The sequence below is a fragment of the Balearica regulorum genome, chromosome 7, assembly GCF_011004875.1.
Source record: "Balearica regulorum gibbericeps isolate bBalReg1 chromosome 7, bBalReg1.pri, whole genome shotgun sequence".
Classification (NCBI taxonomy): Eukaryota; Metazoa; Chordata; class Aves; order Gruiformes; family Gruidae; genus Balearica; species Balearica regulorum.
The window spans coordinates 19,288,096-19,406,542 of NC_046190.1; the positions used below are offsets into that span (position 1 = coordinate 19,288,096).

At 38.6% G+C, this 118,447-nt stretch overlaps 2 protein-coding genes and 1 long non-coding RNA gene across 12 annotated transcripts; 2 read left to right on the forward strand and 1 right to left on the reverse strand.

Moving 5' to 3' along the window:
* Positions 1-22,381: 22,381 nt before the first annotated feature.
* Positions 22,382-60,979, reverse strand: KIF20B (kinesin family member 20B). Of its 10 annotated transcripts, none has more exons than XM_075758290.1 (34): positions 60,893-60,979; positions 58,290-58,446; positions 57,527-57,613; positions 57,284-57,400; positions 56,948-57,086; positions 55,247-55,431; positions 53,459-53,507; positions 52,597-52,791; positions 51,018-51,129; positions 50,491-50,562; positions 49,873-50,019; positions 47,893-48,055; positions 46,594-46,851; positions 45,692-45,831; positions 44,943-45,093; positions 43,742-44,009; positions 43,086-43,147; positions 42,762-42,881; positions 40,994-41,159; positions 35,870-37,082; positions 35,099-35,237; positions 33,926-34,048; positions 33,376-33,436; positions 32,648-32,773; positions 32,251-32,381; positions 31,108-31,263; positions 30,215-30,391; positions 29,460-29,627; positions 27,478-27,600; positions 26,815-27,018; positions 26,528-26,605; positions 25,630-25,777; positions 23,953-24,095; positions 22,383-22,630 (listed from the first exon to the last, which is right to left on the reverse strand). In XM_075758290.1, the coding sequence occupies exons 2-34, from the start codon at positions 58,443-58,445 to the stop codon at positions 22,553-22,555; spliced, it is 5,655 nt and encodes a 1,884-aa protein (XP_075614405.1). In that variant the 5' UTR covers position 58,446; positions 60,893-60,979; the 3' UTR covers positions 22,383-22,552. The 10 variants fall into 10 exon arrangements, with proteins under 10 accessions (XP_075614401.1, XP_075614405.1, XP_075614398.1 ...); XM_075758283.1 differs by having other exon boundaries at positions 26,522-26,605; XM_075758282.1 differs by having other exon boundaries at positions 43,733-44,009.
* Positions 60,980-61,113: 134 nt separating this feature from the next.
* LOC142602605 (uncharacterized) lies at positions 61,114-70,112 on the forward strand. The gene is made up of 4 exons (XR_012836352.1): positions 61,114-61,374; positions 62,368-62,489; positions 66,090-66,268; positions 70,017-70,112. It is a non-coding gene; the product is annotated as an uncharacterized LOC142602605 (long non-coding RNA).
* Positions 70,113-70,358: 246 nt separating this feature from the next.
* On the forward strand, positions 70,359-109,338 carry PANK1 (pantothenate kinase 1). Its single transcript, XM_075758307.1, is given in 10 exon segments — positions 70,359-70,478; positions 75,129-75,241; positions 78,121-78,168; positions 89,860-90,212; positions 99,048-99,195; positions 99,198-99,300; positions 101,604-101,780; positions 102,182-102,305; positions 107,081-107,206; positions 107,853-109,338. Coding segments are annotated over 10 exon segments (1,302 nt in total). The 5' UTR covers positions 70,359-70,428; the 3' UTR covers positions 107,913-109,338.
* Positions 109,339-118,447: the final 9,109 nt, after the last annotated feature.

Below are 118,447 nucleotides of genomic sequence, written 5' to 3' on the forward strand. Positions count from 1 at the left end.
AACATCTAGCATGAGACTAAGGAAGAGAGTTTTACCTTCAGCAGCGGTATAAACAACATTGTGCTTTCCTGAATTAAATAATCTTTAAATGTTCTTCCAAACTTGCTGAAGCATTTAATTCATGATGGCAAGATTATAGTATAGATATGTATAGCAAGATTTTGTAGTTACTTTTCATGTCATTATTTCTAATGTAAGCCATTATTTGAGCTATCATATAGTTTAATGGGTTTTGAAGCCCATTTACTGAATTTTAAAAAAAAAAGCTATATAGCTATCTTATTACTAAGATATTGTTTATTCAAGTATTATCAATTGCAGTGATAAGATTCGTATGATTTACTATGTAGCGACTTTCATCAGTGTGGATTATCTGATAAGGAATGAGATCATCCTGCAGTCTTTTACTCTCTCCTCTGTCTGGCTGCCTACTTCCATAGAACCTGTGGAGACAGAACAATTTTGACATCTCTGTCTATCTTCTAAGCCTGGCTGAAATGGGCCAATGGAATCAATAGTTAAGATGTGGATACACTCACATAGTACAGTTGTATAAAGTCATATCTCTTCAGGAAACCAAGAAAAAGCACTCACCAGCTGCTGTATCAGGTTGCAGATGTCATAACTTATCTACAGGTGATCTTTGCCATGACTGCATCCCAGAAAAGCTGTGGGTAAGTCCTGCAGGACCAGAGCAATCCATCTTCTAAAAATGGGGATGGTAAATCTACTCACCAGGCAAATGGATGCAACTGCCACAGTCACCATGTGCCCATCTGCTGAACATTTGGGCTCCTGGGCTGCCCTCCAATCCACCAGACACATGTTTTTGTTTTGAGCCTAAAGAAAGTTCAGGAGTGGTCCCTGACAGGATGCTCTAGATGTACTGCCAAGGTACAATGCTTTTTTAGATGTCACAAGAAACGCACAGATCTAGATACATTGACTTGCAAATATGGGATCTTTCCACACTTCAGCTTACTTTGTCTACTGAAGAAAACAAGAAGGATTTTATTATTTCTTAGGCAGGCATCAACATATTTTATTCTGTTTATTCCTTCTGATGAAAACATTGTTAACATATTTTTGATTCAAAAGGCAAACTAAGCTCTCAGGCAAAGAGAGAGAGAAAGAACATGAAAAGAGAAAGTGTAAGTTGTAATTTCCACGTTCAGGAAATTTCAGCAATTTGAGGCATCTCTGGAGTTGTCTGGATGGACTTGTTGGAAGGTCTTTCTTCCTCTCTGTCAGTGTATCCAGATGTTGTCTTGCAGTACTCCCCACTCACAACCCCACTACCTCCTGCAAGCAGATACTCAGGCACAAATCACATTGTAAGTAGCAGCAGCACGGAGTCTGAAACATTTTGTTTTGGCATCTAATTAAATCAAAAGCTGAAGGCTCATCCCCAGAGGTGAGAGGGTCTTGAATGAACTCACAACTGTAAACCTAATTTTTAAAAAAATTTACTTCACTGTTAATGAAAGCCACCTGGCAATGGCAATTAATAATTATTGATATATATTGGTGGTAAATAAGGGATAGAATAACCATCTTATAACCTGGAAAAACATGACTTTGCCCTATTCTTGGTGGCACTTACTACGAAACTCCCTTTAGGATATCTTTTTCTTCCCTCTCTGTACCTTTATATAAAAACAAGCCCCCCCCCCCCCCCAAAAAAACACCCCAAAAACTTTGTTTTTAGTCTTGCAGTTTGTTTAGGGAGAGGTAGAAAGATATAGGATGTTTCAGTGCAGTCCTCTTGTAATTTGGCAATCTCTGCAAGCATTGCTGACCCACTTAAGCCCTTTCAAGAACAGATAGCATTTTGTGAAGCATTACAATCCATTATATGTGTTTCAGAAAAACATGTAACAAAGAAAAAAAATTTAAAACAAAAAAAATCTCAATGGCATCTGAAGCCAGAGAAAGAAGCACTAAATGAAAGTGGGAAATTTACTAGAACCTTATTAAAAAGTCTCAGCTCTTTTTCTCTTTATGGAAGAGAATCATACCGATATATTGTACTCAATTAAACCTTTTTTCAGCCTCTTATAAAGAAAACCCTTTCATAGCTGCCCAAAAACTTCTCGAAGGAAGTCAGGATCAGTTGAGATAAGGGAATGTGAACATTTCCATCCATGTTTTTCACCATTCCCCAGAATACTAAAGCCTGGTTCTCCCTTGGATTACCTAGTAAAATAGTTCTGGACTGGTTCTTACTCGCCCTTGCAACAAAGAGCTAACAGGGTGCTCCAATAGTCCCTACGGCTCTGACCAGCCTGCCCTGGGACCTGCTCCCACCCTGTGCTGTGGGATGCACCCTGCCCCGGCATCCCTGGGATCCCCCTTGGCTCCCCGGCCCTTGCTGCACCCTGACAGAGCCAGCGGGGAGAGAAGAGAAAACCACCGTGCTGTTCTGGAAAAGAAAATGCTAATGAAAGTGGAAGGGTCCATAAACTTATTACCATGCCTTCTCTTGCACCAGGCACAACACAAATCAGACGGCTTTCACTCTGCAGAAACACAGCCAGTTCTGTGTCTTCAGTTTAATTTGCATCAGTTTCCATAGGTGTCTCACCAGACAATGTATGTGCCTATAGCGACCCCCAAGAGCAGCAAAGCCGCAAGGACAGCTGGCATTGCTTTTCTAACTTCAACATTCCTGTCCCCAGCCATCCTTTAGATGACTTTTCACACTGATTTTGAGATATGTTTAATGATACAAAGCTCCTGCTCTAACAACATCATGAAGTGATAGGGCATTTCCCCTAGGTTCATCTCTGCCAGACTAATTGTGGTGATGTTTTAAATGGGAAAAGACACAAATTGATAGAAAAAGTTACTAGGTGCTGAAATTGGTAAATGTTACTGTCAAAGAATATATTTGCTGTGCAATTGGTAAGTTACCTGCTGAGTGAAAAGAACTAGGAGTATCTCTAGCCCTGCCAATTTCATACCAAAAGTAGAAAGCAATGTTAAACAGGGGCCCTTCAAAAAGCAGAGTATTGACAAAGGAGCTGCATTGGATACCTGCATGTTGACCTCTGTCACAGACATTTCAAACCATTGAACACAGGCAACCGCTATACTTATATTCTTCTTGTGATTCATAGCAATGGTCTACATGACCTGCACACTACCCTAGCCACCAGCTGTGGGTGGCTGTCCATCTGCCTGTTCCTTCCCCACCACTCCCAGTGACCATTTGAACCATCCTTGCAAAGTAGAAAAAAAGTCAATCACACAAACTGAGAAAAGAATGGTAATTTGTGCTTGTTTATTCCAGAATCGATAAACTCATAAATTATCTTAGCTGATCCTATGTTGATCTTCAAGGTGTTTTCCCCAATTCAGATTCCACATTGTCATCACATTAATAACCATATTATTCCTGCAACATTAGTGCAGATTCATCAAGATACTCTCCATGAGTGTTCAGCTCAGTTAAAAATCACTCTGCATATTCACTTGCTTAAGCTCAAGCAAGTATCTGGCTGAATCAAGACCTAAATGGAAAAAACAGAGTGATCTTCAGAATTGGCTTAGGCATAACAGAAACAAGCTAGAAGAAATAAGATGGAGGAAGACAATTAGATCTTCTTCCTTTGCCTAAGAAATGTAAAGCTATTTACAATTAAGAGCCACAAATCTCTTGAAATAAATTTGTTTGAAAAGTTATGTGAATTGCAGATTTCCTTAAATAAGGAAGACTTTATACAGACAGTTTATAATATAGTCATTGACACAGAGATAAACGGATTTACATGAGAAATAAACTCTTTTAGTAGCACTTGCCAAAACTACTGGGGTTTATTGTAAAATTAAGTCCCTATGAACGTTATACTTGGTTATACCTTGACTGCAGCAGGGAACAGATGTCTGCCATCTTTCTGGTTGTGAGAACAGAAACCTCTGAAACCATTGTTATCTACCAGGTAATAGCTGCTATTTCAGACACATCCAAAGACATCCTTCATTCAAACTACAATTCAGAGAAATCTTAATATAAATGTATATTACTATATTACTATATTAATATATTAATATAAATATAAACCACCCAATGCTTATTGTTCTTGTTAAGGAAGTTAAGCCTGTGTTTTCTAGCCAAAATAAAATATACAAATAATAGCTGTATACCATGGCAATTTATACCAGTTTCTGATTTGTATGAGAATGATCCAAAAGCAGAGAGCAGAAATTTGAATGAGGCAGAGAAGACATGCATGGAAAGTGTTGCTGCTTAGAAGCTGTGAAGAGTTCAGGACAGATGGATGCTGAATAATTATATAATCAAGGATTAAGAGTTAGAAGAGCTGCTTTACTGCTCAAACCTCTGCTGTTAATTCAAACTGTCTCCCCACATAGACACTTCAAATGCAGACTGGGAAGGAAGGTCAAGGCCCTTTACAACAAGACCTATAAGCTAGAAACAGCAGAATGATAGAAAAGGCTATAACTGCTTATTTATACAGTATACTCTTGTTCCAATAAACCAAATAGCTTTATTTTCTTCATCACTTATTCCCAGCACTCATGTTTCTTGTGTTGCTTTTTCCATCTTTCATGGTTGAAGAAAACAAGTTCTTTGAATGGCTTAAACTGATTTCAGCTCTTTGGAACTGGCCACTGATATTCAACACTGTGTCCAAACCTGGTCACTCTAGAGCTAACTTCAGCCATGCTTTTCTGCATGTTGATGAGGCTCCTTTTCAAACTGAGCTGCAAATTCCTGAGCAGGACCATTTCTAGTTATTTTCACGTACAGAATATCTTCTGTGGGCTTATATCTCCTCTTGTGGAGCGCCTGAGATGTCATCACATGCTGCCCTGTGGTGATACTCCAAATAACAGGAACACAGCTACCAACAGCCTTTGCTTAAAGCCACTCTGCCATTTGCCTGCTTCAGGTTTGAAGGGAACCAAGGCCAGAAGGATTCATATGGAGATCAGACTGACTGGTCCCTTCTTAGTCTCACATTTCTTTGAAACTGCTTAGAAGAGGTCAGCATATTTAACTGAATCCACTAAGCTGTGTTGGGCTAAAACACCTCTTCCAGAAAGGCCTGAGGACATCAAGCAGTGAGTTTACCTGTTCCTGGAGTGATATGCTAGAAATGCTTAAGCCTTCTAAGTCTAAAAAGTGATGCCTAGTTTCCCATTTGAATTGCCTTGGTCTCTGCACTCCCAAATATTGATTCAGGTCTTGCACTTTTCATTAAACTTAACATATTGGTGTCTGATACGCAACCCTGCAAAGGTACTCAGAGGCACTATATTGCAGAAGCATTCCTCCCTTCTGTTAAGTCTGACCTTGCATGCGTTGGTGCTAGGTGCTGAACTTTGCGTTTGTTTGCATTTAAAACACATTTCAGCTGAATGGGCTCAGCTTAGCTCTGTGATTTACCTCTCAACATAACTTAACAACCTGAAACTCTGTAAAAGATTTCCTATACCTTTGTCTGTTGTTTATAAAAAACACTGAGTTGTATCAGACCCAGCACTAGCCTACAGTTCCATTGAAAATACTACTGTTTAAGGATGATTTGCCACTGACAACCACTTTTGGGGATCTGCCAATCCATACACCATTCATCCTTGACTTTGCTACACCTTTTTTGTTGGTTGGTTGGGGTTGGGTTTTTTTGTTTTGTTTTAGGTTTGATTTTGTTGGGGGTTTTTTTTGGTTGGGGTTTTGTTTTTTTTTTTTTGTGAAGTGACACAGTGAAGTCCCTGAATACTTAGAAATTTCTGGGATGCCTTTGAGAAACATTACTGACTAGCATCTCTAGCTCTGTTTACAGTCCATAAGAGAAAGCTGCCTTATCAGGATGTTCTTTCATATAAAAGTGTGTGGGTGTATTATAATGTTGCAAAATGCATAAACGAGGGGCACCTATAAACTCCGGCATTAAAACATTCAGCAACTAAGCCTGGCTGCCACCTGAACTGCCGCTTAGGACTGAAATTATCCTGCAAGTCCCACAGGCACTTTAACAGAGGACTTTTTCACCTGACGATGATTTCATTTTTGTGACAAAGGAAAACTAATCAGTACACGAGGATACAATTGAATTTCTGTGCCTAACACACTGGCGCAAAAATCAGAAGTTAACCACCCCAGTCAGCGAGGATTGCCCAAGCACGGTGAGATCAGGCTGCCCTGGGAGACGTTAGACTTTGACGAAATGAGATACTGAGCGTGGGAACCCAGGGCTGGAGCATTGGCTGTAGGAGCGATGTCACGTTGCTCCGTACAGTGTGATACAATGATGTGCTCCAACATCCACGTTTGAGACACAGTTTGGGAGACTCGCAACTGTAAAGAGAAACTGTTGGGCTGATCAGAGACTGAATTCAGATGCATTTTTTCCTCTACTAGAAGAGCCTGCTTTGCAATCATATATCAGATGATGTCAGATATAAGGTGCAGACTGCTTCTGTAAATTGCCATGTTCCCCCATATTTGACAGATTATAGTGTTAAGAAGTATAACGCTAATTGGCTTACGTTACAGATATTCCCCCAAGAGCTGATAATTCCTCAGTGTTCAGGATGGAGCCAGAACGTAACAGCCTTCTGCACCCTCAGCCCCACTCAGGCCTTCAGTGGAAGAAGGCACATCCCCTCCTTGCATGGAAAGGTGTGAGCAGCACTCAGGACGACAGCCGTTTTGGGCATTTCCTCGTTGACAGGAGTCGTTGTGCAGACTTTCTGTGCCCTTCAGAGAAAGATACACAGCAACAGGCTAAAATCCTCAAAAGATCACTGCAGAAAATAGAGAACAAAACCAATAGAATGTCTTCTGCAAATGCAAAAGCACTCAAGGGACTGGTTGAAGAAGGAGCAACAAAACTGATTTCACATTGTGCAGAAAAATCATGCACTGTTCATGCCTTCAAACAGCCATTCTTTTCTATAAAAAGTCTGTCCACTGTTCCCTGCATTTGTGTTTGGTTTGAATTGTACTTTGCCTGTTTAAATGGAACATGAGGGAAATTTCACTTAATTCTCTGATCCCCGTGTCCAGCAGCACCAAGACCCTCTCAGAGGTAGAGACAACACTGACAGGAAAAATACAATTTGCAATAGGGCACCTTGGAGTGAATGAAAGATTTTTTCCCTTTCCCTGCACATGTACATGTATCACACTGACCAGACGTTCAAGACTCCTTTGGAACCAGTTTTACCAAACACTCCGTAGGACAGCGTCCATAGTTCTGACATTAAGGCCAGCCAAAGTCGTCAGAGGAACATCGTAGCAGCATTCACCTTCTCTCTCCTGCAGGAGACTCGCTGCTTCTGTGGCAGGTTCAACTCTAATTATTTTCCAGAAAAAAAAAAAAAACCAACAGTTGTACCTAGAATTGTTGACATAAGGCTAACTTAGTTCCAGAATTCTCAAATTCAGTAGTAAACAGTGAAATACCATAAAATGGGAATTAGATGTTACCCCCAAAAAAATTAAGTTTGGAAAAAATCTATAATTCTCAGACTCTTAAAGTAAATAATAACAGATAGTTACACCCTCTTTCTAATCATTTACACCTGATTTTGAGTTCTGGCTGCTTCTTCCTATCCTCCATGACATAGACAGATATTCTCCTGAAGATCCAATTATACTATATAGTGTAGCATCTATAATTAAATGAAAGGAACCTTGATCTGTGCTCCGTGACACTGGGTTGTTTGAAAGATTTGTGAGTAATTGGCTTAACTGAGAACAGCTGTAAAATTATGCTAACAAATCAGACAAAGCAAAGATTTGGCTACCATAATCGAATTTGCATTTTAAAAGTCTTTTTCATCCCCAAATGCACATGCATGTACACTTTAGTTTATTTATCTTTTTTTTTTTTATACTGAAACATCCTGAAAGGTAAAAAGGAGTTCCATAAAATTTGAATTTAAAGAAAATTCCAATAAATCTTACCCATAAACTGCCTCAGATTAACTCCTTTTGACACATCAACCTTTTCCAAGAATCTTTTCTTCCACTCATTCATGGAAATCGGGACAGCAAACTCTGTGAAGGAGAAAGTTTAGCTGACAGTTGGGACTCTCCTAGATTTTTCAAAGATAGCCTCATGTGTTTTTTCCAGGAATTTTAATTAACACAGTTAAAATAAATCCAAATACTGCCAAAGATAACAAATGCTATACTACACTACAATTTTATGTATTTTTTTAATCAAAGATAGATTTTGTCCTATGGTTTTTGTAAGTTTTCTAAGAGAAAGATGTTTACCAAGATGCACACCTCAGCACATATCAGATTGTAAGGGAATTCAAGCCAAAAAAATGCTTCGTACATAAATTGTGTGAAGACAGAGTTAAAGTAAGCTGAAAATCCTTTATCGGTACAGGGCTTTGCATCATAATTCTATTTGTCTATCAGTTAATGCAAGCTTCTAAAAGGAAGATCAAATGGGCTGAGATGAAGGTAGAGCCATATGATCTCTTCTGGAGTATTTTTTGCTTGCAGAGTTAAGCTAAGTGACCAAGGTCCGCATAAGGGACGGTTGTTAGATCCACGTGAGCCCTTAATTTAGCATAGTTCCGTGAGCACTAACATATTTGCCTTTTAAGTCCTCAGCTCAAGTAAACCAGCAACCATCAGCATCTGGGTAGAATGGACATTCCTTGGTTTACCTCAGAGTAGGGCCATAGTAAGGCACTTCAGCTGTCCTTTCCACCACTCCAGCTACCTGTTGGTACAACCAAGGAGAAGCAAAGCCTGTAAGCAGGTAGAAAAGGGGTATACCTATCCCATCCCCAAACACTGTAATAGAGCCACCACTCAGCCAAGTGTTATCAGGCAGTGCCAGCAGGAGCTTCTTCGCTTTGTTTACGCTTTCAACATACTCTAACTAAAGCAAAAACTGCATTGGAAGGAAAGGCTTCTCTTTGCAGAGTTTAATGCAATTTCTCCCTCCTCCTGCACAGTTGTGTAGAAGGCAGCTCCAGGAAACAGCTCTTGATTTATGGCCAGTATAAATCAAAGAAGGGGCCACCGATGGGCTGCACACAACCTAATTTGTCTGGGATCCCCAAAAGAGTTTGCTAAACACTAGAAGATTAGCAGTTCTCACTTACCCGAGGGACAAGAACGTGCCTTCAGCGCTGATAAATATTCAGAGACTATCAGCTGCTGACTGCTTGCTGTGTTTCCACAGAACTGCGCAGATTAAATCCATAGGGGGTCTGAGAGGGACACAAGCTTAAGCTATATAAATTCTGAGATTTCAGTGTGCTGCAGGGACTGAGCAAGCCACAAGTTTAAGAATTATGGAAGACTTCTCCCCAAAACAGAGTTATGAAGAGCAGTACAAATGCTTCATTCTCACAACAAACTGCCTGAAGAATATTCAGAGGTATCCTTTACCACAAATCTACAGTTTTTATTTCTTCAGTTACATTTCTATGTATACAGTGTTTCTATAGACTTACCAATACATATCAATGTTTTCTGAAGAATGTAAGACCAGATGCTGTTGTCTACCTCCACCTCTGACACAGTGTTAAAGGGTATCAGCTGTTCCGAGTAAACTGGGAGCACATTAGCTCTTCAGAAACATTAACTTTATTAACTATTTCAACACTGAGCACTTTTTTTAGCAACCAGTTAGAATTCTTGTCCATAATTCCCACCCTCCTCCCATAATCCCTGAGACACCAAGGGCACAACTAGTCATTGACCACCAAAAAATTAGCAGTGAACATTTTTGTTGCCTTTTTTTACACAAAACTGTAACTGAAATCCTAGTTTGAGTTAATTCACATATCTAGATAGAGACATACAGGCAGAAAAATAAACCCAGAGCTGAATACTAGGCTTAGCCTGACAAAAAAGCAAAAGGACATGGATAGTTGGCAGATCATACAATAACTTTCCATGGCAAGGTTGTTTCCACTATCTTTCAATATACTCAGTGCATGCTAAGAAAAGGCTGGTAACACTGCAGAGGGGGGTGTTAGTTTTCACAGAAAACATGACTAGTACAGGGTAATCCCCACATTCCTCTTCCACTCTGGCTTTTTCATCCTCTTTATGTTTCATACTATTTTCTTCCTCACGAGACTAGACAAATTTGCCTAGATGCACCTCTACTGCTGACTGTAATTGTGAAACTTCAGCTGTCATTTAGAAGCAGAGCTCAGTACTGATGGACAGGAGGAGACACCTTCTTCCCTGCACTCCTGGCTGTGCCCCTCTGTGCTCTTATGTCACCTGTGGGGCCCTGTCACCAGCTGATCCTGCTCACTAAATCAGCAGAAACCCACATCTCATGCAACAACGCCCACAGCAGATTATTAGCTGAGACATCTTGAGTCCCAGGTGTGACAAATCAAGAATTGCTTTGTAGGAGCACACTGCAGCTGCAGAAACATCCACAGTGAGCTTGCTCTATGTTCTGTGTTTGAAAGCAGAGACATGCAGTTTGTAATACTGCTCCATTGCTCATCTTCAGCTGAAGCTGTTCACTGAGGTGGAATCTTGTGGACCAAAACTTTGATGTTAGTAAGACAAGTGATCAGAACTGTAGTAGAATAACCTTGCTCCATCCTAGAAGAGTCCAGTGACAGCATTTGCTGAGAACTGATCTTTTTTTCTAGTGAAAAAATATACCTTAAGCTTTATCTGCTAATATGGGGAAACTACAGCTTGCAACAATTCTCTTTTATTCTCTCTATGGAGTAAAATTATGCTTTAGTTTATACAAAGTAAAAATTCACCTCTTGATCAAGAGAATTTTCATATTCATTTATAGATTTTATTTACTGTTATGTATCCCTGGAGAGCCTGGAATCTCATAGCTAAAACCAGATGAAAGTGACTTACTTAGCTTTTTCCATACAAGCACATAAATCTCATTCCATGAAGCAAATGTTTATCTCTAGAGAAAACACATTTAAATTTCCCCTGAGATTACAAAAGCTCCACTAAAGCAAGAAGCTATTCTATCACATCCAAAATGACACGTAAGCCCATCCCAGTCCCCTGTGAAGTGGTGAATGCTTCTCACGCCCTCTGAGTTTGGCCAGTGTCCCTCTTGCATCACAGGGCAAGACATTGCCTTAGAGCCGAGACCCCTGCTCAGCCCTTTCTAGCCCACAGGGTCGAACAAGGGATTACAGTGCACTGGGAAGGAAGATGCTGGCAGTCACCTCCAAATCAATTACCAGCATGCCAGGTCTCCAGCAAGAGCCAGTAACAAGCTACTGACAGCTACCAGCATTAAATATTTACGTCAGCCATGATTTCTGAAGTCTGGGCTGAAAAAGAGCACAGGGCACTGTTCCTCAGCACAGCTGAGCTGATGGCCAAGCTCAAGGCCCCACGGACCGCTCCTCCAGGGCTCTGCACCCAGCCGCATCCTCCCGCTCCTCTGTGCTCCTGCTGCAGCTGTTGTCCACCCACTCACTGCACCGATCCCCCTTCCTCAAGACACAAAAATATCGATTTGCATTGTTCCTGGAGTGGTTTTCTGCAGCTCCCCACATGGTCTGTTGGGTGCTGGTACCAGCACTAGAAATGGGAGCAAGAAGAGGGACAGCAGGGACACAGGACTTCTGTGTCTGACAGCAACAGGTCGCTAGATCAGCTCACCTTCATCAGTGAATCCTATCCTCTGGCATGGCCAAGCAAAGCAACCATGAAGCATGCCTTAGATGGGCAGAGGAGTTGTGCCCCTTTCTCACCCAAGGACATGTTATTCAGCTACTAAAGAACAACAGATGACACGTGGCCAGTGAAGAGACATTTGCACCTCTGAGAAAAGAAGAAATGCCTAGTCTAAGAACAGCCAAAGCATCTTGGGTTAAAAAACCCACAAAAAAACCAAGTTGCAAGTAGAATGAGGGCCCCACAACACTTCAAAAGGGGAAAGGTTAATACATTTTTCTGATTTACTTATGAGTAGATCAGGCCCATCTTTTCTATTTTAAAATGTTTTTTACATCTTACCTTAACTTTCGTTCAGTTAAGAATAACTTTAATGTAACTAAATAACAAGAAGCCATTCCCCAGCCATGGATCTGGTAGATGTATAAAGTGGCCACAACAAGGCATGAAAGCTCTAAGTTCTCATGCAGAACAAGGGTTACAGAGGAGTTGTCACTTATTAGACTAACTCGTACAGAGAAAAGAATTAGACAAGCCTTTAGATATGTAAGCCCTTCTTGATCTTATAAGGACAATTGCACCCTTAAACCATCATGGCTACCGCAAATCCTGTATGTTCTATGGTATACATGCTATATATATATATACACATGCCATGATATAGCATGGAAGATTAAAAAAAAAATTGCTATATGAAGCAGTAACTAAAAAGTGGGGCCTGAGTCTGTGTGGGCACAAGCTTGTCTGATCTTTCCAGAAATATCTCTCAGTCTAAAAAATATCTCAAAGATATTACCTGTTTACAGAATCTTGTTCTGCGTGTGTCTTTGGTCCTTCATAGCTACAGAAAAATATCTTAAGTTTTATCACAGGCTCCAGATCCCCCAGGACATACCAGCCCGTGAAGACCTGAACTAAGTGGACCTGGTGTGTGATGGTGACTAGGAGAGATACGTGTTGCTCCAAATGGGGATAACCAAAGGAGAGAGCACAGGGAACGAGCAGAGCTCTAGAAACCATCACCTTTCAAGAAAGGCCAAAAGCCTGAGAACATGAAAGGCCATCTTCAAATACATAAAAGTAGTTATAAAAGGTTTACTTCCTAGGAGGACAGAACAAGGAATAACGAACTGATATTGCAACAGGGACATTTAGAGGGCAGGGAAATCTAAGGGTAAAGAAGATGAGCTCTTAGGACTAGATTTACTAGAAAGGTCTGGACTCCCATCATGGAGGGCTTTGATACTCCATGGGACTTCCATCTGTGATGGATGCAGCAGAGCAAACTGATTCTTGGAAAACTCATCCAGTCTCTTATTCCTATCACTTTTTGTTTTATTTTACTTTTAATTCTACATGCTGTCATTCTTCAGGCCATTTTGACTCCACTCACTAATCCTTTCCCTAATTTTTCATGGTGATAACCCACCATGATTTTCCCTTAATTTTCTGTTGTTAAGTTTACTGAAACACTCAAAATACAAAAAACACATGAAAGTTATTTGAAGTCAGAAAGATCAAAACAAATGTAAAATGTTTATGCCTAGAAATTTTCTGAAGTTTGTGTTGTTTGAAAAGGGAAAAATAAATTTCAGAGATATGCAATGTAGGACATTTTCTGAAGATTGTTTCCTGCAGGGGTTGACTGCAGCTACTGTCGAAGTTAAAAAATCAGCTCTGTCCTTTCCAGAGGTGTGCTATTCTTTTGTTGTATCCATCTAACAAAGATCACACCTACCTGAATAGCCTGCAGACACTGCAGGCTATTACAGGAAAATTACATCATTGACTGTAAAAAGTCTTTTTGCTCATGGGAACAGATAATATCACCTCAGATTTTTAGCCTCAAGTATCTACCTTTCCTACTTTCATGGGTAAATTCACAGCTTTCAGGTAATGGTTTTGACAGAATACAGATCAGACTGGGGAGAAGTAGGAATTCAGCTTTCTGCCATGCTAGTTTTTGTTCTCACTGGCCACTGAAGGAGCTCCATGAGGTGTCCCTGATCCTGTTAGCTCTGACACCATAACTGTGAGCAAGAGAAGGTTGACACTAAATTGTTGAGACAGAGTTGTAGAACTGCTTTTGTCAAAAAGTTTGTGCTGTCCACTAACGGCAGGAGGCTAGAAACGTGGCAGGGGCTTGGGTTTTTTTATTTATTTTTAATTCATTTGTTTTTCATCCCTGCATTGTTTGGAGTGCTACAAAACAGAACTGCAGACACTAAGCATCCATTGATGAATAAGTAGTGCTAACAGTTTCACCAGGTCCCTGTTTAAATAAAAATCAACTTGTCAGCATTTGCCTGTCAATGAATCTCTGATAATGCCAGCAAGTAATTCAGTACTTTAGGAGGTTTTCTTTGATCAGTGTCCATGTAATGGTAACTTTTTGGTGTTTTGGCAGACTCTTACTTTCCATTCAGAACTCAGAGGTTATACACCTCCTGAAGTATTTGCTTCTGAATACAGTTCCTCATGAAGCCACAGTGCTCAATTCTGCTTTCAGGCAAATTTCCATGGAAGTCAAGACAATCACGTACAATTGCATTTAAGGACACGGTTTGGCACACTGTAGTTAACATGGCAGTCAGGACAGCTTGAATAATATCACAACTAGTATAGACATTTATTTATCACACAGACACTTTGTTCCAATTTGATTTACAAATTAAATCACTTTCCAAGTTGGGATAGGACACTAACAAAAAAAGGGTGTAGGTTCCCAACATAATGACGTAGTCTCCTCTTTCTGCATTAGTCCTTCACACGCATATCTTTGAATTGTGGTGTTGGAAAGCAAAGCTGTGAGGTATGAAGAAATAATTCCATTATCTAAAATTTTAGAATTGGTACATTCTCATATCAGTATTCTCTGCAATTCTAGCGTGCTAGTAAAAACCATGAAAAGTAACATCACATTAAACGCTGAGAGGCTGGCGTAGCTGGGAGCAAGCGCAGGCAACTTCATTCCACCTACAACTGGGCAACAGGGAGCTCGGAGACTTTGCAGAAATGACAAGCCAGCAAGTTTATCTTTTCCACAGCTGATTGCTACATGATGCCCATGGCCTGGTGCCAGATGACAACACTGTAGCATGCAGGAGGGTTACAGAGAGAGAGGAGCCAGCAGTCTAGTTTGCTAGGAACATCTAGTAGGAAGAGCTCAGTACCGAAAAGAAGTTGTGTAGTGAAAACATCTCTCTTGCAAAGCCTCAGCTCAGATGGAACCCACTGACAACATGATATCTTAAACAAATTTTCAATAACTTTGTAAGATACCCGAATAAGTCAGAGCAGTTAAATGTCAGAGGTTGTCAAACTGATAAAACTGCTATGTTAAATGTTTCAACTAAAAAAAAATGTGAAGCAACTTATTTTCCCTGCCTGTTATGCATTATGAAAAGGCACAGAAATAAGTCTGAGACTCACCAAACTAAGTGACATTTTATAAAAGGTCAATTTTGTAGCAGCAAAGCACAAGATCAGTAAATACACTATTGCCTTTTTTTGTACAGTGAAAGCTAGCAAATTAGACTGTTCTTATTATAAAAATGCTATTTAAAAAAATAGTGCTTCTGTGATGTAATTGTGTATTATGTTTGACACAGATGAAAGCTGTGATGATGCCTTTGCCTCTAATGTCACATGGTCAATAACTTGCAGATTTCTGGAACGGAAACATTTGCTCAAATAATTTGCAGATTGCAGTTAATCAGTTAGCTTCACACCAATCATTTCAAGCTGTAGTGTTTCATTTTGCAACCTAGTTCTGAGGCGCCCTGCTGCCTACTGGAAGCATTTGCCCAGGTCTCATTAATACTGAAGGAGGTAACAGTTTTTATCCAATTGGATTCTTTATTTACGTTAATATCAATTCTTTTTGCTTTCCAATGCTACTCTAAAACCCAAACCAAAATCAGTAATAGTGATAGATGTAGTGCATACATTGGCCTGTGGAGTAAGACATTGCATGCATCCCCTTAGAGTAAGTCAAATAAAACTTTTAAAACTGATTTCTGCCAAAGTTCAAACAGTGTTATCTTGTAACTGTTACATGTGGAACAGGTTTAAAAATGGCAAGGACAATTATCTCAAACACATCCGCTTCTATAAATTCCTTGTTTAGGTATTGTGTAGGAGCTGCCTGTCTCCTGGGAGACACAAACGTTGCATTCCTCTTGTGGTGGGTACTAACCTCCACATTGGCATCCACATGCAGATGTGTCTGGCTAACGCCAAGCAGTTAAGCTTCCAAAGTTCAAGTTTTTAATGAGCTAATTAAGTATAAACACATAATTTCTGTGATTTTTTTTTTTTTTTTTACCAATCATTTTCTCCAGAACACAAACCTGGATATCACAAGTCTACAAGCAAGGAAAAAGCTTATTTGTACAGCAACAAATACTGTGGCTCTGTCTTCTTCAGAAAATAAACCTATTCTATTATAAACATTCTATTGCCAGCTGCTTTTAAGGCAATTCACTCCTGTGAAACACTCAAGTACTCACTCATGTCAGCTTCCTTCTGCGTTTCTATTCTTCGAGCAATTGAATCCATAAGAGATTGCATGGGGACATATTGCCAGGCAAGAACATTTCAACTGGCTCATCTGACGACACCCAAAGTGTTAAAGGTCACTGAGGGGAGGATAAGTACTTGGAATTTTGCACAGAACCTGTGCAGTCGTTTTTACTGTTGCTCTGAGGCATTAGCACATCAGAGCAAAGATAGTATTTAAAGGCTATTGACCACAGATTACAAGCCCAGAATATCTAAATCTTCCTTGCTTAGTCATGCATAGCTAGATAGCTTTCTCCAAACATACAGTTAGAATTATCCACTTTATAGGAGGTCTCCAAGATGCAGTATACCTGCTCATAAGGTGCAATACTTTAAGGAGCTCTAAAGTAGACATGCTGTTTAATGTATTGAGGTATTTTATCTATGCATGCTGCCTCTCCTTTATCCACAGGGGGTTTTTTAGCCAGAATTTTCTATTCTCTCCAATCTGACATGAAACAGCACTGACACATCACATTAGCAATTCATCTATGACTAAAAGGATTCCTTTTTAAAAGCAAGACAGACTTTAAGCAGTTGGAAATGAACTGAGAGAGGCACAAACTCTTTCACCCAATTTTTCTAGTTATTTAATGAATTGAAAAAGCTGGTCTTTCAGTTAAACTCTAAAAAACTGTCTTTGTTCCCAGGTAAGAGTGTCAGAATTCGTCTTTCAGCAGTAGCAGTTTGAGAGTACATGGAGTCTTCAGTGTACAGCAGGAGAGCTACAAATGGCATTTTTATGTTATAAAAGAAGCCAAAGCTTGCTCTAAGATCCCTTATTCTCATAGATCATTCAAAAAACAAAACAGTGTTATAGCACAACTATGTAGTCTGACTTTATCCATCAATACAAAGACCTATAAATATGAAATCCAGCAACTTTGGAAACAAACCCTTAACAAATCTGATCTCGTACTTTTTCTTAAGCCTTGGAGGACCTCTAGTTCTGCCTAAAGAATTTTGCAATGCAAGTATCCTTTATTTTGTTAAAATTAAACTATATAAACTCTTATGAAATGTCAGTGTGCAGCAAAGGATGAACAGGTTACAGTAGATGTCAGTGCCTATAAACCAATACTTCACCTCAGAATTCCAACCCAAGAAACAAAATCCTGTATGACAGGGCTACATGCCGAACACTTGCGTGCATGGGTAGTGTCATGGGAGCAGGAAAAAAAGATCCTGAGAACTAGGAACTTGCCAAGAGAATATAGTCCAGCAAGGCCCTGTTCTGAGCTTTATGAAACTCGGTGGAATGGGGTGAAGAGTGGGTTAGTTTAAAACCGAGACAGACATTTCTGCCTCCCTGCACCTCCTGGCTGAAATGCTGTGTCGAGACCCGCGATACCGAGCAGTGTCTCGGCGCCATCTCCTGGGGGTTTTGCTGCTGTAGGCGAGACACTCGCATTAACGGGCTTTGCAGACACCCAAGTAGGCATGTTTTATTAAAGTATTTGTATTTTTCTCCTCTCACAGCACTAATCAAGTTTCAAGAACGTTCAAGTACTTTCATTATCTACAGAAAGCTATCCTATCGCTGAAAAAAATCACCCCAAAAATATTCTGCTCCCTTTTCTCACTTTTACTCCAGAAACACCCTCACTTCATGAACTGCCTGATCAAATGATGCCACTGTTCCTCCTTGTTTTCTTTTATTAAAGAGAAAAGCTATGTAAAGTAGTGTCCTCATATTTTCCTTCCAGAAGCCTTCATTGTGTCTGTCATTGGAGTGCCATGAGGATGACAAGAGAAAAAAAATGTTCACCCCAAATGAGCTGAAGTTAAGCAAGGAATAGTCTTTTCAAGATGAAGCTTAACCATTGGAAAAGTTGGGGCAGCTTGATACAAGTATAGCATAGGCTATTTTCTAGGAATTATCCCTCACAGCATGACATGCTGAGAAGGAACCATTCAAAGGCAATGGTGTTGCTGTACAAGGCACTTGGCAGAATTCAGGTGTTACACCAGAAATAGAATCTTTTCCTGCTATGGAAGAGTTTCCTTCCTTATGTGGGAAAACAAAACACCAAAGAAGCGAGGCCAAGTCTTAAAAGTATGTTATTAAAGTTATAAGGATATAAGCTTATTCTCTTGGGGAAAGGAAACTTCATTTTAAGTATCAGAAGTTTTCAATGCATAGAAGAGATTGATACTGAAGTAGGTTGTCATATTTCAGATAGTTTCTGAAACTAGATTTACTCAAATTTTGGGGGGGGGGGGGGGAGAAAAAAAACAAAACAGTGGAAGTCACTGTTGCTACCCCAGGAGACTTTCCTTTGTGGAATTTGAGTTCTCTTAGGATATCAGCACTGCATGACCCAATTTCATATATAGAAGCTCTTATTCCCCCTCTTCAGCCAATGACATGCATCACACCATTGTTGGGGTACACCTTCCTACAGTCAAGTCAGTCCTGAAGAGAACAAAGAAAGTTTAAGTATTACCAGGTGTCTTCTCCATGTCAAAATATAGACCAAATCTCCACTAAGTGGTGCTTATCTTGGTCTTTGCTAGATAAAGAATTGAGCTCTCCTCTGTTAATGGACTAAATCTGTTCTCTTTGCTCTGCAAGCTAATTGATGAATCTTACACTGAGGTAAGAATAAAATAAAGAGAGGAGGCATATTCATACTCAGTTTTTAATTAGTTACAGTATTTATGAGGAAGAGTCAGAAAGCAAAAGGGAAAGTGATGTCCAAACATTTTGCTTCACTCTCCAGAGTAGCTGAAAGGACAATAGCCTCAGTCTTGACTGGGGGTGGGGTGGGGGGTGGTGGTAGAGGACGTATTTCCCATTACTTCCAAAAAACTGGAAGTGAACATCTTCATATATGACAATATCAACCCCCCTGCTTTCTTGGATTATCCCCCCCCCCCCCCCCCTTCTTGTCTCACCCATGTTTTTCCTGCTCAGGAAATAATTGATAATCCTGACAGAGAAAGGAGGTACACAAAGTATGACCCATTTTCTAGGCTACCAATGTATAGGATCAAATGCCAAGAGCTGTAGGAAGTACAGAAATCACAATCCCTTGACCAAAGCAAAGGGAGCATGCTTTATTTCTGTATGTATTAAAAATTTGTAACCGTGGAGTTTGATCACCAATCCTGCACCTATGAAGGAAGTGAAATCAGTGCAGTTCTTGCAATTGCAAAAGCAACCCTAGGGACAAAAAACAAGAATAAGTGAAATACAAAAAGGTTTTGTGCCTGTACATACAGATGTACAGGTTATATGCTCAGATTATAATGAAAACGCTCATTCCAATGACTTCCAGGAAAAAACCCACCAGGTTTTCATATAACCTCCAGATAGCTCAGCAAAACTTGATAAAATTTTAGTAAATACAAAAAATTGGCAATACAGATAGTACAGTAGCATTCCTGAGTGTCATAGTAGCTTGACTAAGTTGAGAGATTCTACTTCCCAGTTACTTGCACAGATAACTAAACTAGAATTTACCAGAGTAATTGAAATAAACTCTGTTAAATCTTTTATCACTTGTCATTTACCCATGAAACCAGAAAGAAGTTTAAGTTATTTGTTATGTTTGATAGGGAGAAGAACAAACACTATCAATCAGCGATTTCAGAGATGTCAAATGGCTGAAGATATTTCTATTACTTTCCACACATTTGAATCAATAAAGAAATCATACATGCAACAATCAAGTAATTCAGCATTCTTTCAATCCTGCATTTACCTTGCAAATGTTTTTTGGTTAAATAAGAGCTATAAGGCCATTTGATGATTTAATGATAAGCAATCAAACTGTCATTCAAGGCAACACGATGGCATATGAATTTCACTGCAGGCAAGTGCAAGGTCATACACAATAGAAGCAACAATCCAGCTAAACAGGCACATGCTGATGGGTTCTAAAATTAACTGAAACTGTTCAGAAAAAACAAGAAGTTAAGGGTCAAGATGAACAGCTGCCTGAGAACATCTGCTAAAAATGGAAAACACAGACATAATGAAAGACAAAGAATAAATATTCCAAGTACTGTCCCATTGTTTAAGACTGTTAGGTGACTTCACCTTGTATATTTACTGTCTTCAGCTATGAGACTTCTGTAAAACAAACAACTTGCACCTACGTGAGGTAAGAATCTTCACTGCTGTGCTCTTCTGCAGCCCTGAAAGAGATCAGTCCAGATATCTAGACCACAGATAGAAGAAAATAGAAGATCTGGGTAAAGACAAAAAGAGCTCAAAGTGTAAAATCCTACTTGTGAAGAGATATTGAGTGACATTGCATTTATTTTTTATTTAGAATCTGACTATCACCAGGATTTTACATTTTTCTATTAGAATGGAAAGAGGGAAGAAAGAAGATGGCAATACCAAGCACGATCTAATGAAAAGGAAATCTAAGTTCTTATTTCACAGACAGAAGATGAAGACAAAAAGTTGAAGCAATGGAAGAGCTGAATGACTTGTGAATCAGGCTCACTTTGTCACTTTCAAGTTGGCAAGAACAAAACATCAATCAGTCTTTGTTAAGGACAAAGAAGACTATTGGGGTACAAACCTGTTTTACAGCTGGAAAATTAGAGAAGCAAATTAGTTTGAGAATCTGATCTTACAAGTCAGTATCTACAGAATTGAACTGTCCTTTATCCTTATGAAAAGACATTCCATGCTCAGACAAGCTACTGGAGAACAGTAGAGAAAACCATATCAGAGTTTGTTGCCACTAAACAGACTCAACAACATTGTCATCCACATTAACTTTTATGTGACTATAGCTTAAAAGGAAAACTACCTTTGCTAAAGAAATTACTAATGACCATTTTTTACATTGATTTGCATTTTTAAAGGTAACATTTGTTACAGCTAAACTGCAACAAGTCACTTTTTTCTTTCAAGAAAAACAATTTTAATCTCATGTTTGATTGAAGAAAAAAAATCAGATTGACTCATTGACACAAACAAGAGACAATACAGAACAGCAGTCCAAGAAAACAATCAATCAAAAAATGCTTAGAACTTAAATCATGGAATCATTCCTGAAGGACAGTAAGGCTGCAGCTGTACTATCAAAAAGGAGTAGCACTTATCTGGCTGTATGAGCAAACTATTACTACCTCTACAGACCAACTGGTTGTTGCTGATGAACCAGTATGGCTTGGAGAAGGGGGAAAAAAAACCCACCTCAGACTGGATGTTGAAAGAGAACTTCTGAAAAATTTTGTGGTCAGGCCAATACCAAACCTCAAAAGGCAATCTTATAAAGAAGATACTCTTCTTATGGTACTAAACACTATGTATGTGCAAAACAGATTCATAAGGAACTCTTTGAACAGAAAGATACCATAGAATCATAGATATGAACGTGAAGTAGACCAGAATGCAGTAATAATTGTTTTTACTTGGACTATTGGATTATTTCAATGTTGTATGGTTGGCAGTCATTCAAGAAAATGAACATAAGGAAGTTGCATGAGCAAGAAGTTAGAGTAAATGATCACTTACTGGGATTGTCCTACTTCATACATGTCAAAAGCAGGTCTTTGTCAAAGTAATCTCAGCTCTTTCTGAAAGACAACCAGTAACTGTTTTTCAAACACCACAATATCTTATGAAATACAGTCATTGTCTGCAGCTTAAGTAAATGTTACATTGATGAAACCAAGTATTTTAAATGCTTATTTAGTCATTGATTATAAGCTGAAACCTTAGTATATAAGAAGTAGCTGTTCTAGTTGAGCAGAACTGGTGGATGGTTAGAATAAAGTGTCAAATGTCTATAAGAGTGGGTCACTTCTAATAGCAGGTTATAGATATTTATTTATGGCTATTGTAATCCCCAAAGAACATTATGCTTATAAATTACCTAATTTAGAAGAGTAAATAGAAGACAGTTAAAACCACACAAGTGATGAAAAACATCATATTTCTCCACACAGTGCCAACTCCTTAATTTTGTACCTACACAGAATTTTTTTTTTTTAAATCTTTTTTTAAGAATTTGAAGATATACATACAAGTTTAACTTGTACTCACTTTTTCCCCCACTCAAAGTTATGGTAGGTGTGGTAGGTATACTGGCCACCTGAAATAAAAGCAACTGAAACCATTCTGCACAGGCATAGTTCTGACTGCACAACGGGTAAATTATAAATACTTCCATAGACACCATTCCCCAAAAAAAGATTCAGACACAAACTTTCTTGAACAGTATTTCAGCTTTAATGGAGTCATAACTGGAAACCATCAGAACAATTAAATACATCTATATACAAACTTCAAAGCATGACTAATTATCTATTACTTCCTATATACAATCAGCTGAAATAACACAATGGAAATATGCCCTTACAAGGCAATACAAACATGCTTTTGCAAGATTATTTAGCAGTTTTTGATCGTAGCCGTCGCTTGATGATTAGGTGATCACTTTCCTTCTCTCTTTGTTCTATAAAGATCTGAAAAAGATGGATTTCAAGAGTTACTCAGCATTTCTTCACAGACAAATGACATGCACTTCTAGAAACGTGCAACCAATAACATGTTTTTTTCCAGAAGCTGTTTTCAGAATGAAATTTGCCTGTTATCTTCCAGTCAGAAGTCTCCAGGATAGAGACACCATTTTAGTGCATCGTAATAAGTAACAAACACCAGGAATATATGAAGTTCTGGTTTTGCTGAAACAAATACCAAAGTCTAAAGAAAAATGTGGTCTGAAAGCAGCTCTCACTTCTAATGTCTCCTGCTCATTTAGTGAAACAGGAAGTGTTCAGAAAGTATATTTTTAGCTTGAATTCCTTTAGCTTTCTCTGACTTTCCCAATGTTCAGTCTTTCACTTTTCCTTTCACTTCCAAGCTTCTTAGCTTCTTGTGGTCTGCATTTCTGTCATTTTCTTCATCCTCCTATGCACAGGATTTTGGTTTCTGCCTCATCCATTCACAGAATTTACAGAAAATGCAATAGGATATCTCAGAATGGGCAAACACTCACCATAGCAAAGGCAAGAAAGGACTGAACAGAAGAGATGTACTTCCAACAGAGCATGAATGCGCTCAGCACTGTAGTTACTCTCAAAACCGTAAAGTTGTATTTCAGAAACAATACATCAAGCCCTGGCCTGTAAGTTCTTTACAGGCTTGGCTTAGGGCAGGACAATTGATGAACACCCAGAAGGCTATCTAAACTGTGCTTTGAAAACGATGGATGTATATGCATCCTAAAGTAACCCAAATATCAGTGGACATAAGTGGAATCAGAAATTACCTTAGGTAATTACCTTAGCCCTGCAAAGTTAATTGTACATGCAGACCTTTATTATTAGTGTTTCAATCATGCTATTCCAAATCTATGGATCCCTTAATGGTCTTTATTTCTAGCCTCCCTTTATGTTACACTGAAATGAACACCAACTGTGGGAAAAACAAATTAAGGCTCAACTCCTCTAAGTAGAGGAAAAAGTAATCCTCCACATACCACAACAAAGATATCTATGAATCCAAATGTAAAGATATCTCCATGATTGCTGTATAATCTATACAGTAAGTCGGCAGTCAAACACAGAGAAGATAAGTGAGAAAATGGAGAAAATTAAGTAAAACAGCAGGAAGAAAAGACCAAAAGGAATGGTTAGGTAGAATCAAGAAATAAGTTGGTACTTTCAAACCTTTTCTGCAACTTAATTAGACCTTCAGGTTTGTTCTGTCCTCTTAATATCTTATTTTAAGCCAAGATTACAGAAATACATTACAGTGAACAGAACAGTAACCTGTAATCACTTACTGAAGAAGCAGGGATATCTAGAGGGGAAGAAATGTCAGTTGAATACAGCTTTCTCGTAGCTCGTTTTGGCTTGAGCTCATTTTCTTTGATACTTTCTGGTTCTGCAGATTTGGGAGAGCTTATTGTTGCAATCAGCTTCTTTGCTAGAAGAAAAATTTTATCATAAATCAAGGTCATATTGGTTTTGTGAGCCTCAAAATTAAGGAATAAAGCAAGCACTATTAAAAACAGTTTAAAAATGAAGCAGATGTAGTCTGAAATTTAAATGTAAAAATTCAGAAGTGGTATTTGACTACCACAGTTTCCTATAGCTGGAAATAAGTTTCCTATAGCTTCAGATGCAAAATCTTAAAAGGACACATTTAAATAGCACATCAGAAATCAATAACGATTCAGGTTTCACTGGAAGTTAAACACATAAACAGGAGTTGAACAACAGGCTTAACTTCTTTGTGCTGACAGGAGCACAAGGTAGAGTCAGTTTTCTCTATATACTTGTATAGCTTTATCAAATTACTATTAGCTCTATAAAGAGATGAGTGTATGCGTATGTATGAGCTACAAGGAAAAAAGAAATCCCGAACATTACTAAGTTTTGCAAAAGAGGAAAAAAGACACAGGACATGGTAATAAGGGTTACAAACCGGAACTCATTTGCTCAAATTAAGTATTTTCAGGGTGAAATTTGAAGTAGTCTGAATTTGGCTTCCATTGATAATGATGTGTTGTCCTCCTGGAATCAGCCTGGCAAACCAGGAAAATTTGAAAAATCCCATCATCTTATCTACTATAAGACAGTCTAGATGTACTCTGTAGCAAGTCAAGTTTTCAAGTTGATACAGAGATCTTAATTTTAACTGTCCACAACGAATAATGACTGATCTTGTTTTAACCAAGCAAATAATAGTGCCTTTTAGAATTTAATGCTGGCGATTCCTCGTGTTCTCTGATAATTTTAATCTTTCGTTTTTAAAACCACAGTAACTCAGAGATCATGTCTTACTGTAGGAAAGAATAAAAATACATTCTGCAATGGAAAGGCCTAGCAGTTAATCTTCCCAAGGCTATGCTTAAACTTAATGAAATCCATTAATTGCTTCATAGTCAGTTTATTGAAGTTTTCAAAATATTTTCATGAGACTTGGGCTTTCAGATTCTGTAGAACTAATCTTCCCCTCCCCATGTATGTACATCAAAAATCATTAATACATTTTCCACAGAAACAAAGCGGGGCAGGAGGAAGAGGGATTGCTTATAAAACAAGGTAAAATTTGGAGTTTGGATTCAGCTGTTGATTTTTCAGAGCAGTAAGGCAAGTTTCTGAAGTTGCCTTGAACTGTTTTACTGTAAGCAAGAACAAAGTAACTCAGACATAGAGCTCAACAGTTATCATTGCTTTTATGATAAATTTACATGCACATATTCCACACTGTGTCTTTTCATTCTACCTGGTTTACCTTTCACACTTAACCAGAACTTTAGAACTGTGTGGTCCTTGCAATCAAGACAGCCTTTTCTACTCTGCAAGATTCAATATAGCAAGCCACAGTTCAGACTCCATTATTTCATAAATGAACAAACAACTTAATGCAGCAGACATGTCCTTTAATAGCAGAAAAAAAGTAATTCTACAATGCCCAGAGAACATGGAATAAGCCTTATTTATTCTGTACAAACCTTTAGAGTGAATAATAGTAGGAGAACTTTGGAAAAAATCTCCAATTTTTTGTAGTGTTCCATCTTTCTTTTTAGTTGACTTTTTACTTGAAGTAGATTCTTGCTTTCTTAAGGAGTATTCTTTCCTAAACGACTGCATAGTAGACACCTGTCCAGAAAGACAAGATCATTGTTTGAGTTGCAAATTGACTTATCTTCAAGTTTAATTCCATTTTATTTGACTTCAATGTTTTTTTCAAGCTGACTTCTGTTCATTACACTAATGATGCTACCACAGCAAGCACTATTTTGTATCCAGAAGAAAAAAAATTGTCAAAGTTTCACAGAATACATTTAAAGGCACAAATAATATAGGAAACAAATAATATCTTTAAAAAAAAAGTAGATTCAAAGTTGTAGAGTATTTCATTAGACAAGCTGTTCTAGTTATAAATAAAACAGGAGGAAACTGATGGGGAAAAATCTACTACTTACCCTCTGAACTAGCCCAAGTTACTACTAAGTAAGTTAAAGTAACTTAAGTTACCTACAATTGTATTTTATAGTTGTTATGCATATAGATGAAGTAAAACTAAGGTTTATGTCAAAGGCATTGCCTATAACATCACCTCTACCAACAGTATGTTCAAACTAGTCTTCATAACTACTCAATATGCAACATCCTTCCCTTTGAATCACTGTACACTGTAGCTAGTACGCATTCCTGGCATATACAGACTTACTCTCTTTGGTTAGCTTACGTTGTCTTCCTACTAAAGTCTATAAGTGTTTAAGAATCCTATTCAAGTATATAAAAAAAGGATAAGATATTGCTGCATAATAAGAATGTTTGCTCCTTTCACAAGTCCACCTTTACAGAAAAGGCCAAACTAACTTAAAAAACAGAACAAACCCAAACCATTTTCTTGTTGCTTGTAGACGGTGAATTAGTCACAGCAAGTTTTGCATTTTTCTTGTTCTCACTTTTCACAAAATCCTAAGAAAATAAGTACGACAAATTGTAACTAGGATTCTTCTAGAAAGAACAACAATTATTACAGGAGGGATAAAAGGTTTAAATATACCCTAGATACATCCCTAGGATCTCAGTGACAATCAGAAGTTAAAGATAGGATTTTAATGAATGATCAGAGTAATACATTGAAAGATTGCCCAAGATATTTTGTCGCTTGGTCTAGGCCATACCTCATCCATCTCTTCACTCTTCCTTTTCTTTCTTGGCTTAAGCATTTTAAGTGTAACTGGTAAGGTGCTGCCCTGGTGCTTCACCTCTACTTTATTGGGTTGCAGAGGTGTGAACTGGATTTCCATCTCTGGCTTTGGAAACCGACTAGCTTTTCCATTTTCTGTGGACACTTCAGAAGAGTCAAGGACAATTTCTGAATGGTCCTGCAAGCATATGAAAATTAAAAAAAAAAAAAACCCCAAACAAATAAAACCCCCAAGTTTTAAAATAGCTAGATTTAAAAGAGCTATAATACATATCACTCCCCAGTGGATTGCAAAGTAAGCATTCTATTTTCCAGCTGTTAGCTTTCAGAATACTTACAATACAAGTGAAGAAGTCTACTTCAACTATAGCAGAGTTTAACTCTTATTTTCTAAAACTGCTTTGTTAAATTTTTAAAGAGCACATAGTTTAAGGAAGATAAATATTCACAATTATGTTATACAGCTTTTATTTCTACCAAAAGCCACTAAATCAGGTGATCTGATCATCCAGAAAGGGATTGGCAGAATAAAACTTTAGAATTGTTCAGGCAACAGGACACATTTTCTTGCCTATTCTGCATTTAGCAAAATCTATACAGCTGCATAAAATTTCAAAATTTAAAGTTTGATACCAACCTCACTTAATGAAGAGGCACTGCTAGGACATTGAGATAATGAATAATTCTCTTTAATTTCATCATGTCTTACTGGAATACTTTGTCCAGCTACAGGATTAGTCTTGCTTTGTTTTTCCACAAACTGTAAATATTTAGAATGAATAAAGATTACACTAGACTGTAAACATCAAAATATTTTGAGTTTTCGAAAGTTACAATACAAAAGCTCAAGTGCAGACAGCTAATGAACACCTGGGCTGAAAGACAACAGAAGTTTAAGTCAGTAACGTCACAATGTGATCATAAGATGTGCCCCGCTGGGTCTCATCAACAATTCACCTAGTTCAATATTCTGCCTCCAAGAGTGGCAAAGAGATGTTATTTAGGGATCACATGTGTGATCCTGGCCACCTTGTCATCTGTTCCCTCCATACTCTCCCAGCACTCTCAGTTGTTGCATTATAAGTGTCAGAAGGTATACCTCTTTCAGATTCTCAGAGCATCCATTTACAAATACATTTATGGATTTCTACTACAAGTTTTTCTAATTCCTGCTGACAGTATCTGTTTCCACTACCTTCAGAAGATCACTAGCTGCTTCATATAGGAATGTGCTATTTTAACTGTTTTAAAATTATCTCCTGTTAGTTTCATCAAGTGCTGCTCAGTTCTTGCAGGATTTTAGGAAGGACAGTTCTGCCTTTTGTTTACCCACCAAATAATTTTGTAAGCCTCAGCCCCATAACCCTCCAGCAGCCTTAACCTCTCCTAATCAGAGTGTCAGCTTCTTAGCCTCTCCTCACAAAGCAGGAGATACATATCACCTTGATCACTTTAGTTTTTCTTCCTTATCCCCACTACATCTTTTGTGAAAATTATTTGACTTCCCGCCCAAAATTTTACTGCATTCACTTCAATGCCACAATGACACTTTCTCACACAATAATCCTGCTAGCAGCCCCTCCTTGTTTGTAACATCACATATTTTTGCTCCTGGCTTGAGGTAACTACTTCAGCACCAACTGTTTACAACAATTCTTCTCTATAACTAATTTTATGGTGCTTTCTCTGCTGCTATTACAAAGCTGTATAAAGCAGTAACTCTTCTGAGGTCTATTCTGTCCTCCCTCATACATAGCAAGCTTTATCTATATGGCACTAGCTGAATTGACGAAGTAGCCAGAAACTAGCCAGTCTTATTTGGCAGCAGACAAGAAAGAGATGAAGAGATGCATTTTGGCATTCAGTTCAGTTCTGCAACAAGAGAAGAATGGCAGCCAGGGGAGGGACTGCTAGGAAATCCATGTTCAGCCCTGTTCATTATGAATTCACAATGGAGCCATATAACATTAATTTGGTTTAGCAGAAGAACTGCCTCATAAAATACTGCTCACAAGGCACACAAGGGATCAGTCAGAACCAGAAGTCTCAGTACAGTTGCAAACCTTTCCATATTTTCTGAACAAAAATTAAAAGTTGATCTTGTCTTTGTGAAAACTTCAAATATTGTTTTGGTTTGGTTTGAAGTGGGCTGCAAGGTATTGCTTTGTTCTTGTGAACCCCCCATATAGGCTGGCACCTCTAATTACAGAATCATCTTTATTACCAAACCATAGGTGATATCATGAAAGTTGTTTGAGCTGACATCCCCTTAACACTGGCATAACCAAACTGAGATGACACTACAAATATTATGCCTTCAAATCTCTAGAACCTTGATTAGTTAACTAGTTTCTCCCCTGGTATAAAAGTTGTATAATGTAAAGAGAGGTGGTATTCTACTAACTAAAGTATTCTTTTTCTGAGAGCAAGTGTGAAAGAGGGAGAGAGGAAAAAAAAAAATGAACAAGAACTCAGAACTGAAGATATAGTTAAAGTATGAACTACGAAAAGTTACTTTTGGGAGATTCCCAATGCTGCTGAAATATATACAGAGAAAATAACAAAAGTTATTAACAACATATCATTAGTACATACTTTCTATAAATATAACAAACATACCTCTTTGTTTACAGACTGCACTATTTTATCTTGTCCTTCTTCAGGTAAAGGTATTTCTGCCAAAGACTGAAGACTTTTTTCATAGTTGATGTGTTGTTTCATTTCCTTTATAAAGTCGTCTTTCTCAGCCAACTGTTTTCTTAGTTCTTCTATATCAGTTTCCTTGTCCTAATAGACATAGCACAAATTGCATTATTGGCAAAAGACATTAACATATACACAAGCATCATTATGATTACTTGGTAACATCAGTTGTAGAATTGCAGGCTACAACAGTCAGCTATCCAACAAAAAGCCAATAATTTAATGTATGAGTGGCCACTATCTAAAGTGAAGAAAAGTAATATTACAACCCGGGAAAACATAATGTAATTTTTTTTTATTTTACTTTATTTGTGTAGAGTTGTTAGAATTTCACCTCCCATTTGTTCATGAAGTCCTTGATGTTGTGAGAAAGGCAACAAATGTGATAATTGTTTCAGATTTTCAGTCCAACTTTGCAATCAAAGCATCAAATAGACTTGAATGTTTATTTGAACCAATAAATATTTTGAAATTTCAGTTACTGTTACAAATTCAGTTTCAAAAAAGCATAAATAAAGCTTCTTTTAAAAATTAGTTGCAATTATTTTCAATATGTCAGTGTTTAAGAATAAAATATAGAGCCAAAATGCACAGAGCAAGTGTAGTGTTTTGCAGAACTAATGGATAAAAACAAAAAAAATAATCACACAGAAGTTAAATATAAATATAACCTTTTCTGAATCCTTTAGTGCAGCCTGTTTTAATTCTGCTATTTCTTTATCTTTTTGTGCGGTGTTAGAAGCTAAAGCCTTGAGCTGTACTTCCAAAGCTTCGACTAATTTATCTCTTTCTTCACGCCACTTTTGAAGATCATTGTCCTTTTCTACCAGCTGTGCAGCAAGTTTTTCCTAAATGGGGAAAAAATAAGTTAGAATTGAACACCACTTCTACACACTATCTGAACTGCTCTGATAGTTTAGTTTCACATAGTTAGTACGATTTTACTGCCTTCGTAAACTTGAGAGCTTATGTAGATCTTAAAAAGCTCACACAGAACTACTTTCATTAGAAATCTGCAAAAGGAAGCCATGCTTCAGTTAGAGTAAAAATACTGATGGTTCTTACCAAAATTCTCTTCAAGAAGAGTATAAATATAGATACAGATTTTCTAACTAGAAAGAAACTTTTTTTTTTAAATCAACTACTTCTTGCTTTTTCTCTTCCTTCGAAAGCCTCATAAGCTTTTTTTTAAAAATAAAAAAGCCAAACAACAAATCTTGTATCTCAAAGTATGTTTTCTCAGCTTCATTAAGTAGCAATTCATACTTATTGGCATTTTTACACACAATATAAAGTTCGAAGAATTCATAGCAAGCTGGTGGTGGTAGAATAGAAAGGAACAGACATAACTCCATTACGCACTAAGCTTTTACCTTTTGAGACCCTCCTATTCTTCCCTTTTTATATTGAGAAGATTCATCTAGGCTTTGCCACGTGACAGAAGTGAGGGGACTTTGACAAAGGCCAGCTACCCTCAAGTGCCCACACTGTTAACACTTGACATGACATTTGCTCTGTACTGAAGACTTACACTAGAGGACTCTGCTGAGAACTCATCACTTACTATTTCTGCTTGCTGCTTTACACGACGTTCTCTATCCTCTGCAAATTTTCTCATTTCTCTGTTGCGCTGGTTCTCAGCTTCTTTTACTTGATTTACAAGTCCCATTTTTTCCTCCAGCCACTTCTTTCTATCAGTTTGATACTTGGCCTCATTTTCCTATTTTAATGAAACCAGAAATAAAACCATAGGTAGAGATTAAAAAAAATAAAAATCTTAAAATCTAGATTACCATTAAATGGATTAGTTTCAAAAAGATAACAGAAATACTAGCACAATTTTACTCCAGCATATTCCCAAATGAAATTATTACATTCTCATTTGTTCTTCCATATTGAAAAAAATTAACAGTTTTCAGCACTTCTTATTCAGACTGGCATGTCTTCATGGAACAGACTATTTTTTCCTCTAAAAATGTTTGGGGTAAGTCACAAACATAATAAAAGTTACATCAAAAGTAATGGTAAAGAGACCCTTTTACAAATTTCCAATCTTTTATGGTGCTTTACAGGATATATTAGAAAACTTGCTTCTACTTTTAAGACTGAAAGGCAAAGAATGTAGTACAGTTTGAATGGTAGGCAGAGATAGTGCATACCTAAGAACATCACTTCAACCCACAGCACACCTTTACCTCCTTTGCTATCACAAACTTCTTGTCAGACATTCTCGCACATAAGACAGGAGATACCTCTAATTTTTCTTGGACTGGAAAGTAGACTTTTTTCCAAGCAGCTTTTCAGGTAAGTCCTCAGCCTAACAGGAAGGGCTTACAGCAAGCACAAGGTCTTGAAAGAATTTGATTTAGTTGCCCAAGCAACTGACAGGAAAGTGGTTCAGAACAGAAATCAGGAGTTGGATTGGTTAAGACAACTGCGAGAGGAGCCCAGTCACAGAAGCACTGTCCATGGTAGCATAACATAGGGCAGGGTGCACTCCATTATGGAGCATCAGTGATGTTGTATATTACAAAGACACCGCATCCAGACTTTGCTGCACTGCAGCTTTTAGAGGAGGTTTCCTTTAGCAGTATAACAACTCGTCATATCATGCTCTAGCTCTTAAAAATAGCGACACAAAAAATTTAGACTCCTAATTAAAGCTATGGCTTTAAAACTAAGTATGAATTGTATCACCATATTTTACCTTCAGTTCTTTTTGTAGCTTTATTAAGTCTTCATTTATGTTTTTCTCTTCATTTTTGCTCATCTTTTGCTGCCAGTCACTACCACTCTGGTTATTCAGCTCTCTATATTTCTGCTTCCATGCTTCCAGTTCTAGTCAGTACACAAAATGAGGTTACATAACATCTAGCGTCAAATGTATATTTGACCATATTCACATCCTTCTACTAAAATTACTTGGATTTTAGCTGTGACTACAAAGGGACAACAGAAGCCTGTAACTGTTAGAAGTTTTTTATGTACTAGATAAAATTGATGCCTACGTAACAGTCAACAAATAAACCCAGAAATTTAAAGCAGCTATCACAATACATCCACAACAATTTTGCCTCCCTGCTCCCTTTCCATGGAGGCATTACCCAAAACTAATCTGTTGGTCTCTTCTAATTTGGCTTCAAGCACTTGATCTTGTTCAATCTGAGTCTGTTCTTGTTCTTCTAATGTCATCCGCATATCTTCAATTATTTTTTCCTTTGCACACAGATCTGAGGATTTGAAAATAAATTTACAGATGAGCCCCCTCCTAGTTCCCACCATTCTCTCCCAAAGTACCTTCATCACAAGTCATTTCCCACATTCCCCGAGATCAAAAGCTCTATCAGAAATAGAGCATCTCTACTGAACGACTCAAATCCAAAATTCTTAAGTGAAGTTGATGAATTCAATTCATCAACTTGATTTAGGTGAGCATTTCAGTGTTAATGTCAATCAGACTATGGCTTGTATTATATGAGAAACTAACCATTATTCAGCTGCTAAATGTTTATCAAATCTGCAGAAACTGTTATTGTGCAGTTTCAGTGTTTGTTTTTGATAAAAAACTCAACTAAAATGTCAAATAGATATCAACATTTAATAAGCTAACACTGGTACAGCAAATCCACACTTTCTCTAGGGCTTATGTTTCTTATTCTGAGACTGTATCTTTGTTTTTAAATATACCTGCTAATAATGATTCAATAAAAGTTAGTTCCCGACTGTAACATCTTAATATCCAGGTTGGAGTTTCTCAGTATTTTAAAATATAAATATACAAGACAATCAAAAAAAAAAAAAAAAAGAAGGAACAATAATGGCTTTTTCTTACCTTTACATGCTTTCTCATACTGCTTAGAGATTTCTTCCAGCTTCTCATTATTCAACTGCTCCTATATTTCACATTGAAAGCAAATTAAAGAAAACATGTTGAAAGAAACAAATATACACATAGAAACGAGTAGCTTTTCATTCTGAGCTTTAATAAGTAATGAATGAAGTATTTAAGACAAACTGTCCGGAATAATTAAGTTTTTCACACAGTCTAAAGGAGCATTCAAGCTGATAAAAAAATGTTTAGAGGAAGACATTATTACTAACATATCTAAGTGTCACTAATCAGAATCAGGTATTCTGCAGGTATTAAGTATTTACTAGACAGATGACTATTTAAAATAATTTGAAAACGTCCTGCAGTGAGAAGTTGTTTAAACATCTTTCTTTCACCCGTTCAAACTAATTTCAGCTGGCTACTCCTATTTTTACCTCAACCTCTGTAAGACTTCTTCTGTTACTTGGAAAATTTGCCTCGTTAATTAATTTGAATTAATCCATTAATTCAAAAAAATTAGGAGCAAGTAAAATTTTAAAAGATAAAATACCTTTTTAAGTTGCAGGATTGTGCGCTGTTTGATCTCTAATTCTTCACTGAACTGGTTTTTAGTTTTCTGAAGTTCATTAACTTTATTCCTCAGGGATTTCTCGTCAGATCGCATTGTACACACCTGTAACAACGCACAAAGACAGCAAGCAAAGATAACATTTAGCTATAAACCTTTTAAGATCTCGGCAAGTGATCTAAATAACCAAATACTTCAAGAATCAAATTTTTGCAAGCATCTTAGCTATATTTCAGGGGCTGGAACTGCACTATACTGAACATCTTTCTTATGGGACAATTTTTACCATAGAATAGAGTATTACATTTGGCACAGGAAAGAAACAAAAACACAAACACACACAACAAACCACACACCAGGAAATAGCCTAATCAAGCTACAAATTCAGTTGTCCTTTACCAAAAAAAAAAAAAAAAAATTTCTAACATGTGATCCCACCCTTTGTTAGTTCTCAAACAGAGGATTATACACTGGATGGTGAGTAGAAAAAGGTCTTCAAATGTTAGGCTGCTGGGGAAGACATTAATATTTTAAGGCTTAGTTTCAAGCTCAAGTTCTTGCAATAGTATTTTGGATTTTAAGCTCTTGCAATATCCCATGAAGTTCTAAGAAATTCTACTGATTGGTAACAAAATATTAACAACTAACATTAGTAAAAGTTATTCCATTTTTTCATTTCTTCTCCCCAGCCTTGATAGAAAACATAGCTCATTTTTTAAAAAGTCTCTAGAAGTTAGTGCTTTTCTGTTTTGATTAATCCATCTTTTTCTCCCACAGATCAGCGTTTTCCACAAGCCTGAAGTCTGAGGCTTTGAAGTCAGCATAAATAACATAAGGCTACTCTTGTTATAAAGATTATGAAGGCCTTCTCTGTAACCAGATTAGCCATAGTTTTCAAATCTTTTTCAGGTTTTTATTAATAAAATTTACTTACCGCCTTCAATATCTGTACTAATCTGTGTTTTGACATCTAGTCTTTAGCTTACAGTTTCAATGACAATGTAACCTAAGATTCACTGTTACTCTAAATGTATCACTCAGAATAACCTTATTATAAATCACGTTTTACATTTGTAGCTTGAGATTTGTGAGAATCGGTTTTAACAGAATCCCAAGCATAAACGTGCAGAAGACATTTGGCCTACGGTTACCAACCTCTTTTTGTACTTGCTGAATTTGTTTCTTGGCATCAGAAAATTTCTCTTTCAAATCTGTATATTCTTCCTCTTTCCTCTGTAAATCTATTTTCAAACTCTGTACAAGGGTAGAGCTCTCAGAAAGATCTTTACGTAGCCTTGTGTTAGAAATTAAGAGACAAATAACATCAGTGTTACACATCTCAAAGAAACAGCTTTTACACATTAACTCAGGCTCTGTGCTGGTTTTATTCATTAAGACTCTCAGATTTATCAGATCAATGACAAGCTTTACAATTTTACTTTTGGATTTCAGCTTATTATATGGTCCTGAAATAACCAGCTATTACCAAAAACAGCTGTTTAGTCCCTAGGGTTTTTTTTCATTCTTATCATTTAGTCCTTTCCAAAGAAAACATTGCCTGCTTTTATACAAGTTACTGGATATAACATATAATTACATGTCATTTCCTCCAGAAAGGGTAGGCAACATAAAACTATTAGAAATCCGCCCAAAAATTCTTCATATGCTTGCATGCTCTTGTTTTTCCCTACAATAGTTCCACATGATTTAGATCTATATTTTTGAAAGAACATACAAACAGGTGAGGAAAATAGTCAGCAGAATATGCAAATATAACATTCGAGTAGTGTATTAAAACTTCTTCAAGAAGTTTGGTTAATAAAGTTGATAAACATGCAAATGCATTATGTCAAAATAAACTGATGTTCACATAAGGTAGTTTTGAGTCTATTCTCAAAGGGCTATGAGTTATCTCTATTTACTTACAATTCTATAGTTTGTATTTGCTCATTCTCATTTTTCTCCTTTTCCTGAAGAGAGTGTTTCATGTTCTCCAAGCTGTTCATCAACTGCACAACTTCCTCCTTCAGATTTGCTTCTTGATCATTTAATTCTTTCATTTTTTTGTCTGAATTGGCACATTTCTCTTGCAGAGCTACTATATTACTTTCTAGATTTGAAATAAGAGATTCTTTTTCTTTAACTACTTCTTCTAACTTTGTTATGCTGTTATCTTTAGCTCTAAAAGCCTCCAAGAGGCATTCAAGCTCTCTTATTTTTCCCTTGTAGCTGGCAGTTTCCTCCTCAAACTGTGCAATTACTCTGTGATTTTCTACAGCCTGTTTTTCAAAATCCTGGGTCTTCTGGATTTGCTCTTGTAACTGATTCATAAGTAGATCTGTTTCCTTTATGGACTGACAATCTTGATTTGCAGTCTCATTTAATTTTATTTGTAGTTGATTATTATAATTCTCAGTGTCATCAAGTCTTTTCTTTAAGTCTTCAACTTGTTGAAGTAGTTCTTGAATCTGCTGACTTTTTTGTGAAGAAGCCTTAACAATATTTTTGCATTCTTCCCAAATGCTTTCAACACTGCAGTGAAAGGAGCTCTCCCATCTCAGATCTGCTGTAGAAGCAGTTTGGGACTGCATGCATACAGGACTCATTTGAGCACTCTCTGGTTCATTTTTTTGAGAGTCTAAGGAATCCTTTAGATTAATTAAATCAATATCCATAGCATAAGACTCTAAGTGACATTTATACAACTCATCTACTTTGGACTGCACTGTTTTAATTTGTAACACTTTATCAATTATGTTTTGTTTAGCACCTTCTACTTCGTTATTTAGCTGAATAATCTTTTCTTTTTGTTCCCTATTTATTGTTTTCTGTTTGTCCAATTCAGAAACAATCTCCCGATAGTCAGCTCGACACTGCTGAAGTTCTTCACTTAAGCCAGAAGCCCTTTCTTCAGAAGCAGAGAGCTTGAGATGTAAGTTTGTTATCTGCCCACTGAACTCCTCTTTTTCGTTTTTTTCTCTTCTGCATTGTTCTTCAAGTGCAGCTAGCTGACCTTCCAAGGCTTCAGTTCTTTCCTTCAGCGCTAGTATTTCTGCATGGTTCTCAGAAGTATTTGTTTTCATGTATTCAGTTCTCTCTCGCTCTAGAGTGTTATCTTCCCAACTTTCCTTCCTATCTCCTAAAAAACAGAACAACAAAAAAAACCCCAAACAACCCACACATAGAACTCAGGTTAATTAAAATCAATAGTACAAGTCACTAGCAATACTACATAGCAATTACTATACGGAAAATGGTCACCATCTGAAAGCCATACCCTCATACCATATGGCATTTTGAAGTCTTGAAGTAAAGCCCCCTGAATGGTTTAACATGCAATAGATGCCTCTTAGGTTTCAAGACATAGTTTGCTGCAAGACGTGTTCAGTAGCCTTACAGAACACTTTGCCATGGATTTACTCCAGCCTTCTACTTTGTACCACTAGTAGAAAAATCTAGCTAGTTTTACTAATGTGTAGTAATACATATGAGCTAGATAACAGTTCTATCTAGTTTCTACCTTCACTGGTTCAACGATCTCTTTAATATAGCCAGCAATCCCATAGAACCACTTTGGTTGGAAAAGACTTTTAAAATCATCAAGTTCAACTGTTAATCTAGCACTGCCAAGTCCAACCACTAAACCACGTCCCTAAGCAACATTCTACATTTAGAAGAGCAATGGTGTCATATACTTTTCTGAAAAGTTTCATTCATTCTTAATATCCCCTTACTTTAAAGGTTAAGCTGAAAATCCAGCACAGTTTTTTCCACTTAGTGTTTGAGGCCTTCCTCTCTTCCCCCCCCCCAATTGGTTTCTAAACCAGATAGAAGGATAACTATTTATGCCCACACCTAATGTGTTGCATGTAAAGTTCTCCCAGAAAGATGTACAACATTCCATGACAGCCTCGAATTTCCATAAATATTTTATTAGCTTAAGACTAGTTTTTCCCCTAAGTAATGAGCAACGCTACCTAAAATCACATGCATTTCACCACCTTCAAAATTTACTCCAACTCTATTTCAGACAAGTGTTTTGGAATCTAACTGTGTCCATTTAGTAACATGCATGCTATATTTTAGTATTAAAATTAAGCCTGACTATCTCTAAGCATTAGGTCATCAGAACTATGTAGTCCAGAGAAATACTATGGATTCTTGTGAGTACTGAAACTACAATAAGGTGGAGTTTGGCAGTCATCTCACTTTGGCACCATTAAGCGCACAGGTACCTGTATACTGCATGGAAACATCTGAACAGATTCAACAAGTTTTATAGGGTCGTTAACTTTAAGTCACTAAAAGTCATACTGAAGCATTAGCAATGGTACTTTCCATCTCAATTCAGGTTTTGGGGTGGGTTTTTTTTATTATTTTTAAAGTGATCAAATTCCACGAGACACTTTTTTCTTCCTGCTTTCTGTTCTAATCAGACATATCAAGTGCTCCTGCTAGGTCAGAACAACAGCAGCTTTACTTTGGCTTGTAAAGCCATGCTTCTAAATCCTACAAGATCAAAAATTTCATATTGGGAGATAGTTTTCTCTGAAAGCCCATTTGTGTAGTCCCAAGAAAACTATCAAACTACAATATTGGAGTGCTACATATTCCTCACACTGGACATGAGTTTTACATACTTCACTAAAAGGGGGAGGTGCTGAGGTGTCTTAAGACATATTTGGTGTTCTAAGGTGGCAAGATGAAAAAAGTAGCACAGCTTAGCCCAACACCTATAGCAATAAGGGTATGATCATTCACAAGAGGATTTAGAGGCAATCTGGATGCTTTGTACCGAGAACCACAATCATGCAGCAAAGCAGGATAAATATTAATGTAAGAAGATACATGATATGCAGTCCAGAAGCTTTTTATGCGAGAAATACTAAGAAAGAAAAAGCCCCACCCCAAAACTCAGGAGGCAAGTCCTACAGAAGAGTACAAAACCCCGAACTTCAAGACAAGATAACCTATCTTCTTCCAAAATAAACTTTGGTCATAGGCCACTAGCATATGTAAATTCTATGAGAAAGCCACCACAGTGTAGCTGCGCTCATTGTTCTGTTGTGCCAAGCACATTTAAGAAGTATATATGTGTATCAATAAATTTCATGATTATGGAGCATCTGACAACTGTTTTTAACTCAGATGCCTTATATTCTCAATACCCGCAAAAGAAACATATTTAACATGACTAAAATAGCCTGTTCTTCCCAACAGAAAAGTCTCAGTGCTGACATTACTTGGCACTGCTAGTTACCCACTTTAATTTCTTGTTTGAGAAGAGCTATCACTTTTCTACTTTTTGTTTGTTTAAATGAGCTTCAATCATCAGATAACAAACCTATTACTATCTATTAGATTCATTGATATATATCATCTTCATTTCCCACGCCCTTCCAGTAACATTTATATAGTTGGCACCATCAAATGGTCATGCTAGCATCCAATATTCATCCCAACCAAAGGTGGCAGAGACAGATCAGTGATGCATCTGGTACAGAGACAGAAGCTTCTCTTAAGACAGACTTCAAATGACCCTTATTTGAACCAGTTGTATAAACGTCAGACATGTCCTACTGGATCACACACCATCAGTTCACTTAGCCTAATATTTTACCTCCTTTTGCTACTGTTGGTATGCCCAGCCACTTCCTACAGACATTTCCTGACATAGAACAATTGGGAATGTTGGAGGAATATGAGACAATAAATCCCTGCTTAACCCTTTCAGTATCTATGTATGAATCTGTTGGCTGTTAGCTTGTCTAACCACTCCTGGAATCTGAAAATTATCTGCCTCTCCCACCTTCTAGGGTAGCAAATATTAGAAGTTCACTACCCACTGCATGAAGTGCTTTGTTCCATAAACTTAAACTGATCTTCTACTAGATTGAGTGTTCCCTTGTTCTTTCACTGCAGAATATGATGAATGACAGTCCAGCATTCAGTTTATTCACCATCTGTATCCTCAGTTTTCTGTGATCATGTGAATTTGGCAAGTCTCCTTTTAACATGTGTTATCCCTCATTATTGATACAGATATTTTCTGCTTCCCATTTGTATTCTTATTTCTCTTTTTCTATCCAATCCTCATCCAAACAGTGCCTGAATGATTTTCTTACTTGTACTTATTCTGCAGGAGGAAGGCAAGAAAGTAAGGGACAAAGGGAAGACCTTTCATTTTCCTTCCTCATGTTTTCCATAGTTCTATGAAAAATTGAAGCCCAGCTGTGTCCTGAAGCCAAGTTACAGGCAGGCAGATCTTACAAATATCATTCTGCAAAAGTTAGTCCCATATAGCTCAATCTCACTCATAGACTTATGAAATGGATAACATAAGTAATGGTGTCCTTTTAAGTTTCACCCTTGTCCTTGAAGGTCTTCAACTGCAACTAGTTTATTCACCTCATTCTAAAAAGACTGGTAAGCTCACAGATAAAGCAAGAAAAGCAAAGAAGAGTGGAAGTGCAAATGTGATAGCTACACAAAATATACCATCTGAGGACTTAAAATAAGTTTACTTCCATTCAAGTGGAAAGCTTTTCTCCTTTGCCAGTACTGTCACCTTGACCAGAGCTGGTATGTTCACAGCATGAATACAGAATGAAACATCAAGTTTCACAGCACATACTCTATGACTGAACAATAAGTCATTGACACCTTTGAGGCTTGCTTAGGCGATTTTAAAAAAACTTGAGCAGGAGACACTACTTGTCCAGCAACAGCAAGTTTAGTACAAAACCTACTGTTAAGAAATTGCTTAAGAACTACAGCTGAGTCTGCAAGTACATTAACAGATGAGAAAAAGCAGCAGAAAAGGAAGAGTCTAAAAACTAACTTTTATTTTAAGTATTTAGGAGTGAACAATATAGGACCTTCTGCAAAGCAGATGATATTTACATCGCAGTTACTTCCATTTACAGTTTAACACAGTAGATTTTCTCCTCATAACATAATATTTACGCTTCACAACTTTTTGCTTCTGTTCTCGAATAGTAATCAAGTTTTTTTGGAAGACCCCCTGTTGAGTGATGGTAGAAATTGTACCTTTCTTTGTAGGTGGCTCTTCTTCCACAGTAGGCTTATTTTCAAAGCAACGCTTTCTTCCCACTTCCAATACAGTTTCCTCACAATCCTTGAATTGTCTGCTTTCAATCACTTCATTAGAGTTCTTTTCTGCTAATTTTCTTTTAATGGTAGTTACAGTGTTGTCCTGGTTAAAATAAGATCAATTACATGGAAGTTTTACAAAGTGAGCACTTAAAAAGCTTAGTAATCTTTTATATGCAAATATTTTTACAAAGCTACCTGGGTAATATGTATCAGGGTTGTCAGAGAAACAAGTCAGTTACTTAAACAAAAAGCAGGTACACCTTTAGATACTAGTAAGCACAATGCTCTGCGCTGTACAGAAAGCGGAGCAAGAGACTAGGAGGCTACAAAATGCAAGATTTGCATGTAAGAGGAGTTTGTTTACCACCTGAAAAAAATTTCCAGTGTCAAAAGAGTTGATGAAATTTCTGATTTGTTCAAAGGGCAAATGGTCAGCTCTACAAGTTCGTCATTTTCTTGTCATAGTTTGTGGAGTTGGAAGTTTTAACCACTTTCAAAGCCACAGATCATTTTTATCATGACAGATCTGATACAATTTGAAAGCCTGGTCAGTTCTGTCATACATACCTTAGACTATATATTTGACTAAGAATAAAATTTCTTTACTTGCAAGATGACACAAGTGGCAAGCCACACTGGTTGCCAAGGACCAGTTATTCATCTTTAAGTACTGCATTTAAAAAAAAATAATCTATAGAAAAGACTTGAGGTTTGTGGTCATGTTTTAAGCCTCATATTACATAGTCTCATAGAAACACTGGACAGCATTGGAGTCTTGCTCTTGGAAGGAGTAGTAAAAGGAAGCAGTCATTACAACTCTTATCACTCTCAGAGCATTCATACTATTGAGAAGTTAAGTTGCTGTAGGGCAGAGAGAGGGAATGGAAGATTAAGTATGGTCAAAGCCTTACTTTTATAGTGGATGAAAGAAATGGATCAGAATACTGACCAGGTTCCATTTAAAATGTTCTCAGAACTACTGCAGGTTATCGGACAACTTGTTCAAAAAACCCCACCCCTAACTGCACTTTTTTCTTTTTGTAATCAGTAGACCAGCCAGTTGTAATGGCTTTTGATGTCATTTATCACATTAAAAGCAGAGATACCCTGGCCATCCACTCTTAGTTCAAACTCTGCAAAAAATATTCATATTATTGCTCTTCCTTTGAAGAGTGTGTGTACATGGTGATGGTGGGTGGAACACACTGATTTTTGTCACCAATTCACACAATAACTGTCTTTCTCACATTACTAACTTCTAACTTCAATTAAATTTGACCTTTTGCTGCAGCAAAGCCTCCTTTCCTTCCTCTTCCATTCAGGCAATAATAAAGAGACAGTGATGCAATCCCTCTATTCCCAGTGTTTAAGCCCTCCCAGTTTGAACAGGGTTTGGTTTGGGGGTTTGTTTTTGTTGCTGGTTTTGTTTGGTTGTTGTTTTGTTTTCCTTTAGAGGGGCTCTTCAGAGTCTCATCTACAGTCCTCCAATAATTCCAGATCACTGCTTCTGAAAGTCCTATTTTTCCACATACACACACCCACACACATTTTAACTTTAGCTTCAGTGTCAACTTCACCTACTACTATTTCAAGCAAGTAGTAATTACTTACAGAAAACTTCAATTTTCCAAAATAGGTAAGTGCATTATAAGCATAGATTTAGATTTTTCATATAAAGAACATTGAGATGTCTAAGACTTACATAGTCTTTTACAGTTTCTTCTAAATGAGATATCAAATCTTGTAGTCTTATAATAACATCATCTTTTTGCTCCACAATGTCCATTAGTTCTTGAATTCTTTTATTCTGTGTATTCATTTTCTTGGAAAAGAAAGAATAGTAGTTCAGTCAATATTAAATTGTTGAACTATACCATGCATTTAGAAGTAAGATCAGTTAAGCTAAGCTTGGTACAAAAAAAAAAAAGAAAAAAGCTAGAGAAACATACTATAATAGCATTTTAAGCTATTGGAACTTTGTATTAAAGCAAACAATTTTGCACAAGTGTTTCCTTGAGAGAGTTACCTCAGTTGCTTCTTTAAGCTGCTCAGCAGACTCATCCAATTTAATCATCTGCATTTCAAAGTCTGTAACAAGAAAAGAAGTCTGCATCAAGCAAGCAGCCATTACATAGTTTACACAGTACTCCATTTTTCCAGATCTTCTGGCACCTCAGTAGCTTTTGAATAGATTGATTTACTTACATGTTAACTTCTGCTTATAGGACACATTTCAAATTTTTTTCGATTTTTTGAATAGGAAAATTGGGCCTTGCAACCCATACAAAACATAAATCATGTCAAGAGACTTAGCTGAAATCTTATTATGAGGTATTGCTACTTTTTCCTCTATGAACATTCCACAGGATACCTGAGAACACTGCATCAGCAAAATGTAAAGAAGTGCAGAGATTACAATATAACCATGAAATCAAAAATTAATAACGTTGATATTTTACCCCACAATTCAGAAGTCTGCAGTTGACAGTTTTAAGTTTTGTCTTAAACGTGAACTAACCAAGGCTTGTGGAATTGTTCAACCTGAACATGCACAAGACAGTCAGTTACCACCTCTATACATATGATTTGGTTCCAAAATCCTGCTCAACTGCATTATTATTTCTATTTTACAGTAGTCAGTCATTTCTTTTTTTGGCCTTTCACATCACACACCTAGCTCACCTTTGGTTTTCTGTGTCAGCTCTTCTTCAGTTTTAAGTAGTTCATTGGTTTTCTTTGTCAGCTCTTCTTTGGTTTTAGTTAGTTCAGTGGTAATGTTTCCCAGCTGTTTTTCAAGCCAACTTATAGCTTCCTGTGGGTCCTCTAGGGACACAATGTATCTGTGTGCTTCTTCTGCCTGCTTTTTGATATCAATGACATCATTCTGCAGAGAATCAATAATGCCCTCAAGATCAATGTAGGTGCCTGGTCCCGTGCTATATTCTTTATCCTGAAAGATAATTTATATCCATTTAGAAATAGCAAATAATTACACAATAGCCATTATTTCTACAGAAAATTTGGAAGACTTATGAATTCAAGTATGTGAGTGTAGTTAATTTTGGCTTCAAAGCCACCTTGCAGTTTCACATGCAATTTGATTGCCAGTTTCTGTCTACCTTCACACACAAGTCTCCAGTATCAAGTAATAGCTACTTTATTTTTAAAACATTTAATGATCCACCATCACATTCCCTTTTGTATCACCATAAAGCATCCCCTTCAAATTTAATATAAAAGCTAGGGGTTTTTACCCAATGAGAACATTGAATAAACACAGCAAGTGAACAGTTTTAGAGGGATTACATCCGAAATTTTCATGTATCAGTAAAAGTTTGTGAGGTGAAATAAGCTTGTGGTAACTTATCAACTAAGCTGTACTCAAAACACGGACTTCGTATCTTTCTTCTTTGTTTTTTAAAAACCAAAGGGTTCCTAACTCACAAGAGCTGGTCTCAAGAGTTTATTTATGGCTTAAGTGTATATACAATTCTTATTGCTTCAGTTGCAATAGCCTTAAGAGGGAAAAAGTCTCTGGGACCACTCCAGTACAGTCCATATATGGGGCCTAAGAAGTCAGCTTCAAATACTTTAAATAGGCACTTAATACAATGGAGTTTATAGTATAATTGCAGCTTTCCCCACAGTTTCTTGTATACAGTAATTTTCACTTTGTGTGGCAGAAATGCAGAAAATCCCAGAGATTCCTAAATGCTCCTAAAGGCTCAGCAGCTATTCCTATTAAATGTGATAAATATATCTTGCTGAGGTACAGTTACACAGCATGCAATTCCTTGAAACCATCCTTCTAATCCTTGAGATAATACCATCACCACAACAGGTAGTTAGTAAAAGGGATGTCATTGGGGGGGTGTAAAGATACCAGAGGTCCAGCTTGTTCACTGCAAGGCTCATCCTTTAATTTATTTTCTTCATCTGTGTTTTTAGTATAACCATTTACAAGTTCCTTGAAGATTTCCAGGCGTCTTTCAGAATCTTCTTCAAGTCGTTCTCGCTCGTGAGAAAGGCACTCCCTATAGTAGGAAAAATAAGTCAGCTAAAAGCTAGCCAGTATGCACTGCTAAGAAGTTATTAGTACAGCTTCCTGTAAACAAAGATTTTTTTTTCTTTATTTTGGTACAATAGAAAGATGCACAAAATGGTGTTGCTACACCAAAATAGAAGTATATTTCCCACACAACCCCCTGAAGAATGACAGGGAGACAAATACATACACAGGTAATGGATAGTGCTTAACTAGAAGCATTTTTTCTAAGCTTCTTGAGCCAGAATACCTGTTTGGAGTATCACTAAGACAAATCCTTTGGTTACTGGAGTAAGTGCCACTCTTTCTACAGACATCCTATCAAAGCAGCTCTTCTCTTAGGGAGAGCTCTACAAGAAACACTGCTTATAGATTCCACCTCAAAAAAAAAAAAAAAAAAAAAATCAAAGCCTTTCCTACCCAGTATTTTTCCTCAACTCATAGTTCAGAGAAACTGATCTATTAACAGAGGCATTAAGTCTAGAAGAGTGTGATCTCTTATGGCCAAGAGACAGATTTAAGAACTAAGTGAATTTACTTTCACTTTTTTTAACCAGTAACTTTAAAACCGCTTAAAGTTAACTTACTTGAAATCTATTTCCCGCTCAGCAAAATATTGGGTAAATTCTTGTGTCACTTCTTCACGAATTTTCAGTTCCAGCAGTAACTTATTCTTCTTTTCAGTAATAAGTTTGTTCTTCAACTCTTCTATAAGATTCAGCAGCGTCTAGAATTACCATTAGCATTAAGTTTTTCATAAAGAAATAGTTTCCCAGAAGTGAGATTTTTCCCATTCCTCAAACACTACAACACTTTACTCTTCCAGCTGGCAAAAGCTCTTCCAGTTCTTTTATTAGCTTATTCATAAACAGGAGGATTGAATAGATTGAAGTATCTGTGTGGTACTAGCGCAGGAATTTGTAAGTTTGCACAGAGCAGATATTTGCAAAGGACATTAAGTTTATTACAAGAATTATTGAAGTTGTCTAAAAAAAAAAAGGTTTAAGCTCCACAGGATTTAGCTCTTGTTTTCCAGATACTTATTTTTTGGACAATATTAATGACACCTCCACAAAAAATTCTCTAGTCCTCTGTTCCCTCCTCTTTTTCTTCCCTAGAAGTGCCTAAAAATGCTGTTCCTTAAAGAATAGTTTTCAGAGTTTTCTTGTGCACGGACTACAGAGGAACAGTCTCCTGTGTTGCTAAAAACCAGGTAATACTTGCTGTGCATTGGCCATAGGTTACCAAAAGGAGAGAAAGCCAAATGTGTAGTTCTTACCACTCAGTCTATATTTAGACACATTTTATAGAGTTTTCCCACAATAGGTAATAAGCCATAAGTAATCCCACTTTTAGTTCTTAACACTGGACTTAGGTAGAATAAAGGTTAGCAGGAAAAAAAAAAAAAGGGTGAAAGACGGGGGAAACCAGGATACCTTGCTTCAAGACTCCACACTACATTAATTCTTAAAGTAGCCCTGGCACATACCATATATTCTTCCTTTTTGATAAGAACTTTATATTCTTCGTGTTTCAGTGCTGTTTCTTCTCTTGATGTATTATGCTGTTCCTCCATCTCATCATCATCATCATCTTCAATCACATCTTCTAAGCTCCTGTCCCATAGTATAGTAGCTCTTTTCCTTGGGATTGGCATTTTAGTGTCACCAAGTAGTGATGGTTCTCTTGCTGATTTCTCGCCAAATGATTGATCTTGGGCCAGAACAGATGCATCCATAACTAAAACCTACCCAGAAAATAAAGAACAAAAGTCATCAGTATTTTTTAAACCTCTACTGGCACTTCCAAGAGATACCTGTTGCACTTCCCTATAAATCTCCTGAGCATAGCAGTCCCCCAGACTGTCATCTGTTCAGAGTCACTACTTAAACCAGTTTCCAGCTGGAGCACAGAGGAGGCACTTTATAGTCTAACCCTTCTTTTGATCCTAGGAACACCAAGTTTCACTAGCTCGACAATCTACAAGAGGGTTACCACCTCATGCACCAACAGATTTCTGGATTTCCTATACTTTGAGTTTCTAGTTGAATTACACAAATGTTATCCTACAAATTCTATTTCTTAAGGAGCTGTATCACTCAAAGTATACTCCTTCTAGTGTTGTACTTAACCTGCTTAGATAAGCCCACATTCCAAAGGCCTGGATCTATTGTCCTTGGAACACATCTAACTGTCAACAGAAGTTTTCCATGGCTTCCATTAGGCTGCAGCACCGATCCCCAATACTTTTGTCTTCCAACTTCGCCAGGGTTATATCACTACACTTACTTTACTCATTCTGCTTAACCTTCACCTTCCCATGGAAGCCTCTATGGCCATAAAGACAACCTTTTAAACTCTTTGATGCTTAATTTTATCAATATTTCAGGTGAGCAATATTCCAAATTAATACTAGCAGTAGTATATGGGGCAGCTAGAATTGCTCCTAGGTGAGAACATGAGTACAGAAGAAAAAAGTTTACCTAGTTCTCAAGGAATTTCTTCCAAATATAGCAAGTGTCTTGTTAGACTGGACATTTTATAGGAATTATCGATTTTCGGTAGGAGACGCACCCACCCTCACACTCCAAAGGAAAAAAAGTGTTCCAACAAAGCCTTTATTTCCTTGTAAAGCTTTTAAAAAGTCTGACTAGGAGTAATTAGAAGATATGATTGCAACATGAGACAGAAAAATCCAGTTACTAAATTCATATTCTTAGAAGTGAGAGAATCTGCTTTTTAAATGCGAACCTTAAGTACTGATCAACAAAAACTACACCACACTTACTTTTTGTGCAATAGCCGAGAACTTTAGCACATTGAGTGTTTCATCGTATGCTGAAGCACATTGGCTGATGTTTACTATCATGTATACCTTCCCCTTTCCACTGAAGAATCCTTGAAAGAAATGAGTTAACTTACTTTCCCGAAAGGGTATGTGCTGCTGCAACCTTTAAAGACAAAAGAACAGATGACCAGAATTTTAATAATTGCCAGTCAGCGTAAGAGCTATCCAGCCTGAAGACTTAAAAATATTTATAAGGGTAGTAGCTTTTAAATCAATTAAAGTTGTTTTGGACTAAATATAGCTGTTTCTGAAGAGATTGCATGGTTGTGACTGCTATTTTAGCCATTATCTCAGACAGGCTATAGCAATGCAATACAATCCATAGGAGTACTTAAACCAAAAGGGCATTCAACATTTAGCCTAGGGTTGATCATGTAGACTCATGCTACATCAAACTATACCCTACCTCTCTCTTTTCCTTTCCACATTCATGAAAGGGACATATCTAGTTATAGGCATGCAGTATCCCCCATTATCAGAGATCTTTCTCACTCAGTATCCTGCCTCTTGAGAATCAACAATAACAAGCGTCCAGGCAAGAAAATGATTATACACCAAACACAGAGACACCGTTCAGAACTTTTTCCCTAATCCCCCAGCAGTTTGGCATTTTCTAAATTGGAAGTTGTGCCCTTGACTTTAACAGATAGTGATGTAGTTTTTGATGCTTATAGGAAGTTTTATGAGAATTCCTAAAACATGACTAAACATACACTTGCCACCAAATAGGTTGCCTGCATTTTGGACACATGACAGCTGTTCAGTTATATGAATAGCACTACAGAACTCAGCAAGATAGTGACACTCCTACTAGAATACATATACAGCTCATAAGTAGCTTTGCTGCAGGACTGATAAACAAGAATCATTTTAAGAAAGTTATTGCTTCCTATTCAACTTGCAAGGTGCATCTATTAACACTTCAGGAGATTATGCTTCAGAACATTTATTCTGTATTGTTAAAATTCCAAGTTATTAGGATCTGAAAAAGACATTCTGAGTACATTAACAGACCTCTAAGCAGCTGCTAATTTTCATACATCCTTCATATCTGGAAAGAACAGGAAGATAAGAAAGACTGTAAATTCACAAAATGTAGGGTTAATCAGGAACACAAGCTAGCAAAGCTTTTTCATCTTAAGGTGTGATAGACTTTGAATAGGCTGTCAGGAACAGTGTTATGGGGTAAGTGAATTTGACAAAGCACATCCAGGCATATCAATCAGCAGACTGAGAATTCATTTAACTTCTGGGACAGAAACAGATCTTTAAATGAGAACCTGTGGAGAAAGCAGTTCCTGGACAGTTACATCCAGCTGTAACTATATATTGCACTAGTTTTTAGACAGCTAACTTATTCTATTATTTTACTCTTATTTAAATCCCAAGGTGGGGCATAAATAGCGGGAAGGCTTTCTTTTGTCTGCATATAGTTAGCTAGATCAGTAGGAGAGTATTATAGATATGTCCAGATTTAGAAAAACAAAATTTTGTCAGAGTGCACAGTTACGATAGCACAGCAATACCCTGTTATGCTAGAAGTACATAGAAAATGGGAGTTAGTTCACAAAGGAGTAATAAAAGGCTGAAAGTTTGACTCTTAATATGACACTAGTGAAAAGGGGTTTTTAAACTTATTCCAAAGTTTCTAAGCCAAGCTCAGAAGAGTAAAGTTAAATTGCTAAAATCTATACTAGCATGTTTAAAGGACATTAGAATTTGAATGACTTAGAGTAAAACAAGGCAAGTTTAAAATAACTTTGGTAGATAACAAGACTTTACCATATAGACTTTGTAAGTCTGTGCATCTTTTCTACCAAAAGCTTAGTGTTACCATTGTATATATTTAACAATAACTTTTAAACATTATAGGCAATACCTGAAAACCACAACCAGCTTGCAATTTGTAAAAGGACTTACTTTGACTGCTGACAGTTCTTGAGTGCGTTAATACACTTGCCTAGAATCAGGAGAGAGGTGTTTATATTCCCACTCTCTTTCAATCTATCACCTTCATTGCGGGTCTTGGTATATCTTTCTGAACCAGCAAGATCACACATTGACAATCTGAAAGTAGATAAGGAAAGTTCACTTTATTTACCTTGGAACATACACAAATTATTCACTTTTAAAGACAATCACTTTTTTTAGAGGAAGAATTTCTTGATCTTTATCTGTATGAACCCTTCCATCCTTTTCAATGATGCTTCCCCAATCAAATTTCACACGACTTCCTGCCAAACCCTTTCCCAACACACTTCCTGTTCCTCCCACCTCGTCCTCTTCCTTCTGAGGACTTTCAAGAGTACAGCAGGCTAGCAGAACCTTGTGCTGAACAAGATACAGAACAGCATTGCAACCTGATAGCTTGAGATAGATGGCCAAGTACTGTATGAGCATAGGAAGTAGGGAAACCACCACACATGCATGATACTGTACCAGGGAGCACTGGGTGTATAGGGCAGTACCAGCACACCAACATGGAGAGTAATTGACAACTTCATCACAAAGAAGAGGGAGACTCTGCTCTGAACTTACTCATTGACTCGAGTCACTCGCGGTGCTCCTGAATCTTCAATTTTTAGTATCTTAACTGTGAATATGCTGTGACTAAAAGAAGTTTAAATCAGTAGAGAAGTGATAAAGTAGACCAATACCTTCAAAATATTTCTAGCCTCCACAATATCTGTTCAACACATTGATGAATCTGTCAACATATCTAAGAGTATACTCTATCAGATGCAAACTTTAGAAGAGATATTTATGTAGCACGTACTTTGCTTTTTCCTCAGACATTTAGATGGAATAAAGCTAAGTGCTTTTGCTTGAAGGAAAGTATTTGATAAAATGCTGTTGGCTTTTGTACACGTTTGTCTTACTGAAGGATTGAATCCTTTTGGCTTAACGCATTGGGTCACATACTGCTAAAGGACACTAGAACTGAAAGCCAGATATCTAGACCCTGTGGTTTTTAAGAGGGGAAGAGGCTTTAACAAGCCATATTCTACTTTCTCCTTCCTGCTACACACCATCCTATGCCCAATGTTACTCAAAATGGTTCTCACCTTCTGCTGGAGCAAGTATTTAGCTTCGTACTTGCAATACTCTGGTGTTTCAACCCCAGTTTTAGAAGTCTAAAAGCTTCTTTAGAATCAGAAATCTGAATCCACTGCAGATCTTTAGGAAAAAGAAACATAATAACCTTGTAAATATCATTATCAAAAAGAAAGAAGAGATTAGGGGATAACATATCCACAGCAAGAATAATACATTTACTTGAGACATACAAATATTTTACTAAGCCTACTTCAGATAGAAATTATATGGTGACAAGTAAGATTCCTTCTTCTATGGGAAAGGAAGGACAAGTATATCACACCATTTCATCTTGTTAGTACAATAAAACATGTTCCATTCAAATAAAGTGAGCAACCTTCACCTGAGCACTGAAAAGCCAAAAGGCAGGGTCATGAGTATGAAAGCCCTATTTCATATTCATCAAGGCAGAACTCTACCTGGACAGCTTCTCTGTTTTAGCCTATGATTTGGAGGGGCGGGGAGGGGGGGAATCATCTGGACATCTTTCAGGGCCATCAACTGGAAAAGTTTGGTGAATAATTTTGTCTGCAATTATGATGACTCTATGTCATCTTGGTATGTGATAGAGTAACAACCTACAACCCTACTAATAGAACTTATAATATGAACATTATGGCCTCTGTTAAACTATAGGTCACCAAAATTGTACTAGCAAAAATATCAGCTGTGGCCAAGAAAAAACAAGAAAATCATTAACTGGTTTTCCTCAATAACATCAGGAACAGCCTTACACTTCCCAGCTTTATTAAAAAAAAAAAATTATACTGAAGCATAGCTCAAAGCAGATTATTTCCTACTTCACACATTTTCTAGTCTTTGAAGAAATGAAGGAGTTGGGTTTATTGTCCAGTTCAACTTTTTGACTCTATAGTTTGGCATATGAAAGATAAAAGCAGCAGGCCAAACACCTACAAAAAAGCCTTTAGTCTAGAATTGGTGTCTTGATTGTCCAAAGAACCTGTAACAAATCAAACAGGTTTCAAACTCTACTTTTTCCGTGGCCAGAAACAAACATTGAACTATTAATTTGAGTTCTGTTAACTCCCCAATCCCCAACCCAACCCAAAATTACATCACAGGTTTGATTAAACCAAAGTACTGTAAAAGTCTAATTTGTAATCAGACTGAACTTTCTCACATATTCTCTGAAGTCTATTTCTCTATAGAAAATACTAAGAAAAACAAACTGTTGAGCCAATTATGACTATACTTTAAAAGTTCTAGAGTCTTTTTAAGAAAATGGAAAAAGCCAAACCACTAACAAGTTTGTCAATTGTTTTCAATATTTCTCCCATTTCAAAGAAATATCTAGGCAGTGGAGCACATACAGGCTTTTAAGAGTTACAGTCAAGAATAAAGAGAAAACGCTATTAAAGGTACAGATAGAACTATGTATGTAGACTGTTGCCTTTCATACTCAAGGTAGACATTTCTAGTGCCACAGTGAATCCCGTTAGGAGTTTTCTAGTCTAGAAAGAAACATTATTACAGGAAGACTGACTTTTCAAATTACACGTTTGACAGTTTGCAATGTATTCTAATCACCTTTTACATAAGAACATCCCTTGATGTCTTGAGCAAGGCGCAGTGTTTTTCTTTTCTTGTCATTTGATATAGGAATCAGTAGATCATAAAAACATTCATTGTAAATCTCAAAAAATGAAACCCAAACAGAAAACTTCATGTAATTTTTCACAGTTGTGCCAGATTGTTCCAAGTCTTTTAAGAGTTCTTCCGAATCTGTCAAGTACAAAATATTACAAGTCAATACAGGCCTAGTAAAGTGAATTTCATTTAAAAAAATTAATAAGTGAGAATTGGTATTACAGCAGTATTCTAAAAGCTCACCCCAGACAAAAATCCATTGAAATCCCTCCCCATCCCTTTCTTAAGTATCTAAAAGTCACATGCTTACTCTACATATTTGCACAAGACACCTACTCTACCACTTCCTTTTCCACTTGCAAATGCTATCAAACATGTATAGCTTGGTTAGTTATTCAAGTCTCTTCAGTATCTTTAGAGGACAGAGAATTAAACTGACAAGATTTCATTCTGACTTTTTAAAGCAAACCTAGTATTTAGGTAGTTTTTAAATGCCACAGTTAGGTTTATCTAATTACATATAGGTACTCTAGAAGCCTGTCATGCTATGGGCCCTAGCAGTATCCAAAGTACTACTACTTTTCCTTCCTATAGTTTCATTTCATTTAATGCCTGTTTAGGTATTCTTCTAACCATTTTATCCTTGTATTTTCCGCCCAGATAACTTGCTCACTATCTAATTCACAAGCATATAAAAATGCCAAGTAGTCATTTTATTATTAACGTAGGCCAGGAGTCAATTATTAAGCTTAAGAAAGCTTCTTTGCCAACTTTAATTGCAATTCTTTAATATAAAACATACCCTTAGAATCAACTGGTGCTTTGTTGTTAGTGCTATTTTGATGGTCTACCTATAAAAGAGAACAGAGACTTTAAAATATATCGTTGACAATACAACATCATTACACTACCAGTTACTGTTGTGACAGCTCTATTGTCCTACTAGACAGGAATACAGCGTAGTTGCAATATGCAAATACAAGGATCCTGGCTATACATCATGCCTAGTTCAATGCACCTGTACACTCCTATTGAAAGGGTTGTTCTTACCTTAACACTCATTCCTGACACTTCCATCAGGCCCTATCACAGTATATAGCATTTCAGCTTGCTGAATCAGAACAAAACTAGCCACACAAAACGGAGGGGTGGGAGCCCACACAGAAACAGTGATTTAACAGCATGATTTGCAGGAGTCCAGTTGCAGTTTACACATTACTCTTAACCTGGTGAATCTAGGGAGTCTTGAATTGGTACTCTGCTAATTCAGGATTCCATATCTTACAGTTTACTACGTCAACCCTCAGAGGTAAATGTAGAACACTCATTCATTTAATTTCTTAAGTGAGCAACTTATCGCTTCATTATACAGGCTGTAGAAACCTTTCACAGTCAAAATAAAGTCTAGGTTTTAGAAAGAGAAGGAATATTTTGTTCTGCTGAGCTTAAAAAAAAAAAAAAAAAAAAAAGAGTAAAACAAATCCCTAGAGCTTATGAGGTTCACACACAAACTCTGTTCCCAGTCTTAGTTTTGTTTAGGTTTTGGATTTTGTTTTTTGGTTTTTTTTTTTTTTTTTTTTTTTTAGGCACAGAACTGCAAAGAAGAAGTCATCTACCAAAACCTGGATGCTTAAGGGAAGAAACATGGATTAAAAAAAAAAAAGCGTGGCTTGGGTTTAAGTGTTTTGTCAAGACTATTTCATATAGAGCTGGGATTCCATAAAGTGATTCCTGAAACAGTTAAATATTTATATAATCAAAACTTTTAGGTTTAAGCTTTACACATACACATCCACTCAAACCTGTTTCTGTTTAAGTAGATGCAAGCTTTGCCACCAAGTTTATAAGCTGAAGTGTTGTTCTTTTAACTACAGTTTTAGAAACTAGGAGACATATTTGTGTATCCAAACACACGTAAGTGACAGGTTCTTCTGAAGTCCTTAAAGACTGCTAGAGATAGATTTAACATATGCCTCTGCTTTTGAAGTGAAGTCTTGAAGAATTTTGCTGCCACCTGCCTTCCACACTAGAAAAGTCCAGTTAACTAATTCATGGATAAGAGTCAAGGTAACAGATATATTCCATCCCACAACAGCCAGAACATCCATTTTAATTCAAATCTTTAGAAATCCACTGGCTTTACAGCTCTGTAAAGCTGTATTTGCCAAACTGGAAGAGTGGAACAACCTCAAAATCAGTAATTTTTTTCAAGTACCCTGAAAGACAGTAAATTGTTTAAAGGAACAGACCTACTAGCATCCCCACAGATGAGACTATTTGTGTTCAGTACTTATCAAGCAGCAGTAACCCCGGAGGATAAATTATCAAGTTCCCAAGCGATACAGGAAAAAAAAAAAATAAACTTAGCGTTTACATCTTATCAAGTATTCAGCCACAAGACAAATCACAGGAGAACAGGGTTCATCTGCTCTATTACTCAATTTACTAGTAATCTGAATAGCTGGCTGGCAGTAAAGACACATCCATGCTTGAATACGTATAGTCTCTTCCCACTGAAAAATGAACAGGGTAACATTGAGCTATCTAAAGATGTGCATACTCATCAGTATAGAAAGAAGTGCTCCTCTACCTCTTTTGTTAGGCGAAGTATTGAATTTTTAATAGCAGTTTCTTCTCTCACTTGGTCTTTAGTCAGCTTTATATAATCTCTGCACCGATGGGGTTTGAGATCCATTGCTGTGTATAGCTTTCCTTCAATACTTTTAAACAACATATCCATAGTCCTTGGCAGAATACCAACATCATCTTCTGTCCCTGAAAGCAGCATACAGTAGAAAGATTCCAATTATTACTGTGAACAAATGAAGACAGAAAGATAAGCAATTCTAATCTCAGGGCATACACGAGGAATTTGAAGATCCCTTACAGTAAGAAGCAGTGGGAGTTTTTTGTATTCTCAAGGTAAAAGAAATGTCATTAGAGTGTTTTAAAAGGTATTTTGCTTTCAGCAACAGCTCATGCTCTCTCTCTTAGACAGTAAGGGGCATAACAAACCAAAAAATGGAGAACAATGAACAGTCCTAAAAAAATGCTTCATCCTTCACTTAAGTCCTTTGCCATTGACTGAATGAAGGCTCCCATGTAATGCCAAAGTGGAAAGGCTATACTGACAATACTGAGAATAACAGAAGAAGAAATCATGGCACTCAGCAGGCAACATTCTGCCCTGCCAAATCTTATCACAAGTTGATAGTTGTGTCCTAAAAATACAATACCACGAAATACTTCTCCACAGTCAGAAAAGAAATGAATTAAAAAATTCTTGAAAAAACTACATAATACACCCCAAACTAGCCAAGCACAGAGGGCCGTACACTTTAGGAATTCTGTTTTCTGTTATTTACCTATTATTTATTAGGACAGGAAAGAGCGTCTCATTATTGCCCCAGATTAATGATAATTGAAAGTACTTGCAGTAGTCTTCAGTTATAATCCAGCTAACAGAAGATCACTTAGAAGACAATGTCAATTCAATAAAGATCAATTTCATATGGCACAAAACTCATTGTTCTTCTACTACTTATGTGTATAAAATAAGTAGTGTAGCATCTAGAACCGCCATTTCATTACAGGAAAAATTGTTTCCACGTGAATCAGCTCATTTGTTAAAATGCTTTGAAAAATAAATTAAAGAACAACATCTTCTGACCAGAAATGATTTTGAGCTTTAACAGTACAGAAATAGTGCATCTGGAGACAAGGTCTCTTAGGATATTATTCACAAGCTCAGAAACTTGAGACAAGACAAGTATTTGGAAATAATCAAACAGGTTTCAAAACATTTATTCACTACCTATAGTAATTGAAACAGACTCAAATACTATTCCTTATTTGAAGACAGTGCATAAAAGATGCATATGACCTTTATAATAATAATAAAAGAAGAACGAAATACTGGTCTGGTGTAGAGTGACTTACACACTTTTCACATCCTGATATATGGAAAATGTATTTTCCTAACTCCCCCTCCTCCCTGACATTCCAGATACTTAGAGGCAAAAAAAAAAGTCACACACACCTGGTTGAAACTGTTACAGCCTTACAAAGCAATACCACTATATGTGTGTGTAAACTCTGGCAGTGACTGTCTGTTGGAAGTTTAGTGATGTTTGTCATGGGAGAAGACTTTCAAAGGCTATTTATTAACATTCGAAAGAAGCCAATGTATAGACTCTACAGTTTAAATAAAGGAAAAAGTTATAATATTTCTGCTAGAAGTAATCCTCACTTTAAAAAAGTTCATTCAAAAAGAATACATTTCTACTTATACCTTGGAATGTGTAGGTTTTCCCAGCATTTGTAACACCATATGTAAAAATAAGACGATTATATCCATCTAAGAAATCTTGCACTGGTTGCTTCATGGTACCTTCAAAGAATTCTTCTTGAGTTGTTTCAGGTCCAAACACCTGAGCATTATTAAGAAATATCTTTATTTTGTTTAAGCATTCATTAGAGACTTTTAAACAACCTTTTAAATTCTACATGTTTATAATCTAAAAGACTATTGACAGTTCAAAAATCTAGTATGCTTGTTATTAAATAATACAAGTTAAACAACTTTTTCCAGGAATAAATTAGAAACTTTTAAAGACAGCTCATTTACTTGTGAAAAAGTGAACTTCTGTATCATTTGTCCAGCAGTTTTTTCACTTAGTCTACTCAAAGAGTTTTTGGGTGGCTTCAGTATGATGCTTGTTGAGTCTTCAAGTGAAATACAGTCCTATTGAAAGGAAGCATAAGCAATGCAGGTGTGAAAAGAGTATAAAAAGCTCAGCTTACATGAAAAAAAAGCACCCAAAACCCACAACAACCTACATTCAAAGTATTTTTAAACTAAATGTCACACCTGTGATTCATTTTCTCTTTCCAACGATGTAAATGGCCTAATACGCAGGCAGACTTGTATGTGTCCCTTAGACTCCAAACTGCTCCTCTTATATCAAAAAAAAATAATAAAGTTAGAAATTTGAGTAGATTATTTGTTTGATAACTAGCATGTTAAGGCAGTTTTATTTTCATCAGACTATTTTGAACACACTTATTTGATGACATGGGAAGAAAAAGTAATTCACTACATCAGTATTTACAAGTGCTTAGGCCTCTGCAGAAGCTCGTTGTGATAACTTAGCATTAGTAATCTTGAAGCACATGTATATTCACTACATTCAGGCCAACTAGAGATCAAGAATGAAACCCACAAAAACATTTCATGATTTAGCTGCTCTGAACCAGCAATTACCTTCCTTCACAGAAGAGAATTATCATTAAAATATACATTCAACACAAAACTTCACAAACACTAATCACATCAACAAAGAAAAAGAAAAAGAATTCCCCACACCAAAATCAAGACAACACTATCACAACACCAAACAAGAGTGGACAATCTACACACAAAATCTACCTCTAGTCCCTTCACCACTATATCACTCTGATGCACCCAATAAAGCATCAAAACAGTGCCACAGAAATTAGTCTAACCATATGTATTTCTTCCACATTAAAAATATACTAAAGATGCTTTTCATCTTCTCTGTAAAATTCTGATTATTCTTATCTATGAAAGGACTAAGCTTATTAAAAAAAAAATCCAAACAAAGCTTTCTTACCTGGCTTGTGTGTGAGCTTGAAGAAACCAAAGAAAATTCAGCAGAGAGATCTGCCTTGATATCTTCCACATTTACTGGTCCTGTTCTTTGAGGCAGCTCAACACTAGTAACATAGGAAGGTCTGAAAAATTTGTCATTATCCAAAGTCGGTTCCATCCTGCAAGATAAAATAAAACTATTTTTTGCTTTCTGATCACATAATGTAGAGCTTCTGAAATTCCTTAGAAGTCAATTTGAGACTGATAGCTACAATTTCTTTAAGGAGAAAGCTTTCTTCATCCTATTCATAATTGACATAGCAAGTTTCTAACAGCCATAGAGAGGGTCTACAGAGGGGTTTGCATCATGATGAAACAAGAACAGCCATTCGTCTTTCAATGAAAACTCCTTACCAGGGAAAAGCCTTACATATATACCACAACCTTGTTAAAAACCGCATCTGACAAGAAAGATGTAATTTTAAAAAAAACAACATTGTTCCACATTCACTTCATCATCCCACTATAATGTCCATTTAGAACAAAAGCTCTTTGACAAGAGTAACCCAAACTTCATGGTTATCTCTGCAGGACCTGATAAATAGTTGATATTATAAAGATAACACAATGTAGCTTAATACAAGACAGAGTTCAGAAATAGTCCAAAGACTAATAGATAGTTTTAGCTATTAAGGGGACACTAGAAAATTAGGAGACCTCATGCCAGAGTACAAGTTAAAGTGCTGCTTTTTAGTATTTTTTTTTCAGTCATTTTACAGATCAGCAATTCATTTACTTAATTTTATGCATCTCAGAATTTGGGCAGTGAAAGTTTGCTATAGAAAATGAAAGTAAATTGATTCAGTGTTGATAGTAGACAGATAAATTTCAAAATGACCTTTAAAAGTGCATTTTATTTTAAAATATTAGCATATTTTGTCAGCACTTTACTCTCCTATTGCTTTTTCCTGTGGTATTACAAATGTGACTTGACAACTTTTGCTACAGATTAAGTTTAAAATAACTCACTGGGCAATTACTCACAGACTATGGCAGCAAGTATTCTAGCAATTATACACCTACCACATGACCTCCTACAGTTTTGAAGCTTTAGACACAACAATTCAAGGGTCTTTTAATTCCACAACCCCTCGTAGCATATGCTACAGCAATGCACATACATTGTCTCTCTAAATCCTCATGAAGAGCATGCAGTTCAACAATAGACAGACCAGGGCTGGTTCAAAGCCCCTTTGCTCAGGAAGAGTGTTGCCTATTAAGCATTCATAACATTTTTGTTCCCCCCAGTATATTCAGTATAACATGAAACATGTCTGCACTTCAGCATCAAAACACTTAACAGATCAGTCTTCCTATCTAGCCTGTAAAAAGCAGACACCGAACTTCATGAAACTAGATAAACGTCACCAAGGCACAAATTAGGTAAAGCTATACATAAACTCAGTGGCAATATTTACTTTATTTCTTCCAGTTTGCACTTTATTTATTTTTGTCAGGCAACTGTAAAAAACCCAGAAAAAAAAAAACCCTCAGCCTGAAATATTATCACAGCTTGAACAAACACTGACCTGCAAATAAGCCACTACTGGAAAGAAACATACCTGTGCTATCACGACCTAAAAGTCTTATTCATCAGCTACACAAAGTCACACTGCAAAACTCCCGTCAGACCTTGACAGGGAATGCATTTGTTAGATAACTGACATTTTAGTTGCTTTAAATACAAGCTTAAATTGTGATTTGTCAAGACTATACTCTCATTCTGTGCCTTGTTACATAAGAGGCAAAAGACAAACATTAAGCTGGAACTGAAAGCGCTCCTATGAACCCAGCACGCAGACCACTGAAGTTGAACCACTGACAGCATGCAAAACCCGGACTGTCCATCTGTCTCCACATTGTGTCATACAGCACTGTAATTAGCTTAGATATTCTAGTGTAAACAGGTATCTTGCCCGGTTGCAGCCTCTAACAGGTACTTGTATGCTGGGATATGCTATTGTAACTCTGCTTATTGTGACAATAGCTTAGAGCTGCAGACACCTCAGAGAAAGGCACCCAGAGCGGCACGCGTGCAGCAAAGCGCGGTCACAGCGCCGGTCACGGCACACGTGCGACCTGTAGCTCTGCCAGGCAGTACCAGAACGGGTAGAAAAGGCTCCAAACCACACAACAAGCCCCGCAGCTTATATAAAACACAAAGCATCAGCCCTTACACTTAAAAACAAACAAACAAAAAAAAACAAACAACCGAACCTTCCTTCTGCAAATATCAATCTTTCACTTCAAGGCCTCGCACTGTTTTCCCGTCCTTGCGGGACCGGGCCGCATGGCTTTCCCAGCACCGGGGCCCTAGCCAGGCGCTAGCCGCGACTCGCACGCCCCACTACGGTACCGAAGAGCTTTCGCACCCCCCACCCTCCCCGTAACTTTTCACCCGCCATAACGCTAGTAAGCACGATCGCAGCAGGGAGAAGCGAGGGGAAAAGGCCAACAGCACCGCCCTCCACGAAGCCCACCCACAACGCTTCCCAGCTCCGCCACCCCCAGCCCACAACCAGGGCCTCCTTCCCCCCAGCAGCTCCACAACCCACACGGGACTACCTGAGAGCCTATGCCCCGCTGGGCGGGCTCAGCTGCCGACCCCCGCCAGGTGAAGGCAGCTCCGCTCTCCTCACCTGCCCAGACAGCGTAACCGGCACGGCCGCGGCTTCTTTTCAAATCCGACCAATAGCAGTTGCGCGGCGCCGCGCAGCCTTCTGGGAGGGCGGCCGTTTCTGCGGCGAAAGGCCCGATGGGAAGTGTAGTTTTGGTGGGGGCGGTGAGAGCGGGCCCTACCTGCCTGCCTGGCGGGGCTGGGGGAGGTTTCCTCTCAGGCGGCCGCTGGGCTTTGCTATGGGGGTGAGCTATGAGGCTTCTATATCGCACGCACGCAGGGCCTGTCCTCTCAGCGGCAGCAGGACCTCGACTGCCACGGGAAGGCGCCCTGGGCTCGCCGGGCTGCCCCGCGGCCTGCCCGCACCTGCCCGCCTCGCCGACTGCGGTGACCCGGCTTTGCCTCCCTCAGGTCCGGCAGAAGGATATATGTAAGTTCGAGCTTGCTGGTGCTCTGGGTCATTACAGTGATGCTATTTACACAGGCGTTTTGCAGGCTGAGAGGCAAGCTGAAGCTTTGCAATCTGTATATAAACAGGATAATCACTGTTTGCAGGTAGTGAGGCCAGGTGACCTGCTGGAGCTGCAGGTGCCCTGTATCAGGGCAGGGATCAGCAGAATTGGGAAACTCCGGTTTTAAGTTCAGGCTGTGCCTGTTCCCCATCCTGGGTTACAATAGTGACAGCTGTGGAAAGCACTTAGTAAGGTGTCTTTGCTTAAAACTTTCCTCAGGTAGAAATTATTGTTTGGTGCCAGGTTTGGATGGTAGGGATTTAATTTCTTAAACAGCAATGAGAGAAATCCTTTGGCTTTATTTTCAAAACTGTGTCATAATGCCGAACAGATCATCCTTTTCTAGAATGTCAGGGTACAGAAATATACAGGTTTTGGTAACAAAAATTACCAGAAGTTTCTCTTTAGACTCAGACAGGAATTCTTTGAACTTTAATAAGGAACATCTGCTGGCTTAAACTTTAAATAAAAGGAAAAGTAACCTGAAAGTAGTCTGTAACTACCAAAACCAAATGTTTGTCTTTCATTTGAAGAAAAGAATGCCAGCTAGCGCAAGCAGTTCTTTAGAAGAATAATTCTACACAGATACTGTATCAGTTGCTTTCATGAGGTTGTCTTTAATATTAAATCCCATCTTTCCTTAAATAGAGGCTATGTCATATCAGTAAAAGATGTGTACTTGATTTCAGTTCAGATGCAGGCCATGTTGCAAGAGTTGGTCTGTTTTAACAGCAGAAAATGATGCAATGTTGAATTTGAAATTGTTTGCCAAACAAAACTGAAAAGTTGTTGTAGACATTCTTTAAGACTTAGGCTAACTTTTTTAAAAGTATGTTAGTATTTATCCTGAACAGAACAGTGAATTCAAACTGCTGAACTCACCTAATACCAAACCATCTTTTTCATACCAGGAGGGGACTGAGAATGGCTCCCAAAGAAAGCGAAAAATTACCTCCAGGGAGCAAACCTGAAAGTTGTTCTCTTCCACTTGTTGGAAAGGAAAGCTGAGGATCTTCTCAGAATATTCTGCAAGGTATATTCCTAAAAAGGTTGGGGGCTATTTTCTGCAGAGAATTGTTCTTGCTAAGTTGGGGCATAACAAAGCCCATGGTACAAGCAATATTTTGGTTTTGTTTGAATATTAGATCTCTGAAACTAGTCTTGTAATACTGCACATGCTGCATAATTTAAACTTGTATCTCAAAGGACTACCATCAGCATACTAAAAGAGCAAACTAAAACACAATCTAACATGTGCTCCTAGCCTCACACAAACCATGGTAAAGAAAACATTAGATCAGCATAACCAGCCCAGCCTGTTTTGGAGTGGGAGATGATGAAACTCCATCTATGTAAATAACCTTTATGGCTTTCCAGCATTATATTCTCCTTAAAGTGGTTTATGCAAGGACAGCTAGTTGCAACAAAAATATCTGCTGCCAAAACTGCTAACTCATTAGCCCCTGAAATTTGATTATGTTTCTTTTCAAATTCTCTATAACTTGTGGAGCAAGGCTGCCCCACTCCAAGAGGAAAAGATTTTTTTATAAATTACTTGCTACAACTCTCCCCATTACCCTTAGAAACTTATGTTCCCTGTATTTGGGACAGAATTCAAAAGTTGCGGATGGTCTGTTCTTCTGAGCGATGAGATGGTGCCCTATGAGACAGCATATCTCAGCTAGCTTTTATATTGCTGTCAGAAGTAACTAGAGACACAGTCAACGCTGCTGGGACTTGGCCTGGCATCCTTCAGCACATCTGAGCAGCAGCCAAACCAGGACTGACTTCAGCTTCTTTGCACTCAACTCACCTTCCCGAGGGAATTACTTCAGTTTCCCCTTGGCACTTCTGGTTCTGCTGTGCATCCCCACGCCCTGGCAGCGCTGCCTTCCTGTACTGGTTCAAGGAAAAAGTCCTTCTCCTGCAGTGTTCATTTGGAGCTGACTGGCAAGAAAGCTCCCGTTCCTTGTTGCTGAGGTGTCTTGGAGGAAAACGTGTTATCTTCTTGGTGGTCTGCCACTTCAGCCCCTTTTCAGGGCAGTGCTTGTCATTTATCTTATTTGCACAGTCCTGTGGATGCATTTCACACTTCCTTTAATCTGAACCTATATAGTGGTACTCTCTATGTCCCACTCCCATCAGTTGCCTGCAGGTGACATTATTTCTAATGCATATACAGCTGATTTTATGAACTCATGACTTTGCAGACTGTTCATTTGCTTATTTTTCTTTAGTAATATAGGTATGTTTTCCTTTATCATCTCTTTTAAGCAATGAGCTACTTCTTCAGTCTCACATTTCCCAGTTCATTCAGTATAACTTTTCTATGGCTGTCTTTTGATTAGTTACCTATTTGCTTGTTTCCTGCTCATCCATCCCTCCTAAAACATCTCCTTTTGGTTTTCTGTAAAAGTTGGTGCCATGTTCTCTGAAAGCAAGACTAGCTTTAAGGTCACAAACTCCAGAGAAAAATGGCTTGGGTTTGTCAGTCTAATTTTTGTGCTTTAGCAAGTTTTCCCTTGAACTCAGCAGCACAGAGGCTGTCACCTGAAAGCAAACAATTTTTCATGTTACCATCCTGTGTAAGTTGAATAGCATGGCACTTCTTCCTTCAGACAGACATGAGCATACATCAAATTGATTACGGTAGACAAGGTGACGTGGCCCAGAACTGAGGCTCGCAGTAATGCCCAGGGTTAGTGCCTCTGCCCTGCCACAAAGGCCCTCCCAGCCCCGCAGTGCCGGCAAAAGCCACCCCAGTGGGGAGCAAGACTGCAGCCTGCCTTGCACTACCCCAACTCTGCCAGGCTCTCAGGCCGACCTGCGGCAGAAGGTGCCTGGCCCGGGTGAGTTGGAGGCAGCTGTGGGCGCTCCCCAGCTCAGAAGGCTTCACCCTGGGGGCAGGTGATGGCATCAGGGCCTGGGAGATTACAGCAGGGCTGAGTGTTGAAGGGCAGCTGACCAGGATGTCAGGGCCCTTTCCCTGGGCAGTGGGGGGGGGGGGGGGGGGGAAGGTGGGCAAGGGCTTTCTGCCAGCCCCACCTGCAAATGCTGCGGCTGTTTTATGGCTAATTTGGTTAACTGAGTAATTGTGGGATTTTTGGGCAGGGTGGGAGGAAACCATCACCGGAAAGAGCTTGCAGATGGTCATGAGGCCACTCCCTTGAGGTGCTCTAGGAGAATAAAATGCAGTCTGGATAAATGAATTGTAGACCCACCAGCAAAGAGAGGGCTTGAGGAGCATGTGCTAGTGTGAGAGATCCCTCCAGGAACCTGCAGAGGAAGGAGAGGGTTGTCATAGGCAAGCTGTAGTTCCTAGTGCTGGACTCGGGCCTTGATGCTCAACCTCGGGCTGCTTCCCAGCAAGTAAGATGTTGGGGTTGCCTGTGCTCTGTGGTCATGGTTGCTTAAAAAGTTATTCATTGAGGAGAGGAGCAACAGGGATCTCACATCTGGAGACATGGTTGTGTTCAGAAGGCTTGCTTAGGTACTGCTGTGCATGTGCTTCTCATAGATGCAGTGAGGCTGCCTGGTCCCATGGCAGTGTTTTGTGTAATGAAAATATACTATGTGTGCTCAGCATGGTTTTTTTTATAATCTTCATAGTTTCATTTGAAAACCTGTGTATGGCAAACATAGTATTACTCCTGGAGCAGGGACTGTGTTGTCTTACATAGGAGAAGATTTGAAATATATTTGCTGAGATGTATTTTGTTCAGTTTGCATAGCTCAAGACTTAGTCTTTGGAAAGAGTGTAATTGAGACAAAAAAAAAAAAGTATTGCTGTTTCTTCCTGCTTCTCCTTCAACCCTCTGGTTATTCTTTCTGTCACTCTTTGAATTACTGCATAATTCTCTGATGAGCTAAAGAGATCATTTCAGCTATAACCAACCTTTTAATCTATTAAACCAAAAAGTTTCAAAATCAATTATTCTCTATAATATGATAATATAAACAATCATGATTTTTGAAGTTCAGATCTAGCATTTTAAAATTGGAACCTTCTACCTCTCATCACTAGGCTTAAACAATACCTGAAGACATAATTGTGCGTCTTGGATCATTATGCTTACCAAGTGTATGAGTGTACTTAGATTCTCAGGTAACTTTAATTTGAACGGCTCTTTAATAAGCATGTGTAACAAAGTGCCTCATAGTGGCAGTGTTCTATACTGGCTCTAAAGACTAAAGCAAGTGACTGGCTTGGACATCCTGAGGCATTAGTAATGCAGTTGGGTTTTTTTTCAGTATTAGTGTGCTGTATGTTTTTTCCACCCACCCATTTTTAAATCTTGTGTTATTAGGAACAGGATTCTTTTCAAAGCAGCATCATTAGAGTCTGCCATTAGGGCCGTTGTACTCATGTTTTTCTAATATAGTGGTATTCTTAACCTTACAGAGGCTTTTTAATATCACAGCATAGATTATGATATACCCTACTTATTTGAACTGCCAGTTTGGAATAAACTTTAATAGGCTATCAAGATGAATAATAATTGAGAAATATTTTGTGTGTGTGTGTGTGTATATATTTATGTATGTTTTACTACCAAAGGAAACTGAAGCTTTACTAACTGGAGAGCAAAAACAAAAAAAAAAATTACTTTTTTTTTTCTTCTGCCTTTTCTAGGGTCTTTCTATAATGCTGGCAACAGATGCTATATGACTACTAGTGATGGCTAAGTATTTTGCTACTTTACTGCTGAAAGGGGCTGAAGCATTCAGATGTGAGTCACCTGATCAGTCCAAACACCACAATATCATATTAGTCAGTATACCAGCAAAAGTGGCCTCTGTTTGGGGAAAATGGTAAGAACTGTTTTCACATTGTGGCCCAAGTATTTGTCCTATAAATGTATCAGCTGTTTTGTGTGACTGAGTCATAACCATGTAGTGAATAGTGTAGTTAGTTATCAGGCGTTTAAGATACGTGTTGTCAATGATAAAACAATCGTTTAAAAAATATACAGTTAGAAGGTTTTTTTGTGAAAGTGTATTTATACAAGAAAAGATAACTACTCTTAAACTGTGTGCTCTCTTATTATTTTTAAGAACAAGTCTGCATAGATGGCTTTTCCATAGAACTGGTTGCTAAATATAGTTTCTGGGGCATTTGTGATGTGCCCCAGAAAACTAACTCCATCCCAACTAGGCACAGTACGCTGTGTCACTTTGGGTTGTGATCATGCTGAACCATGTAAACCAGGCATTTTTGAGCTACTGGTAATCACATAATTGGAAACCTTGAGAGAGAATCCACAAGCAGGAAGATAGGTGGTTGGTATTGACTAGGTGTGCAATATTCTTCCCTCCTAGTCAACGTCATACTGTCATCTCTGGATAGTCTGTTAGAAATGGCTCTACAGCTGGAATAATCAATTGAATCTGGTACTTAGAGAAGTCATACTGACTCTTGCCACTGTTTTCACGTAGCCAGGATCTTTCATCTCAGCTTTCCTATGGATTTCAAGTCCTTACATCCTTTAGACATAAAAATGGAGTGGTATTGTTGATATATAGGGACAGATACAGTCCAGGAACATTGGCTACTTCAGAAAATGTTTTTTTATACATGCTGCTATATTTCATGAATGGTATTTGAACTATGTATCCAAATTTTATTTGGTTCCCTGAAATGCCCCCCTTTTATTTCTAACCCTGTGCCTAAGTTCTGCAAATATTTGCATAATCTCTTTTTAGCTCTAAGTCTGGGACTAGGCCTGTTGCACTTTTTGCCATATATGATGTTAATTATTTTCTTTGCAGACTGTGTGTTAGCTTGTAACCTCCAGGTTAAAGGCAGGGGATGAATTCCAAATGTTATTAGTAAAACTTTATTTCTCTCCATGTGTTGTTGATTCTTTTTCAATCATCCACAGAGCTGTTTAAATACCAACATGGGTAACCATAATTTAAAGGTAAAATCTCAGGACTGACTTTCCTAAAATGAAACATGTGTTTCAGTTTTATTTCAATTGAGGTTTCAGAAGTCTTATTTCAGTTCCAGGTTGCTCTTGGAAATTCTTCATGGTGTAAGAAATTCAAGCTTTAATCCTTAGGATTACTTTTTTTGAGAACATGGTTTCTTCTTTCATAGTGTTATGTAAAATACAGGCTGTAAATAGCTCTAATGGTCCCAGAGCCCTCAGAACAGCCCCAGAAAATTTTACCAAAGACATTCTGTTGCTAGTTACATTCTCAACTGTTACTCTGTCATCTTACTAGAAACTTAACAAGATAAATAAATTGGAACATGAAGTCAATACATGTCCAGAGTAATAAAATTCTGAAATAGGGAAACTGGCCAAGGTATTTCTGAACATATATCAGATACATAGCTGATAGCTGAAGAAACTGAAAGATTTCCACTAAAGGGATGTGTATGTACATATATATATAAAAGTTCTATGTAGAAGCTAGAAGACTGGACACTTCTGTGTCTCAAAAATATAGTGCCTCAAAAATATGTGGTTCAAGAGCAAGAAGCTTATTTCTTGTGTGACATGGGCTAAACACAAGGAGCAGGATACGTTACAGTGTAGCCATTACAGTATTTCAGTGTAGTATTACCCATCTTTCTGGCTCTGACACCCAAGAGAGAGCTTCTTTTTTTCTTGGTAAGTGTCAACTGTCTGTCTTGACCTCAGAAACTAGTGCCATTCTCTGACATTATGTACCATTCCTCAGAATGTCATCATGGCTTTAGGCACTCGGGGCTTCTCCTTGAACTCATGTGAAGTTGCAGTTGGAGTGGGATAGTCACGCCACTGACCTTCAGATGGTTTAACCTGGGCTTCCTGTAGAGCCAGTGGAAAGAAATGCTCAGAATAGTTTCAGGCCTAAATTAAATTCTTGTTCTGGAAGTGCAGTTATGCCACATGGCACAGCTAAGTAGTATAACAGTAACCTTGCTTTCTTCACTAACCTCTTAGTTTAGGTAACAAAATTAATGTCTAGTGTTGGGTGATGCAGTTGTCCTATAGCATGATAAAAGGGCAAGGAACAAACATTTAGAAAACAGATTTCTTAACCAGTGACTTATCTTTAAAGGACTTGAAAATAATGGCTCTTTGACAATAGCAAATGGCCCAAGGCATTTCCTGTTTTGGTCTGAGCTCAGGGGTTTTTTTGGTGTGTGGTTTTGGGTTTTTTAAGCTTATATTTTATCAGTATTTTGGGTTGGGCATTGCCCACAATGTAGGAAAAACAGAAGGCAAGGAGCTTAATACGTGATAGACATGGGCCCTGCATAGAATGAAGTCATACTCCTGAAAAGAAGAGCCTGTATTTGTGCCATGCAATTGGACTGCAGTGTTCTTTGCAGTCCTTGAAGAGGACAGTCTTCTTACTTGAAAGTGGGCTAGCAGATGAAAGCTGATGAAAACTCGTGAAGCCTCAGTTGCTTCTCAAAGGGTGGATTAACAAGGAGCTAATTTTTTAAACACATTCTTATACCATTATTTTTGAGCAAATAGATCCACGTGGCCAAACAGGTGCTGGGACAGCAGAAGAGCAGGGAGAAATGCTGGTGGGATAAAAGGGCAGGGCTGCTTCTCTTCTCTTAGGCAGTCTTAGATTGGCTAAATTGCTTGTGAAGTTGCATCTCTGGCAGTTCTTCAGCAAGGAGTCAAATATGCAGGTGGCTGGCTGGATTGCAGCCTTTGGGCATATCCAGACTTGCAGAGTTAGTATTTCCAAACATAGTTTAACACATAGTTCTTAATTTGATGCTGCCATGCCTGATGTTGTCACAACATGCTGCAGCCAAGGAGAAGCAGAGTTTTGAAACAAGCTAGGCTTCCTTACTGAAGGTTTGCTCACAGCTGAAATCTGAAGAAACTGAAAGGTTTCCTCTGAAATGATGAGTGTTACCAAGGACTGGCTGATCTGACCCTCTGTAGTCAGAATAAAACCCATTTTGCAAAAACTGAAATGTAAATGGCAAAATTCCATTGTTAGTAATTCAGTTTTGTGCATCTGAATTTTGCTTTGCTGTTTCAACAGATTATAGGATCTGACTGCAGTTCCAGTCAGGTGCTTTTGTACAGTGTTGCCAAGTACTGTCATGCTACCACGTTTCATCATGTATGTGGGTGCACTGAAAAATACACACATTTATAAAGCACCCTAAGATCTTTCTGGGTGAATGGTATTATAAAATGAAGATAATTATTCCAACAATGAATCCAAATATTCTATATAAAGCAGATTTTTGGTATTGTGAAAAGAACCAAAACATGCAACAATTTAGGAGAAAGGGAGGAATCCGTTTATTTTTAAGGATAAAGTTAGTATAAAGTTAGAAGTGAGTCATTTTCTAATTCATTTCTAACTGGGTGACTCATGCTCTTGGCAAATTAATTATCCAATACAAGTGACTCAGAAATAGATGCTATAGTTTTTATTGTTTTAATTAGATGGCTACTGCTGTTACAAATAAACGTAAGGCTTGATTTCAGGTCTAACAAATGTAGCTATATCCTGCAAATGTTGCTACAATGCTGGTTGAGGATGTGTTAGATATGCCAGATTTTTTTATCTGATGTTTTGTTTTCAGTTTTAGGTGGATGGTGTAGCTAGCTACTGAGTGTCTAAAGCAGCCGTGGCCACCAAGAATCTCAGCAATGAACTTGGGCAAGGAAAATCTAATGTGGTATGTATTTCTTTCCATCCAGGAACTGTGATTTATTAAAGCCTTATCACAGGAACATTCCTACAAATAAACTTTTCACCTCTGAATTCTTAGTAAATTGGTTATGAATATTATTGACAATGCTGATATGGGGATGATGGCAAGATCCATGCCATCTTTGCTTGGGATGGATATAGTACCATATTGTTGGCTGTAATCCTCTCTGTTTTGTTTCTTTTTCTCTTTCCGCCCTCCTCCTTGGCTGCGGTTTGTAAGGTGGTGTCACAGTGCGGGTCTGATCTGATGAAACCACAACCAATGCCAATGCCTGCCTACGATGGGAAGAGAGCACAGACCACAAACTTGGGATTGCTGGCCTCTTATTAGGCAAGTCTGTTGCTCATCTTCCCCTTTCCCCCCAGTCCCCTTTGTCCCTGTGTTTCCTATGTATCATTAACTGATATCGAAGTTCAGTGTCACTGGTGGCTAGGAACCCAGTGTCATTTGGCTGTACATACACTCTTCCCTAAAGAAGTCAGGTGTTACCTCCATGTTGGACATTCATCGTGCAATGAAAATATGGAACACAATGTTATTGTAATAGTTCTGAATGATTTTCAGCTGAAGTAATGAAGAGGAAAGTCTGGCACATTTTAGTGAGATGTTCATGTTTCTCAACTATGATTCTTAAATTGGGAGTTTAAGTTTCCAGTAACATTAGAAATCATTCATGTTCATTGCAGATGCCTATATGTTCTTATTCATAAAAAGTAGAGTATTTGCTGGTATAGCTGAAATTATTCCTGTACTGAGACAGGAGAATGTCTAAGAAAACTGCATTGAGTAGTGCTTTCTATTCTCTTTACTTTCTTCAGTTGTAAATGTAGTAGACAACAGATCAGACAACTATTGACGTAGAGAATAACACAAAATATGTCAAACAAGGACTTCAAACAGCGTGTTTTGAGGTCAGTAACCTGTGTGCCTAGAACTTTGATCATACTGGTAGCAGCCAAATGGCATAACTTATGTGGATGTGCATGCAAAGATAAATAGGTAGCTTTTCACTAAATTTTACAAGCAGGACAACAAAATGTCAGTGACGTGAAAATGTAGGTTTATAATAGGGTCAAGGAGCTTCAACAAAGGGAGCTAATACTGATGAATTAATTTGCTGAAACTGCAAGCAAAGGAGTTTGCTTTTTAAAGCTAAATGGATCCTGTTTTCAATAAGCAGCATGAAGGAGTCGTCTTTCCAGGGCCCTGTCATATCAAATGGAAGACAGCACATTTTGTCTGATGAAATGTAAGTTTGACAATTAATTGGCCAACCCAAAGCATTGGTAGATTAATAGCCAATTTTGCTGAGATTACAACTTCTGGAGAACTGAAGATCTTTCTTGAATTTATGATTGACTGAGGAAAATGAGAATTCCTTTTAGGAAAATTAAGTTATTCTGATCTTTTTCAAACAGACTTCTTTGAGATTTCTGTTTCAGCACTGACCCTGCCTCGGCAAATGAGTTAAAAATCTGAAAATTACTCTGGAATACTGCAACTAAATTTTCCAGATGGGGGCATGGGTATTTTAATTTCCATTTTGGGTCAAACTGATCCAAATATGGGTTTTAGTTTGGAGGTGAGACCTGTCTGCAAGTCCTTTCTCAGCTTTCTCACTACTTTTTGTTTTAGCATTGTTGCTTTTGTTTCTTTAAATGGAAGGTGAGAAGAGCAGTTATTCACAGTTCGCGAAGTGTCTGAAGATCTTTGGGTACAGAGCACTGCATAAGTGCAAAGTATTTAAATTCAGAACTATGTTAATGTCCTCTTCCTTTTTTTTAATGCCAGTCTGTTCTGTGACTGAACTCAATCTGCTTATAATCAAATTTAAACTTGGCTGGTGAATAGGGGTGGAGAATTGGGGGTTTTTGTTTTAACCACAGACTTCTTAGTTTACTGAAACTAGTGTTCCAGCCTGATTACTCTCTGCAGGAGAGAGGTGGTTTTTTGGTTGTGTGTTTTTTTTTTTTTTAATGTTTTCATTGATTAGATGGTCTTTGCTAATTCTATGAAAGAAGTCATGATGTGTTGTTAATCCAGTGCTGTTTGCATTTGCCTCAAAATGTGGGAATGAATCTGCTCTAAAAATGACTTGGTTTATGTACATGTTGTTTAGTTTATGTTCTGGGATGATCTAAGGTCTGTGAGGATCTAAGGTCTCAAAACTGGCAATAATAACGAGGAGATCATAAATCAGACAACTTTTCTTGGTTTAAGATTTTAGGTCAGGCATATCAATTCCAGCTTATACTAAATTTCAGTTGTGCCTGTGAATGGAGACTATATCATGTCATGTAATTTGTGGAGACTCTTCTTTGCAATCCTTAAACTGTGACGCCTTGTAAGCACTGCAGCAGTATTTTCCTCATACCTTCATATGATGGGGTAGGAGTACCTTTCTTTCTGGTTTATGTGCTTGTTGTCCCCCCCCCCCCCGCCTTTTCTTTTTAAGAGGAAATGGAATGAAGATAAGATACATGTCTACTTTGGTATTTTAAGTAAATTTTATAAACGGAGGAAAAGCAAATAAAATTTGTGCATGCTACTTTTAGAGCAGTCAGACAAAAAGTGTAAGAGACTGATGTCTTACACCTGTCAGGTCTGTTTTCAGTGGATATACAGAGGTTTTGTAAACAAAAAAAGGTTTCTTTGTCTCCTGTTATACAGGAGATATACACAATACTTTTGTTTTCTCTTCCTATGTGTGAAAGGACTGGCACCAAAAGTAACTCTGTGGCTTCTTTTCTGACTTCCATGTCAAAATTAAAGATAAATACAACAAATTTGGTTAGCAGTGTTCATGAGTCTGATCTACCATTCTGGTTTAAAAAGAGCAATAAAAGTGTATAATTAGGACTTTGTATATGAGTGTCAAAATAATGCTTTGGTCCCAAGGTGTTCAGTCATGTGTTACAAGATAATAGAAAATCTTTTGTGTTCCATGGTACTTGGTGTATATGTTTCTTAGAATACTTTTAGGTTAATCATTGATTCAAAGCACTTGTTTTGATGACCCAGATGGTCTCTTTGAGTCTTAAATTCCCATTAGAACAAGTGTGTGTTTGTACTAGTTATGTTTTATTACAAGAAAACAAGTATTTTGGTGACACTAAGGTTCCTGCAGTGAAATGCAAGTTGCCTTCTATGCAGGAGAGACCCTAGAAGTTAGGGTCTTTTTTGTTTTGGTTTTTTCCCCACAGTATATCTAATGAGAAGACAGAAGCCTATCATCATAGTTCTGTGGGGTTTTTTTGTGTGTACGTAGTTTGTATTGAACTTGTGAAAACCTGAAAGTTCTAAATTGGCATCTTGAACAAAACAAAATGCATTGCACAGAACAGACTATTCACTATAATATTTACTCTGAAAGGTCACCAGTCCAAGAAATATTAGAGGATATAACTATGGCAAACCAACCCAATGTTAGCATAATGTTTGGTTGTTTTCCTTCTCTGTTACTAGGTAGTTGGAGCCTTTAGGAACAAATTTGTCATTTATAGCACAGCCCCTTCCTACACAAGACACATTCTTTGCAAACATGGATAAAAAAGGATATTTTTAAAAGGTTAGCGTTTGAGTTTTATTGTTTGTGGTTTCAGCTTAATCTCACAAGGTCATATTAAATGTTTTTTCAGCATCAAAAACCTAAACAAATCTTTGGTTTATCTATCTGAAAGCAAAATCACGTTGTTCAAGTACTATAACTCCAAATTAGTTCTGGTGTTTGTACTTAACCCTGTGCTTAAATGCTCAGACATACACTTCCCTGCTGCTGAAGGTGTTTGAGGAGAAACACCAAAGGTGTGGTGTGTTTCCATTTTACACTGATTCCCATCTGTGGACTAGTTTGGAAAAAGGAAAATAAAAGCTCTATGTTCTTTCTACCCTCTGATGGACACTGTGTTCCATCCTGGATTAGAGGAGTTAGCCAGTTTTGTCAGGATGTATGTCTAGCTAGAATAGTTCAGAGAGGTGGCTTTTTTCCTCTTCCAAATACGAGCATAGAAAGGCTGGTTCCCTGCTGTTACCTGATTCATAATCATTAATATCCATGGGAATTTCATGTCAGCATTTAAACTCTAGGAATACAGACCAATGCAAGTGAAAAATCTCCGTGCAGCTGAGTATTGATAGGAGAACCAGTTTCTCCTCCTCTTTGGCTGTGGCAGTGCTGAATAAGGAAGAGAGTCTTTTGTAATTGTCAGCCATTCTGTTGTTGCCTTTCAAAATGCTTGTTTTGAAACTGTTACTTGCCTCCTGATGGCATTATGAAGGACCATATAAAAATGCTGAGTTGAAAAGAAAGTGAAGGCATTCATCCAAGCAAAACCAGTATGTATACATACATGAGAGTCTATGGGGGAGCAGTCAGGAGCAAGGGCTGTTGTTTTCTGTACCAAATGCTCTGCCACTTGTTGCAATCCATTGGTTGTGAACTTGCATGTTTTCCAATTACATGTTGTATATTTCAGTTTGATACTTAAACAGCAGTACACTGAGCCAAATACTTAGGTATGACATAGAGTGGATAGGGGCAAAGGAGAGTGTATTTGAAATGAGATTTTTAGCTTTTTTACATACCTAATGGTTTGAATCCATTACCTGGGTTTTCCTTTTTTACAGACTCTCTGCATAATAGAAACTATGTCATGGAAAAAAGATGATTCACTTCCAACATCTACTTTATCTTCACTGGCTTGTATTCCTAAGTAATAATCAAGGACTAGATTTTAAATGCTTACTAAATTTGGGGAGTTTTATTTGAAATGTCTAAACTAAGGCACTGAGGGTGTTTGTTTCCTATAAAAGGGCACCAATAGCTCTGCCAGGGATCAGTTAAAGTTGCAGAGACTAAATGCACCTGCAAATTAAGCAGTAATTGTCTAGTTGGACACATAGAAACAGAGATACTGGCAGGGAAGACTTTAGAAGGAAAAGGTTCTTGTGGTTTTGTGACTGCTGCATGCTTTTTTTCAGTTGGGATGAAAGATGGCAGCCACAATCTCTAACCTCATCTCAGAACTGCCAGAGGATAACTGTAGGAACCACTTGGGCTACTGCAAAGTCTGGCCACAGGGATGGGCAGGCTGGTAAGACTTTCCTGACTGTTATTCCCCAGTCTTGGCTATTGTTGTTAGATAAGTAAGTCATGTCCTAAGTCCAGACAACTTTTTCCAGGTACTGCCTTGCCTGGACACTCAGCTTGTCACTTGGGCCAGGAGATCTATCTATGCCCTATTTGTCATCAGTGAAGTGAAAGAGCATTCCTCCTGAAGGCTGTTCAGACTGCCAGAGCCAAGTTCCTGCTTAGACAGAGTGCCTTTCTCCATCTTTCTCTCCTTTGATAAAAGTGAAGGGGAGATGAGCTTCAACTCTGTGTAAGGGAACAGAGCTTTCCTTTGTTAAATCAACAGGTTTTGTTTGTGTCACAGAAGCCATAATTGAAAGGAGCCTGCACCAGGAGGTGGATGGGGAGGGAAGGAACTGATGGTCTCAATATAATCTTTTTTGGTCTCAATCTGGCAAAGGTTTAGGCATATGACTAAATTTATGCCCTTCACTTCCTCTGTCATCTGCAATTAGTTTCCTCTCTCAGATGCATTAGTGTTTTGCAAAAGTAGAATTCTTGTGCTAGCTAGCTGTTGTCGTAGTAAGGCTTAGCTTTCCTGTCATCACACTGATAATACTAGAGACCTTTGGGTCCCTTTTTAAATACTCTGTCATTGCATTTATTCAGATAAGAATTCTACACAGTTTTAGAGCTGTTTTATCTCATTTGATTTACACATCTATCATTTGTCATTATATAGTTATTTTTGACTGCTGGTCTTCTAGCCCTGCAATTTAAAGTAAGGGAAAAAGAACATTAAAATATATTTCCAACATGTGTCTACCAAAGGTCCTGTGCATGCCAAAAAAGTATGGGTTTTTTCCCAGTTCTGAAAAGAAATTAGGAAGAAATACTGGACTCCTAGACATGGCACTTTCCTTTTGATATGTGTGATATGTGAATATACCTAACCAAATCAACAGTACCTGATTTTTTTGCAAGGAATGTCCTTAATATTTTTATGTTAATTTATTAAGCTGTATTGTATTTGCTTTATTTTCAAAGGGATAAAATAAGGACTAGTATTCCTGTAATAGAGTAATAGAATAAACATAGAAGTAACTTGAATGGAAATATAAACAGGAATGGCAGAGTGCCAGCAACCCCTTGAGCATAAATCTGCAGGCAGCTATTGCAGAAGTCTGTTTCATCACATTCTTTGCATTGCATAATACACTTTGTGTAATTTGAGAAGGCGCATACATGCTCCTCATTACCACTTCTCTCCAAAATATGACCAAAGGTTTGTAGCTGCCTGGCTTTGAATTAGAATAACACCATTGGTGTTCTGTAAGATTTTTTTGTTTCTTGGGTACTGGATTTACATGTGGACTGCACCTGTTTGATGCTTATTTTAGCTTAGCCTCATAGCAGAGCTATGGGAGCCCTGCAGAATGAGGGAGGAGGAGCTAATCCTCATAGGTTCCTAAAAATTTCAGGCCAGGTTGCCTGAAAGGGTGGAGCTTTTTTGTGTGTGTTTTGGTTTTTAGTTCCATTGGTTTTCAAACTATAAGGGCTGGAGCACAGCACTTTTGATCCTGTGGCAGAGTATCTTAACCACAAGGTAGTCGTTAGTTTTCTGAAGCTGACTCATAGAATTAGAGAATTGCAGCCTGGCTCTCTCTGTTTATAAACACAAATAGCAGTGATACAAAGCTGGGTGGCTGAAGTGCAGGCAGGTACGGAATAATCCATGAAGTGTTTGCCGTGCAAATGTATAATATGCAGTGAGTCAGTATAGCAGACTTGCTTCACTGTTCTGAGCCCATTTGTGTCCTGGATTCCTCAGCATACTCTGTGTTTGTAGTCCTTTTCCCACCAGATTGCTGGTTTACAGTGAAATATATAGGAAAATATTTTAAAATAAACGAGTAGTTTCCACCTACTCCTGTTTAGAAAGGAAGACAAATACTGAGTAAGCGTTAATATTGAAAGAACTGGAAGCATCCTCGATTTTTATTTGTCAGTACTGCACTTCTACTTGGGTTGTTGTCATGCAAGTTAAACTGAAAACTGAACTGGCTCACAGGGTTTATTTAGCAAGTTAGGATAAAAGGAAGGAGAAAAATCTACTTTGTTTGCACCAAAGTGTTAAAAACTGAAGATGTAATACATGTCGTGACTTCATTGATGGATGTTGTATGTTCCACTTAGTTCTTAATTTGCAACAACTTAAATGTATACAAAATATACAGAAATTAATAGAAGGGATGTAGAGTAGGCAGTAACATACTGAATGTGTATATGCGATATGAAGGCAAGAAAGCGCAGTACCTCTTAAAAACAATACCTGCTTTCAGCCAGTTGTGCTGTGATGCAGTCTCATAAATAGTGTGGATAAAAAACCAGCAGACAGCAGGTCTTGAGCTAACTACTCAACTGGGAGAGTAGCAGGACAATTTATTTCTACTTTTGGTCCTGCTTTGAGGAGGTGACATTATCACTTTAGTCATATTTCTTCTGGATTGTGTTTTCTAAGATGATCCACATCTTCAAATAATAAGTATAATGTGAGACCTTCACATCCCCAACTTCGCCCCTATGCGGAATATTAGAAGAGCACAGGCTGTCTGCATCAGGCGATGAGTTCATGAAATGTGGTGCTGTGGTTCTACCTGTGGCTCACAGCTGATGCAGCATAGGGTGAACAGTTCATCTGCTCCCAGTTTCAACTTTATTGATACAAAAGGCTCAGGTCTTTTTTCCCCTGAATGCCAAATGTATTACGCTGTAATTTGCTCATGCCCAAAATAAGTGATGCTATATGCACCTGAGGACATGAGATTCCTTCATTTTAAACCCTTGCAGATGATCACATAATACATTAAACATACTCTAATTTTATTCCCTTTGTCCTAGTTTACATTGCAGAAGAGCTGAAGAATTCTGAAATCAAAACTGAAGAGGGTATGTAAAACCTTTCCAAAAGTTCATTCCAAAATTAAACAAGTGTAAACAAAAATAATATGAAAAAAGTGGTATTTTGCAGTGCAGAAATCAGTTCATGTGATACTCATCAGTACAAGAGTCTGAAATTGTTTTAATAAAGTAGCACATTGGTTTGAAACTTAATCTTTCCACAACACAAAGTTTGGAAAGTGTTTTCATCCATTCCTGCTGGAGAGCTTACAAGATCAGGAAAACTTGCACACTTAAAAGTGTATCTGTCACTGTACATAAAATCTGCCAATTGATTTGGACAGTCTTTAACATTTCTCCATGTTTGTATTTTCTCCAGCATTATTTGAAGTGACATTTGTTGTTGTTATATGCCATTGGTCTACGTTGCCCCTGAACTTGTCAGTGATTCGGATCATATCCTAAGAGTATTATCCTGACCTACTTCTACTCAGCACAGTCTCATCCACTTCTATCCTGGGCATAATTGTGCAATATTTACAGCAAAATATTAGGGAAATATTTACTTAGAAATAAAAGATTGGAAAGAACCTCAGAAAGGTGTCTAGGCCATGCCTTCTCCTTGCTCTAAGTCAGGATCAGCTCTATCTAGACTGTTCCTCACAGGTATTTAACTTTTCCTAAAAACTTGCAGCGATGGACTGTTGAGTCTTCTGGTGCAGTCTAATGCTTTTCTAAGTTTGTTCTAGGAAATGTCTGCCTCAAGTCTAAAGTAAATTTCCCTTACTGCAGTTATCTCTTATGAATTCTCAGCAACTGTGATGTATTTCCTTTGCTGTTACCTGTTCCAGAATTTAATATCCCTTCAAATCTTTCATTTCCTAGACTAAAACTTGATGTTTTCATTTAATCCTTTGTTAGTTATTCCAGAAGTTTAATGCCTAAAATTCGTTACAGTACTTTGAAACAGGTACTGTATTCCATTGCAGTCGGTGAACAGACTGCTATCCTACCACAAGGAAATGTAAATGTGCAGTGAAAGGTGGTCTTGCTTTTGTTGGAGTAAGGTAAAAAGTTGATACCCTTCAGCTGAGATACAGTAACTGCCCACGTTACTGCCATGCTCCCAGTTATGCTGCAATCGCAGAGAAAAGCAGGTTTGCAGGAATGATCCCCTGTTCTGCATCGGGCTGGCTATATGTGCAGTCAGTTTATTGGGGATGGGGAAGGGGACAGGCATTGCCAGCTGGGGACAGAAGCAGCAAGGATTTGTCATACCCCAAGAGGTCTGAATTAACAAGGAAAGTTCATAAAGCGTAACCAGCCAGCTGCCTAGAACTGCCAACAAGTGGTATGAATGACCCTGCCAGTCCAGGCAGCAGCCTTCTGGTTTTTAGTTTAAACTAAAAACCAGTAAGTTAGGGAGTTTTCACAGTCTTGGAAGCACTACAGCTCCTTCTAGCAGTAAATGTATATAGCCTGTCTGCCTTCCTACCATCTTCAGGGCTATTGTTTTTGGGCTGGCAATTACAGCAGTTGCTTATGCATTAGGATATGAGGAAAATTAGGAATGTTTTAATCATCTTCAGAACATTGGTTACTGTTTTTTAGGAAGAAAATTTTACTTGTTCTTTATTCTCAAATGTTCTTTCTTAATTTCCCCAACTTCATGTGTGTTTTTCTGTGGCTTGCTCCCAGTAACCTAAATGTGATGTTCTGGTCCCAGTCAAGAAGTGGCAAGAATGTCATGTTACCTGTCATGAAGCCGTTTCTTAATACGGTATCCCTTTCTAGAGGCAGTTAGAATAGCTCTTCGTTCTTGGTAGGGGTTTTACAGTGGAGGGCCTGTGTGCTGTACTAATTTTAGGTGTAAGGAGGAGCCACTATGTGACCTGCTTTTACTTTAAGGACAGTCATCATGTAGGGACTGGCAGTTCGTATAAAGAAATGACCTTCATATGCAGAGCAAAATTCAATGAGTGTTTCTCATACACATGACACTGCAGCACAGTTCACCCAGTTTTATTTTATGTCCACTTGATATTTAATACATTTCATTCAGAAAATGTGGTTTTGTATTTGGATGTCTCAGTGGTATCAGGGAGTGAATCACAGTCACAAGATTATCAGTGCTGTGCAGGCAAAGCCAAGATACTAAAAAGCGTGAGGTCAAACGCATTCAAGGTCACCTTAGTCCCTCTAAGCTGTTGAGGAAACACGTGACAATGTAGACAAAAACTTGAACGTGGCTGCTGAAGCACAAATAACTTTGTGTGCGGCCCAAGGCATACCTGGGATCACACGCCGAGACACATATACCTGAGTCACATGAGCGTGTGTGTAGATACCCTGAAGCGAAAATGACACCGCAGCCGGGGACAGGGGCAGGCCTGCCGGGGTGCACCGGCCTGCCGGGGTGCACCGGCGAGCGGGGTCACGGGAGCGAAGTCACACTGAAATCGCACCGGGTGCCAGCTCCAGCGTGACCGTGCCCCTGCCAGTCCGCACCGTGCCGGGGGGGCCGTCCCCGGCGCGCTCCCGGGGCCGCTCGCGGAGCCCCGCAGGTGCCGGGCGGGGCGGCCGGGAACGCGCACGTTAGCCGGGGGGAGGAGGGGGGGGGGGGGGGTCGCCGCGTCCCCGGCGGAGGGCGGCGGCCGCCCCTCTGCAGCGCGCTGCGGGCAGGACGCCTGCGCCGTGCGCCGCCGCCGGCGGGGGGAGGCGGGCGCCGCATCCCCAGCGCACGGAGCTGCGGGCACGGGCGCCGGCATGAGCGGAGGCTCTGCCGCGCCCAGCCGGAGCTGAGCCGGGAGACAAAGGGGACATAGCTGCCGCTATGGGGGAGCAGCTCCGCGCCCAGCCCGCCGCCCCGGCGGGACCGCCGCCGCCCGCTGCCGCGTCTTGCTCGCTGCTCGGCGGGCTGCTGCAGAACGGCTTCCACCCCTCGAGCCAGCCGCTGAGCAACGGCGGCTGCGGAGAGGCGCCGCACCCGCTGCTGCTCCGCCCGGACCTGCCGCCGCTCAGCCACGGCTCCCCGGCCAAGAAATGCAGGCTGCGCCGGAGGATGGACTCGGGCCGGCGGCACAGGCCACGTAAGTGATGAGCGTGGCGGGCTCAGGGCACTGTGGGGCGGCGCTGGCTCGGCGGCCCGGCCCCCTCCATGCGGCGGTGCCGCAGCCCGGCCCGGGGGGCCTCGACATCGGCCGGGTGTCAGGCGGCCGCGGGTCCAGCGCCGCCTCCCCTGCAGAGCGCCGCCCGCCCGGGCCTGGCGGCCGCCCGGCTCCCGCGCCGCGGGCGTTGCCCCCCTCCCTCCCCTGCGCCGGGGGGGGGCCGGGCGGAGCGAGGGTCTCCAATGCCGGCCAATGCGGCGGCTGGCGCCCGGGCACGGCCCCGATGCCGCGTGGGCCGGGCCCGCCCTGCGCCAATGGGGCGGCGGCGGGCGGGGAGCGGCGGCCCGGCACAAACGCGGGCGGGCGGCGGGCCCCAGCTTTGCGCTGCGCCGTGCACCGCGTCGGGCGGCGCCCAGGGTCCTGCCGGCCTCCGCCGCCTCCGGACGCGCCCATGAAGCTCATAGTGCCCAAGCAGCACTGTAAGTAACGCCCGGGCAGGGGGGCACCTGGGTGCTGTTGGGTGTTGGGAAGGCTCTGCGGTCTTGGTACGTGCTTCTTCCCCAAACAGTGCTAGAATTAAGCAAAAAGTAGACTTGGGAGCTGAGTGCAAATTATTCTGACTGGGGGGGGGGGGGGGGGCAAGTGTACTGCAAGCGTGATAAATTTGTAATGTGCACCTGATGAACACCACCTGTGGCTTTTGGTTAGTTGCTTTGGGAGGTGTTGGTGTACTGGCTGTCTACTTCGTGTTTTAAGGCTATGAGTCGCAGACATCCATGTTTGTAATGTACTTAATTGTATAAGGTTTGTTGATTAATAGTATGTTTTACTTACTTGATCATAACTAACTTCTTACGTGTAGGTATGGAGCTGTTGAATAATTCCTTGGTAAACTCTACAAGTAAAACAATCTGACAGAACAAGTACTCTGTTTCTTTACAGCCTCACTTTGCTAGCCCTTCAAATAAAGCCAACAAATGTTTGCTTCTTTGTTAAAAGTTCAGCATTCCGAAAGGGTACTCAGGGATAGTCAGGATCACAGCTGTTTGCTGCCAAAACTTAAAGATGTTTCTACTCAGTAGGAAGTAGTATGCATTCAGCTACTCTGGATTTATTTTTTTTCTTTCTTTTGAAATGAATACTTCAACTTTTTTGTATAGGCGGGACAAAATAGTCAGAAGGAGCCTCGAAGAGTTGCATCTTTCACAAGGCTACTTATTGGCCAGTGCCTTCTCTTACTAGCTCTTTAAATACTTCTGCTGAGCTACATATACCACTTTTCCTGTATTGATTAATCATGTAGTGCTTACACTACCTGTAGATATTTTAGTCTTCTACCAAATTTAACATGTTGGTGACCAAATCATGCTCTGTCACAAACTGGTTTTGTAGTCTTTGTCCAGCTTCACATTTTCATTCAGGAACAAAAACTGTGGTACTTGAATCAACTTACATTTTGAGTTGGTGTAACTGAGAAGAGTCAGCACTTGCATAGCAGGCTCTTCATAATATTAAAAGCTATTTTGAAGCAAAGAATAAGGCTTTTAGGGATTCATGTAATCACTTGAATAAGAAAGAATGGGGAATTTGGAATTTCCCTCCCATCTTGAGGGGAAAAAGAGCCCATCAAAGTAAAGAGCGTAGGTGAATGGCTGTATTGCCCAAGATGCAAGTCTTCAGTTGTGGGGTTTTAATGAAATGAGGCTTTAATGAAAACAGCAGGTGAGAGAAGTGCTTTGTAGAACTATGTTGTGGGCAATCTCTTTGCTGAATGAAAGACACAAATTGTTGCTGATCTTATACTTTTTGATTTACATGGTTGATTTTGTACAAGAATAAATTTGCGATTTAGTATTAGTCTTGCAGGAAAATATGATAGCACGTTGTCATCAGCTTAAATTCATTAAATTATACTCAAAGTCTCCTAGTACTGCATAGCTTTCTGCTGTATCCATCTCTAGTGAATACTACACAGTCCCGTTTTACTGGTTTTTGTATTTAATCCTGGCTTTTGTGGATGTTTGTTCTGTGCTTAAGGACGCATTGCAAAATGAAGCGCAGTTGCCACATGGCATGTAAGATTTCAGTATCGATTGTGGGGTTTGCTTTGCGTGGTGGTAAAGATAATGAGGTAATTGGCATTTCCCAATATTTCAACAAATGAAACCTATCTTTCTGCAGCAATTATTCCTTTAAATCCTTATAAATTGCATGTTTTCTTAATTGTTTTTGCTTTCTGCCAAGGTGGTGTAGACTTCTATGTTCCCAAGTCTTTTTCCCCTTTGAGAAGGGAAGATTCCCTATGAAACCAGTGTGCTTTACTGATTAGCCTGTGGTGAAGAGAGGCTCTGGGGACTAACTTGCCTTCCTTTTGACCCACCTTCTGCTGCTTCTGCCTAGAAGCTTATCTTTGCTTTGTTTTTTTCTGTGGTTGAACTAGATGAGTTGTCAGGGGTGTTAGGCTCTTGTCAGTTTTCTGGGTCAAATTATTAGTGCAGACCCTTTGTTACACGAGGGTTTACGTTACCTTTCTGCATCACAGCACAATGAATACAGATAAGTATCTGCTATGATGCCTTGCGCTGTGAAGTGCTCCAGAAGAGAATAAAATACTGAAATGGTGTGAATTCTGCAAATTTCAAAAGCCTGCTAAAGTGTCATGTTGTTGGCTTAAATGTGATCTTTGAACAGAAGAAAGAAAAAGAGCAGTTAAGTGCCTTCATTGATCCTTGTGAAACAGCATTGTAGCCAAGTAGGGACAAAGATTTCAGCATGACAGCTAACTAGACTGGTGCTTCACAGCATTATTCTACATCAGACTTAGGGAAGAAGCCAGCTGGGCATCTTAATTCTATTGCTTTTCTTAAGATAAAGCGTTGGGGTCTCTATTCAAATCAGTATCTTACATTTGTCTTCAAGTCACCTGGTAATTGCTAGGGGTCAAAGAATGGCATCATGACCATTTAACCATGGCAGTTATAATGCACATTAGTTGTAATTTCTAAACATTTAGAGTTGTAGCTTCACAGTGAAGAATGCTTTTGGCCAGTATTTAGGTAGTTACACCTGTGATATTTGGCTGCAGCATGATTATGTAGTACTGCTAAAAGCCAGGTGGAAACTGGAAAACCTAGGCTTTTTCACCTGTGGTGATGTTAAATATGGAATGCCATGATTATATAGTATAATTTGGTGAAGACTACAGGAATGAAAATGGTTTGGTCTTGCTGGTGTGTTTGACACAGTGAATAAGCACAGCATTATTGATTACTGAAATTTTGTCCGAGGCATTGGAGTATCCCACAATCTTTTAGTCTTAAGAATTGCTTCAGGTGACATGCTGTTTAAAGTTAGTCTCCAGTTGATTTTAATTTAGGTGGGAGTAAGGGTTGCCTAAGGAATAGGGTTGGTCATAACAAACTGAACTGGTTGGTGTGTTGTGGTCCAGCATCCTGTGAGTTAAAGCTGTGTTTCAACCTTACCAACAAGGTAACGCATTGCCAACAGGAATGGGAAACTTAGGCAAATCACTTGTATCGGGCTGGGTGCTGTCAGATCCAAGAATGAGATTCTCGCTAGCTAACCATTGCTTCTTGTAGCTTTCTAACTTTGGCTGTTAGTTGTTAGGGTTTTTTAATGAATCTAATTGGGCTAGATAATGACCAATGCTATCTTCAGAAATCAGTTTGTGGTAACATGACTATGTATGTGTGAATGGTCACACCTATGTTTAACAAACAGCTCTCTGCTTTTGGCTTTGAAGTTTGTTTGGTTTGGGTTGTGCTTTTGTTCTTTTGATTTTTGTATGGTGTTTTATTTTGTGGGTTTTCTCATTTTCTGGTGAGATGGTAGACATTCAATGAGCCCTTGCTGCTGAAAATGAACTGGACGGTTTTGCCCCATATATGTGCATGATTTATCTAGCTCTAGCTTTGTAAGATTTGACAAAACTTCCGTTATTAAGCAGATATAATTAAGATATACATTCTATTTTTGTTCAAAGGAAAACAAATGCTTTCATTTCACAACATTTTTGTATTGCTCAAAATAACTGCGTAAAATAGGAGGAATTAATTGCAAAATATATGTAAGCTATTATCAGCTTCTTTTTTAATAGAAAGCAGCTTTCAGAAACTGTGAGAATACTAGCCGATCTTATGTGTCAGTCTTGATTTTTATTTTTATTTTCTGTTCTTATTTTTGATGCTCTGCCCTCTTCCAGTCCCAATTAAAACAGGAAGTTCCTAAATCATCACAGCATCAAGCAATGCAAATTAATTGCAGATGAAAATGTAAATGAAGTAATAGGATTTCATCATATGTGTATCCAGGAAGAAAAGCAGCTGAACCTAAGATATTTCATCTGAGATATTTATGACAAAGATATCAGAGTACTGATACTACCATTCCAATTATTGATAAAAAATTGAGATACTGTACCTGTGTTCGAGGAAATACAGGTCTTGTAAGAGAGATGTATAAGCTGAAACCATTTTGGCAAAAAAAGAAATTGCTACAGATTGGTCATGGATAAATCCAGGGTCCAGGTTCTAACCAGCAGGATTCAGGCACTGTCTCTTTCTAAGAGCTGAAGAGTAAAAAGATTCAGCTAACCTTATGTGGTGGTTATGAAAAGGATTGCCCTCTGTTATCCTCTCTAATGTGGGAATTGTTACTTAGTGACTAGGAGTTCCTTTTCATTCTTGCTTCCCCGATCTTGTCCAGGTTGTGATTTCATATTTTCCCTCCTTACCCCCTCATTAAATAGTATGTTAAGCATAGGATTTTTAAATATCAAATGTGTTCAATTCTGAATGTAATATGCCTTATAGGAATAGTCTTACATGTTCATAGTCTGCAGCGTTTGTGCAGAAACTAGGTAAAATGTATCATGGAATTTCTCATGAGTGAACCTTTCCCCCAGATAGCATAGCTGTTGGTGTGCATCAGATTACCTCATTATGCAATGCTGGAGATACCTTCTGTTTGCATTGTCACATGCTTCTGCAGCTAAATTTTGGAGTAGTGGAGATTTTTATCTCAAGATAACTGCACCAACTACTTACTGATTTGTTAAAGAGAATTTTCTTAAGACGATAAGCGGAGCCTTTTGATTTATGCTAGGCTTTTAAGAATGCGTGATTCATCTTGATGCTTTCTGTATCAGTTTTATGGGACCTAGAACTAGTTTATAGTGTTGTTCTTTATTACTTACTGCAGTGCAGCAATACAGTAGAATAGTTTTACTTTCTCCACAATAATAGATTGCATTGATCCAGTGGGTATATTGCATACTGACTTTGCTGAGAAGAGAGAAATTGGCTCATAAGTCTTAACAGTTTTAGTTGAGGTGCATTTTTTTATACTGTGAAAGCATTTTGCAACATCCAGTAAATCACACAGTTTTGAATAACCGATATCAGTGACTGATTTCACTTTCTCCTTGCTTTCCTGGCTTTTAATAACTCAAGAAACTGGACATTTATTCAGGTTATCCATGAAATGCTGGACTTGCAGTTGAAAACAAACCCCCAAACAACAACAAAAAATCTCAAACCAAAAAACCGCATTTTCCCTCGGATCTGTGAAGACTGTATCTACACAAATACCTTTCTTCATACCCCGTTTGTAGCAGTAAGTGCCCTAATAATTCTGGTGGCCTCTGAATGATCTTACCCTCTGTATTCAGGGAGGCAGCAAAACCCAGGAGCACCTTGCAGTCTGCATGCATATTCCTTTTAGCACCATGTTCAGTCATGTCAGGAAAGTTGTAGTGTATAGGTACCAGCTAGGTTATCTAAAGGAGCTGATGGTGCTTTAGTGGTGCATTTTGTTTCAGAACATATTGATAGTAACAAAAGATACAATGAATACATTTTTAAAATAATCACTGGGATACAGAAGCGTTTCTGGTGTCACTCGGGTTGTATGGAAATTATATGAATTTCAGCAGGACTTGTCAGAAACTTTGAGACTTGTTTTGTTGTCCTAAGTGGTCAACCGGTTAAAATATTTGTCATCTTTATTGTGAGTGATTCCAACAGATAGCTGGTCTGAGCAGCTGTGAAGAAAACTAAGCTGCTGTTCTGCATAACTGAAATATCGGTTGTTGTGGACTGATCTTGTGCTCTTTATTTGTGGTGGAAGAAAACTGCTGCTGTTCTAGGAGCAAAGTTCTTTTCTTTCTGCAGCTCTCCGTTGGCTCACAACAAAATGAAAGGAGCTTAGATTCACAGAATAAACAAAGTCTCCTTGGCATTTCTGCTTGCTTTTTTAAATGTGAGCATTATGTGTAACTATCCAAGAACTATACAGACTTGAAATAACTTCATAGTTGTTTTCTACAGGTACTTATTCTTAATGATTTAGTTATGACTCCTCAAAATGTTAAAATATAAAAGTAAATGTCTTGGCAGTCATTTATGAATAACTCTCAGCTGTTAGTACTTAACACTTCTATTGCTGGGCTTGTGTTTGATAGGAGGGATGGAATCTCGCTTCCCTCTCTAAAGATTAAATCTACACTATAGCTGTAAAGCAACTGTTGGTGCAGGTAGATTGTAGCAGGTTTTATGCCCTTAATCTAGAATATTGGAAGCTGTTTTACACTTGACTACAGGCTGGTTCTGTATGGCACAGTCCAACGATGCTGCTTTTAAAATTAAACTTCCTGCTTGTATAGTTAAGATACATCCAAGGAGGAGACTTACTGTTCCAGTGAGACAGGTAATTAAAGTTCTCAGTAGCTTAAAGATTTGTGTAAATCACTAATGGGATTGGCATCCTGAGCTCCACAGCATTGTAGTGTTGTACAGTGTGGTACCAGACCCCTTGTGCTTCCAAAAGCGTTTGATACACAGGTTAGTGTATGGTAACATATTTTTCCTCTTTAAAATAAAGCCTACTTTAAAAACACTTATTTCAAGTTCTTCCATTTCAGGGAGCTTTCATGCATCTGCATGGGATGTATCTTCCCAAACCTCAAATTAGACTTCATGTCAGTGTCTTTGGTCTTGCAGCTTGTAGGGCATGGAAAAAGAAATTAAACTTTGCAACAGATAACAGAAGGTGCTGTTAGAAGAATTGAACTGTAAGCAAGCTACTTCATGGCAGTTTATGCTTTATTCTTTCCTTGTCCTTAGGGAAAGGGGGGAGAAACTGATAATTCAATTATTTGGCATACAGCAGTGGAGCAAAATAATAGTTTTAAACATATGACATTTAAGGATTGCTTGGGGGGGGGGGGGTGTATAACAACTGTGAAATTTAGTTGTGGTTTTTTAATTATTCAGCCAGACAAGAATGATGCTGAGACCTTTGTGGTAAGAAGTAAAAGACTCTAAGCTCCTTTCAGTCTGAAGTTGAGTAACTTAATACTGAGCTGTGATCACCTGAGGAAGAACAGTGTGATCAGTACTTCCTATGCTTATTAAAAGTCTTTCCCTCAAGTTGTTTACATTTAGATTCACTGGCAGAAATATCAGTAATGCTTATGGTGTCCATGGTTTGGAGTTTGTATCAACCTTAAGTTGGGATGCCCTAGTTGGTAGAATCACGTTTCTAGCAAGTCTGTCTGATTCTTCCTTAAAACCAGAGAGGTGACTGTGTGACCGCTATTTTAGAAATACTCAGGACTTTTAATTCTCTAAGAAACATTACTAGCTGCTGCCTCCTGCAGTACCTGTGTGTAGACTTTTCTATTCTCCCTTCTTACTGCTTCATGAAGTTACCTGGCTTACTGTTTGAAATGTATGCATGTATATATAAGCAGACCAGGCAGACCAACCTGGTTGAGTTAGTATCTTCTGTCTGTGTGTTCTCCATAGTGATTTTCTCTTGTTATTAATAGAACAAAGGCTTTGGTAGACCTAGGCTGGCTGTGGCAAATATATATATGCTGAGAAGCAAATAGTGGCTTTTCTTGTATAGTTGTGTGATAGGCTAATATATACACCCAGCAAAGGAGTCTATGCTCAAAGGAATGTCAGTAGTAAATATTTAATTTAAAACAGCTCATTTTCTTCCTTCTAATATATGCAGGTAGTATAGTTCCAACAGAGCTGCTAGTTCTGATGGGTTGAAGTCTGGAGACTCCCAGCATGATGGGAGAGCTATGTTTTGCTGCTCCTCAGAAAGAGCCTTGTGACTGAAATTCCGACTGGTCTTGGAGAGGCAGTTGTAGATGTACGCAGTGGGGAATATGACTTGAAAATCTCGTTCTCCTGTTTGGTTGTTTCTTCTCCTCCCCTGCTTAGTCTATTTTAAGAATTGGTGCCAGGAGTCAGGACTGGGTGAAATGCAGTAACTGTGCTCTGTCGAGAGGTGCTGACTGAGAGTAAAATGTTTTCCCTGGAAAAAAAGATTTTCATTTTATTAAAACCTGCTTCTCCAAAGAAGAGTGTTTTGATATTTTCTTTATTCTTTTTCTTAACTGAGGCTTTATGAAGTCCTAACTTAGAGAGGTCTTTAATACATGTGAATTGAATGCATAAGTGACCACCAGCATTCAGGAGCAGACACTGCTACTGTGACCACACTGAATTATTGTTCAGCATGTGTTTTAAGTGATCTGGCTAACCTGTATGTTTATAGTGACTTTCTCTTTCTTCCTCCCCAACCCCCTTGTCCTTAGCGTTTCCATGGTTTGGAATGGATATCGGTGGAACGTTGGTTAAATTGGTCTACTTTGAACCTAAGGACATTACTGCAGAAGAGGAACAGGAGGAGGTGGAAAACCTGAAAAGCATTAGGAAATACTTGACCTCCAATACAGCCTATGGTAAAACTGGCATTCGCGATGTCCATCTTGAACTGAAAAATTTGACTATGTGTGGACGCAAAGGAAACCTGCACTTCATCCGCTTTCCCAGCTGTGCCATGCACAGGTTCATACAGATGGGTAGTGAAAAGAACTTCTCCAGTTTGCACACTACGCTCTGTGCCACAGGAGGTGGAGCTTACAAGTTTGAGGAGGACTTTAGAACGGTACGTGAACAGTTCATAAGGGTTCAGTGGGAAGTACTTTGGGAAAACATCATGGGAGTCCTTCTATTAAAACTTGCAGGAAAAAATAACATTTATTTTTTTGTCTGTCCTAACTGGTTAAGACTAACAGAATCAATTCACATTGGTTAACTGGTGGAATTGCTTGGAACATGGAGAGAACAGAGGAGGGTATTCTACTGAAATATTACTGTGCAGGAATGTCTTCAGTAAATGTTTTTTTTTTTAGTACAGTTGTGATGATCAGGTGCTTCATAATCAGCTGAGTCTGTGTTATGATAACCTAGAAGCCTAAGACTAGGTACTCATCTTGCAAACTGGCTATCTATTAGAAAACCAGAAATTAAACCATACAGGCTGGCGATTAGGTTCAGGTTCCCTTCCCCTTGTATTAGTCTTCAAACAGACTTAAGTCAAGAGTCTGGAAGACCAAGCAATGGAGCAGGGGGAGAAACAGTGTATGGAAGCATGACAATAGCAGCTAGCTTTTGATTTCAGTTCTGGAGTATGTCATGTGAAGAAAGGTTAATTCATGAGGTGACTAGGTCCCAGTTCCCTACAATTTAAAAATAACCTCTGTGAGGAGCTCCAGGAGCTGATGCAAATCTGAAGTACTGGGATGCTGCTGTTTGTATAAACTTCAGCAATAGTCCTAGCTCCCCAAATGAATGCACTAGAGTGCACTGCAAAAACTGATTGTGGCAACAGAAGCAGAGAGTGCCATTGTACAAACTGCATTAGAGAGAATAGTCATTTGGGAGGCAGTTGCCTGTTGTGTTGTGTCTCTAGTGGGGCATATCTCCATTTATTTTCTGTAAAAGAATGACTAGTTTACCTGTACCAGAGCAATCTCACTAAGATTAATGTGAATGATTTACTTGGCAGGCAGGTCTGACATTTCTGTCCCTAGCTTTTGACCTGATCTTGAGGGTGAGGGATGGCTAGTGGGTATGACAGGTTACATCAGTTGCTTTTCTGTCTCTGCTTCAGGCTAGGGAGCTACCATACTGACTTACCAACTGCTGTTGACTGCAGTCCTTGGCTTTGTGTGCTTCATTTTTAACTCCAAGCATCCATTCCTGCGGTGTAAGAGGTTTTTAGTTTGTCAATACCCCTCACCTACCAGAGGACCAAGATCCTGAGGGGGAAAGAGAATGCTCTAAGAGATCAGTGTGAATTCCAGCTGTTACGTTGTGCAGTTGTTATCAGTGAATGTTGGACATGGAAGCAGCTAGTTTAATGAAGGACTATCAAGTTACTGAATTGCTGTAGTACTCCACTACTAGTGCCAGATTTCTTGTCCTTTAGGCTGACTGGAAGTCCTTTACATGTTAGGGTCTACTGATGATTGAGTCCTCAATTTTTAGGGTTTTTTGCATTGTGTATAGATGTTGGCACCACAATAGGAGGTGAGTTCTAGAACTAGTCAATATGACCTCAGTTCAGGTTTTTGAGCATCCTTCCATGTGTCCAGTGGATGATTCAGGTCACATTCTCTAGTGACAATAGGAGGTCACTTTGAAACTTTCTGAAGAGTCAGTCTTCCCAAATTCATCTTTCCTACATCATTTAATAGCAGCTAGAGTTGCTTACTCACTAAGGAAGTTTCTGTCCCTCATGCCCACAGCTGTAGAATTGAACTGGATGTTATCTGGTGACTATCACTGCTAGGCATTTCTCTCTGTAGCTTTGGCTTTATCTGGTAAATATGCAACTTGCAGTGAGGGACCGGTCTCTGTCATCTCAGTTGCAATATAGTCAATGTAGCACTGGAAGCCGTAGTTGAAGTTGAGGCTGTTTTGCTAGCTATTGTACAAAAATATGAGGTCACGTAGCAAATTGTTTGTGGACTTAGGCATGAAATCCCACATCTCTGCAGTGTTAGTTAACGTTCTGTGTGCTACAACACTTGAAGATAGTTAAAGAGAAACACTATAAAGGCTGGCTGGGGTGTTTTGTAGTGTAGAGCAATCAGTGAAGTGCACTCACACCTGAGTGGTTTGGACATGGCTTCTTATAACTATACTGTTCCACACCTTCCTTTATAGCAAATATTTCTTGGCTTAAACTGCAGTATCTATAGAGTATTACAGAAGCAAAATGTTATCCATTACATGAAGGTTTACTTGCTTAATCTCTCTCGAAGGGCTTGAGTGTCTTGGGTACCAGCACTTAAATTGTCACACTTCATTAGCTATTGTAACAGCAGCTGGCCATTTTGGTGTGTTTTGCTGACTGTAAATTGACATTGGACAACAGTTTCAGGATTGCTCTCTCAAAGCGTTGAAATGTCTGTTTCAAATATTTGATCACTCTAATGCACCTGTAGAAGTAGAGAACATGTGCCAAGTCTAATATCCTGCTGTTGCAGGATTCAATATTGTATAATGCCTTATATGGAGGAGGCTTTAAAGGTTCCTCTTAGAAGCAATGTGGAAAAACTAAAGTATGTTTATGAATGTTGTTAATTTCATAAAAAAAAATCTGGCTAAATGCTAGGAAACTCATGAAACTGATAGAGGTAATGTGCTTTTGTTATGGCCCTTTATTTTCCTATGTACATGCTTTAAAGTTACTTGTCTTTCATGGCATTACTAAATGCTTATGGGACTTTCAGGATTGCATAGATTTGGGCAAAAGATCTAACATTGTAAAACAGCATTCAAATCCCAAAGAAGGAATCCTTCTAAGGTTACAGCAGCTTTTTTTCCTTAAAATAGACAAGCAAACACCCTGTTGTTACTTGCTTGTTCCATTGTCTAATTCTGAATCCCTAAATGAGTTAAATAGGTTTGATCCAGACATTTCTGCTGCTTTTGTGTATTGAAAAAAAAAACAAATTGGGAGGCATCTTCTCTTTACCTTAAGCCTTCTGTGCCATAGAAAGGCAACTAAAGCTACAAAGCTAGCTAGGTTTAGCTATCTGACCTCCCTCTTATGTGATCCACAGTGCTGGATAGGAGGAGACCTGAAGTCTCCATGGGGTCCTTGGTGACTGCCGGCAATAACGATCAGTAGCCTGGAAAATCATTCGATTCATTCTTAAGATCTGAATGTTTCCCCTAGAAGTAGGAAAACTGACTCTATTCATTAAACTAGACCACAGAAATAATTTTACCAACCATATGGTTATACTTAATGTTCATTAAAGAGCATCAGTAAGTAATTCACTAAGAGGACTGTTTCCAGCTTAGAGTGGGGGTTTTTTTGTTGTTTTTTGTTTGGCTTTATTTTTCCACTTTCTGAATGACTGGGGAAATGGCTGGCTGACTTTATTTTCAGGTAACAGTGTGTTAAGGGATGGATGAATCTGTCATCTAATTCTGATAATCCTCCCTCCTTTCCCCGGTTATGTACTGTTACCTCACAAATTCTGTAGATGCCTAAGTAACATCATTTCTGTACAAGTAAGGAGTACATAGACTTACTTGCTTGTGTCCCTGTAATATAAATCCATTTATATTCTGATTCCTCTGTGACAGCACACGCACATTACTTGCACAAAAGTATGCTGTTGATGTAAATGAGTAATAAATTTTTAGGCTCTCAGTTTTGTAAAGCAACTCAATGTAAAGGATGCATGGGGGGTGAGGGAAGAAAGGGCCTATTCAAACTTTTGTCTAAAACTTGCTCTATTGTAAAAACCCCCTGTCAAATTGCAGGGGCTCAAAGGTGGGATCTTTGTATTCCTTTCCTGAACAGACACTTGTAGAACCTGACTTGTCTTGACAGAAATTTTACTGCTGGCTTCAGTGGAAGCAGGACCTGTGCCAAAAACCAGTCACTTAATAGAGGAAGGAAATCTGTTACCAACACAGACGTAAACTCAGGCCTTGACCTTTCCCATAACCTGTAAGAAAAATGCTTTAAGAGTAGGCTTGGCTACTGGAGAGTGATTTCCTTGTGCCAGTTATTAGCTGATTCTAAGGCTTGACTTTGTGGTATGAACCAAATGCCTGTGAATGACTTTACTACAAATAAATTGAGTGTCCTGTGTTGTAGGATGAGTAAGCTCTGTAACTCTACATTACTGTAAGACACTCCAAAATCTTGTTGCACCTCACTTGCTTGAGGAGGCTGGACACTGCTGCTGGCGTGCTGGCCTGTAGTGTGTGGGCTGGCGTTGAAAGTGGTATCCAGAGAATGGGTGAAGTAACAGTCATACCTTCTGTTACCACCACCGCAAGAAGCTAGGAAACTCTTCAGAGAGAATGGGGAGAAGTCATCCATGTCAAGAGAGGGAAGAGATCCTTACAGCTAGGAAGGTGAGAGGGCAGATCCTCTGCAGAGGTTCCCAAACTAGTGCTTTTTTTTTTTTTTTTTTTTTTTTACCCAAAGCTGGTGCAGAGTCTATCTTCTTTTCTGCCTCAGGAAATGCTGGGCTTACCCTTTATTTGCATTAGACTTTGTCTTGTTTGAATGTGAGTGGCTATTTCCCAGCCTCAGGGCGTGGAACTAGCTGGAGGGAGTACTTTATCTGAGCTCAAAAAGAAGCAGGGTTGAGGGGAAGACAAAGTACATCTTTATGAAAGTGGAGGAAAGGTAATGGGAGGGAGATGGAATGAAAAGCTAGACTGTAAGCTATTATAAGAAATAAAAAATGGAGCAATGCCCAGAAGGCATATAAAAGCCAGAGTCATATAGTAATGAGGCTGGTTTAATTGATAATTAAAAACTTGAAAGATGTTATGTTCCTAACAGCTTCTTACAGAAAAAAAGTTTGTACTTATGATTGGAAGTCCATGAGACAGATGAACTTTTAACTGCATCTAGGTTTGGACATTCCTGCGCTCAGCAGAAATTCGTAACTGAAAATTCAAACTGGGTGAAATCTTTCATGAACTGGAGCTTTATTGAAAAGATGTCTGCACCCCAGTGTTTGATCCATTAGGCTCACCCTGCTGTGTATAGTCATGGCTTCCCTCAGCTCACTTCTAGGTGACTGGGCCATTTTATGTTTTCCTTGCTGAGGTGGAAATATTTACTTACCCATAAAGAAACAAACATGACCCAAGTCTTTAACTTCTTTGCTTCCATACTTCAAAGCAGCAGCAAGTTGGTACCATGTCTTTTTCATTTATAATGTCCGGTTACCTGAATACAACTAAAAATTGTTTGACATTTTGCATATTTTAAAAAAAAAATCAAAAAAATCACCCACAAATTAAACTGGACAGTACCATTTCCCAGCACTTCTGACAAGTATACAACAAGAGGTGGCTTTCATTCTCGTTAGAATAGGATCTGTGCACAGTAACAACAGACCTTTTGTGTATCCTTGAAATCAGCTGGATTTTCAGGAGTTTGTTGCCAAGGTGTGAACTGCCAGGGAAGTGCTCGCTACTGCCTTGCTGTGTTGCAACCTGGTTAAGGTCCTGAGGCCTTGTTTTGATGGTCCTGAAGAGTTCCTTGAAGTCCCAAGTGTTTTGTTCCCTCTCCCAGTATTTAAAAACTAGTCTAAAATAAAGAGGAATTTCTACAGTCTGGCTGTAATGCAGAAAAATTGTTCTTTTTAAAAAAAAAAAAGTACATATGGTTTCCTCGTAACCACCATAAATTTTCCCTCCAGGGTCCTGTATTCTACTTTGTTCTGCAGTTCTTCTCGTAGCATGACTTTCTGACATAAAACTTTTCTAGAGAGGCACTGTGCTGAGCAGGATAAGTTGACTGCTATGCTGTCTGCCCTCACATTAGGGATTGTAAAGGGCTGGAAAATATCTGTAAATACGTTTTGTAAAAAGTTGTAGCAAAAACGTCTAATTAAAAATGTGCTTCTCACAGCTCCCATTTTTGTTTTGTATTTTTGCACATAAACTTTTGTTCCTGCAAGGAGAAGTAATTTGAACAGCTGAAAGGATAAACGCAAGTAGAGTGTGGTAGGTGGGGTGATGGCACCAGAGAAAAACGTTTGTCTACTCGTATGTTAGTTACGATGTTTACAGGCATATCTATTTCATGATGCGGTTTTGCTGCTCAAGTCATTCTGAGCAAAGCAATGAATAGAGAAAAGGCAGTTCTATATGCAGGGAAAGGGACTGGGAATTGTGGCCCTGGCTCTATCATGGCTTCTTGTACAACACTGGGTTACTACGTTTCTTGCAACTGTGCCCTAATTTGTGTTTGGAAACACGAATGGTGGTGGCTCATGGGGCTGTTTAGAGCCTCAGAGGTCTGGTGGCTGCAGAGCTTGCAGTTCTCTGAATGAAGGCAGACCAACATGGAATGCCAATGCTAGTCTTGCTCCTTCCAAAAATGAAAACCAGACTGCTACAACAATGCAGGAAAATAGTTTTTCAGTCTGCTATGAATATCATACATGAAAGAAAGCAGTAGTAGGGCTTTTTGCTTACAGTATATCAGCTGTTAAATATAGCACAGAGCTATAAAAAGCAGAGCAAATTCTGTTATGTCTTTTTATACATGGAGGGCTGGACCTAGTAAAACTTCTATGCTTAGTGCTTGAAAAAGAACCTTGATGTTTCTTTTGTTCTGTCCTTACAAAATTGGTAGGCTGACGGGAGAGCTTGTAGAAACAAGGATTTTGTCTGTGGTTTTGCACTGATGCCCTAAGTGTTTTACTTAGATTTGTATTGCTCGCTCGTGGCCTTGCAACGTCTCTCACTGATGCTTACCTATTTATAAAAGTGTAACGTGAATGAGACAAAAGCAGCTTCTGACTGGGTATTGGGCTTATGGGAGAATGGAGGTTTTGACAGTAGGGCCATAAATCTGCTAATGACTTGTCTTTGTACAGCAGGCTTCTGGTTCATAGCATGTTTGTTTGCGCATGCTGTATCTGTGTTAGATCGTGTTTGGTCATGCCATGTCTAGTTTTGAAAATTGAGACTGTATAGCACACAACCTAGAGAAGAATCATGGTTAGCAAAGAATCTTTCCTTATTTTGAACAGCTATGTGCAATGTTAGTTGGGTTTTAACAATATAAATCATCTCACCAGAGATGATTAGTGGGCTCCATGTAATGCCCATTGTGAGAAAGAGTGCATGAAGCATTATTATGTTAATATATATCTCTCGGAGCTTTTCCTCTCAGCTGGATTTCAAGCAATTTCTTGCTATTAAAAATATTTCAAAGTAGCCTTAAGATTTTTGTAACATTTCTTTAAAAACCTTTTCTCCTGATTTGTGTCTGTTCTTTTTATTTTCTGGCTAAATGGTTCAAGTCTTTTATGCTGCATTTCTGTAACTGGAATTTGTGTAGCCATGTGGTGACCAAGAAAAAAATATGAAGGGTTGCAAAAGTTACAGGAGGAAATATTAAAACAAGAAGAAAAGGTCTCCACCTGTCTCTATTGTCCAGTGAATAACTGGATCTATATTGGGGTCTTTTGAGACTGCTAGTTTGGGTTTTGTTGGTCTTATTTCTTTTCTATGGTTCCAGAGTTTGAGGAGTAGCAAGTATAACAAAAGAGCAGACCCAAAGAGTAGAATGGCTTTCAGTTAAGGCAAGTTGGAGCTATGTACAAGTAGAGAAAAAACTTAAGGGGAGAGATTTAAATAGCTCAAAAGAATGTAACCTACTGGCCAGGCCTGTTCCACAGAAATATCTTTCCTCTTTTTAGTGACTTAATATAGCTTCCAGAATTAAAAATAGGAGATGTTTAGTGTCATAAATCTTCTCCATTAGCTGTTATAAAAACATCCTGCAATATGCAAATGTTTGAGAACCAGCTCTGTGCTGTATAACTAACTCCCTTGTGTTCATAATAACCTGTTGCTTTTTGTGTTAGAAAGTGAAGTTAGGTAAGACCTACTTTGCAGGTGTGAGGATGCAAATGACTTCAGGGTTTGGACAGACAACTTTGCTATTTTTTCTCTCTCTTCTCTCCCTAAAACAAGTCTAAGCTCAATGTCATCTGGAAAGGAGACTTCCTACAGATTGTCACTGTATCCTATTTCGAGAAAGGGATGTGATTTCTAATTCTAGTAAACAGAATGTTATGGCAAGTAGACATGTCTCTTTAAATACAGTCACGGGTGACCTGTGAGATCTCAGAGGGAATGTCCTTTTTAAGCTCCTATAATGTTTTTTTCTGCCTTCTGTTGCAGTTACGTTTTTTTGAATGTTTTGCTGGGGCCATAGGCCTGACAATATTTTTGTTTGGGTGTTTTATATTGGTTTTCATCAAACATTGGGAATACCCTGTTTTTCATGAGGCATTTTAAAGTGCTTATTGTAATTTAAAGAAATAGCGCTCTCAGATTACTGGTAACATCATACACTTAAAAAAATTGCAAATCTTTTAAGCATAATCCCCTGCATATTTAATGCATATTAATATAAGCATGTGCACTTTGTAAGGCTTTAATGATCTTGTTCTTTAATTGAACTTTTTTGATCTTCATGCTTCTATTAAAAGTTTCATTAAATTGCTGGGAAATGTAGCTGGATGATGAGTTAAAGCACTTTGCATCCTGAGGACTGCTGCTGTGTAGGCATGTGTCAGAAGCTGTCCAAAAGCTGCAGAACATAGCTCCTCTTGGGATGGAGATGAGGGGAAAGAAATTTATTGCTTCAGAATACTGAGGGTGGGAAATGTTTCCCTGCTTGCAGAGCAGGGAATATCTCAAAGGCAGAGGAACTAAACGACATTACTGTGCAGCACATCATTTTTTTTGGGAGGTACCCATTTGTCAGGCAGATAGCAATTTTGGACTTCATGCTTTGTACTGTTTAAATAGATTAATGTGTTACTATTTAAGTGATCAGAATGCTTCAGCAGAGCCTTTTGTCCTTCTCAGTGTTGTATTATATTAGGAAATGTTTATTTATTAATTTCTTGTTGTTCTTTTCCAGATTGCTGATCTACAACTCCACAAGCTAGACGAATTGGACTGTTTGATCCAGGGCCTCCTTTATGTTGATTCTGTTGGTTTCAATGGCCAACCAGAGTGCTATTATTTTGAAAATCCTACAGATCCTGAACAGTGCCAGAAAAAGCCTACTGCCTTGATAATCCATATCCTATGCTGCTGGTTAACATAGGCTCAGGGGTCAGCATCCTAGCTGTGTATTCTAAGGACAACTATAAGAGAGTCACAGGATCCAGGTAAATTTAATTCTATGTTCTTTTAATTCTGTTTTCTCCTTAATAATCGAACAGATAGAACGAGATAGTGTGACTAGTAGGTGCAGCCCCAAATTGTGCTTGTCTTCCCATTTCTTTTAAAAGCCCACCAGTAGCAAGGTGGAAATATCCTAGGATTCCTTAAGAGAGGGATGAGTCTATATCAGAAAATCAGTGATCCATTCAACTTTAGAGCTGCCTTAGATTCTTGTTGGTGTTCTTACCTACTTCCTATCTCTTGCTGCGAATTACCAAAATAAAGCTACCCTAGTAAATGAATCTTCTCTCCACTGCTTTGATCCCCCAGAACAGCCAGAGCAGTGAAATAAAAATGTTTGGGCTAAACAGAAACCTCTTGCTTAAGTGTTAGGATGCATCCAGGATATCGGAAAACTTTGTGCAATTACCTGCTACTACTGGATTTTGCCAGAAGAATCTCAATAGATCTCATTTCCTTACTGATTGCAGTAGTCTTTGGACCATGCTGGTAAACTAAGGAATGTCAGTATGTAAAGAGTAGAATCCAATTGTCTGTATTCTTACTTTGTCCTCAGCATGATTTCAGCCTGGGTCAGCTAGTGCTTTCCAAAATGATTTGTAGGGTACAGCTGAGTTGAAGTGGTCTCAGGCCTATGTTCAGTAAGAGATTTAGATGTGACTGCTCTGTTTAGGAATTCAGGAGTTCAGTAGTGTGGATACAGAATTTTGTTCTCAAGGCCAAAACACAGCCTGAGACGTATTTAAGTTGACTCTATAGATGTGGCAACAGTGCTTACTTATAGGGAACCACTGTAGTTACAAATGTGTTCATCCAGACTAGTAGTAAAAATACCAATAAATCTGTCCCACTTTTTCCTCATCCATGCAAAGTGAATTGCTATGTTTAATTCTTAGTAATGTTTAATCTTAAAAACCAAACCAACCAACCACTAAAACAGAAAACTAAAAAAATCCTCTTCCAAAACAACCACCAAAGCAGCTTTCTGGAATTGCTATAGTCCCTTCCAAAGCTGTATTCTGTTCTTCAGTGCATGGTACATATTAATAAAATTTCTCCTGTATACTGCACATGAATGCATATGTGTCATCTGTTGCCTTATCTAGGGTGTATCTTTGCCACAATGGTAGCCATGAGCCATTTATCTGTATACGATGCAGGTGAGCACAAGTTGAATGGAAGAGGTATTGGTTTTGTTGCAATTCAGGTTGTTTTTCAAGCATAGCCCTTTGGATATCTGTAGATGTGCTTCTGATCCTTTCCACTACAAAATGAAAAACATGACTGCACTGGGTGGCTGACTTGTTATAGATGACGAAATCAATACTGTCTCGTGGCTGGTGTGCAGAGCTTCATACTGTTCAGATACTAAATATGTTCCAGTGCTACTAGATGTGTTCTGAAAAACTTGCCTAATAATCCAAGAGCACTGACTAAACGGTGTTCCTGTCTGACCTCCTGTGCTTTTTTGAGAAGTGCAAGTGTGGTGTCTCACTGATCCTCTTGTTTACAGTGGCTCCAGTCGGTGTGACTACAATCAGTACAAATAAGCTAACTTTCTCAAGGGTTAAGAAAGAATGAGGAAGGATGTAGAGGTTAGTAAGTTGAAGTTCATGTCTGTTAAGACTGAAGAGTCCAAAGTAGAATTTTAATGCAATGAGTTAGCAACCTGTTATGAGTAGTCAAATACTACCTGCTAAATTTATGTAGTCAGTTAAATATTTTACTTGAGCGCTTGCAAGATATTAAAGTGACTGCCCCTTTCTCAGGGTTCTTCGGAGGGCTGAGACACGCAGGGCTGATACTAGCCTTGCTTTGAACAGGGACCAACCAGACGGCTTCCTGCCACTGGCTAGCGTGACAAGATCTGATGTGGCTGTCTGCCCCTGCATAGATACTTAGCTTTGGTAGCTGTTTGTTCTTTCATCTCTGACTTAAGTGATCTGATGGCTAATCATGCTTGCACAAGGAAAACTTGCTAGTGTGTTACAAATAGCAAACTGACATCTGCAGAGTTGAATTGGACCTTATTCTCGGCTAACCCTTTATTTAGCATAACTTTTCCTATATAAATACTAAGGACTTAAGTAGTAGTTCAGTTAAAACCATGCTGGACAACATTTGTGTTAAATAAAAACTCAATTTAGGGTGTCAGTCCTCACCCCTCTGAGGGAGGAGTTGCAAGGTACAGTTGGTAGTTGTGTAGATCATGCTGCAGATGGGAGTCTGAAGAGCTGTGGTAAAAGCCAATTCAAGCTGCTGGTCTGAAGGAACTATGCTTTTCTAGTCTTGGAGGAGGAACGTTCCTGGGCCTGTGCTGTCTGCTGACTGGCTGCGAGACGTTTGAAGAAGCACTAGAAATGGCCGCAAAAGGAGACAGCACCAATGTGGATAAACTGGTGAAAGATATTTATGGAGGAGACTATGAGCGATTTGGCCTTCAAGGGTCTGCTGTAGCCTCAAGGTATGTGTTAATTGAGCTGTTTTTAAGGAGTTCCTTAGGAAACTTGCGGGGCATGCTGAACTGAGTGCGTAATCCCTGGACTATGTACAGTGTCCGTGTGGAAATGTCACGCTGAATGTATCATGTGGTTTGTCCTTAGATCTCTCACCTACTTCTTGATCTTTTTTTTTTAAACAGGTATAAGCAATGCTTGATGTAATTTGCTTCCATTTAAATTACAGTTATTTTAGAAGAAGCGTCTTTGCTCATTGTTCTGCCTTTCCAACGAGATCTCTTTTCACACTTCAAATCTGTCTCAAATCAATGGATATCAAATCCAAGCAAAGCTTATTAAATGATAAAATTTCTAAGGGCTTTTAGCACTCCGAAATAACTCAAAAGGAATAATCTTCCTCACACAGCTTTGGTCATATGATGAGTAAAGAAAAGAGAGATTCCATCAGTAAAGAGGACTTGGCCAGAGCTACTTTGGTCACCATCACCAACAACATAGGTTCTATTGCTCGCATGTGTGCATTGAATGAGGTAAGATAGCATATTTACTATGAGCTTAAAACCTTTAGAAACAGTAAGATTATCAGAATACAAAAATGAAAATTGCTGGTATAGTAGATGTGTACCTGGCCTTGGTAAATACGCATGCATTTAATGTGGTGTCCTAACTCTTGTGATTTGTGTTTATGTGTATGCTTTGATGCAAAGCGTAAGGTACTTTGAGCTTCAAAGGTAGGGAAGAGGGGACAAAAGTTGACTGTAAAGATCTCCTTGAACCATGATGCCTAGAGCTGTTGTTTGCAAGCTGTAATACATAGCTATTAATGTCTTTGTAATCCAAATTAATGCTCTCAATTACCTTGTAGTTATTAACAAGTCTTACTATACCATGACAGATTTTTTTCTAAATAGTATTATACTTGGCTTGTTTCTATGGCATGATGGGCTCAAATTGTGTATTGCGTTAAATGTTTTGATAGATATAAGATCTATTGTATTGGGTCAGAGAGAACAAAAATATAGTTCATTATCCTGCCTCAAACTCCCATCAGATGCTTGTTACATTCTTTTCTTTAGGCATGGAAACAATGGGTGGGGTTTTTCCATTCATACACCTTTCCAGCTTCCAGCAGTTTAAAAACAAAAAAAACCCCAAACATTCAGGCACTTGTTTTGAGCTGCAAATTACATCCTTTACTATTATGCAGTAACTAGTCTCTTTTATCTGCTCTCAATGAATTTATCTAATTTTTAATACATAAATGTTTTTAGCTCCACAGCATTCTGTGGTTAGAACAAAGTGTTTCTTTTTTAAATCAACAACATGCCCACACAACTTAAAAAATCCCCAACAAAACAAATCCAAGAAACTTGCCAAACTGCTATCTGATTACTTTTTGGATCCTATCTAGCTTTTTGCTTTATGAGAAATAGCAAATAATTCATCACTAGTGCTTTTCGTGGGTTTTGGTTTTTAATAAACGTTTACCATATCTCCCTCTTGGTCTTTCCAAAACAGAAAGTCCTAATACTTAGTCTCCTCTCCTATGGAAGACACTCTGTGTCTCTTTTCCACTGTTTCATTTTGTCTTTTTAATCTTTTTATGGTTCTAATTTTGAGATTGAATGATCAGATCTTCATGCAGTATTCAGAGTGTGGTTGCACAATGAATTTATGTAATAGCATATTGAAGAATTTTGTGTTCTGAGTTCCTTTACTAACAGATCTTAATATTTTATTTTTGTGAGCATGGAGTTCATATTTTTTAAATAAACCATCTACAGTCCCTCCACAGTCTTTCTTGAGTGGGGGTGGCTAATTTGGAGCCTATCACTGTGTCTGAATATTGAAGTTTCTGTCTCTCCTCTCTTCCATTTGTGTTATTTCACTTTTTTAACTTAAACTTTATCTGCCATTTTATTCCTCAGTCACTGGTGTAAGTCTCTTCTTCAGCATTACTATGCTGTTCGTTTTTTTTTTTTTTTTTATTCTCACTCTCCTGAATAACTTTGTATGCAAATAAATGTTATGTTTGTTTGCTCATACCCCTCTCTAGAGCACTTTTAAAATATATTGAACAGGACAAGTCTTAGTGTATGCCCCTATCAAATGCCACTGATAACCTCCCTTCATTGTGAAAAGTGGCTACAGGCTTTTTTTTTTTTTTGGCAATTTGACTCTTCCAGTCAGAATGATTCTCTTTCAGTGTTCTCTTTGCTTTCAGCTTCTTTACAGTGTTGCCTTGTGGCATGGAGTTCAAGCAGCATTGTACAGGGCTATCAAAGCATGGAGAGTTGCAGCAGGGAACCACATGCGATGCGTTCAGAGGAGGAAATAGGCTACTAATGAAACTAGTGCTTCTGAGTCATTGTGAAAAAGTTCTTAACATCTTTGTTTTGTGGGCAGTCTTACTTAAAAACTGGGTGTGATCCATACAGTTTTGTGGGGGAATGTGGATTGATGTGTAAAATATTCTTCATTTCACAGACAATGTCAAAGTAGAATTTCTCCAGGACTTGAATAAATTATTTTGTAGCTTTAGAGAATGAAAACTTAATTTAGTAGCTTTACAAACTATTAAAAAAATTCAAACATGATATATCACTTCAAGTAAACTAATCTCCAGATAGCTTGCTCTCAGGGAGAAAAAGTAATGCTATCATTCTGCTAAATAATCCAGACACCTAAATTGCCTTTGGGAGATATGGCTCTGACTCTCACCAAGCTTGATGAATGAAATGCCCAACTAAGAGCTTAAAAACCAGTTGAATATGATATATTCTTTTGTGGAGTTTGTGTGTATTAGATTAGGGTTATGGTGAAGCTCACTTTTAGGTTCTTTGATAAAATCAATTTATGCCCTGAAGCATGAGTTTTGATAAGTTGGTTGGGTTTTGAGGTGTTGGTTGGTTTGGGTTTTTTTCCCCAATGATTGCAGCTTTAATATTGTGTTGAAAATGACTTGCATATGTGCAGGGGAAAAAAAATGAGGCTGGGGAATAAATAAAATATTGTGTCTGCAGAACTTCAAAGCAAAGTTTGCTTGCACAAAGTTGGCAGTGGGGTAGAAAAATTCCATGGTCTGGAACCATTTGGCTACACATCATTTGAAAGAGTCTGTCCTAGGCACAGCAGAACTGCATAAAGGAAACCAGTCTCCCTGGTTTCTACTTTTCTTACTAGCAGAACACATAAGTTGCATCTGAACGAGGCTTCTTGCAAAAATATATGCAGATTTTTTTTATTGCATCTTTGATATAACTTTTCCTATTCAATTATATTGGCAAATATGTGTATATACTATATTGAAGTTATACTATAGCTGTCTACTGCAGGGTAGTTGAACAATTTTGCAAGACTCCACAGAGTGGAAGAGTGTGTGTCTTTTTCCAGGATGTTGTAATTTGGTTAGCTTAAGTAAGCATTTCATCACCATCCTTTCATCAATTTAAGGCTTTTGTCTTTCAGCTTTGAATATTTCAGCAGTGAACAATTTAAAAGTAAATTGGGAAGACTCCCTTAAGAGATAAAAGTAGCATTTCTTCATTTTTAGACTCCTGAAAAATGCTAAAGCTGTCTTTAGTTCAATTGAAAAAATTAGCAAACTTTAAATCTTTAACATAATTTTTAACCTCGTGAAGTAAAGTAATGTTGGAAAATAAAATTGATAGGAAATTTGCATGTTGACATACACTCTGCTGTTCTACTAGGTATGACTAGTATTTTTAGATTCAAAATTGTCCGTAATTTTATACTCAGTGTTAGGTATTGCTTGCTTGAATTTCTAGTAACATAGCTTTGTGCGTATATTCAGAAAAAAAAACAATTTCATGAAAATGAAATTCAAATGTAGATTCTAATCAATTTGATGGTATTGCATTACAGGAAATTAATTCGTTACATGTTTGTCCCTCTTTTGTCAGAAATTACTTCAGAGGCAAAACTGCCTTGTCAGAGAATGCAAAATGTTCTTGGCCATGTTTAATAGCAGCCTTTTGAAATTTGAGAAGTTCTTATTTTCAGCCATATAAGTTCCTGGGAACCAGTACAAGTGCATGCTGATGTGACTGCAGAGTCTAAGAGGATAGATGACTATAAACCTGAATTATTTAAATAAAGTTTGTGTTGATCTGTTTGGTTTGAGGTCAATCAGGCATGTAGCTCAGTCATCAGAGACTGGATAAATGAATTGTTGCATCTGAGTATCAGCACTCTCCAATACTGAGTATTCAAGTGAGGAGGTCCTCTGTGGTATGTCACATGCACAACAAAACTGCGTCCTGTAGTAAAATAATGGCTACAGAACCAAATGTTGGGCTTTATAGAGCTGTATGAATGTAGAGAGGTAACACTTTAATTCTAGCCTCAGTGCAGGTTTTTGCTGGTAATTTTTAGCAGAGGGCTCTTGAAGGTACATTTCTAGGGCTCCTTCAAGACTTCTGTAAAGCTTATGTCTCCAGGATTTGACCTTCTACTCAATCTTCTAGACCAGTTCAAGTGTATGGTGAACATCATATGGCACGCCAATTCAAAATGCAAGCGCATTTCTGTGCATAACAGGCAAAACTGGGCTTGGTAAGATAGTTGTGGATGTTATTGAAGCACCAGAAATGTTGCTTACGTGCACTGATGTGCATACAAGTAAGGATAGTGTGTGGCTTTCTCACTGACAACATAGTGCTGGTTGTTCAAAAGTCTTAAGCTTCCGTATGAAAATGGAGTTTAAGTGAGCTTTGAAACAAAGGAATGCAATGCATGTCAAGTATCATGCTGGCCATGTTTCACTTGCTTTTTGAAAATGAAACCGCAGTCCAGATAATAAATAATGAAAGATGCTTCTTCTCATCTCCAATGTAATCCTTCTCAGATACTCTTCAGAGGTTCTCCATCTGGATTGCATAATCACTGTGATCTCTAGAAAGTTGCTTCATTTAACAAAGAGGGGGAAAATGTCTTCAGTGCAGCCACATCATACACAATTGAGAAAAAAAAAAAAAACAACACCCCAAAACAACAAAACACTCATAATCCTGTTTGTGTTGGGAAAATCCTGGGCTTTTAAGCAAATATTCACCATCTGTGATGTCAGCCTCTCACTTTCTTTGGAATAATTTTTTTTTTTCTTGCAACATCTCTACTTAGCAGTCAGTAACTGCAATTATTTTTTTTGACTTTTCAGTCTGGAGAATTTAAATGTAACCCAAAATTCCTGTTTAACTTTATAGTGGAGGCAGAAGTACATGTTGAATAAGGCAAATAATGTAGCTGAATATAATTTTTGCTGGTCTGCTTTTCAATTTTACAGAACATCGACAAGGTGGTATTTGTTGGCAACTTTCTCAGAATTAATATGATTTCTATGAAGGTGCTAGCATATGCTATGGATTATTGGTCCAAGGGACAACTGAAAGCTCTGTTTTTAGAACACGAGGTAAGGACATACATGTTGAACTTTAATATTATTTGTAAGTACAAAAATCTTGTGATTCTTGGTGAAGTTAAAAGGGAGAATTTCAGTGTCATTGCTTTGAAGTTAATGTGCAAAGTAAAGTCTGCATAAATATAATTAAAGTACAGATTCATTTGAAAATATCCCTTGTTAACTCCCTTGTTAACTCCTTGATCGCTATTCTTGTATTGGTTGCTAAATGTTGCACATCTCTTAATTTTGCTTTCTGTCCCTAATACCAACAATGTTCACTTGCGTGGTCTGGTATATAAACCTCAACTAGAATTAATTTTGGCGAGTGTGATTTTGAGATGACTGTTGGATGGATGTGTTCATAATGGAAACTGCCCTGCCTCAATACAGCATCATTATAGTGGTTCTGTAAATTCTTTTTTGGCAATTTTAGAGAACTGTGTAAGATTTCTCTTAGTATAAGGCCCTTTCTTGGACCCAAACAAGATCACATTAAATCACAATTCAGGTACAGCAACTACTTGGCACAGCAGAGGGCTGGTCTTATACGAAAGGTCTTTTAATTGCCTTAATGGAACTGAAGACTTTACATGCTCATGCTTATATCTAATCTTGGAATTTGATTGGGTTTGTTTTGCTTTTGCCTTTTTTAAAGGGTTATTTTGGAGCTGTTGGGGCTCTTCTAGAATTGCTTAAAATGACAGATGATCAGTGATGAAGCTGTCTGAAGAGATTCTTACTGCAGATGCTGCTGGATAAGAGTGAAAGCCACTACAAGGATGGAAATGAAGCCATTATGGTAGTTCTACCTGCTGGATTTGTAAATAACTTAAAATCCTTTTAACTGATCTTTAACTTCTGGGTTTTGAGCTTATACTTAAGAATTCATACTGGGAATAACAATATTTTTTTTTCTGTACACTGTATTTTTTAGGGGAAAAATGTGCAAAGTGGCCAAACATACAGATTTTATGGATTTATTTTAAAAATTGGATACTGTTTAATGTAGGACCTGTGATATGAGGCATCTGCTTTTCTTCTGGGGTTTACTGATTAGTGTGTTAATTTTAACTTTATTTAGTAATCACTCTAGGAGATTTTTTTAATCTTATTTTCATGACGTTTCATGATTTGTTCTTGGTTTCAAATGAAACTACAAAGCTGATGCATTTTACTGTGAAAACTAGTCATTGATTTTTTTTTTTTGCCTTTCCTCATTAGATGAGACACTTTTTATTTAACATCCCCCGCCCCTCTAGAAAAATAAATTTACAAACTCCCTGTGACTACATGGGTTTCTTGGCAAGATTGCAAGAAAACTTGGTGGGGGCAGGGGGTTTAAGATTGTAATTTTTCAGTAGTCATGGCTTGCAACAGGAACAGACTGCTAACTGGTTTTGCAGGACTAATTCTCCTCTATTTTAAGAATTTTTAACAACAAGTGAACTAAAATTTTAATTACTGGCTTGACACTAAAATGAAACCCTGTTTCTGTTGAAAATCTCTGATCTATACGGAGAGTTCTATAGTACAGTCGTTATTTATATGGTACATACTTGCTGTTAGGTGACAAAGGGAGAAGATTGTTTTCATTTCTTTGAAGACTTTTTAGTCTGCAGTTTTTAACTTAATCAAAACCAACTGATAATTGCATTATTGAAAGCCCAGTTTCTAAAATTACAAAAATATTGACTAATGTATTTTCTGGTTTTAAGCTAATGTTAGCTTTCCCTCCTGTTTATTTCAATGCAGTATTTTTTACCTTTTTTGATTTGTGGACCTCTCTAGTTTTTTTTCCAGTTGAATTGAGACCCCTTTGAAATCTATGTACTTAGATTGCTGCGTAGCACGTGTAAAGTTGCTTTTCATAGATACTATGAAGGCTCACAAATCAGAGGCTGAAAACCAGTCTGTAAATTATTTTGTCTTGCAAAACTGTATGTGATGTCACATAATGTAAAGGGCTCATCAGAATGACAGTAAAAAATTCAGACACATGTATTATCCAATATATTTTGGAAGGGGGTTTATTTCACTTTTTATAGTCATTAATTTCCATATCTCCCAAATGTTGAAATAAATTAATAGTAACTGAAATGTTAACTTGTCTGATGGAAATAAAGACCACTACTGTTTTGACGTTTAATGTATCTGTGGAATTCATTTCTTGAAATCAATGATGTGAAATACAAAACACTGTTTTGTGATGCACATGGCTAGTTATTTCCATGATAATTCTTTGGTTCTTGACGTTTTTTTAATCTTTGTTACATGGCTTTGGTCTTTGAAGCTTTTTGCCTGCCTGAAATTGACTTTTTCATAGACTGTAAACTACAGCATGAGACAATTAGTATGTTGTAGTTGATATTACATGTAATATTGAGCTTGAGATAAGTGGCAACAGTTGTGCTCAGTGCCTCTATTTTTTTATGAACAAAATGAAACTTTCATTAAGTTTATTTGCTAAGTTTTGTCTGTAACTAAAGATCGGTTTGTATGTTGAGCTTTTTGAAGAAGGCTTCAGAATGTTAAGAGGTAACTGCACTTCTTATGATAAACAGTAGAGGGAAGCATAACATCGACAATGTAAATACGCTTTGCTAAAGCAGTAGAGCTCGAGGCAATTTGAGGTGGGTTGGTTATTTCAGAGAAAGGTTCCATCTTTTTTCTCCCTGGTCAGTTTTTGACGGGAATTTGATATGGGAATATCTATCACTTAGGTGTTCTTGCATGCTTAGCATTTATAGTTAAGTGAAGGAACAATGTAATGTTAAGTAAACAAATATGAAATAGCACTTTCAAGATTAAAATCCTCTTGTCCTCAAAAAAAAAAAAAAAGGGAAAAATATATAGACTATGCAAGATGCACAAATGAAAACTGTGTGGTTGAAGAAGAAAAGCACAATTCTGGTAGCCCTAACATTAGCTGTAAGATTCCAGAGACTGTCAGGTAAGTTGATCACAGCAGTTCTAAGAGAGGCACAAAATAAAACTTTAACTTCAAAGTGCTTAATAGGTAAGTTGCTGTAGTTAAAAGACTGAAAAAAAAAAAAAAAAAAAAAAGAAAGAAAAAAAAGATACTCTAAAGCGTATACTACACAAATGAGTACATTTGGTTGGGGAAAAATATTAGCAAATTAAAACAATAGATGTAAGAGGAAAATGACATTGTAAATTAAATTCTTCCTTTCCTGAGGCAGAAAAACCTACTGCAAAAGTATTACTTTGTTACCTTGAAACCTACAGTTGACCTTCCCCCCCCCCCCCCCCCTTCACCGCCAGCACCATCATATGAATCTGCTAGTACTGTAACTTGCTGCTTTACCTTTAGGCTTTGCCTTCACTAATCCCAACTTTTTGTTTTCCTCCCATGTGCCTCCTCCATAATTAAGGTAATGAACGAATGACAGCATGACTGATTTCTAGCACTGTTCCAATATTTTTGCCATACAGGGGAGCACTTTGGGGCTGTTCTAAGAAGCATCACTGTTGTCTTGAATTTTTCTGATTGTGTTTTATATCCAGTTGCTGGCTACAGTCATCTGATGGGAGGGCTCTTTGCCCTGCTTTGTCATCCAGAGGCATCTAGAGGGTCTGAAAACGCTCTTAGTCAGCTGTGTAGATGAACCCCTACTAGAACTGGTACAAACTGGAAATTTGAGCAAGCAAAGCTCTGTTGCGCCACTATTGAAGTTGTATTAAGAACCTAGAAATACCCAGATCCTTGGATCTTTTTGTTTTGGGAATGGTGATGGTGAAGGAGCAGACCTCCCTAAGGAAGATCAGTGAGTTTGCAGATTTAGTATGTATTCAAAGCACTTGTTTTGGTATAAATTGATGAGATCTCTTAACAAGCGAGGCAGTGTTAATCTAGCTTCTCTTTCTGAAACATGTTAAGGTAATTATTAAGGTAAGTTGCAGTAGAATGAGTGGGATTCCTCGCTCTCAATCGTGATGACTTGTGCCAAGGTCTGCTCCTTCTGGACTCAACACTAGCTGAAATACGCACCACTCTCCTTATTGTCTCCCCACCACTGAGAAACTCCAATTTTAATGGTTTTGACAAAGTCGTAATTACATCCCGTAGGAAGAAGAGTCTATGTTTTCAAGTAAAGTTTTTGGCCTAAAATTTTAGGGGAAAAGTTGTTAATGCTGGCTGAAGAGTGAGACACAACTAAGAGTATTTACTTGATCAGATTTGATAGAGAAGACTAGCATGGGGTGGTACGAGAATCTGACTTTTGGACAAGTGGTGTGTTTGCAGTGCATTCCAACCTCAGCAAAGCTGTCCTGTGTTTCACTGTTACCAGTGCTTATGTTCCCATTAGACTGTCACAAGATACTTGCAAGTGATTTTTGGCAGGACACAGCAGAATTTTAGAGATGGGAGAACCGTATGGGGTTGAACTGGTGACAAAATAAACATATGTGATTGTTTCCAGTTGGATGAGTTCTACTGGGATCTGTTGTTAAAGCACAAGGTGTCTTTGAATTTGGGATTAGATGAAATACAGTCTATGAAAGAAGACCACAGTCTGTTTTGTGTCTTGCTCCCTCTCAGTACCTGGGAGGTAGAGGACACCTGATCTCTAGGATGTCCTGGAAAATAAATGCTTGTTTAAACCTAAAAAACTGAATCTGGTTTCTGATTCTTTAAGTATTACTGGTGCTGATTGGAACTTAGTAGTGGCATGATTATTAGCATGTTTGGAGAAAGAGATATAGGGAATGTGCAATAAGAGTCTGTTCTTCAAACCTCCCACTGCTGCCTCCCCCAAAAAATCCTGACAGAAAGAAGCAAAATAAAACTGTGGTTCTAATTGTAAAAGTTAGCACAACCTGTCAACTGCCTTGGGAATCGAGATTCACCTCAAGCAAGAGGAAGCACTGGCACTTGGAGAGGTAGAAGAGAAATGAGTAAGAAAAGCTGAGGCTCGCAGAGAGGAAGCTGCGTGAGCCTGAGAAAGGGACATGGCAGCAGCATCTTCAGAGGTTTCTGGGGTTGACATGAGCGGGTGGGAAAGGCACCACAGGGTAAGCAGTGACCTAGGTCCTTTGATAGTGCAACCAGCAAGAGATGGGTGGCAGAGGTGGGGAGGTCTGGTGTTTGGCAGCCTGGCAGGCAGGGTGTTGACCTAATTCAGGTGTGACAGAAGGGTGGCAGCTGGGTGGTCATGAACTAAAGTGGTTAATGGTTGTACTTGGGCAAGCACCCCTGTGTAAAAGTACCTGGTGACCTGTGCTGAAGCCTTAGGTCTCTTACCTAGATGCAGATGTGCTCTCTAGTGCAGGCAATAGCCTGGTGTCAAACATTGCTTGTCTCAGTACGTGAGACGCACAGTAAGGGATGTACTGGCCTCAGAATGATTTTTTTTTTAAATACATCAGACTTAGTTCTATTGTATTGGCAGAAGTACAGCTGTTTTCTGCTGGCCTTCAGCAGTTTTGCTCTGTGCGCAGCTGTGCAAAGCAGCTGGTTGCAGCAAGGGGTCAGCAGCCTCCTGCAGCTTCTTTCCCCCGAGGTGCACCCCAAGCCGCTTACAAATGGCAGCGTGGGTGCAGCCAGCCGAGACCCCAGAGCAGAGTGCTGTGGTCCTGCATGGTTATTTATAAACACTGTAGGTGCAACTACGAAGTACCAAGTTAAAGGTATGATTCAAGGCAACGAGGGAGGGCAAACAGCCTGAAATGGTATCATGTTTGTGTTATAACAGCAATGGTGTCGCTCCCTGTTCTTAAGCGACTTTGCTTATTTTGTTGCGATGATCAGGGCATTTCCAGCTTCATAAGCATCTTTCCAAGTTGACAGCTTCACTGTTTTCCAGATTTTCGGATGGATGACCTATCCATCTCTCTGCAAACTTAAAAGTTTGAGCAAATCTGAACATTGCGTCTCGTACAAAGCAGAAGTTACACTTTAACAAACGCTATGATGTACCAAAGCAGCCTCGGGAATGTGTGTACAGAGCTGGGTTTACCCTGGTTACTGAGATCTCCATTTATGCCCATCCATGAGGACGTGGCTTTGGCTAACTGTCTACCACTTTCTCACATAGTATGTTAGAATTATTTTTTCCAAGTGGCATATTTTTTGGTGTAAATTCTTTGTGAGAGGAACTTTCCCTTTGTGAGGGAATATGTATTCTCTGCTGCCTTGAAAGCATTGAGGGAAAATGCTTAGAGCAAGACAGAGCCTCATCAAGAACAGCCACTAGTTTGATAATGCAGAAGATTGTCGCAACAGAGACATCGGTGCTTCAAGCAACAGGATGGTGTGGCCGCTGGTATGTTGAGACTTGGTTGGGTTTTTCTGTCGCTGCTGTTTGGGAATTTTTTTGCATTCGTATGTGTTAGCCAATTGCACAAAATAAAATAGTTGGTCTCAGCTTTAAGGAGTTGAGTTCCCAGTGCTAGGCTGGGTAGAAGTGGGGATGGATGTGCCAGTAAGGATGAGGAAGTTAATGCCTCAAGCCCATAGGACAAATGTACTGATCAAAATGTTCTTTCCTACAAACTTTATTAAAGTTGCATCAGTGGAGAGACTGCAATCGAAGTATTCTTGTGTAAATCAGTAAATCATTACCAACTGGCAGATGTCATACTGTGTTGAGATAGAGGGGGCAGATAAAAAATACTGTCTTCCCACTGGCCTTACCCCATCGATGTCCTGATTGTCAGCATACCCTTAGCTCAGCGTGCAACTGAGGGAGCAAGTAAATGTGGTCTGTGAACATGTTTTGTGAAATGCAGTAGTACGATGTGGGCGAGGCACCTGAAGCTGCGAGAAGCTTCTCCTCTGAGAAGGTTGCATAGGCTTCACCTGGAGATTGAAATAAAAAATTATTATTGGAATTGATTTGAACAGTGAGAACACTCTCCTGTATTTGAAAATTATTTTTACTCTTTATATTTTTAAAAATTAAACTGTAAAATAATGCATATTAATTCAACAAACTAAATGAACAACTTAATTTTCCATTTTCAAAGCTGTCTGGCTAAATGCATCACAAAATGCTGAATGTACTTAAAAGAAATTTTAGTTCCTTTTACCAGAATTGTTTTGGTTTTTGAGCAACCTCACCCCTAGTGTTATTTCAATAAGTAAACAAATACATGCTGTTCCTATGTCCTAAGCATGGAGCATGCTGTTACCCAGCTAGCGTGCAGCATATTGCACTTGGCTACAAAAGACTGTGTGCAAAATATCCAGAAATATTTACAAGATAAGCCAAAAACACTCCAAATTTCCCAGTGTTTTAGTAATTTCTTTTTTAGCTTAGAAAGTGAGTTATCTCTTCAAATATAGGAGGTTTGAAGTCGTGTCTCCAGCAGATTTGCCTGCGCAGTGTGGCAGCTCTCTATGCATCACTGGTTTGCCTCTTTGAAGGGGGAAGAGTGGTGCAAGGGAAAATAAAGCCACTTTCTGATGATGACAGCTGCAGACTGACCCATAACCATTAATGACTGTTCTTTTACAGGCAGGACAAAAATATTCGGGAACTGAACTTTCATAAGTCTTCTTTCCCCTCTACCTTCTCATCACACAAGGAATTGCATAAAAAAAAAAATTAAGCAGAAGAGCACCCCCTGAAAATTAATTGACCTTTTATTCATGGGAAGAATCATCAAGGTCAGCTTACCTCCTGCCAGGAAGACTACTTTTTTTCAATTTCTGATATTTTTCTCCACATTAGGAGCTTGATTTTTAACCTGCCATACAACCTATCTCCCTGTTCTGGCCCCCTTACCTGAAAGGGTTATAAAATCTTTGTCAGGTTTCCATGAACATCTGCTTCCCAGCATTATGGGAATTTCTTTTAAGTTTAATTTTATACACGTTACTATAAAGTTCTCAGATACCAACCCTGGAATTATAAGAAGTGCCTTTATCAGTATAGGAGCAAAAGAGCTGTTACTAATACCACTCTGTGGAGTCGACTGACAACTGGTATGAAGACATTATAGAAGTCTGTCTTTTCTATGTATGGAGGTTGTTAGGCTTGGTGATCGAAGTCTCTTTATTCACAAGAGTAAGACAAGAACTGGCTTTTCCTTTTCTAACCTATTTGCCTTGCAGACCTGTTGGAGGAAAGTAACCCTTTCAGCCCCTGAACTTCCCACCTACCCTGCTGTGGTAGGAAGGTGATGGTATATGACTGGCAACACAATGATGGGAACTTCTGGCAACAAAAAGAGACTGAATACACAAACATCGAAGAGCTGCTTTTAAAAACAAGAAAAATACCTTAATTAGTAAAATATTACTCAGGCTTAAGTCAGAAATCTATCAATGAAGAAACCAGTTTTCTGTCACCAGTCAGAAAATTAGCAGCATTAGTCTTATAGCAATTAAATGGTAGATAATACCATTCCATGTCTCTTTACTGTTTTAAATTTCACTTCTTGATCGGGTAAGACTAGGCTCCAAGCCTGTGTGCAGACATGTATTCGTCACCCAGGAATAGTGAAGGATGCCTCTACCCGGGCCTACCCAAAAGCACGCTTGTGCACATGCACGTGCAAAAGGTTGTGGTCCCTTTTGCTCTGCGGGCCTCTGGCCAAGTCCCAAACCCCTCACAGCATCAAAGTGTTTTTGCAGCAGGAAAACCTGGACAGAAGGTGGGTTGGTTTGTGCTGAAGGGATGATGCCTCAAACCTTCTCCTACCGAATGGTGCCAAGGCACAAAGAAGGGTCAGGCACTGATGCTGGTTCTCCTGCCAGATGGCATTGCCAGCCCCGTGCCAGCCCCTGCCCCTCCTGCTGAATTTCTGTGCTAAAAATACCTCGCTCAGAACCTGTGAGGCACCTCATTAGCTGCTGCTGCGTGGCCAGAGGGAGCTGGACCATCTCGGTGTCAGAATGGCGGCAGTTTGTCCGGCGCTGCAGGCATGAGGCTGATGCAGAAATGCAAGGCTGCGGAGAGTCAGCATCGTAATATTTACAAAAATATCTTGCTATACAGAGCAGATAGTTTCTGATGTACTTTTAGCTGGCTCTGGTTTAGGTCTCTGTCTGCACATGCTTAACTTGGAGAGAAAAAAGCAAACATGGGGGGGAAGAAAACCAAACCACCTTGCACATGCACAGAGTGAAAAAAAAATTGGCTGTAAGGTTGTGTGTTGCATAAGTGCCCCTGGAACTAATCTGGTACACTTCCAAATAAAACAGAAATCTTTGATGCTTGTAACTTTCTCTCTGGGTGGAACGACAATAGTTTCTGTGTTTAAATCTGTAAATGTTTGCTGTAGATATTATCAATGGACATATTTTATTTAAAGGAGTATATTGAAGTTTAAAGCAAAGAAACTGTTCTCCCTGCCTGTGAACACAACAAATACAACAATTAGGTAGTAAAACTGAATTGATAGTAGTCCTAGCTGTTAAGCTGTGCATTTTACAGGTGAGCTGGAGAGAAAAAATGTCTGGAGGCACGGTGTACCCTGGGGCGAGTGAGGAGCTCTCCCTGAAAGCCCCAGCAGCCAGCGAGTGCCAGCTGGAGTTCTTGCCTGAGGTACAGCCAAAGTGACTGCTTTTCTGTGTTGTGGAGAACCGGTGGTGGCTCACTGTCTTCTCTTACTTGGTATCCATGTGCTAGTTTGGGGAATAGGATAAAGATGACCTGCGCTGCTTCGGGCTTTGAACCCCAGTTCAGCCTTTAGCTTGTGCTTTTCCCCAAGAGTTGGTACAGGCGAGGCTGTGGTGATGACCAGGACAAGGTGCTAACACCAGCTCTACAGAAGAGCACAGCAAGCCGTACTCGTCATCCAACATAATGCCATGAAAAATTGTAAAGACATGGAAATAGTTAGCTCTTCTTGGACTAGAGCAGCCTTACAGGCCATGTTTCCTGTATGGATTGAAATAGCCTAAGCCTCTGGTCCACAGTCCAGTGGGTATGGAGAGAGACTGGAAATGGCTGTGCAAAGGCTTGTTTCCGGGTACAACTAATTGAAATTTATTACTCCCATGCTGTGAAAAAATCCAACATGTAATTAATGTTTTTTTTCTGATGTGCAATGAAATTTAGACTCTTAAAAATTTCCTTTTTCCACCAAAAAAACCCCTGCTAGCGGGAAGCCTAGCAGCTGCCAAAAGAAAGGCATTTGACAGATACATTTTTTTTTCCTTAAAGCTCCTGCCTTTGTACAACCAAAAGTTTGTTAGAACCATGTTTCCAAAGGGACATTTGTTTTGATGAATTTTTGTTTTCAAGTGAAATTGTTGCATTGGAAAATTCTGTCTAGCTGGAGTCCTGATCTTTGTAAAATACATGCATCAAAATATGTCCAAAAAGCTTACTGTATGTGCTTGGACCAAGGATTTCAATGACAGACCAGAAAGAATACCCCAAATAAACAGCAGCAAGGCAAGAGGTTTGAAATGTGGAAGTCTGTAATCACTAAAAGGAGATGAATCATCCTCTTCAACTAATATTAAGTATTCATCTGCCTGTACTTAGTTTATATCAAGAAAGAGAGGATATTTCCAAAGATTCTGGATGATGATACACTTGTTTAAGTAAAATAGGTTGCAAGATGTACCTGTATCTAGTTCTGGGTGTCATTAGAAACACGGCTGTTAAATGCATGTTTTTGCTCTGAGGCCGTATGATGGCCTTACGTTCCAGGGTTTGCTAATGGTCATGTAAGAAGTGAGGCGGCCATGGGACAACAATTACACCTTCTCTTTTTTCTAACCCAGATTCCATATGTAACTTATACAGCCACATATTTTGAGGAATTCAACACGGTCTTTTGACCTTCTGCTGAAGCCCTGTATGTCAGTAAGCAACAGAGCTTCGCTTCACCTTTAGAAAGGAGCCTCTGCTCACAAGCGGTAAGTGAGTACTTCACCTTCTCACCTTGGAGTCAGCAGGATTTGGACTGTAGCTGCGGAGGAGGAACTGAGGGAACTATAGGGACTACAGTTTGTCCAGCCTGTGATATCTTTGGTTTAATTTCCAGACATATCAGGGAAGTTGTGTCCTCTTGACTATAGGTTGCCAAGGGTTGTATATCTGCATGTTAGTGACCAGATCTGAAACTGTTACTCCGAGCATGTTGTTACAGTATATCCCTGTACTGTTGGCTGGCTGTATCAGGGAGGTGGAAGAAGAGGGCAGAGGAAGGAGGATAGTGCAGTTTTCAGTTTACCACAGGTAATTGTATACAAAGATTCAGTTAAACAACATACTTTAAGAACATACATGTATAGGAAGGCTGTTCATCAACTGTATCGTGGCACCTCAT

Bases quoted from the DNA above. Each gene is read 5' to 3' on its own strand.
- KIF20B (XM_075758281.1), bottom strand. From the start codon at position 58,445: ATGGAACCGACTTTGGATAATGACAAATTTTTCAGACCTTCCTATGTT. The intron at 46,852-47,892 runs GTAAGTGTGGTG...TTTTCTGGGTAG, and splicing joins TCTCGGCTATTGCACAAAAA to GTTTTAGTTATGGATGCATC. The intron at 45,094-45,691 runs GTAAGTTAACTT...TTCCTACTATAG, and splicing joins GAGCGGGAAATAGATTTCAA to GGAGTGCCTTTCTCACGAGC.